Source organism: Bos javanicus, chromosome 2 (assembly GCF_032452875.1).
Source record: "Bos javanicus breed banteng chromosome 2, ARS-OSU_banteng_1.0, whole genome shotgun sequence".
Taxonomy (NCBI): domain Eukaryota; kingdom Metazoa; phylum Chordata; class Mammalia; order Artiodactyla; family Bovidae; genus Bos; species Bos javanicus.
Window position 1 is genome coordinate 13,826,662 of NC_083869.1, and position 144,179 is coordinate 13,970,840.

Sequence of the window (144,179 nt, forward strand, 5' to 3'; positions counted from 1 at the left end):
TGTGGAGGGAGGAGAATGGAGAATGCAGAGAGTGGGAGGAGGCAAATTTGGAGAAAGTAGCAGAGGCAAACCCTGGGGGGTTATGGGGGTCACAGGAGGGAGTCTGGTTTATGTCAAAGTGATATGGAAAACCACTGGAGTGTTCTGGGCAGGCAAATGACACAATCAGATTTATATTTGTAAAAGATTTCTCAGAATTGATATAAGGTTGGGAGCATGATTAAAGAAAGGAGACTGTGGCAATATTCCAGGTGAGACAGTGGTTTAGATTAGACTGGTGATTGTAGTGGTTATGGAGGGAAGTGGAAAGATTTAGGATACGTATCAGATTTTGAAATCATAGCTGATGGGTTGGATTGTAGGGAGCTGGGAAGATAAAAGAGAAGAGATGACCTAATAGATATTGGAGGTGGGGCAGAAATATTGCCAGAAGGTTGCAATAATCCCAAGTTGTGTTAGGAATATCTAGGAAGGCACTTATTAATATAATGGCTAGGGCTTTATATATGTGAATATGGCAATGCTGACATCTCTTTGAAGGTGATGTAAGAGCAGGATTACAGAGTTAGACATGATTCTGCGTTACTTAATCCCACTCGAGTGCCCAGGAATGAATTAGGTATGTGAAACATGTATACCATCTTCATAAATCAGACTTTAACTTTGTTATCAGAGTTCGTTTACATTTCTTAGTGGCCTGTGGGAAACAATTACATGACCGCTACTGAATCATTCCAATCAATGAACAGACCAGCCTTTGAGAGCTCACATGAAATGTGGCCAACATTGTGTTTGCCTGTGGCTTAAGACCTTGACTTTAGGAGGTTTCATTAGGAGATGTTTTCCTAGAGTTAGAAACACATTTTTGCAAAAAAAAAAAAAAAAGCAGTGAAGAGAAGTATTGGCTAATCTGGTTCTCTAATTTCTTCCAAGTATAACTGAAAATTCTAAGGTTAACTGTAATTAAACACAATCTGAGGGTTTAGGATCCTAAAAAATCCATATTTGTGTGTGGTATATACAGCATGAGAGACAATTCCAAAGAGCTGGGAAGAGAAAACACTGTAAGCAGAGAGTAGTTGCTGTGCTGGCCTTAAGAAAATTCTTAACCTTTCCTTAGGGAATATAAAGCAATAAACATAACTGGGTAGTTGCAAATGCAATGAAAGTCATATTATTCTTAAATAGTCATATAATTCTTAAATTATAATTATTCTCATATTCATTAATTAGGCTTTTAGAAAATAGAGGTATTGAAATAACCTTGGAATTCAGGAAGGAGATCATTAGGCTGCAAAATAAATTTCTAAAGGACTGACATCTCTAACTATGTAATGTGAAGAGTGGCAGTCAACGTAGCATTCAACTCTATATGAAATCTTCCAAGACGGATTCTGTATAAATGAGTTTCTATCTTATTTCAGAGCCCCTTTCTTTAGATTCTTCTCTGTTTTTTGATGAGAGTTGGTGATCTAGGAGTTTTTATATCTTGTCATTATGGGACTTCTGCCCTTCACTATCCTCACACACACAATTTCTGAAATACTTATATTGAAGCCTAGTGTCTAGGCTTCAGAGAAGCCTAATTTGACAAGAAGTCTAATCTGGGGGGAAAAAAGGAAGGCATGAGAAGGTAGCAGAAGACAAATGAGCCTGACAGGAAAGACAACGTAAGACCAGTAGGGGTGAAATGAATACTTTTGGGATTGCTTACATTGCAGTGTTAAACCCTGAAGAAGTGCAAAGTAGGTATGATAAAAACATTTCCGATAAAGGTAGGAAAAGAAGCAAAGCGATGCAAGAATTAGAATGGAATGATTCAGGAGACCTTGCTGATGGTGCTGGAAAGAAAAGTAATGTATTCTGAAATTCTGCCCATTGCAGAATTTTTGGTATGTAAACAGCAAGTAGAACAGCCTATGCTGTTTCCTTGTGAGGTCTCTGCCCCCAGCTCAGACTCTCTGTTAGCCATCAGCCAAGAGTTATGTCCAAAGTCAAACTAAGGCATCAGAATTAAGTGTTAGCAGGAATTCCCTGGCAGTCCTATGGGTAGGACTCCAAACTTCCATTGCAGGGGGCACAGGTTTAATCCCTGGTTGGGGAGTAAAGATACTACAAGCTGTGCACCACAGTCAAAAAATAAGATAACTGAAGTGTTAGCTTGAAAAACATGAGTGTTAGTATGTGGAAAGCCGATGCCACCATGTGTGAACTCTGAAAAGTAACCCTTTCCACCTTCTGGCTGTGACATGTCAAGGACCTGAGGGTCATTCCTGCTGCTGGAGCCAATCTCAGCACGACTCCTGGAGATGCAGCCGTCACCTCCGAGCCCTACCAGGCATCCCGGGGAACCAGTGTTACATGGCTTCTGGAGAGTGGCTGCACCAGTAGAACATGAAGCATCTGGAAACTGCCCCAGATGCACTCCCAGAGCCAGACTGCACCCAGGAGCATCTCCCACTCTGCCCCTGGAGCCCTCTCAGCTGACCTGCCTACATGTAGCTGTTGGCACTGTTTGGGTTGTTTCACCAGCTACACTGGACTACTACTACAAGCAAACAATTCAGCATGCTTCTGGCTACCCCTGGGTTGGCAAGATCTACTGGAGAAGGGATAGGCCACCAACTCCTGTATTCTTGGGCTTCCCTCGTGGCTCAGATGATAAAGAATCCACTTGCAATTCGGGAGACCTGGGTTCAGTCCCTGGTTTGGGAAGATCCCTTGGAGAAGGGGATGGCTACCCACTCCAATATTCTGGCCTGGAGAATTCCATGGACAGAGGAGTCTGGCAGGCTACAGTCCATGGGGTCGAAAAGAGTAGAACACAACTGAGCAACTTTCACTTTCAATGGATACCCCAAAATATCATTGCTGGATGTGTTGTTCATGAAATACCCTAGTTTTGTCGCTAAGTCATGTCCGACTCTTTTGCAACCCCAAGGCCTGTAGTCCCCCAGGCTCCTCTGTCCATAGGATTTTGCAGGGAAGAAAACTGGAGTGGGTTGCCATTTCCTTCTCCAGAAGATCTTCCTTACCCAGGAATTGAACCCATGTCTCCCACTTCTCCTGCATTGAAAGCAGATTCCTTACCACTGAGCCACCTGGGAAGCCCTTATATGATACTTACTCTGTTTGCCTTTGGTTAAAAAAAAAAAAAAAAAAAAATCACTTTTTATTAAAAGAAAACCCTGAGTGAATATGAGGTCTTTATCTCATTGTTGCCAAGTATGGTATGGTTTTTGTTAAAGCTTGAAGAGTAAGAAAATGGATGACTTTAATCAGCCACTAATGGGGAAAAATGAGCTTAAATATGTGACTTTCCATAGATTAAAATTTGGGAAAACTGGCTAGACTTGCCCCTGTCTGTTGTGTTCTTCAGTAAGTACATGACAAAAATACACGGCAGCCAGGTTTGCCCCTCTGTTTTGTGTATTAATAAAATGAGTCGTTGTGCAGTTCAGTTGACCCTGCCTTCTGCAGGCTGCAGCTGCTTTGGCATGCTAATTGAATTGTCAATAATAAACACAGGAAAAGAGGCACTTCAAGCTGCCATTTCAGGGCCACAAAACTTTCACTTAGAGGCTGCCTGCTGTTTCTCCCAACTGTGCATGAAAAGCAATTAAGAAAACTCTTGTGTAACTGTAGGCTGCTAAGTCAAGGATAAACTGTATGTTGGAACTAACAAAAGACGCACAAAACGCCTGCAAATCTTCTCAGAACCAAACTGTGTGCAATGGTGCTTGTAAGAATGTGTGGCCCAATTAATGGGAAAACACTGAACTAAAAGTTAAATTGTCCCGTTGCCTTTTGCCCCATAAACTGGTGTCTAGCCTCAAGCATGGGAACCCTCGCTGAATGCTTATTTTACAAGATGGAAACACAGTGAACCAGATATGAACCAGTCTAATAACTCTACCAGACCTGGGCCAACTATTAATGCTCAGAATTTATACTGAATGAATGCGTGCTTCTTTGTTATTTCTAATTGTGTTGGTGAAAAGGTTACTAAGTTCCCACACGTGATGATACAAAAGACACTTTATGAACACAACAGCTCCATTTGACACCAGTGGAAGCAGGGACTGCAGACTCCTAGGCTGAGATAAAAATAAAATAAAATAAACTTTACATTTGTTGGCAAGTAGATGTGCCATGGTTATGTAAATTTAAGTTGCTGCTGCTGCTGCTGCTAAGTCGCTTCAGTCGTGTCCGACTCTGTGCTACCCCAGAGACTGCAACCCAACGGGCTCCCCCATCCCTGGGATTCTCCAGGCAAGAACATTGGAGTGGGTTGCCATTTCCTTCTCCAAATTTAAGTTACTAGTTTCTAAAATCTTGTGAAGTCGTTCTCTTGTTACTCACCAGTTACAATTTTGACATGTGTGTTATCACTGAAAGTTATTTATAAACTGTTCTAAACTCCTAAGGCATCTTGGTTTGAGGTGTTATCGATATAATCCCTGGACTAGAACACCTATAAGACTTATATTTGACCTCTAAAGCTGTTTGCTGGGGGTAGAGTGTGTGTTACAGTGAGAGATAACCACTCAACCTTGTTCACCCAGGAGAGGCCGTGAAAACTGGCCCACAGGACCTGGAGAAATATTTAAAGATACCAGTCAACAATTTTCTTAAATGTAAGATTTTGAAAATACTGAAGTAAAAACTTGAAAGCTGCTAAAAGTAGACAAGCTGCAAAATTGTTACCCCATGAAAAAACATTTTAACCCTACATTTAAAATTAAAAGTAAAAAAAAAAAATTAAAAGTAAATATTTTACAATCATTGTTATGTTAATGTACACACAATGAAAATATATACAAGCTTTAAAATGCTGACTTATCAAAGTTTTAAAATTAACATACAAGGCTAGAGTCTGTGGGAGTGTAAATGTGTGTGTATAGCTATTTATTAGAAGTAAAAATAGTTTCATCGGCTTGTTCAAACTTATCCTTAATTATGTTTTAAAGATTCGAGGATGATATATTATAGTAATTTAATTTTTTAAGGGTTATTTTTGTTTCCTCAACTGTGCCTTTACTGTAGACACCAGCATTCTTTGTTCTGTGAAGTAAAAAACAGCTGTAATAAGATTGGGTTCTTTGCTTCTGCCTCTATTTTTAGTAAATCAAGGATATGTCCTGGAGAATGTTTCCTATGATCTGTTTTTTTCTTACAGTGTCCAGTCAATCTGTTGTAGCCACGCCTTCTGGGAAACAAACTCACTCTAAGGACAATGCAGAGAGTGGAGTGCAGTTTATTGCACCCTCGGGCCCAAGGCAGAGTCTCTTCTTAGCCAAGGACCCTGACCAGGTTTTCTGAAAACTTATATACCCTAAGTGTACGTGCCCAAACCCACCTCCCCAAATTCCCTGAAACTAGTCTGAACAAAGGAAAAGAAAGATACAATCAAAGTTAACCCGTGATTCATATGCTTTAAGCCTAGGTAGTTAACAGGGGACAATTATCAATAGGCCTGTGGTCATACCCCCAATAAGCATAATAGAATTTATGATTCTATTTGGTTACACAGATAATTAGAGTATTCTTTTAGGCAACAGAGAGTGTAGGTATGAGCCCTGGGGCTCTTCCACCCAGGGGGGGGCTGGTTTTCCAGTTGGTATGTCGTTTCCATAGATACTGGGCATCTAGCTCAAAGTCCACCTAAGTCCGGCCCAAGATGGAGTCCTGCTTTCAAGATGGAGCCTGTTCTGTCTGTTTCCTCCTTCAAATCAACTTTAGGAAAATTAAAGTCTAAATTATATAACATGTTGATCCAAATTCTGTGGATTATGTGGGCAGAATAAATTTGTTATTTCTTTCTGATAACAAAATGGCTGCAACTACATATTAATATTCTGATGAATGAATAAATATGATACTGATAATCTGCATCTCTCTCTCTCACCGTCTTACTCATAGAACCTTTCTTTGTTTAATGAATTGTTTCAGGTAAAACATGGTGCATATTAGGAAGAGTTTATAAACCTAAATGGTAGGAAAAGTTTTTATTTCATTCTTGCTTATAAAAATCCTGTGGCAAGAATTACTGGTATCCAGAATATATCCTCTGAAGTTACTATTCCTACTTACCGACATGAAGCAGCTGTAAAACCTGAGGGAATCCCATGAGTTTCCAAACACTGCTGTTTAGAAGTACCTATGACATATCTCGGAGAAGGCAATGGCACCCCACTCCAGTACTTTTGCCTAAAAAATCCCATGGACAGAGGAGCCTGGTGGGCTGCAGTCCATGGGGTCACTAGAGTTGGACACGACTGAGCGACTTCACTTTCACTTTTCACTTTCATGCATTGGAGAAGGAGATGGCAACCCACGCCAGTGTTCTTGCCTGGAGAATCCCAGGGACAGGGAAGCCTGGTGGGCTGCCGTCTATGGGGTCGCACAGAGTAGGACACGACTGAAGCGACTTAGCAGCAGCAGCAGCAGCAGCAGCAGCATGACATATCTTGGAGAAGGCAAAGGCACCCCACTCCAGTCCTCTTGCCTGGAAAATCCCATGGATGGAGGAGCCTGGTAGGCTGTAGTCCATGGGGTCGCTAAGAGTCGGACTCGACTGAGTGACTTCACTTTCACTTTTCACTTTCATGCATTGGAGAAGGAAATGGCAACCCACTCCAATGTTCTTGCCTGGAAAATCCCAGGGACAGCAGAGCCTGGTGGGCTGCCTTCTATGGGGTCTCACAGAGTCGGACACGACTGAAGCAACTTAGCAGCAGCAGCATGACATATCTGGCATGGTCAGAGGGCTGTTTTGCATTTTGGGGGTAAAGCTTGTTGGGCTCCTGGGTTTTCCTTAGGCCTCGGTGAAGGCTGTGTAACTCTAGTGTGTACTTTTGAAAATATTCAGAAACCAATGTAGAAGGTTAGCAAAGAAAAAAAATTCAGCCAACACAAGACACTGCCCCGAAATGTTTGCATCAATTAAAGCCCTGTTCAAGGCCAGGCTGGCATTCCTCCAGCTGCGGTGTTCCATGTAAAATAAAATGCTGCCAGCTGTGGTCAATTATTTGATTTCCCAGTGAAAGACGAGAAACGTGTAATCACTGTTAATATGGTAAAAATTGATCAAGTGTGACAGGCTATATAATTTACTGATTGCAATACCCTTTTAGGTACCAACTCTGAGACCAGTACCTGCTGATTAGTTTCTAGATGTCTAGAGCTAAGGTAAGAGTTATGGTAACTTTAATTTAGCTTTATGTCTGTCACATGACAGAGGATTGGTTAAAAGATTTACTTGCCTGAGAGAATACTACCAATTATTCAAACATTTTTGCAAGAGTGTTTAATAATGCAGTAAATTCTTATGATATAATTTAAATGAGTAAAGCAGGACTCAAAGTTACCATAGATGATTATAATTGCCTAAAAAAAAAAAAATCTGAGGTTAAAGAAATGCTAGAACATCAAAATATCTTTTTTCTGTTCCCATTTGTATTAAGCCAAATGTATTGATTGAAAACATGAGTTTGAGTAAACTCCAGGAGGTAGCGAAGGACAGGGAGGCCTGGCATGCTGCAGTCCCTGGGGTCTTTAAGAGTCTGATACGACTTAGCAACTGAATGACAACAACTGATTTAGAAAGTATAGTTGGCAGTCTGCATATGATTTGAGAAAGACGCAGAGGGAAAAAAAGATACATTTAAAGCATCAAAAATTGTAAAGTACCCAGAAAATAGTGAAAAAAAGGGGGATCTGAAAGCCCAACACCTTTCACCTTTCACTTTTACAACTTACGCCAAGAAATTCATTCTCGTACTACATGTGTTTTGGTGATAAACATCCTTGGGGATCTTAATACACTGGTTATCTTTGGAGGAGGTCGTAACGATAGGGCAGTATAATCTGTCTGGTCAGGAGGGTGAGCTCAGAGTTCAAGTTCTATCTCCCTACAGCGTTTCTTCCAACTTTTGTTTTCCCGGAGTTTTGCAAATGATTTCAAAGACAAGGTCCAAGACTTTATGGAATTCTCAGCAGGTAGTTTTTGCAGTGAGTATCCATTCCCAGCACTGTTTAGAATATTGTGAGCAAAAGAACAGATGTGCTTTTCCTCGGAGGATAACCACAGTGCTCCTCTTATGTGTTTCCTTTATGCTCATTGAGCCTCTACTGCACGCACAGAATAGATATTGTAAATGTTTTATTGTCATCGGGCACAGAGCGAGGCTGGCAGTCAAGTTCCCTGTAAATGACATGTGCTTTTAGTGATTCTCCCTGAACTGCAGCTCGATCATTTTTTGTGGGGTAACCAGATAACACACAGGATTTTGGGATGTGTTGTAATTGATATTCTAATCAAGATAATTCATGCAACCAAAATGAAAATACTAAAACTAAATATGTTGGTCAAGTTTTATGTTCCTTGCAACAAAAAGGTTATACTACTACTAACTACAATGCCAGGTGATTACTTCAATTGAAGTAAAAAGGACTCCATGTCAAATCAGTTGACAGCAATAGAGGCAGATGAAACCAGAAAAGGTAGGATTTGTGCAATTGTGTTATTTTATCGAAACATAAACTTCACTAGTCAACTCCCAAAGCAATGTCTCATTCCCATTTGGAAAATCGCAATTGGCATTTTTTTCCATTGTCTATTTTGGTCCTTATGAAAAGAAAGTGGAAAAATGGCCTGATGAGGTGGCATAATGCTTAAATCCACACCCAGTCTCTAACTTTTTCCCCCACGGGGTTCAGTCTACAAAGTCTCTAACACTTGCTGCTATTAATAAAAGCTGAATAAAATGATGCCTTTGTCTGAAGACATTAGCAGAATTGTAGTTGTGTTCCAAAGGATCAGGGGGCTGAGAAGAGGGAGGGAGAAGGCCAGCTGCCCAGGGCACCGACCTGAAGGGTTGCTAAATTTGTTAAGGGGGAGGGCACCCAGCCAGCCATCAAGGAACCGCAAGTGCTCTGTTGCCAGTGTAGGTGCCCATGATGCTCAGAATAGTTCTGCTTATTTAAAGCAGTTCTACCACATGGGCTCAGAAACTCTAACGATCGTTTATGTTTTTTTTATTGAAGTAAAATTTTAAAAATTGGACATGCAGTCTTGCTCCATACTCAGCAACTACTTTAGAGTTGAGGTTATAAAGACAGCTAAGTATTTTGAACGTAAACCAGGAAACCACCACCAACCCTTTTCTCCCCCACCCCAGAAACTCTCCAAAGTATTAAAAAAAAAATTGTTTCCCTAGTTGGTTCTTATTTGAGGATGCTGCAGTGTTACAGCATCCTGGCCAAACAGTAAAATGGCCTAGAAACTCTGAACCACATCGTAGTCCAATTGAAACTGGTCTCTGGGGGTTGGACTTGAACGCTCCCCTGGAGTTCTGATCTACACTCACTATGTTGAATGACAGCCACCTGACTATGGTTGCTATTAGACCCTGAACGCTTAGCTCACATTAGAAACACCTGGAGGGCTCGTGAAACTCACTCACTGGGCCTTAACCCCCAGAGTTTTTAAGTAGGTCTCGGTGGGATCTGAGCGTTTCTGGCTCCCTCAAGTTCCGGTGCTTGTTGATGCCGTCCCAAGGACAACACTTTGAGAACCACAGCCCTCAGGGAGATCCTGCGTATCCTAAGGTACTTTCACTCCTGGAAAGCTTTCGGCAGTGTTTCTGTTGTTGAGGGGGAAGATGTGGAGGAGGAGCGCAGAGTTGGTGCCAAAGGACAGGAAGTAGAGGGAAGGGACTTTAAGGTTAAGATGAGTGTTACCCAAACTGAAGATGGGAAGGTTTGAACTTTTAAAGTCTGGGCTAGGCAGAGAAGTTTTGCCCAAGAAGTTTGAGGAGAGCAGACTAGGGAAGCCTTAATGCATATAAGAAGATTGAAAGGAAATTTTAAAGAAGCGTTGTCAAAGTCTCTATTTTTCCCTCCATATGATGAGAAATGTAAGCGAAGGACGGTTTTTGGTTGTGTCAGATCTCGCCAGTGCCGCGTCTCTGTGATGAACCGTGTGTGTCAGGCTTTTATAAGCATGTGTGCGTGCATGTGTGCTAAGTCACTTCAGTTGTGTCCAGCTCGTTTCGACCCTGTGGACTGTAGCCCTCCAGGCTCCTTTGTCCATGAGATTCTGCAGGCAAGAACACTGGAGTGGGTTACCATGCCCTCCTTCAGGGGATCTTCTGAACCCAGCGATCAAGCCCACATTTCTTAGGTCTCCTCATTGGCAGGCGGGTTCTTTACCACTAGTGCCGCCTGGGAAGCCTGTAAGCATTACATCCCCTATTTTTTCCCCTTCATTCTCCTCTTTAGGAGAACCATAGCAACCTAACTTCAACTCTGTAAAGAAACAAGAATTAGAAGCAATTGGGACTTAAAGACCCAAAAAACTGTGTTTTGGGGGCTTAAGGAAAAAGGCATTTGCCTGAGTCCAGGAGAGACTATGTTCAGGGCTATAAAATGGGTGTGGAGCAGAAGGTGGAAAAGTGTATTCCATGGCTCCCACTGGGAAAGAGAGATTCTAGAGTGTAAAAGCCCCTGCACTTCAGCTGTGTGTGTTTCTGGGGGTGGGGCAGGAGTGGGATTGACAAGGTACCCAGGAGAGCCCCTATTGGCAGGGTGCTTTGGTGGAGGCAAGTGTCCAAAGCAGAGGCAGGCTGCCCCTGGGGAGCTGTGAGGGTGGACACAGCTCTGGGACAAGATGTATTAGGCCTGAGAAATCCTGAGGGTGGTGGAAGAGGTGTGTGCTCTGGGTGCTGGTGGAGTGGGTGACGATGCCCACACAGAACTCTTAATTGCTCATGTGACAGTAATCTACACACAAAACAAAAACCAGCCGCAAATACTAATACGCCATTTGTTTCTAAAAGTTTTCTTTTAGATTTACTAGCTCTGTAAATTTAGCAGACCAAGGCAGACTCCCCTTCATTCATAGAGTCCATGCTCACTGCAGGAGACATTAAGGAGCAATAAAAAGACCCTAAAGCAAAATGGGAGCGTGGGCTCTGGTTATCAACTAACAGGATGCCATCTTCTGGATTAGTGAAAGTAGCTAAGATTGAAATGAAGAAAAAGTGAAATTCAGAATTTATTTCAGAAGAATCAGCTGGGATACACTGTCCCTTGGAAACACAATGTTTTAGCCACCTATATTTACAAGTACTTTAAAAGGGCACCCACAAGCAGTGGGAAATAAAGTGTGCTTAGACTCAGAACACCTGAGATCTAGCTCTAACTTTGTTGATAACTAGTGGCAGGAGGTCAAGTCACTGACTTCGTGAGTCTCACTGTTTTCTTACAAATCGGAGATCTCTGAGGCCCTGAGAAAATACCCTATGAAAGAGATGAAGAATCCTATGTTAGGGCTTAGTTAGGCACCTAGTTCTTGAAGTGTAAAACAAATTTGTATTTTTTGCCAGTCCTTAACTAAGATTGAAATTAGGTAAAATTCAGATTTCTTTTCCTTGGGTTACGGGTGAGGCCAAAATAAGATTTTATAAAGCACAAAGAAATCAGTACAGCCTTGTCCTCTAGGTAGGAACATACAGGACAAATGTTAGGACAGTTCAGTTTCAGTAAACAAGAAATTTGGCTACATTAGCACAATGCTGGAGTAGAGTTTAGTAACTGTTAAGTTTCTTTTTTTTTTTTTTTCTGGAGGTGGGGAGAAGTTTACATTCCTCAGAGGACATGCACTAAAATAGAGGAAGACTTAGACTGGAATTTTTTTTTGTAACAAACAATGAACCTAATTTCCTAGTTTCTTCTGTTGCCCTCTGTTAGTTTTGAAACTGCACAGCAGAACAATTTCTTTTAAGAGGGTTTAAGATTCAGACATTTATTTTATGTGAAAATTAAGCATACTTCTTCTTTATTCCTGGTTTTATTCCTGTCTCACTTTCAAAGGTAATATATTTTATAGATAAAGTAGAAAGTTTTTCTAAAAATTAAAATTCTGATGGAATAAGAACAAGTGACAACTGAGTTGTTAAGAATTTCATCAGGAATTTAAAATCAGGTATATTGATAAATATTAGCTATTTCTCATAACTGTGTGATTAAATCAGTAAGAAACTAGTATTATAAAATAATTAAAAATCACCCTTTACAGATTATCTGTGGCTTATCAATGATATTCTGCCAGTCTTACAAACACTTAATTTTCATTGTATTATCAATATAAGATTCATCCTTTCTCTAGTTTCTGAGCCCTTCTACCCTCTCACCGTGGTTTCTCCTTCCAGTGTCCCAAAGCTCTCCCAATTGGGTTATTTTTGCCTCCACATATAAATGTGCTCAGTAAGTTCTAATCTTAAGCAATTAGATCCCATCTACCCACCATCTAGTCAAGGCTATGGTTTTTCCAGTAGTCATATATGGATATGAGAGTTGGACTGTAAAGAAAGTTGAGGGCTGAAGAATTAATGCTTTTGAACTGTGGTGTTGGAGAAGACTCTTGAGAGTCCCTTGGACTGCAAGGAGATCCAATCAGTCCATCCTAAAAGAAATCAGTCCTGAATATTCATTGGAAGGACTGATGCTGAAGTTGAGGCTCCAATACTTTGGCCACCTGATGCGAAGAGCTGACTCATTTGAGAAGACTGATGCTGGGAAGGATTGAAGACAGGAAGAGAAGGGGATGACAGAGGATGAGATGGTTGGATGGACATGAGTTTGAGTAAATTCTGGGAGTTGGTGATGGACAAGGAGGCCTGGCGTGCTGCAATTCATGTGGTCGCAAGGAGTTGGACACGACTGAGCAACTGAACTGAACCCACTGCTGCATCTTTCCTTGCTTGGCTTTCTCTTCTGTCCTTTCCTTTCTCTACTTTCTATTTTTCTCCTTATCTATCCATTTATCTCCTTTTTGAAGAAAGTGGGGAAAACCACTAGACCATTCAGGTATGACCTAAATCAAATCCCTTATGATTATACAGTGGAAGTGACAAATAGATTCAAGCAATTTGATCTGATAGAGTGCCCGAAGACCTACAGACAGAGGTTCATGGTATTACACAGGAGGCAGTGACCTAGAACATCTCCAAGAAAAAGAAATGCAAACAGGCAAATGGTTGTCTAAGGAGACCTTACAAGTAGCTGAGAAAAGAAAAGAAACTAAAGGCAAAGGAGAAAAGGAAAGATATACCCGCCTGAATGCAGAGTTCCACAGAATAGCAAGGAGAGAGAAAAAAGCCTTCTTCAGTGATCAATGCAAAGAAATAGAATGGAAAAGACTAGAGATCTCTTCAAGAAAATTAGAGATGTCAAGGGAGCCTTTCATGCAAAGATGGGCACAATAAAGGACAGAAATGGTATGGACCTAACAGAAGCAGAAGATATTAAGAAGAGGTGTCAAGAATACACAAAAGAGCTATTAAAAAAAAAAGTCTTCAAGACCCAGATAACCACAATGGTTTGATCACTCACCTAGAGCCATACATCCTGGAGTGTGAAGTCAAGTGGGCCTTAGGAAGCATCACTATGAACAAAGCTCGTGGAGGTGATGGCATTCCAGTTGAACTATTTCAAAGCCTAAAAGATGATGCTGTGAAAGTACTGCATTCAATATGCCAGCAAATCTGGAAAACACAGCAGTAGCCACAGGACTGGAATAAGTCAGTTTTCATTCCAATCCCAAAGAAGGGCAATGCCAAAGAATGTTCAAACTACTGCACAATTGCACTCATCTTACACGCTAGTAAAGTAATGCTCAAAATTCTCCAAGCCAGGCTTTAACAGTATGTGAACCGTGAACTTCCAGATGTTCAAGCTGGATTTAGAGAAGGCGGAGCAACCAGAGATCAAATTGCCAACATCCGTTGGATCATAGAAAAAGCAAGAGAATTCCAGAAAAACACCTACTTCTGCTTTATTGACTATGCCAAAGCCTTTGACTGTGTGGATCACAACAAACTGTGGAAAATTCTGAAAGAGATGGGAATACCAGACGACTTGACCTGCCTCCTGAGAAATCTGTATGCAGGTCAAGAAGCAACAGTTAGACCTGGACACAGAAAAATGGACTGGTTCCAAATAGGAAAAGGAGTACGTCAAGGCTGTATATTGTCACCTTGCTTATTTAACTTATATGAAGAGAACTGTGGTGTTGGAGAAGACTCTTGAGAGTCCCTTGGACTGCAAGGAGATCCAACCAGTCCATTCTAAAGGAGATCAGCCCTGGGTGTTCTTTGGAAGGAATGATGCTAAAGCTGAAACTCTAGTACTTTGGCCACCTCATGCGAAGAGTTGACTCATTGGAAAAGACCCTGATGCTGGGAGGGATTGGGGGCAGGAGGAGAAGAGGGCGACAGAGGATGAGATGGTTGAATGGCATCACCGCCTAAATGGACATGAGTTTGAACAAGCTCCAGGAGTTGGCGATGGACAGGAAAGCCTGACGAACTACAGTCTATGGGGTCACAAAAAGTCGGACGTGACTGAGTGACTGAACTGAACTGTCTTTCCCTGTCCTCCTTCCCCAGCCTCTCCCTTTCATTCACCCACTGGGGAAGTGCTTTTGAGGGTAGGGTTAGAGCTTTAAATCTGGTGAAGGAGACAGACATTTGGTAAAGCAGCAGGCGAGAATCATCACCTGTCCTCTTCGTCTCCAACTATTGCAATTCAGCTTGAAGCTCCAGCCCAGGCCTTCAATCACCAATCAGCTCCAGACAATAGACTCCTTTTCCTTTTATTTACACTTTCCATTTCTTATAGGCGTTTATCACTTAATTCTTCTGGAAACATCTTTCTCCTTTGCCTTCTAGTCTCCTTTTTCACTGGTTTTCTTGTTCCTTCTTATCCCCTAGGCCCTTTGGTACCCTTTCCTATAAATGGGTGTCATTTCATAATGTTCTCCAACCAGTCCCTTTATGACATTTCTAATTTCCTGAGACAAACCCTCCTACTCTCCTGCCTTCTGTTGCCCCCTATGCACTGATAACCACATGTTCAATCTTATCTCTTTCCTATCCAGTCGAATGTCAGGTGGCATCCCATCTCAAACTCAAAAGGTTCTGAATTGAACTTTTTTTTTTTTTTTTTTGCAAAACTGTATCCTCCTCGTGTGTTCCCTATTTTAGAGAATCGCCATACACACAATCACCTAAACAAGACTTACTCTTGTAAATAAGAGCAGCAAGATTTTCAAGACTGGCTTTTTTAGACAATATTCAAATTGAGATCTAAATGACTTTAGGGAGCCAATCACACAGATATCTGGAGGACAGAGTATTCTAGGCAGAGGAAACAGAACGTGCAAATGTGGAAAATGATTGAGGAGTTCATAGGACCGAACAAAGACTAGTGTGGCTGGAGGGTATGAGACAAGACGGGGGCGCAGTGCCAGACGAGCTTGAGAAATTAGCAGGAGTGTCATCACCAACACTGATGTAGATCATGGGAAAGGTTTCATTTTATTCTAAGTAAAATGGGGTGCCATTGAGGGATTCTGCAGCCAGAGATTGACTTTTAATTTATACTTTGTAAAGATCACTTCTGCTGCTAAGTCACTTCAGTCGTGTCCCACTCTGTGCGACCCCATAGACAGCAGCCCACCAGGCTCCCCCATCCCTGGGATTCTCCAGGTAAGAACACTGGAGTGGGTTCTACTACTCTATAAATAAATTTTGGAAGAGCAAGAATACAGACACAGCGTCCAGCTAGGAGGCTGTTAGGCTATCTAGGCAGGAAATGCTAAAACCTGGAAATAAAGCAGTTCCAGGGGAGGTAAAGGAGGAAAAGTCAGGATGTATTTTGGAAGTGGCATCAGTAGACTTCCTGATGAATTGGGTATAAAAGGGAAGGCAAACAAAGGCATTAAAGACTATTTCTAGATTTTTGGTATGAGCAACTGTGGAGCCATTTCACTGAGATGAAAAGACAGGGAAGGGACGGAAATTTGGGGGGAAGGTCAATAGAAAGCTTTGTTTTATTATGTAGTTTGAGATGCCTTTAAAATCTGAAAAGAAAATGTCAAGGTGGATAAAGGAAACTGGAGTCTAGAAGAGAAGTCAGAGCTGGTGACCTAAATGTGGGAGTCTTTGACAGATAGATGGTCTCTAATGCCATGGGAACACATAAGATTGTCCAACAAGTGAATGTGGGTGGAGGAAAGCAGAGGGCAGGGGGACTGAGGATGGAGTCCTGGGTTACACTAATACACTAGTGTTCAGAGGTCAAGCAGAAGAGAAATAAGCAGATTAGTTGAGCAGACGAGTGAGGAAGGGGACCAGGAGAATGTAGTGTCGTTGAAGCTAAGAGAGGAGTTTGCTTTACTGGACAGTGATCAGTGTCACTGAGAGATCAAGCAAATGGAGGGCAGAAAAGGATGTTAGGATGAAGTCTGACAATGACTCTGACGAGAGCAGTTTCACAATGCAGGGTGCCCTGCCTTTGAGAGTGACCACTTCACACTGACCTGATATACTTTATTTCTTGTATTATTTTTCATTAAGCTTCTGTATTTTTATTCTTCATTAAGTGGATGTATTAATATTTCTACAGTCCTTTATGACAGGCTTCCCTGGTGGCTCAGACAGTAAAGAATCTGCCTGCAATGCAGAAGATCCAGGTTTGATTCCTGGGTCAGGAAGATCCCCTGGAGAAGAGAATGGCAATCCACTCCACTATTCTTGCTGGAGAATTCCACAGACAAAAGAGCCTGGTAGGCTACAGTCCATGGTGTCACAAAGAGTTGGACACGACTGAGCAACTAGCATACTTATGTCATAATAGTCATTATTGGTGAGAGCTTATTAGAATAGTGTGTGCAAAGGCATAGACACGTAAAACATGATACACACTTTCAGGATGGGGCATTAGTTGCACATGGCCAGAATGTATAGTACGTGGGTGAGAATGAAGGTGGAAAGGATCAAACAGAGTGAAGGTAAAGTTGGACAGGTAGACAGGACACAAAAGAGGGGAATTTTACAGTTTGGTAGTTTTTCAGAGTTTTGCCATTTTCTTCTTAGAGATCTTGTATGTATTTTGTTAGATTTCTACCTAAGTATTTCATTTGGAGGGGTGCTAATATAAATGGTGTTGCATTTTCTAATTCAAATTCCACTTGTTCATTGCTGACATACATATCTCAGAGACACTGCAGGTTCAATTCCAAACCACTGCAATAAACTGAATATGCAATAGAGTTACGTAAGTTTTTGGTTTCCAAGTGCTTATAAAGGCTATGTGTATACTGTACTGTAGTCCATTAACTGTGTAACATAGCATTATATCTAAAAAATGTACATACCTTAGTTTAAAAATGCTGAGCTCTGTAGTGAGTTGTAAGCTTTTTGCTGATGGAAGGTCTTGGCTCCAAGTTGATGGATACTGACTGACTAGGGTCGTGATTCCTAAAGGCTGGAGTGGCTGTGAAAATTTCCTAAAAGAACAGGAAAGTCTGCTGTATCGATTGATGAAGCTTTTCTTTGCACAAATGGTTTCTCTGTAGCCTTTACTGCTTTTGATTATCTGTTTACCTACAAACAGCAGAACTTTTGAAATTGTAATCAGTCCTCTCAAACCCTGTTGCTGTTTTATCAACTAAGTTTATGTAATATTCTCCAGAAACTGACATTTCTTTAGCAATAGAGTATTTTTAAAAACCGCAAACTTTCAATTAAAACTGTGATTTCTGCAAAATGCAATAAAACGAGGTATAATCTGTATAGGAAAGTGATTGACTTTTGTATATTAACTTCGTATCCTGTAACTTTATGATAATTGCTTATAAGAGTTTCCTGACAAAGGTTTTCTGATGCTGTTGACTCTTTGGGATTATTCTGAAGAATGTTACCTACAAACAAAGTTTTATTTCTCCCTTCCCAATATCCTTTTCATATTCCATTAGCTAGGATTTCCACTGCAATGTTGAAAAGCAGTCTTGAGAGGGAGCATCCATGTCTTAGTCCTGATCTTAATAGGAAAGCATCAAGTTTCTCATCGTTACATGTAATGTTAGCCATAGGGCTTTTTGTGCAGGGGTGTGTGTGTATGTATACTCTCTGAGGAAGTTCACCATGATTCCTAGTTTACTGAGAATTTTCATTATTATGGGTGTTGGCTAAATTTTTGTTTCTGTTTCCATTGATATGATCATGTAATTTTTCTTAACAACAAATTGATGTGATGGATCGCATTTTTTACTTCTAACTTTTAACTTCTAGGTAGCTTTTTACTTTTAAGGAGCTTTCACTTTTTGCTTTCACTTTCTCACTCGTACTTTCTACTTTCCTTTTAAACAACCACTTTCACGTTTTACTTTCACTCCTGCTTTTCACTTTTATTTTTAACCTATCATGCTTAGTTTTCGTTTTCACCTTGCTTCTACTTCACTTTTTCTTTTTATTTCTACTTTTACTTTAAACTTTTACTTTTTATTCTCTTCACTTTCATCTTTTACTTTCACCTTTAGCGTCTACTTTGTACTTTCACTTTTTAGTTTTCCCTTTTACTCCTCACGCTTATACTCTTTAACTTTACTTATTTGATTCTGAATGTTAAATGAACCTACCTGGAATAAATCACACTTGGTTATGTAATTCTTTTTCTAAATTGTTGAATTTGATTTTCTAACATTTTATTGAGGATGTTTATATTTATGTTCATGAGAAATGTTGGTTTGTAGTTTTCATATCACATTTTTGTCTGGTTTTGGTATTATGGTAATGCTTCATAGAATGAGTTAGTATTTTCTCTGTTTCTGTCTTCTGAGAGAGACTGTAGAGAATTGGTATAATTTCTTCCTTAAATGTTTGATAGAATTCACCAGTGAACCTATCCAGACTTGGCACTTCCTACTTGATTGTGTCTTTCAAGGAATGGTTCCCCTCATATAGATTATCAAATTTGCGGGCATACGGTTGTTCACAGTACTCTTTTTTATCCTTTCAAGGTCTCTGTGCATGTGTCCTTAATCGCTCAGGAGTGTCCAACTCTTTGCGATCCCATGAACTGTAGCCCACCAGGCTCCTCTGTGCATGGAGTTTTCCCAGGCGAGAATACTGGAGTGATTTGCCATTTCCTCCTACAGGGGGTCTTCCTGACCTAGGGATTGAATTCATGTCTCCTACATTGGCAGGTGGATTCTTTACCACTGAATTCTTTACTACCTGGAAAGCACTCAATGTCTCCAGGACATTGTAATCGTTTCACTATATATATGTGTATGTGTATATACATATATGATATAACATGTATATGTATAATATTATATGTATATATATTTGTCTTCTGTTCTTTTTCTGCCTTTTGTGGCTGGAGTTGGCTGTTTCCCTTCCCCCAAGTCAGTTAGATTCTGACAAAATTTTAGCAGGTTAGGCTCTGTTTAAATTGTTTCTCCTGAGGGCGGGTCTTGTTAAGAACAGGATGTTCTACTGTATTTCAAAATGATTCCTTTTTCCTCCCCCTGCTGGAAGCATGAAGAGATTTTTCTCTGATACTCACTGTGAGAACTTAGTAGAGTTTCAGGAGATAAAACACAAAAGTGTGAGGCCCTTTAAAGATTGGATCCCCTTGGAGTGGAGATTTTCTCTTTGACTCTTGCCTGGAAAATCCCATGGACAGAGGAGCCTGGTAGGCTGCAGTCCATGGGGTCGCTAAGAGTCAGACACGACTGAGCGACTTCACTTTCACTTTTCACTTTCATGCATTGGAGGAGGAAATGGCAACCCACTCCTGTGTTCTTGCCTGGAGAATCCCAGGGACGGAGGGGCCTGGTGGGCTGCTGTCTATGGGGTCGCTAAGAGTCAGACACGACTGAAGCGACTTAGCAGCAGCAGCAGCAGCAGCAGCATCTAGAGTTCATCAGTTATAGTTCAGGTTCTGCTACTCCTGCATGGGTTCTCATGGGGGCTTTGTTCGTAGGTTTCTGGCCTGGTAAGTTGTTGATTCCCTGCACTCACTTGTTGGTCTCTTGAATTTGGGGGACAGTGATTGTCCCTGTGATCAACACTTCCTTATGGATCTAAGAAGAGTTGATTTTTTAAAGAGCAGTTTGAGGTTCATAGCAAAATTGAGAGGAGGTTATAGAGATTCCTGTATACTCTACCCATGCAGGTGCATAGACTCTCCCCATTGTCAACGATCCCCATCAAAGTGAAACATTTGTTATAAATGGTGACCTGCATTGACACATCATAACTCTCCAAAGGCCGTAATTTACATGAGGGTTTACTCTTGGTGTTGTATATTTATGACTTTGAACAAATATATAATGTCATGTATCTATTATTACAATATCATACTGAGTATTTTTGCTGCATAAAAATCCTCTGTGCTCCACCCAGATTTTTCAGGTTGCTCAGTTTTTTCTTTGTTGTTAGGGTAGTAACTTCTAAACTTTTTATATATCAGACTGGAAACTTCTTAACCTTATTTAATTTTTAAAAATAAAGGTTAAGAGCAAGAACTTTCTATTTAATAAGAACTTTGAGTCAATTTGGAGCTTAATCAAGGTTTTATTGTATCTTAAGCCAGTTGAAATGGTTCTTCTGAAATATGTATTGCAGCTAACAACACAAAGAAAAATCTGCTCATAGTGGAGAAATATTATTAAACTTCTGTTATCAACCTCATAACTATTGTTTTAGCTTAGAATTATTCACATCTGAACTTTAATTTCCTGGCTTGCTCAATTTTCAAATCTCTAGTTCTTTTGAATCTAGAACACGAAACCACTAACATGCCCCCAAATGGCAGTCCCATAGTGTAGTTTTCCTGTGACTAAATAGGAACAATAGGGTAAATGCGCTTACTTGAAATTATATAGTTTTCATCACAATAGTCATTGTTGTTTGAAATTGAGAGTTTAGATTGAGGACTGTAATTTTCACTGTTTAGAAAAGAATATCGTTTTTGTTTCCAATACTTGAAACATCAAAAAAGGGTGACTGTTTCATGACACTGAAGTGTTTCTGGCACTAGGCTTAAGGGAAATTTGACAATGGAAAAAAGAAACAGTCTTGGTGTATGTACCACTTACCATGTTTCCCACTGTCTTTGTACAGATCTAGCCACTCATACACTGATAACCTAAAAACTGGATCCAGGGTGCTTTATGAGGAGTGCCATAAAGATCAACAGAAAACTTTCTCTCCTCATATTTTATTTTTAATTTATTTTAAAACTGAAGCAACAGTGTTATGTTAATTTCTGCTGTACAGCAAGGTGACTCAGTTATACACATGTACACATTATTTTTTAGGTTCTTTTCCATTATGGTTTATCCCAGGATATTAAATATAGCTCCCTGTGCTATACAGTAGGATCTTATTTCTACCCTGTTTATATGTAATGATTTGCATCCGCTAACCTCAAATTCCCAGTCCATCCAGCCCCACCCCTGTTTTGTCATATTGAAGTGCTTTAACTGGCATATCTTAAGTAATTATCCTGGATAAATCATATTGCTGGAACTCTTGTATTTTGCCACCTTTGAAAACTATAATTGCTTTTGTAAGTCAGGATCTCAGTAAGAGCGGACATTTACTAATGAGACATTAAACAACTAAAACATCTCATTAGTGTAGTTTTTATATAGCAATACAAAAGACAGAAATATGCAAGTGAAAAGTATAGTGGCTGGTTTGCTAAGGATGTGAGGAATTAAAGTATGTTTCCCTAGTAATATTATATTATGATACTGGATGGAATCACATGATGACAGGAAATCTTGCCCTCAAAAACACATTAGAAAATTTAAAAAATGATATGAAATATTTGAAATTACTATCATATTTGAGATGGGACATTTTATAATTATTGCTCTAATTTTATCTTCATCTCATCCAATTATAAAACATGCAGTAGACAATAAATATTTGAATTAATGAGTGATATTATTTAATTGTCATGATTGAATGAGTGGCATTATTGAATGTCACTAATGAATGAGAAATATCATTTTAAAATACTTATTTTTATTGCTCATGTGAAGTAAAAAATGCTACTGTGGTTATGTTAATAAAAACAAATCTGTACCTTAGATACATGTCAAAATATAACTGATTCTCATTTTTTGTGGATACATGAAAATGTATTTGCAACCCCTAAGTCAGTAGTCACGATGCTTCTGCAGCCATTTGCAGACACATGTAGAGCAGCACGAAACTGGGGTTGCCCAACGCACACGTTGCAGATGAGGCTGAACAAAGTGGCCTTCAGCCTCCTGGTTTCAGTTCTCACACAGTTCTCACTTGTAAACAAGTGACCTCACCGTGTGCTTAGTGCCATGTTTTTCACATTTTTGTGCTTCCTGCTGGTTTTTTTGGCCTCTGAGTGCAGTGCTAAAGTGCTGTGCAACGTTTCTAGCTATCAATATAAGAAGACTGTGATGCAATGTTACAGAGAAGAAAAACTTGCATTAGGTAGACCACTTACAGTTATGAGTTATGATGTTGTTGACCTTGAGTTCGGTGTTAATAAATCAGCGTTATACTTCAAGTGTCTTTAAACTGACACCCATAAGAAAAGCTATGTATTGACTAGTTGCTCACAATGTGACCAGCGTCTCATAGGAAACTAACCCTTTTTCTCGCCCATGAGTAGTGGATTAGTATTTGGTAATTCAGTTTGTGATGAATTTATAGAAAATAACCAACCAGAAAAATGAGATTTGACGGAATTTACTAATGAAGTGAGGCAACAATCTGGGGTTTGCTTAAAAATAATTCACGGAGGCACAGGGAGTTGAGTTGGGGCCTAGATGGAACACAGTGATCGGCTAAAAATTGGTGAAGTTGCAATTAGCTACTCATTAGATGGCTTTCTCTATTTTCATACAGGCTTGGCTTTTCTGTAATAAAAACTTGTTTCTAAAGTCCCATTCTAAGTATTTAAAGACTTAAACTCCAAATATTTTTTATGGACGTTTGCTGTCCCCAATTTCAGTACTTGACTCAAAATTTTCCTAATTTCCCCCTTCCTCTATCATTCTGTTTCCTCTAGGTTTACCTCATTCTACTGTTTTGGGTAAGAGAAAATGGAAGAAAGTTAGAATGCAATCTGAGGGCTTCGAAAAGAGTTCAGTTGAACTTTACAGACCCAGAAAAAGTAAATTATGTCTTGCAGGGTTCTGTTCACTTCTCCAGAACAGTTGACACATTAAACAAGCAAGCTGCTGCTAGGGATTTTATTTGCACAGCTCTCTTCCTACCTCAAGGACTTGGGGGCATCCTTTGCTTTTTTGCTTTTCTCTATAAATAAATTCTTCAAGGGAGCTTTCCTGTAAGCATTAACCCCTATAACCATGTCTAGCAATGATTGGCTGAGAGAGTTTGTTTATCTTAAAGGGAAGAACAGGTTCTTTTCTGGTTTCTTGTTTACCTTGACTCTAGAGTATAGAGGATGATCTCAGGACTGCTCTTGAAAGATGAAGAATGTATGGTGTTCTATGGTGCTGGCTCACAGAGAGGGAGGAATAGGCCACCAGCCCTCTTTGTTTATTTAAAAACAACAACATCAAAAACCAGACAAAAAACCAATCAGAACTGAAAGAAATAGGAGAAAAATACAAGGAAAACAACATACCTTGTGTTTTCCTAATGTTTCTTGCCTGTAGGGCTCAAAATAGTCTCTAAATATTAACTCAAACACCAGTAGCTCCAAGGTACAGACAGGGCAAACATTATTACCCTCTTCTGAAAGATGAGATTAGGCAGGGCAGGGAGTCCACAGAGCCAAGATAAGGACTCAGAACCTGACTGCTGTTCAACAACCAGCAAAGTGACTCCAGGACTCCCTGTTCCTTTTTCTGAGAGGTTTTTCTTTCTCACCTGAGTTGTAATCCATCTGCTGACCATATGTTTCCCTGATGGCTCACATGGCAAAGAATCCACCTACAATGTGGAACACCTGGGTTCAATCCCTGGATTGGGAAGATCCCCTGGAGGAGGGCATGGCAACCCACTGCAGTATTCTTGCCTGGAGAATCCCCATGGACAGAGGAGCCTGGCAGGCACAATCCATGGGGCTGCAAAAAATCAGACACGACTGAGCGACTAAACAACACCCAAGCACACATCTGCTGACCACAGAACTTGTGTGTTCTCTCTTGTCTCATCAGTGAGGCCTTCCTGGACCACCCTGTCTGAGTAGTGTCGTTCCTCCCAACCCCCATCAAACAGTGTCCTTCTCTAGCAATATGGTTTCTTCTTGACCTTATTACCTGGCATATTGGTCATTCCTGGCCTCCCTTCATTACGATGTTCCATGAGGGAATACTGCAGAAGTGTGCCTCCCATGCCTGTTGAGCCCAAAGTGGGTGCTGAGTAAATATTTGTTGACTAAGTCCCTTCCTTTATTAAAACTTGCTTTTAGTTAAAAATTCAATAGTGTTATCTCAAGGTGGTCCAGACAGCTTAATATATCCCCTAGGGGTTACTTTCATTACAAAAGGAGAAACCTTACTGTGATTTAGCCAAAGGAACAAAGCTGTAAGTCATTGCAACTAAAAGTTTGAAGAAAGTATTTTTGCCCAGCAAGGGATCCTTTTTGATGATCCCTGACCTATGCCCAGGGCCAGTTTTCCCAACAACTGTCATCAGAGATGGAGAGTGAGAAAAGTGGATGAGAAACAGATTTTGTATAATGTACATCAGTTGTGCAATTTAAATTGTGGAGAAATAAAACAGCATTTTATTTTAACTGAAGTATATTCAGTGCAGAAGTAAAACCTTTCAGGGCTTTTAAACATCCTTTTCTGTCCCACATCTTTCTTTATGTCAGGTATCTTTTTTTTAATATAAATTTATTTTAATTGGAGGCTAATTGCTTTACAATACTGTATTGGTTTTGGCATACATTGACATGAATCCACCATGGGTGTACATGTGTTCCCCATCTATGTCAGGTATCTAACTTTCATTTTATCTGAATAAATGATCTCCACACACACATGGGAAAAGAGGCCTTGCCTTGTTAGCAGAGCATCGGAGAGATGCTTCTTTAGAGTCCCAAACCCTCATCAAATCAAGGATAAGGCAGAGAAACCCCTTTCCTGCAGGTTTGTCCATTGATTGAGTTCGTGTAGCTTCCCAATGACAAACTTTGAATGGTTATGTGGTATGAAAGGTGAGCCTTTTCTCATAGAAACCCATCATCAAGACAAACTGTAATTAGGAGCAAATCAGAGTGTAATCAGATTTCTGGTGGTTTCCAAAAGGTTTGAGGGCCAGGTTAAAGTCCATCTAGATGATAATCCATATTGTAGCTATTGTGTGAGTTTATTTTTATAAAAATCAATATTTTCAAATTGGTTATTTCTAATTTATTCTCAGTTGCTTTATGCATTTTTATTTTTATTTTTTTACACCCAGTCGTGGTCCAGGAAACATTTTAAGTGGTTTACATACACACACACACACACACACACACACACACACGCTGCTGCTGCTGCTAAGTCATTTTAGTCGTGTCTGACCCTGTGCGACCCCATAGACGGCAGCCCACCAGGCTCCCCCGCCCCTGGGATTCTCCAGGCAAGAACACTGGAGTTGGTTGTCATTTCCTTCTCCAATGCATGAAAGCGAAAAGTGAAAGTGAAGTCATTCTGTCGTGTCCGACTCTTCACGACCCCATGGACTGCAGCCTACCAGGCTCCTCTGTCCATGGGATTTTCCAGGCAAGAGTACTGGAGTGGGGTGCCATTGCCTTCTCTGACACACACACATACATACATCTACACTAAGAAAAAAAGATTACATTAAAAATTGGTGGGAGAGGAAATCAATACAATGGAAAAGTGAGAACAGGTCAGATGATATAAAAATAATGTCTAAACATGTAAAGAGTCAGACGTGACTGAGTGACTAACACACACACACACACACACACACACACACACACAAACGTATACCATTTTCTGGGGGGAAGGTAGGCACTGTTCTAAGCACTTTGCATATGTGGGCCCATTTCATCCTGACTACATCCTCACAAGATCAGTGCTGTTATTCTCAGTATTTTACCAATGAGGTAACTGAGGCATGGAGAAGTGATAGACACCATACAAATAGTAAGGGGTAGAACTCTGGGCCTTAAAGCTGGGTACTCTGGTTCCATCATGCCTTACTGATTCAACAATAAAGCTGGAAATAAGATTAATGCACAAAGTAGAAATTGTAAGGTCCCACCGTCCTGCTAGAGGCTGACCACAAATTTACCTCTAAGATTTTTGGCAGACAAAATCGAGAAGGAAAAACGATCAGTACATGATTCACAGTGTTTAGGAGATAAAAAACAAGCTAGTTACTCAAAGAGTAGCATAATTATTTCTGGTTGGGAGACCAGGAAGAAAATTCTCTTGTAAACGCTCACAGAGAAGTCACTATGTGATGAAGTGGACACTATTCTCCAGTTAGGCCGTCGGGTTTTCATAGGTCTGTTTTTTACAACATCCTTCACTATGTCATAATGTATAATCAACCCCAAAGCCAAGTTAAGTAAAAGGTAATTCTGCAAGGGTGGGGGATTTCTGAAGATGTGGCCAGGTTTGTGGATCTCTGCTGGTCTGGCTTAATTTAGGAAAATATTTTAGGCTATTTAGAGGGAAGAATGGACTGTAGATTCTGCAGACCACTGTCCATAATTATTATTCCTTTCAATTGAGCTTTTGTAAATCTTTGAGTGGTAGCAAGTTTGAGGTTCTTTCCTGACCGGTACCTGGAGTGCCGCCTTTCTGTGCTGTTGGTTAAGTACAGAGCTTTAACTTTAGTGGCCAACTGAGCTGGGCAAAGGATAGCTTTGCTTGTAAAAGCTGAGGGAATGCAAGGAGACTCTTTGAATAGAGGGCCACCCCGTCTGTATGTATAGCTTATCCCTGGTGGCTCAGATGGTAAAGCGTCTGCCCTCAATGCAGGAGACCCAGGTTCCAGCCCTGGGTTGGGAAGATCCCCTGGAGAAGGAAATGGCAACCCACTCCAGTACTCCTGCCTGGAAAATTCCATGGATGGAGGAGCCTGGTAGGCTACAGTCCATGGGATCACAGAAGAGTCAGAAATGACTGAGCGACTTCTCTTTTTTTTCTTTCAGTCTGTATAGTACCGTATTCAATGAGATAGAATCTGGGGCCTTGGTCACCCCCACAATACATGGAGCCAAGACGACTCTGTGGGGAACTTTTTGATCCCTACAGGGAATTTCAATATGGATTTCTTACAGCAGGTGTAACCAAATGCATACCTTAGTGATTAAAAAAAAAAAAAATCTCAGTAAAGGACTCCTAAAAAATTTAAACTTAAAACTGAAGAAATAAAAATGTAAATGTAATTTTAGAAATAAAATAGTATAAAGAAACTTAACCAGAAAACCAATCATCATTTATAGCAGCCCCCTCCTCTCCTGTTTCACTCACCAAAAGTTACCACTTAAATTTTCTGTTGTTTTTACCTTTTACTCAGACTTATAATTTAAAAAAATATTCTGCCACATTTGCTTTATCATCAGCTCACTTTATATACACAGATAGATATAGATATAGACATATGATTAACTTTTTTGACCATTTGAGAGTACTTTCAATACATCATGGCACTTTACCCTTAGAAACTTGTGTGTATTTCCTAAATACAAGCTGAATGTTCTTTTACAAAACCACAGTATAACTCTCAAATTCAGGAAACTTAACATCTGCTCAATATTTTATCTTATCTATAGTTCATATTACAACTTCATCAATTGTCCTGATAACGTTCCTTAGAGCAGCAGTTCCCAAACTTTTTGGCACCAGGAATGGGTTTTGTGGGAGACAAATTTTCCATGGACAGGGAGGGGGGCTGGTTTCAGGATGAGTCAAGGACATTACACTTACTGCACACTTTATATCTGTTATTATTACAGCAGCTCTACCGCAGAACATCGGGCATTAGATCCCAGAGGTTGGGGACCCCTGATTTAGAGCATTTGTTCTCTTTAAGTGCAAGATTCAGTTCAAGATCAAGTACTGACTCATTACTCCTCTTAATCTCCTCCATTCTGAAATGATTCCTCAGCCTTTCTTTTTTACAATGTAAACACATTTTTACATTAAAAAAAATTTTATTAGCGAGAAAATTGCCACTCAGTAAACTGTACATAAGTTGTACAATTTGATAGGTTTTGAAATACATATGAGTTTCCACACGTCCCGTTGGAATTTCTCTCTCCAGCCATCCATCTCCTCCATTCCCAACACAACCACTGATTTGCTTTCTACTCCGGGAGTTGGTGATGGACAGGAGGCCTGGAGTGCTGCGATTCATGGGGTCACAGACAGTCGGACATGACTGAGCGACTGAACTGAACTGAACCAGATTAGTTTATATTTTAGAGTCATGTAAGTGGAAGTAGATGGCACCCCACTCCAGTACTCTTGCCTGGAAAATCCCATGGACGTAGGAGCCTGGTAGGCTGCAGTCCATGGGGTCAAGAAGAGTCAGACACGACTGAGCGACTTCACTTTCACTTCTCACTTTCATGCATTGGAGAAGGAAATGGCAACCCACTCCAGTGTTCTTGCCTGGAGAATCCCAGGGATGGGGGAGCCTGGTGGGCTGCCGTCTATGGGGTCGCACAGAGTCGGACACAACTGAGCGACTGAACTGAACTGAACCAGATTAGTTTATATTTTGGAGTCATGTAAGTGGAAGTATAAAGTGTGTACTATTTCTTTCAGCATAACTTTGTGAGATTCATCCATGTTGGTGCGTACATCAATATTCCATTCTTTTTATTGTTGACGTGTTCCTTTGCCTGGATATGCTATAGATTGTTTATCCATTTACCTGTTGGTGGACATTTGGATTGTTTCCAGTTTTTGGAAATTACATATATGAAACTATGAACATTCATGTACAGGTCTTCTATGGACATATTTTTATGTCCATATGGACATAGGGACATAAAGATAAAGACCTATAAGGAAATAGGTGAATTATACAGTAGGTGCTTGTTTGATTTCTTAAGAAAGTGCTGAATTTTCCAGTGATTGTACCATTTCTCTTCCTACAGCAGTGGATCAGATCCTCCAGTTTCTAGTGAACACTTAGAATGGTCAGTCTTTTTAATTTTAGTGATTCTCATTAAGTGTGTAGAAGTATCTCATTGTTGTTTTAGGCGTTTCCCTAATGACTATGCTGAGCACGTTTGGTGCATTTGTTACATGTATATCTTCTTTGGCGAAGTGTGTTTTCAAAAATTTCCCTTGATACTGAGACTTAGAAATACTATTTAATTATTTACTTTGGACTGTGCTGGGTCTTCACTGCTGCACGCGGGTGTTCTCTAGCTGCAGCGGAGAGGGCTACTCTGTACTTGCTGTAAGTGGGCTTCTCACCGCGGTGCTTTCTCCTGTTCCGGAGCTCAGACTCGAGGGCTGGCAGGCTGCAGTAGTTGTGGTGTGTGGGCTTACTTGCCCTGCAGCATGTGGGACCCTCCCGAACTGGGACTCGAACACGTGTCCCCTGCATTGGTAGGTGGATTGTTAACCACTAGACCACCAGGTAAGTCTGATATTAAGACTTGTGAGTGTTTCTCAGTTTAGGTTTCCCTAATGTTTCCCCCATTACTCAGGCTGTGCATACCCAGCTGGAATAACATAAACATAATATTTCCTTCCTAGAGCATCTTACCTGCAGGCACTTTCTCTCTCCGCTCTGTGTTGTTAGCATAATCACCAGGTGAGTGTGTGGCCTGGTCTTCCTACCTCATACTTTCAACTAATAATTTGTGGAGAGAGACTTTGAGACCATGGAAATACTCCTGTTCCTCATGAAATTTCCCCCTGATTTTTAGTATCACTTGATGACTTCCTGAACCAATCTTAACTAGTATTGTTGCAAGGTGTTGATTTTTACGATTTAAGCACTCCTACATTTATCAGTTCAATGCTACTATGAGACAGCCCGTCTCTCTCTCCCTCATGGGAGCCTGGTGGGCTACAGTCCAAAGTGTTGCAGAGTCGGACATGACTGAGCACGAAGTATGAAAGGCCCTCTATGGTCTGGCTCCCCATTCTCAGTTCCTCCCCAAACCTAACTGCTCTCCAGTACCTCACTCCACTGCAGCCACAGTAGACTCCCTATTGTTGCTTGAACGTTTCCAGCATGTGTTAGAGCCTCTGCTTTAGCTCTTCTCACTTCTGATGTGCTCTACCCATAGATAACCTCCTTCAAAAGCATATACTTCAGATGATGCATTTAATTCTAATGAAAACTGAAAGATCACAGCACAGCATTTAAAGAACAATTGTTCATTGGTGGTTTATATATATTCGTGAGAATTGCTTAAAAGTGGACTTGTGTACCTATTTTTTCTTTCCTTCATTTATTCTCCAAAAATGTGTTGAACGCTGAATCCATGGGCTCAGAAGTAAATAAGGTACAGTCCTAGCTTCAGGGTTCATGCAGCCTAGGGTCAGGAAACAGACAAGCTATGAGACCTAAATTTCCACAGCGAGTGTTAGAGTCCAGTTTTCTGATTCTCCAGAATACTGTTTAGAGTTTAAGTATTGATGATGTGAATTTCAAATTAGTCAAATACAAAATACAATTTACAAAAACTTCAAGCATCCACTGTTGAAATATGAGAGGCACTTCTGACTGTTGAACATTTACTTTATACCCATGTTGCAATTAATTGAAACATGACTCTATGAACTCTAACTACAAGTCTTACTGCATCTTATAATGATTATATTCCTGTTTTTGAAGGGTCTTGTCCACATTATATTTGAGTGTCTCAAAACTCTGTGTATAATATGTATGCCTGGATGCTGGATTTATTAAGCAGAAAAGAAGAGAGAGGAGATTATAGTAGTCATAGATGGAGCCAGGTCCCACGCGTCAAGGAAAATCTCATGGAAGAGGCCAGTTTGAAGAGGATCTTCAGGATGAGACATGGAATTGGAGCAGTTTGGGCCAATATTCTGTTAACAGCTATATGATCATCATGCTCAAGTCTATTTCCCCCTGCATGATGTCACAATACACAATGACTTTTAGCCAGGCTGAACTTTTACAGTTGAAGAGTTTATGCGCTTTTAAAATTTCACTTGGAAGCAACTCACTTGATACTAATTTGGCCAAAATGGTTTTTAAAAATACTGTGTATACATGGCCACCTGAATACATTTCTCTCTCAAATTCTAACTCTTGAGACTTGGTGAGGAGTTCTTATGTTAAGGCTTATTCACACCAAGAAATGCCAACTTTTGTTGCCAACTAGTTATGATTCAGGAGGACTAAAAACTAGGCCCTAGAGTTTTTTTTTTTTTTTTAATTTAAATTGGAGAATTACTGCTTGGATTCAGTTTTTATGGCTTGATTCTGTAATGGATGCATTGGCCTACTTCTGAGGGAACACATTTCTTGTAGGGTATATCTGTGTGTGGTATTTATCCACTATATTTATACAGTGTACATTTTATCCCAAATGAAGAACAGTAAAAATACTTATTTGAAAATGAGTCATAAAAGTTAAATAGTGAACAAGGGACAAAGATTAAAGATAGACAGAAGGGGAGGAGGGATACAGTTACTTGGAAGAAGTAAGATAGAGAGTAAAGCAAAGACAATGTCAAAAAGCAAGTCAGCTTAGCTGGCAATGTAATTGAGATATTAAGCAACTAAAGTTATTTTGTAATTGATGTATTGAGCAAGTAAAGTTATTTGATTTTAGTGCTGGAAGGCATAATTGTTACTGTTGTAATTTAAGAAAAGAGAAAACATGCTTTATTAGATGATACTTTTATAATTGACACTTTATTTTTTTACTGATGTATAGTTGATATACAATGATGTGTTTCTGGTATACAGCAAAGTGGTTCAAATATATATGTGTATTTATTCTTTTTCATATTCTTTTCCATTATAGTTTATTACAGGATATTGAATATAGTTCCCTGTGTTATATATAATAGGACCTTGTTTATATATTCGATATTTTGCATAGCATATTTAAACACATCTAAGTATTGTTCAATTCTATAAGGCCAAAATATATACTGAACATTTTGCAAACTTCTCAAATTTCACATGTTGTTTTCACAACCATATGAATGTACTTAATACTGTTGAACTCTACACTTAAAATGATTGGTAAACTTTATGTTACGTGTATTTAACCATGATTAAAAAATTTAAAGGAATCAAGATTTGTAAGGATGACACAAAATGACCTTTAGTAATTTGAAACCTCTTTCTCTCCACAGATAAAACCTAGACATACTTGATATTCTTGCCATAGTTAGTAGATACTTCTTTAAATAAAAAATAGTTGACAGTACTTCTCATCTCTGTGTTCTAGTGAAAAATAGTCACTAAATGTAAGTGATCACAAAGTCTCAGAATGCAAGGGCATTTTAGAGGACTTCTAAATATTCCATTCTTGCATTTTCCCAAGAAGAAAGTTGTCTAGTTTTCTCCTAAGATAAATCGAAGTCCCTTGTGCTCAGGAACTATTAATGGCTTGCCCTCCTTCTCCTTGGAGCAGGAAACGGCACCCCACTCCAGTACTCTTGGCTGGAAAATCCCATGGACGGAGGAGCCTGGTAGGGAACAAAGAGTCGGACACGACTGAGCGACTTCACTTTCTTTCTTTCTTTTCCTTCTCCTTTAGGACTAAAGAACACAGGACTGACTCTACGCCTAACCATAACTTGCATGTGTGTGTGCTAAGTTTCTCAGTCGTGTCTGACTCTTCACGACCCTATGGACTATAGCCCGCCAGGTTCCTCTGTCCATGGGATTCTTCAGGCAAGAATACTGGAGTGGGTTGCCATGCCCTCTTTCAGGGGATCTTCCTCACCCAGGGATCTAATCCACATCTTTTACATCTCCTGCATTGGCAGGCAGGTTTCTTTACCACTAACATTGCCCGGGAAGCCCCAAACCATTACTTGCAGAAGGACTTATACTATCCATTGTTAACATTTTTCCTTCTGAGATAATATTTTAACTCTCCATCCTTCCTAGATATATTGCGACTTTAAACACTTCTTATTTATCTTTTCTTAATTTTATCTAGTTTTCTCTCATTTTCCCCAAATAATGGCCCTTGAAAATATTTAAAATACTTAGATCTGAGATTATAGTAAAAGATTGTGTCTTATTTTTCTATTAATCTAACTTCAACATAGAGGCATCTAACTCCTAGGCGCTCTTTGACTATTAAATCTTATATGACTACCATCATTCCTATACCCATTTGGACTACATTAGATCTCTTTGACTTTTTCAGTTGGCAAGACCAAGCATGTAAGCCTTCAGTAGTGGTCTTGCATGAAAATGAAAAGTGAAAGTGTTAGTCGCTCAGTCATGTGCGATTCTTTGCAGCCCCATGGACTATAGCCCACCAGGCTCCTCTGTCCATGGGATTTCCCAGGCAAGAATATTGGAGAGGGTTGCCATTTCCTTCTCCAGGGGATCCTCCCAACCCAGGGATTGAACCTGGGTCTTCCACATTGCAGGTAGATTCTCTACCCCTGAGCCACCAGGGAAAAGGCCTAAATCTAGAGTCTATTGCATTCACCGGGAAATTTTTGTTCTAACTCATGGACTGTTTGGTAGTACACCGTGGGTTTGTCTGAACTTCTTGAACAGCAGAACTCAAACTATTTGGAAATCAAAACACCCGGTCAAACAGTAGATACAGTAGATATTTCCTTCCCCAATTTCTAGAGCCTTAAGAACCAGAGCCCACCACCCCCACCCCAAACCAGTGGGTGATGTATCCCTTGCTGGAGCTGGACTGAATACAAAAGCGGTAACACTGTGACTGTGGATCATCCCCCATGGTGTTCATGTAGCTGTTGGGGGTGCGACAGATTTGGATATAGGACTGCAGTTGTAGGAAACACTTAAGACTATGCTTAAGGTGAATCTGCTCCTTAGTTTGTCCCGGCCAGTGTTTTTTTCAACGAATGAGTTTTTTGAGATAATTTTGTTTCAAATTGAACTTTATCATGTTCGTACCACCTACTAAGTACCACTCCAGTTTAATGTTTTTTGTATTGCAAGAGGAGATAGGTGATCATTATCCAATTACCGCTTGTATATTCCAGAAGAGAATCCATTTGAATTAACATTTCACATGTTAATTATACAGTAGTTTATTGCTTATTGCCTTTGATATACCATGTTCTTAGATGAATAATATTATTCAAAGGTATGAGAATCATTTGAGTAGATGCTGCACAATGCACAAAACTCTCTTACAAGGAAAAAGTCTAGTTTCTCATAAACACAAGTTTTTGCATAGAAGCAGTACTGAGAGAATAGCAGGGAACTGGTGGGCTGCAGAGAGAGAAAAAGATCAGTTGATCCAGGGCAGGAATGAGATTCAGTTCAGGAAAGATCACCCCCGAGAGGATGAGCCACTGATGGTTGGCAATTCAAAGCTGTGGTATCCATCAAGGGCAAAGGCTAGGTGCTGCCAGCCATGGAAATGACCCTTGGGAACAGCAGAGATGGCCTGTTTAGGGAAATGATGTACCCTGCCCCTTCAGGTCACCCTTGCAGAAGATGGTGCGACTTCTGTGTATCATTATTCTAGTTTGACTAGACAATCCCTAGTCAATTCTTTCTGTTTGAGAATTCAGTCTTATGACCTGGGCAAGGAAACAGCACCATAATTTTCAGGCACTCTGACAGCTTGGGCCCATGACATAGGCTCTAAATAGTGAAATGGCTCGTAGGTTCCAAGCTGGGAGGGAATAATGAAAGGAAAATGAAATGCACATATTCTCTTTCAAAATAGTCCTACTTGGTGCCAACCAACTCCATCTTTATCCTGTAGTAATTTTCCTGCTACTGCTGCTACTCCTAAGGCTTCAGTCGTGTCCGACTCTGTGTGACCCCATAGACGGCAGCCCACCAGGCTCCCTCGTCCCTGGGATTCTCCGGGCAAGAGTACTGGAGTGGGTTGCCATTTTCTTCTCCAGTGCATGAAAGTGAAAAGTGAAAGTGAAGTGGCTCAGTCGTGTCCGACTCTTAGTGACCCCATAGACGGCAGCCTACCAGGCTCCTCTGCTCATGGGATTTTCCAGGCAAGAGTACTGGAGTGGGTTGCCATTGCCTTCTCCGAGTAATTTTCCTACTTTCCCTAAGACAGCAAACTGATTTATATCTGACAAACAAATGATTATAAATTTGTCACTTGGGGTTCTGCATAAGATTTCAATAATATCGTAGTTATAAAGACAGTATTTTGCTCTTGCAAAATTAAACTTAGTTATTTAAAAACTTTATTATAGAACTTTTCAAATTTAATTTTTAATTAAATATTAATTCAATTTCTATTTATATATTATTCAGCTCCAATTCTTAATACTATATCCCAATCTTGTTTTATTTGAAAATCACTTTCAGCCTCTGGATTATTAATCCCCTTGCCTTTGGTTTTGTTTTGTTTTCCCCCACATCCTAGTCACTGAATTATTTTCAAGAAAATCCTGGACTTATCAGTTTGTAGATACCATTGTTGCTAAGTCGCTTCAGTCGTGTCCGACTCTGTGTGACCCCATAGACGGCAGCCCACCAGGCTCCCCCGTCCCTGGGATTCTCCAAGCAAGAACACTGGAGTGGGTTGCCATTTCCTTCTCCAATGCATGAAAGTGAGAAGTGAAAGTGAAGTCGCTCAGTCATGTTTGACTCTTAGAGACCCCATGGACTGCAGCCCACCAGGCTCATCCATCCATGGGATTTTCCAGGCAAGAGTACTGGAGTGGGGTGCCATTGCCTTCTCCATAATGACCCCATGGATTGCAGCCTAACAGGCTCCTCCGTCCATGGGATTTTCCAAGCAAGAGTAGATACCATTAGCATACCTGAGAACAATAATTCTCTCTCATGGAAGAATACTTAGTTAATATCAAATATCCCCTCAATGTTCTAGATAATCCCCCACTGTTTCATAAATTATTTTGCAGCCTCTTTTTTCAAATAAAAATCTAAATAAAGTCCACACATTGCCTTTGGCTAATGACTCGAAAGCCCCTCTCCAACACCTCTTTTAATCTATAGATTACTCTTCCTTCTGTATATTTCTTGCTATTCTTTTAAAAGAAACCATGTCATTTGTTCTACAAAATTTCTCACTTTCTTAATTTCTGTTGCCTGCATAGTTTTTTAAAAACCATGTTATCTCATTTTGTCTACACAACTACCTGATGTGGTAGATAGAAGAGAGAGTTTTACCATTTAGCAAAGGAGTTGATCAGGGTGCAGAGAGAGAAAGCAGTTTGTCCAAACTTGTAGTAAGTAGTTAAACCAAAAGTAGAATCCAGGAAACACATTTCTTAGACCAGAGAGCAGCTGTTTTTATCCAAACATTGAGCCTCTTATTTCATGAATTAAAGCAGTATTAAAACACCAAAAATCCTGAAGAGGCTTTGAATTAAAAAAAATTAAGGTATTGACCTCCCTGGTGGTCCAGTGGGTAAGACTCTGCATTTCCAAGACAAGGGGAGCAGGTTCGACCCTTGATTGGGGAACTGAGATCCTACATGCTGCAAGGTGTGGCCAGAAAACTAATTAATATTTTAAAAATTAAGGTATTAGTCTAATTTTAATGTTTTGTGATTTCTTGAAAGTAATCCATGTACACTGTTATTTAGGCACCATATTTCATGAATGAGAATCACTGAGCCTCAGTATATGTATATATGTTTACTTGTCTATAGTATATGTGCCTATATGACCATCTTAAAACTTATTCTTTCATATCATACACGTTTGAGTATTTCTATACTAGATTATAAACTTTTAGATGCAAAGTAGTGTAAGTTTCTTTGCAATTTCTCATAGTCAAACGTATGTGACTCATATTCAGGATTTTTGGTGTAAAACAAAGATAAAATAGACTGTGTGAATTCTCTTTCCATACTGGAGTAGAACAGAATTTTCTGAGTAATGAAATACTCAGAATGTCTCTGCTTATTTCTCACTGCCATCTACTGGTGCCTGATGTTATTTCTGATTAATTTCTTTCAGGGAAGTCTATCAGGGACTTAACGGAGAAAAAGAAGTTGTTGTTCGGTTGCTAAGTTGTGTCCGACTCTTTGCGACCCCGTGAACTGCAGCACTCCTGGCTTCCCTGTCCTTCACTATCTTCTGGAGTTTGCTCAAACTTACCTCCATTGAGTCAGTGACGCTATCCAACCATCTTATTCTCTGTCACCCCCTTCCCCTCTTGCTCTCAACCTTTCCCAGCATCATCAGGGTCTTTTCCAGTGAGTCAGTTCTTTGTGTCAGGTGGCCAAAGTATCAGAACTTCGGCTTCAGCACCAGTACTTCTGATGAATATTTAGGGTTGACTCCTTTAGGGTTGACTGGTTTGATCTCCCTGCTGTCCAAGGGACTCTCGAGTGTTTTCCAGTACCATAGTTTGAAAGCATCACTTTTTCAGCACTCAGCTTTCTTTATGGCCCAACTCTCACATCCATACATGACCACTGCAAAAACTATAGCTTTGACCAAATGGATCTTTGTTGGTAAAGTGATGTCTCTGCTTTTTAATACACTAAGTTTGTCATAGCTTCTCTTCTGAGGAGCAAGTGTCTTTTAATTTTGTGGCTGCAGTCACCGTCTACAGTGATTTTGCAGCCCCCCAAAATGAAATCTGACACTGTCTACTTTTTCCCCATCTATGTGCCATGAAATGATGGGATCTGATGCCATGCTCTTCATTTTTTGAATGCTGAGTTTTAAGCCAGCTTTTCACTCTCCTCTTTCACCTTCATTGAGAGGCTCTTTAGTTCCTCTTCACTTTCTGCCATTAAAGTGATGTCATCTGCATATCTGAGGTTGTTGATATTTCTCCCGGCAATCTAGACTCCAGCTTGTGAATCATCCAACCCAGCATTTCGTATGAGGTACTCCGTATATAAGTTAAATAAGCATAGTGACAATATACAGCTTTGATGTACTCCTTTCCCAGTTTTGCACCAATCCGTTGTCCCAAGTCCAGTTCTCTTGCTTCTTGTCCTGCACATAGGTTTCTCAGGAGGCAGGTAAGGTGGTCTGGTATTCCCATCTCTTTAAGAATTTCCCAGTTTGTTGTGATCCACACAAAGTCTTTAGCATAATCAATGAAGCAGAAGTAGATTTTTTTTTTTTTAATTCCCTTGCTTTTTATATGATCCAATGGATGTTGGCAATTTGATCTCTGATTCCTCTGCCCTTTCTAAATCCAGTTTGTATATCTGAAAGTTCTCGGCTCACGTACTGCTGAAGCCTAGCTTGAAGGATTTTGAGCATATTCTTTCTAGCAAGTGCTATGCTGTGCTTAGTCGCTCAGTCATGTCTGACTCTTTGTGACATCAGGGACTATAGCCCACCCGACTCCTCTGTCTATGGAGATTCTCCAGGCAAGAATACTGGAGTGGTTTGTGATGCCCTCCTCCAGGGGATCTTCCCAACCCAGGGATCAAACCCAGGTCTCCCCAGTTGCAGACGGAGTCTCTACTGACTGAACCACCAGGGAAGCCCAAGAATACTGGAGTGGGTAGCCTATCCCTTCTCCATGGGATCTTCCTGACCCAGGAATCAAACCTGGGTCTCCTGCACTGCAGGCAGATTCTTCACCAGCTGAGTTACCAGGGAAGCCCGCTAGCATGTAAAATGAGTACAGTTGTACGGTAATTTGAACATTCTTTGGCATTGCCTTTCTTTGGGATTGGAATGAAAACTGACCTTTTCCAGACCTGTGGCCACTGCTGAGTTTTCCAAATTTGCTGGCATATTGAGTGCAGCACTTTAACATCATCACCTTTTGGGATTTGAAATTGCTCAGGTAGAATTCCATCACCTCCACTAGCTTTGTTCATAGTGATGCTTCCTAAGGCCCACTTGACTTCATACTCCAGGATGTCAGGCTCTAGGTGAGTGATCACACCATCAATGGTTATCTGGGTCATTAAGAGCTTTTTTGTACAGTTCTGAGTATTCTTGCCACCTCTTCTTAATCTCTTCTGCTTCTGTGAGGTCCTTGTTGTTTTTGTCCTTTTTTTATTGTGCCCATCTTTGCATGAAATGTTTCCTTTATATCTCCAGTTTTCTGAAAGAGATCTCTAGTCTTTCCCATTCTATTGTTTCCCTCTATTCTTTGCATTGTTCACTTAAGAAGGCCTTCTTACCTCTCCTTGCTATTCTCTGGAACTCTTCATTCAGTTTGGTATATCTTTCCCTTTCTCCTCTGCCTTTCTCTTCTCTTCTTTTCTCAGCTATTTGTAAGGCCAGCTCAGACAACCACTTTGCCTTCTTGCATTTCTTCTTCTTGGGGATGGTTTTGGTCACTACTTCCAGTACAATGTTACGAACCTCTGTCCATAGTTCTTCAGGCACTCTGTCTACCAGATCTAGTCCCTTGAATCTATTTATCACCTCCACTATATAATCATAAGGAATTTGATTATGAAGTCATAAAAATTCTTTGAGAAGGCACCTTTCAAATGAAAAGGTGCTTTCTTGATAAGTAAAGCTATCTTACGTGTAAAATAAAAACGACTACCTTCTAAAAATTTCCATAATATCTATGACACCCTCTAAGCATTATAAAAGTTGCTAAATAAATTTATCATCTGCTAATACTTTTGAGGCATAAAATGAATACAACTTCTAGCCAACAATTCTTATCACAGTTGAATTACTGGCAAATGAACTTTAGCAAATTTAACAATATAGAATGATACTTCCATTTTATATCTAATATAAATAATGCATGCTGCAATGAATATGGGGGTGCAGATATCTTTTTGAGCTAAGTGTTTTTATTTCCTTCAGATAAACACACAGAGGTAGGATTCTGAATCATAGAGTAATTCTGTTTTTAATTTTTAGGAATCTCCATACCACTTTCCATAGTGCCTGTGCCAGTGTTCATTTCTACCATCAGTGGATGAGGCTTCCGTTTTTCCTACCCCCTCATCAGCATTGTATTTTTTGTCTTTGATATCATCTCACATCTATTAGAACGGCTATTATCTCACTGCCGTTTTGATTTGCATTTCCCTCATGTTAGTGATGCTGAGCACCTTTTTATGTACTTGTTAAGTCAGTCTTATATTTTCTTTGGAAATATGTCTATACAGATTCTTTGGTCATTTAAAAAAATCTTTTTTTTTTTTTTGGCTCTTGAATTATATGAGTTCTTGATATATTTTTAACATTAACCCCTTATCAGATAATATGATTTCTTGACATTTTATAGCATTCCATAGGCGCTGGAGCAGGGAGCAGCCAAGAGGAGCAACCCCATGTCCAAGGTCAGGAGTGGCAGCAGGGAGGAAATACCCCACGTCCAAGGTAAGGAGCAGCGGCTGCGCTTGCTGGAGCAGCCGTGAAGAGAGACCCCACGTCCAAGGTAAGAGAAACCCAAGTAAGACAGTAGGTGCTGAGAGAGGGCATCAGAGGGCAGAGAGACTGAAAACACAATCACAGAAAACTAACCTGATCACAATCTGATCACATGGACCACAGCCTTGTCTAACTCAGTGAAACTACGCCATGCCATGTAGGGCGCCAAGACGGACGGGTCATGGTGGAGAGTTCTGACAGAATGTGGTCCACTGGAGAAGGGAATGGCAAACCACTTCAGTATTCCTGCCTTGAGAACCCCATCAACAGTATGAAAAGGCAAAAAGATAGGACACTGAAAGATGAACTCCCCAGGTCGGTAGGTGCCCAATATACTACTGGAGATCAGTGGAGAAGTAACTCCATAATGAAGGGATGGAGCCAAAGCAAAACAACACCCAGTTGTGGATGTGACTGGTGATAGAAGCAAGGTCCGATGCTGTAAAGAGCAATATTGCTTAGGAACCTGGAATGTTAGGTCCATGAATCAAGGCAAATTGGAAGTGGTCAAACAGGAGATGGCAAGAGTGAACATCAACATTCTAGGAATCAATGAACTCAAACGGACTGGAATGGGTGAATTTAACTCAGATGACAATTATATCTACTACTGCAGGCAGGAATCCCTTAGAAGACATGGAGAAGCCGTCACAGTCAACAAGAGAGTCCAAAATGCAGTACTTGGATGCAATCTCAAAAATGACAGAATGATCTCTGTTCAATTCCAAGGTAAACCATTCAATATCACAGTAATCCAAGTCTGTGCCCCGACCAGTAACGCTGAAGAAGCTGAACGGTTCTATGAAGACCTACATGACCTTTTAGAACTAACACCTGAAAAAGATGTCCTTTTCATTATAGGGGACTGGAATGCAAAAGTAGGAAGTCAAGAAACAACTGGAGTAACAGGCAAATTTGGCCTTGGAGGACAGAATGAAGCAGGACAAAGGCTAATAGAATTTTGCCAAGAGAATGCACTGGTCATAGCAAACATCCTCTTCCAACAACACAAGAAGACTCTACACATGGACATCACCAGATGGTCAACACCGAAATCAAGACTGATTATATTCTTAGCAGCCAAAGATGGAGAAGGTCTATACAGTCAGCAAAAACAAGACCAGGAGCTGACTGTGGCTCAGATCATGAACTCCTTACTGCCAAATTCAGACTTAAATTGAAGAAAGTGGGGAAAACCACTAGACCATTCAGGTATGACCTAAATCAAATCCCTTATGATTATACAGTGGAAGTGAGAAATAGATTTAAGGACTAGATCTGATAGAGTGCCTGATGAACTGTGGATGGAGGTTCGTGACATTGTACAGGAGACAGGGATCAAGACCATCCCCAACAAAAAGAAATGCAAAAAAGCAAAATAGCTGTCTGAGGAGGCCTTACAAATAGCTCTGAAAAGAGAAGCAAAAAGCAAAGGTGAAAAGAAAAGATATACCCATTTGAATGCAGAGTTCCAAAGAATAGCATGGAGAGATAAGAAAGGCTTCCTCAGCGATCAATGCCAAGAAATAGAAGAAAACAATAGAATGGGAAAGACTAGAGATCTCTTCAAGAAAATTAGAGATACCAAAGGAACATTTCATATAAAGATGGGCTCAATAAAGGACAGAAATGGTATGGACCTAACAGAAGCAGAAGATATTAAGAGGTGGCATGAATACACAGAAGAACTATACAAAATAGATCTTCACAACCCAGATAATCACGATGGCATGGTCACTCACCTAGAGCCAGACACCCTGGAATGTGAAGTCAAGTGGGCCTTAGAAAGCATCACTATGAACAAAACTAGTGGATGTGATGGAATTCCAGTTGAGCTATTTCAAATCCTAAAAGATGATGCTCTGAAAGTGCTGCATTCAATATGCCAGCAAATTTGGAAAACTCAGCAGTGGCCACAGGACTGGAAAGGGTCAGTTTTCATTCCAATCCCAAAGAAAGGCAATGCCAAAGAATGCTCAAACTACTGCACAATTGCACTCATCTCACATACTAGTAAAGTAATGCTCAAAATCCTCCAAGCCAGGCTTCAGGAATAAGTGAACCGTGAACCTCCAGATGTTCAAGCTGGTTTTAGAAAAGGCAGAGGAACCAGAGATCAAATTGCCAACATCTGCTGGATCATCAAAAAAGCAAGAGTTCCAGACAAACATCTATTTCTGCTTTATTGAGTATGCCAAAGCCTTTGATTGTGTGGATCACAATAAACTCTGGACAATTCTCAAAGAGATGGGAATACCAGACCACCTGACCTACCTCTTGAGAAATCTGTATGCAGGTCAGGAAGCAACAGTTAGAACTGGACATGGAACAACAGACTGGTTCCAAATAGGAAAGGAGTATGTCAAGGCTGTATGTTGTCATCCTGGTTATTTGACTTATATGCAAAGTACATTGTGAGAAACACTGGGCTGATTGAAGCACAAGCTGGAATCAAGATTGCCGGGAGAAATATCAATAACCTCAGATATGCAGATGACACCACCCTTATGGCAGAAAGTGAACAGGAACTAAAAATCTCTTGATGAAGGTGAAAGAGGAGAGTGAAAAGGTTGGCTTAAAGCTCAACATTCAGAAAACTAAGATCATGGCATCTGGTCCCATCACTTCATGGCAACTAGATGGAGAAACAGTGGAAATAGTGGCTGACTTTATTTTTGGGGGCTCCAAAATCAGTGCAGATGGTGACTGAAGCCATGAAATTAAAAGACGCTTGCTCCTTGGAAGGAAAATTATGACCAACCTAGACAGCATATTAAAAAGCAGAGACATTATTTTGCCAACACAAGTCTGTCTAATCAAGGCTGTGGTTTTTCCAGTGGTCATGTATGAATGTGAGAGTTGGAAGGTAAAGAAAGCTGAGCACTGAAGAATTGATGCATTTGAACTCTTGAGAGTCCCTTGGACTGCAAGGAGATCCAACGAGTCCATCCTAAAGATCAGTCCTGGGTGTTCGTTGGAAGGACTGATGTTGAAGCTGAAACTCCAATACTTTGGCCTTCTGATGCAAAGAGCTGACTCATCTGAAAAGACCCTGATGCTGGGAAAGATTGAGGACAGGAGAAGGGGATGACAGAGGATGAGATGGTTGGATGGCATCACCAACTCAATCAACATGAGTTTGAGTAAACTCTGGGAGTTGGTGATGGACAGGGAGGCCTGGTGTGCTGCAGTCCATGGGGTCGCAAAGAGTCAGACACAACTGAGTGACTAAACTGAAGTGAACAAATTTTAAGACTGGTTGTATTGCTCTGGAAAATGTCATTGGAATTTTGATATTGCAGAGTCTACAGATTGCTCTGCATAGTATGGACATCTTAACAATATTCTTCCATCCATGAGCATGAAATGTCTTCCCATTTATCTGAGACTTTTCAATTTTTTTCAATATAGTTGTTAGTGTACAGGTCTTTCACCTTCTTGGTTAAATTTATTCCTAGATACCCTTTTTTGATGCAATTGTAAATGGGATTGTTTTCTTAACTTCTCTGACAGTTTATTACTGTGTAGAAATGGAACTGACTTTTGTGTATTCATTTTGTATCCTTCAATTTTACTAATTTATTAGTTCTAACAGGTTTTTTTTTTTGGTAGAGTGGTTTTCTATATATAACATTCTTGCCTAATGGCTTTGGCTAGAGCTTCCAGTGCTGTGCTAAATAAAAATGGCAAGGGTGAGCGTCTTTATCATGATCTTGATCTTAGAGTAAAAGCTTTAAACTTTTCACCATTGAGTATGCTGTTAGCTTGTCATACATAGCCTTTGTCATGCTGAGGTACTATTCCTTTGATACCTACTTTCTTAAAGAGTTTTTTAAATTAAGAATAGATGTTGAATTTGATCAAATGCCTTTTCTGCATCTATTCAGATGATCATTTTTATATTTCATGTTTTAAAATGTGATTTGTAGATGATTTGCAGATGTTGGGCCATCCTTGCATCTCTGGAATATATCCACTTGATCATGGTATTTGCTCATTTTACTGTATTTTTGAATTAGGCTTGATAATCTTTTGAGGATTTTTGCATTTCTCTTCATTAAGGATATTGGCCTGTAATTTTCTTTTCTTATATTGGCTTGTAACCTTCCTTTCCTTGACTGGTTTTTGTATCGGGGTAACACTAAACTCCTAAACTGAGTTTGGAAGTTTCCCTCTTCTATTTTTTGGAAGAGTTTGAGAAAGGTTGTCATCTGGTCTTGGACTTTTGTTTGCTGAAAAGTTTCAGATTACTGAGTCAACCTCCTTACGTGTAATGGGTCTGTTCAGATTTCCTGTATCTTACTAAATTGTATGTTCTAGGAATTATCCTTTTTTCTCACTTATTCAATTTAAAGTTTTATCAATTTTGTCTTTCCAACAAACCATCTCAGTTTCTGTTGTCCTTTTAGTCTCCATTTATTTCTGTTCTGATATTTATTATTTTCTTCCTACTACTCTTGGACTTTGTTCTTGTTTTTCTAGTTCCTTTAGATGTAAATTAGGGTGTTTGAGAATTTTGTTTCCTGTTTTCTTTTCCTGTAGGCTTTTTATCACTGTTTGCTTCTTAGAACTGCTTTTGCAGCATCCCATGACTTTTGGTATTTTGCAGTTCCATTTTCATTTGTCTCAAGTTTTGATTTTCCTTTTGATTTCTTCTTTGACCCATTTGCTGTTCAGGAAAATGTTGTTTAATCTCCACACATTTGAGAATTTTCCAGTCTTCCTTTTATACTTGGGCTCTAGTTTCCTACCATTTTGGTCAGAGAAAATGCTTGATATGATTTCAAACTTCTTAAATTTACAAAGCCTTGTTTTCATGGCCTAACATATGATCTACCCTGGATAATGTTCTATGTGCATTTGTAAAGAATGTATTTTTCTGCTTTTGGATGAAACGTTAACTCCATCTACCCTAACGTGTTGTTTAAAAGCCCAATGATCACATGAAATGTTTTCCTATCCCTTAGGTTTGTAAAGTAATGCTCAAAATCCTCCAAGCCAGGCTTCAGCAATACATGAACTGTGAACTTCCAGATGTTCAAGCTCGTTTTAGAAAAGGCAGAGGAAACAGAGATCAAATTGCCAACATCTGCTGGATCATCGAAAAAGCAAGAGAGTTCCAGAAAAACATCTATTTCTGCTTTATTGACTATGCCAAAGCCTTTGACTGTGTGGATCACAACAAACTCTGGAAAATTCTCAAAGAGATGGGAATCCCAGAACACCTGACCCGCCTCTTGAGGAACCTGTATGCAGGTCAGGAAGCAACAGTTAGAACTGAACATGGAACAACAGACTGGTTCCAAATAGGAAGAGTATGTCAAGGCTGTATATTGTCACCTTGCTTATTTAACTTCTATGCAGAGTACATCATGAGAAAAGCTGGGCTGGAAGAAGCACAAGCTGGAATCAAGATTGCTGGGAGAAATATCAATAACTTCAGATATGCAGATGATACCACTTTATGGCAGAAAATGAAGAAGAACTAAAAAGCCTCTTGATGAAAGTGAAAGAGGAGAGTGAAAAAGTTGGCTTAAAGCTCAACATTCAGAAAACTAAGATCATGGCATCTGGGCCCATGACTTCATGGGAAATAGATGGGGAAACAGCGTCAGACTTTTTTTATTTTTTTGGGCTCCAAAATCTCTGCAGATGGTGATTGCAGCCATGAAATTAAAAGACTCCTTGGAAGGAAAGTTATGACCAACCTAGACAACATATTAAAAAGCAGAGACATTACTTTGCTAACAAAGGTCCGTCTAGTCAAGGCTATGGTTTTTCCAGTGGTCATGCATGGATGTGCGAGTTGGACTGTGAAGAAAGGTGAGCGCCGAAGAATTGATGCTTTTGAACTATGGTGTTGGAAGACTCTCGAGACTCCCTTGGACTGCAAGGAGATCCAACCAGAACCAGACCATCCTAAAGGAGACCAGTCCTGGGTGTTCATTGGAAGGACTGATGCTGAGGCTGAAACTCCAATACTTTGGCCACCTCATGCAAAGAGTTGACTCATTGGAAAAGACCCTGATGCTGGGAGGGATTGGGGGCCGGAGGAGAAGGGGATGACAAAGGATGAGATGGCTGGATGACATCATTGACTTGATGCACATGAGTTTGGGTGAACCCCGGGAGTTGGTGATGGACAGGGAGGCCTGGCGTGCTGCGATTCATGGGGTCGCAAAGAGTCGGACACGACTGAGCGACTGAAGTTTGAGACTACCTGTGTCCTTAAGGCTGAAATGAGTCTCATCAGTAGCATATAGATGGGTCTTGTTACAAATTACATTTTTTAATCTTGTATATCCATTAGGAAATTATTCTAGTTCATTATGGTTACTTTTAACCTTTACAACTAGATTTGTAAATGATAAATTCACCAGTGTTAGAGTATTCCAAATTAACTATATATTTACCTTTACCAGTGAGATTTATATTTTCATGTTTTCCTCTTACTAATTAATGCCATTTTGTGCATGTTCAGTCATGTCTGACTCTTGTGACCCCATGGATTATAGCCCACCAGGTTCCTCTGTTCATAGGATTTTCCAGGTGAGAATACTATAGTGGGTTGCCATTTCCTTTTCCAGGGGATCTTCCTGACCCAGGTATCAATCTTGCGTCTCTTGCATCAGCAGGCAGATTCTTTCCACTGTGCCACCTAGGAAGCTCTACTGCCATTTTAGTTCGGCTTAAAGAATCTCCTTTAACATTTGTTATGAGGCATATCTAGTGGTGGTGATGTCCTTAGCTTTTGCTTTTCAAGAAAACTCTTCAATTCTGAAGGACAACTTTTGCCAGTTTTTTTTCCTTTCAGCATGTTGAACACACCATGTCACTCCCACATGGCCTGCAAAGTTTCTACTGAAAAATCCATTTATAGTTTTAGTGGGGTTCCTTTGTAGGGAACAATTTTTTTTTTTTTTCCCTCTTGCTGTTTTTAAGATTCTGTCTTTTGCAATTTAATGATAACTTTTCTTAGTATGGGTCTCTTAGATCGTATTTAGAACTTTGAGCTTCCTGGATCTGGGTGTCTTTCTTTTCCCAGGTTAGTAAAGCTTACAACCATTTCTTCAAAATTTTGTCCCCTTCTCCCTTTCCTTTCTGGGACCCCTGTAGTGCAACCTCTGGGTTGCTTGATGGTGTCCTATAAGCTATCTTCACTCTTAATTCTTTTACTTTTGCCACTCTGATTGAATTCCACCATCTGGTCTTTGACTTCACGTAACGATTTTTCTTAGTCTACTGTTGATCCCTCTGTTGAATTTTTCAGTTACTGTATTCCTCAATTGTGTAATTTTTATTTGCTACATTTTCTATTTCCATGCTGACACTCTCACTTTGTTCACGTGTCAGGGAGTACCTTTATTGTAATAGTTAGCATTTATTTCATTAAGATCTCTTTCTGAAGTTTTCTCGTGTCCTTTGTTTGGAACATAGTCCTTCTTTTCTTCATTTTCCTTGACTCTGTGTTGGTTTCTCTGCATTAGGTAAAACAACCTCTCCCAGTTTTAAAGGAGTACTTTTGTGTAGATAACGGTATCGTTAACCATGCCCTAGCCCTTGGCTCTAATACCTTTGTGATCATTGAAGCAGACTTTTTTTTCTCAGTGGCTCTCAGTAGTGGAGGTGTACCAAGACCTGTCAGTGTCCCAAAGGGGAGGGTCTTATTCAGCACTTGGATGCAGGCTGGTTGGAAACTGTATTCTCTGGCAGCGGACTGTAGAGTATACAAACAGACCACTTTTATGGGACGATTGGGAGGCGGTCTTTGCTCTCTTTGCACTGAGGCTTGAAGGGACAGTGCATTATGGACTGTTTGCTACAGTCCTACAGGATCCACAAGCACTGCTGCCCCCAGAGCCAGGTGATCAGTCCCATGGGTGGCAACCACAATAGCTGGGGCACCAGATGTTTGCACAAGCTCCTTCCCAGGAAGTTCTGGTGATCTGGTGTGAGGTAGAGGGACAGCACATGCCTGCACCGTCCACGGTCTCTGGAGAGTAACGAAGTGAGCCCTAAGAAGCCTGTTCTTCAGGCTAAAGCATTTAAGATAAGCAAATAGGCCTGTTTTACATTAAGACTGGGCAGCTTCAGGATATTTCCTTTGGGCTTCAGGATATTTCCTTGGGGGATTAGCCTCAGTGAGTCCATACAAGCCTGTGAGGAACTGCTTCTCAGATTGCACTAGCTCGCGGGTCTGACAGAAACCCTTGCTGGCTTTCAAAGCTACATTGTTTTAGGGGCCCATCTCTACAAGTCTTAAAAGCTGCAGCACCAGCTGTGGGGTCCAAACCTTTTGATCCTTAGGAGAAACTTGTAGTCCTGAGATCCCCCTGGTTGGGTCACTGTGTCAGGTGGGATTTATGGTGAGACCATGTCTTCAGCTTCTCCTACCCATTCCAATGTGGGCTTTTGCTCATCCACCTGATGTGTAAAAAGTTACTCAGCTAGACTCTGGATTTCTTTCAGAGAGAACTGTTCTGTATGTAACTGTTATTTAATTTGTCCATGGGAGGAGGTGAATTTGGGAGTCATCTTGTACTGGAACCTGCTGATTTAAAAAAAAAAAAAAATCCTTTACCTCCTCAAAATGTTTGGAATAGAAGTTATTTAATGAATTGTTCATCAGTAGTTAAATAACATATAATAATATTTTTGGTGAACATTAGCACAGACTCTTAACAGACTTGTTGGCCCAGAGGGTGGACTGATGAAGAGCATGTTTCTGGGTTTTCCTCTTTCCTACTGTGTCTGGTCATGATGACTAATCCTTGGGTGCTGTTAAATGTGCAGTTGTCTCAGGAGCCCTTGATGGAACAAGTTTCTCGACATACCAGGATCCTTCTGTTGGACTTATTTTTTCTACTGAGCTATTTTACTCATCCACTTTTGAATCTTAGGTAAATTAATTTAGAGCAGAACAGATTGTTTCAAATATGATTATGAATTTTCAGAGCAGGCTGCTAAATCATCCACTCGTGCCAAGATAATGCAACCAAATGATCAAGACACCACATTTTGGGATTTAGTATTGATATGGCCCTGTTTTGACATCAGCTTCCATCCATTATTCTGGTGAGTTACTGCTCACAAGATATACCCATCAAGGAGACTGGATGATAGTAGAGCTGTCCCTTGAATAATGTGGGGGTGAGGGGTGCCAAGCTCCAGCAGAGTCAAAAACCCATGTATAACTTCAGAGTTGGCACTATGTATCTGAAATTCTGCATTTGTGGATTTAGCCAACCATGGATTATGTACTGTAGAACCTATTTATTAAAAAAGATCTGCATGTGACTGAACCTGTGTTATTGAAAGGTCAATTGTTGTTGAGTCACCCAGTCGTATCTGACTCTTCGTGACCTAAATGCAAATCGTGTGTTAAACATATATATAAAAAAGGACTCAATATTTTTATATATGATCAATAATTTATACTTAAGTCACTTCAGTGGTGCCTGACTCTGTGTGACCCCACGGACTGTAGCCTGCCAGGTTCCTCTTCCATGGGATTCTCCAAGCAAGAATACTAGAGTGGGTTATCATTTTCTTCTCCAGGGGACCTTCCCAACCCAGGGATTGAACCTGTGTCTCTTACATCTCCTGCACTGGCAGGTGGGTTCTTTACCACTAGCGCCACCTGGGAAGCCCCAAAATATGGAACAATTCATGAATTTGAATGTCATCGTTGTGCACTTGCAATTAAAACCACTGTCTTTAAATACCGAATGATACTGATATGATTGCAGAAAATTCTGATGTATGTTACTTTTATGATACATATTACTTAATATGTCTCCCAGGTAGCCCTGGCTTTTCAGCTAATTAATTCCACAGGCACGCACTTAGGCCTAATTATGGGGTAGATAATATTTACTATTTCATTTACTGCCTAAAAGATGTTTCTCAACAAGTAAGTCTGGAATTCCTTATATAGATAATACTACAGGTACCTATAAGCTTGTTTATGGATTCTGTGTCAGAACTGTGAATGGACAGACACTAAGGAGACAGGGCTAAGTCTTGTGATTAGTTTACTTTTGCACACTCCTCAGTGTCCAGCATGGTACTTGTACAAGTTCAGTAAATATTAAAAAAACTTCTCTAGGTATTCCATTTTGGAATTCTTGTAGAAACAAGTCAATTGTTGAAAATCTTCTAGTGTTTGTAAATTTAATAAATGAAATACACTTGCCATTACTAATCATAAGTTAAAAAAAAAGCTGATGTAAGATTAAGGTTAGAAGTGACTGTCCTGTATGTGCTTACACATATAAAGTGGAATTCAAGAGAAGTTAAAAGATACATGAGAAATTATATGGGAGAGAATATGAAGAATAAGGTTAGACTTGATGAAAAAAAAAAAACCTGATCACTTTTTGGATAAGTTGCACTTGTAAATTAAACCTTTATGAGGACATTTTGGGGAATGGGGTAAAGTGATATTAAAAAAAAAAAACACCCAAAACTCCCAATATAATAAAGCATAATTCAAATAGGTTTTGGGGAAATTTTAAGTTTTTTAAATAATTTGTTGACCTCTTGATTAACTGGGATTTTTACCATTCCATATACTCTGCAATATAACTAAATAACTATATGTTACAATGTTTTGTTAACGTGTAAGGAAAAAGTAATCAGATTCTTTGACTCTGAACAACTAAGAAATGAAAAGATCCCATTCTTAGATTTTTATATTTGATTTTCTTACAGAAATAACTTCAGTTATTATGCCAATATTTACCTGAAAATGGCAGCCTCCAACAGTAAATAATTGAAATAACCACAGTATCATCATAAGGAGCTATAGTGAAACAAACAAAATTTTTCCTTCTTGACCAATAAAGTTTTGAAGAATGAAAAACCACAACTATGAAGGAAAAAAGGCAATTGTAAATGGAGGACACGCATCAAAGCCCAGGAGCTAAAAATGAATTATTAGAAAGATGCTTCAAAAAATCAATTACCATCACAGGGAAAAACTATTATGAAAGCAGCTCAAAAAATAAATGAACACTTATCTTTAAAACAGAAATACTTGAGATAGTTTACAATGCCCAGTTAATTACTATATATATTCTACCCCCTCAGATATTTATGAATACTGTATAAGTCAATAGGATTTGTTTACTTACTGTTAGAAAATTTTTTGTCATATGTGAAAAATTACAACCAATTCTTCAACCATTAGAAAGATGGTTTTCCCACATTTTGAATGTTTTTTTAAATGAAATAATACATGGTCAGAGCATCAATCTCAGAGATTTTTTAGAACAGGTGACTAAAAACCAAGTTCTCCTTACAGGCCAGCCCCAAAACATTACGTGATAAAATACACTTTTATCTCTTAGGCCAGCCAGCCTAAACACCTTTCTGGGAGTCAGCAATCTGTGGCCCACAGGCTGAATGTGGCTGGTGGCCTATTTGTACACAGCCCTGAGTCGAGAATGGTTTTTACATTTTTTAAGGGGTTGTAACCAAAACCAAACCAGAGAATATGTAACAAAAAACCATACATGGTCTACAGAGCCTAAAATATTTATGATCTGGCCATTTATAGAAAAGTCTGCAGACCTTTCATTTATATCAATGTTGTACAGATTCAGGCAGTGCAATATGAAGTCCAAGATAAGGTTCATTTATTCCCATCAGGAATATAAGTAACTTTCTGAAAAGGTATCTTCTGATGTCATCTGTTGATTTCTTTTCAATTTTTTCTTCATTTTCAACGTCATTAAAGTTCGTCCTACAATAATAATGTAAAAGTGATTGAATTCTTTTCTCTTAAACATCTAATGTTAAAAGGTAAAAATAATTAACTGACCTAAGTTTTACTTTTTCAAAAATAATTACTTAATATTCTTATTTTATAGATCACATGGAAGTATTCCTTGTCTAACAGTGGGAAAAGGATATCTCACAATTCTCACCTGCCCATGGCATGTAATACAATTATAACTTACCACTTTCAAAGTCATCCTTTGGCACGCTCTTTAACTTAATTTCAGTTATTCTACTTTTGACTAATAATGTTTGATTTCAAATGTCTAATGAGCTAAAAGTCAGAATTCTAAAGATAAAACATTGTGAGAAAACTAACATATCCAAAATGTCAGAAAAAATTGTTCACAAAAAATGAAAAAAAAAAACTTTCATTTCTATCTTTTAGATTTGGATAAAATAGAATTCTTGAAGTAGGCTGTAAAGCTTCGTATGTGAGGGTATCGTTCTAACATGGCTCTGTAAAGCCAGATTCTCTGGCCCTCTAGCAGCTGTGCTCTTCTTTTGTCCTTTCACCTTACAGGGGAAAGAATCCAAGAAACCTTATACATGAATGTATTAAATTCCATTCAGAAAGGATTCTACCATTTGTAAACTTGCTGGTCGGTTTCTAAGTGTCTTACAATGATACTGATTTTAAAAAAGGAAAACATGAATAGCCCTCTTTAGAAGAGCAAGAAAGAGGTTGTACCGCTTCTTGATAGATTAGTAATTCAAGGGGGTGGGGCAGGTCAAGATGAATACGGCTCCTAATATATCCTGACTATACCAAGAACAAAAGAAAACTTGCTCTCCAAGAGGTGTTTTAAGGCTCAAATCAATGCTTTTACATTTGACCAAAATTTATGACCATAGTTACTATTTTTCTGTTAAACAGCTTTACTTGTCCAAATTTCTAAGCATTTCAGAAGCTACATTCTGATTTTCATAGTTTCCAAAGAAAAAGTTTCTAACCACCTTACTGTTTTTTGAAGCTTCGCTTTACTGTTTGATACATATACTGTACAGTAAGAACACATTTAAATAATGTCTGTCAAAGTCAGTTCTAGATTTAGTCCTTACCTTATCTCTTTTCTCATGATTTTGGAGCTTTTCCAATTTTTCATATATTAAGGTAGCAATCTCTTTTGCATCTCTGGAGTCTATTTGCTCTCCCCAAGTATTTCTCTAAAATTGAAAATACTCTTCTTATAACCTTTTAAGTATCTAAACAAAACTGACATTTCCACCTAAGAAACTTGATTAAATGTTTAAAACTTAAAACTTCTTCAAGGAAATGCTGCTGGCAAAAGCAATCAACCAATAACTTACCAGAAATAAATACTAACAATACTGTTATGGAAACATGTAATTAATTGGTTAAAATGCATTGCTAACTCCAAATGTATCAAAACATCTAAACTGTATAAGAAAAGATGTCCCCAGAGGACTCAAAACATTCTAAAGTCACTGGTTGGCACAGACAAAACTTTGACCAATTACAACCATGCAAAGCCATGTATTTCCTGGTTCTCATCTGCCTATGGCAGGAAGGTGGCTGAAAAGCAGGGGGAAGGGTCAGGTCAATACATCCAGGTCTGTTTATTTTGGATCTGGAGCCACCAGTTTCCTTCTTCCTGGTGGAACTTCAAACTGTGTGCTAGGTCTAATGGGTTAAACTGTCTTTAAAAAGAAAGTTAAAAACCACAGTGTCAGTGGCCCAAAAAAAGAAATTATGAATGAATCACAAAACCCTAACTTTAACAGTCTAAACCATTAATGCATATTCCTCAAGATAAATTTTCAGGTACTAAGGCTATTTCAGTTATGACAGTATTCTCTTTTTTTCTTTTTCTTTCCTGGAAGAACTAATCATAAAGGTAATATATGTTAATTCTATAAAAATAGGAAACACAAAACTTCACAGAAAACAATTACCTTGAATTCTACCACCCACACAAAACCACTGTTAGTGTTTTGGTATGTGTATTTAGTAGTTCCCTATTCACGAGTTCAGAAATTTTAAGGCCCTGGAGACCATCATATCAACTGTGAGGCAGAACAAAATTTTAAAATCACTTCGTGTGTATGTGAAAAGCAGCCGTTTCAGTGGCATGCGACACAGTGAGAAACGACAAAAGGAAAGAAACTAGAAACGCTTTACCTGCTAAAGAAAAGGGACACAGAGGAAGGCATGTACATACCTTTGCCCTTTGATAAGGATAGAATCTCACAGTCGGATAGGCTCTGATACCAGCTTTCTGGCAAGTTTGAGCATAAGCCTGACAGTCTACTTTTCCAGCTTTTACTTTTCCTTTAAGTGTCTGAAAAAAGAATAATATGCTTTTGTTGTTATTCTCTTTGGTATCTACTACTCTGGCAACCACAGAGCAATATGATACTAAAAATTCTAAATATTTATAAATGCAAGGATTTGTTACTTAAAAAACCCCAAACCAAAACAACATAGTTTTAATCTTTTCCATTTAAGCAAGACTGCTTCCAAATTCTTACTAGCTCTGAACTCTTATTTACCTAGCACGGCCCCTCCAATAGCAAATAAACTCTCCTTTGCCTTATCAAGAAAACTGAGCAGCTTTACCCTGAAGGACCTCACCTTCTTCCTGTCACCCACAACGCATCTGTCACCCACAAACGTCTGAGATTCTGTCTTTCTGTTCCTCCTATCTCCAGTCTCATCTGCTGAGGTGAGCAACTTCCTCCCATGGAAGGCTGACTATCTCAACATTCTCTGGTCCCTCCCCATCAGAGCTCTTACTCACTCGTGAGCATATACTGTTGCTGTTTAGCATATATACATATGACCAAAAAAGAATCCCTTCCTTAATGGCACTGATTCCTCTAACCGCCACCCTGCTTCTTTTTCAAATTTATTCCTTGACCACTTCCCCATCATCTACTTACTATCAATACATTTTAGCTAGCTTCTGTTCTCATTGCTCCCTCTGCTGAAACTGCTGTAAGTTCACCAATGACTTCTACTTGACCAAACTCAATGAACACTTTTCAGTCTTCTTAGTGACTATCTGACATGACTGATCACTCCTTTCTCTCCTCTTTTCTTTTCTGGCACTTATCACTAGTCTCTTGGCTACCCGATTCCTCTGGTTACTGTTCTTCATTTCCAGCAAGGGGCACTCCTCCTACATCTGCCCCTCGAAATGTCCAACCAGAGTTCCGTATTTCATCAGCATTTTTTCCCACTGTGAACAATCTCCCAGGGAGATTTTATACATCTATATGCTGCTGAACCCCAACATTCCCTTGATTGCAGTCAACTATGTACTGGCCTGTCTCAGCTAAAGCACCTTAAAGATACCATTTCTAAAATGACTCCTTTCTCCCTTAACCTATCAGCCCTTCTGTCCTACTGTTCACTTAATTCAGGCCAGAAACTAGGGCCACGCTAGACTCCTTTTTCTCCTACACTTATCACAAATAAAAACTAAATCCTAGTCATTCTTATCTCTCATATGTTTCATTCTTTGTATGACCACTGCCATAATCCTGGTTCAGGTTATCACCTCTCACTTCAGGACAATTAAAATATCCCAGCTACCTGTAATTTTGCCCCCAAGGTTGGGGTACTAAAGGCAGACTAACTTGTGCTAGGGCACCAGCAAGGCTGCATGCAGAAGCACGCGTGTGCACACACACACACACACACACACACACACACACTCTCTCTCTCTCGCTCATAGTGAAGGTCAGAGAAATCTAGCTGGCTTGTACTCTCAGTTACAGAAGGACACTATACTGGTTTTGGTGCTCTGATCTTTCTCTCGTCTTGACGGCCAGGTTCAGTCTGTTCAGTGTGATCCTTTTACAATATAAAGTGGATCCTGACAAATCCAACAGCTCTCCTCCCATGCATCTATAGAATACATTCTGAGCAGTATGAGCAGCGAGGAAAAGTGTACAGTGTGAGTGCAGGCAAGCTGACCAAACCATCTTGTCCTTGCCTGGCCAAGAGCCTCAGTTTTGGCCACGCCCCTTTTATCTTTATCCTCTGGTGACACCGGACCAACAGAGGAAAGGCCTGGGCCTGCTCCGCTGTCTGTGTGCCCTGCGTCTCTGCAAATCCTGGCTTCTCTGTTTAGAGCACCCCTGAGTCAACCCTTCCAAGGGCCACCATCCTAGCCATACTGCAATTCTCATCTCAAACACGACCTTTTCCGGGGAGCCTTTTGTCTCCTGGTATGACTCTGACCTGCTCCCCATACTCCTGTTTTGCTCTAATTTCACTAAAGAGTCTACTGATTTATATATATTTGCATTTTACCTTCCCAATAGATTAAAATCTCATTTAAAAAACATGCAATATTCATCTTTCCATTTTTTCAGCCCTAATGTTTGGCATAGTGTTTTTTACTTGGTGCTCAGGATTTGCTGAATGACCTTTTAAATAATTTCTGCTATTTTCAAGATACAGCTGCATTACAAAATAGCTAAATTAAGTTTTTCAGTACTTAAGAGATAAGGGAATAAAACATTTTTGTTAGGATTACTGGAGAAAAAGAAGCATAAGAGGAAAAAAAGATATAATATGTAGAAAAAAAAAAAAAAGAATAACCTTTTATTTCAAAAACCAGTCAATAACTAAAACTATCTCTTATGGCTCCACAGGAGTTTGAAATCTCTCTGGATGCTCAGCTTCTGTTTCAGGCTGGTGGAACTAGTGCTGGCTTTCTCATTCTAATGAATGTTCTGTAGCCAAAGGCAAAATTCCTTGAGTACAGAGGTGAGGAAGCTAACAATTTAGGACTTATGACAGAAACACCAAAATAAACCACGTTTACTTTCATTTTGTAAGTGTTCATTGAGTTAAGACACCGGGGATATACAGATAGGTACATATACTGCTTTCAAGAAGCTCACAGTTTCTGGAGGAGACAGATATAGTTAACATACAATGTGTAAGCATCCTGAAGGGGTACTGGGAAGGGGAGAGAATACAGAAATCCCACTGGAGCTGGGTTTTGTAGATTAGGGACAAAAAAACAATCCAGATGGCCAAAGTAAGGAAAACGCATTTTAGAGAGGGAACAGCATGTACATAAAAGCACTTGTTCAGAGAACCTGGAGTACGTTGTCGTGCCTGCAGTATACTGTCAGGGAGAGGGAAAAAGCTAAAGAGGTCAGGAGGGTCAGATTAGACAGCTGTAATCAAGAACGCATGTCAAGAAATGTGGTTAACAGAAAGCTAGAGAAGGCAATATTTCAGAAAGATCATTACAGTGGAACTGAAGAGGGAAGACTGGCAGTATGAGACTAGTTAAGAGGCGCATATAACTAAGTCTAGATGATGAAGGCGTGACCAACAGGCTAGCAGAGGGATGACAGATTTCAAAGAAGTTTAGGAGACTGAACTGACAGGATCTAGTGACAGGACCTAGTGACTGCCTGGAGGGCAGCAGGAAGAAAATAAAGAACAAGGGAAGAAGTGAGGTTTCTGGCTTATTTTGGTTAAGTAGATGTTTTCAATCAAGATAGGTAGGTAGGTAGTTACAAGCTTTAGTGAAGAAGCAAGAACCTACTGCAAAGATCAAAATCACAGAAATGGAACAGAGTTTTTAAATTCAGAGGAAACTTTTAAGGAAAAAATTATTATTTACAAAATCTTATCTATTTATTAAAACATGAGTGTGACTACAACTTATTTCAGTAGATAGATAAGACTTACCCTAGCCAAGAGCTCAAACTCTGGAGCAAAGTTCTGGCAAGGTCCACACCAAGGAGCATAGAAATCAACCACCCAATGGTTTTTCCCTTGTAAAACCTTTTCATTGAAAGTCTGAGGTGTTAGATCTATAGATGCTTGAGGTAAAAATCTGTGACAAGGGATCAAAATTATTTATTATACAAGTCAAAGCAAACATCTAGAACAGACTATTGCAAATCTTTATAAGTTAAAAATAGACTTCAAAGAACGACAATATAATAAAGCACAACCTTATCTTGGTAAATTAGTCTTTCCTAAGTGCTAGAACTTTCCTAAGTAAGTGTTACTTAGGAGAAAAGTGCTAGAACCTTAACTGAGTAAATTTAGCCACAGACATAAGAGGAAGATAAAGAGCATTGAATATAATTTATACAATTATACATAATTTAATTACTCACCCTAGACCCCAGATTCTTAGAGAATAAGCATCTCTATTCCAACCATTGTAACTACTGAAAGAAGAAAAATATGTAAGTTGTAAACCATTATTTCTATTATTGGGTATGTTCAGAAATCTATTCCTTTGTAGCAATTTAAAAGTTCAGTTGACTGACTTTATCTGGCACCTCTTTTCTCAGATATACCTTAGCCACAAATACTAAGCTTACAAGGCTTACATTGCTTTCCAAACATATTTTTTCTAGTCTCGACGTTTTTGTGTGTGAGTGTGCTCAAAACAGACCTAAATGTTTAGATGTCTGCTGGACATCTCCCAAAGACCTACGGTAATGGCAAAACTCAAAATCTCCAAGGCTTTGGTTCTGAAACCTTTACCCTGGTTATTACGGTCCATCAAATTCCTATCCACTTTTTAAGACACATGTCAACAGGGACAGCATAAATGCAGCCTCATGATTTCCTCTCATGGTTGTGATCCTTTTCTCTGAAATCCATGGTTCATTTCTACTTTTTAATAATATTTATTATATTCTGTCTTGTATTTGAGTTTCCTACTTGAAATGCCATATGGTGTTGTCGAAACAGCATGGGTGACACCGATCTGAGCTCAAAGCCCAACCTCAAACCTTCGCAGATGTGTGACTTGGGAAAGTTATCCAAGGTCTGTGAAACAGTTTATTTATCTGTAATAGTAAGGAAGGGTAATAATTCTTACTTCTCAAGAGTATGTGTGAAGACAAGTGGAAATAATGTGAGCAAAAAGTCTCTAGTACAGTACCTGAAACCAAAGAGGGGCTTAATAAATGTTCCTCCTCTCATATCCTTCTATACCAGACTGTCAGCTTCACAATTGGTGTGCCCAGGCAGTCCACTTTTCGCTTTGTAAATTCCTCATTCCCACACTATTTTAAATAAGGTGTGGGTTCTCCCAAAATACTGAGTGGTTTAACTTTTATTTAGTTAGCCTAACTTTAAAATTTTAACTGTATAAAAATAAATGATTATATAAATGCCTTCAAATTTTAGAGAATACTTACTGATATTCATAAGCTTTATTTGATTTTTGGGGAAAAAATCTTATCTCAGGGTATCTCCGAACATTTTCTTGGGCACAAAAAGAATGATACTGTTGGCAGTCTATACTGCCCACATTGATCAGTCCAATTAATGTCTATAAAAGAAAAAAAAATGAATAGATCAAAGTAATTAGAATTAAATTACCTCCATAACAATTTTTTATGTTTACAATAGAGAAGTAGTTACCGTTAGATGGTTACTATATTATCTACCAGTGATTTTTGCCAAATACAAATGGTTAAGGGCTTAAAACATAATAGAACATTTACAGTAATGAATTGGAAATCTAATTTTGTAGTCAAAACCTTACTAAAATTATTGTAAACTAAATAACTGATTTCATTCATCTATTACATGGGGAAAATTACATATATCTAAAATTTGATGTGTCAGAAACCAAGAACTAATGAATTTCTTTGCAACAGTACTTTAAAATTACTTTTTAAAATGGAAATGTGGATTGCAGATAGCATACTGAGTCATGCCCGAATTTAAAAATTTTATTGAAAAGAGTGGAAAATTATATTATTATGAATTTAAATACTAGAAAGAATGTTAACTCTTAGGTTTATTCATTTTTTACCTTATAAATAAAATAGTAATTGCGTTTTCCATTCTGATATTTAAATAATTTGTTTCCAATCTTTCATGATTTATAATGCTCTGTAGAAAATTTAAAAATCTAACTATTTCATTGATCAAGGCCATTTTTTTCTTTATTATCTTATAATACTGTGAAGAAACTGTATTTCTAAGCTCTAACAATGAAGAGGTAGAAAAAATATTAATATGAAACAAAGAGGATCTTTGTGTTGATGTTGGCAGAAATTTGGTCAAACCAAGTGACACAGAAAAAAGGGTCATTATTGTATACTATTCAGCACCAGACAGAAGTAGAGTTGAAATCTAATCGTTATATAAAAAACGATGAAAACTCTTATTAAGTGACAATCTGGAGGTAGGTTCATTCATCTCAGTTTCAAAGTAATTGTTAAATAAACATTCTTAGTAAATGTTAAGACTTGGACAATAAATTCTTTTACTATACCCGGGCCATTCTTTTCCATTCTGGCATTAAGACTTGACATGGATGACACCATGGAGAATAGAAATCAACCATCCAGACTTCATCATGCTTTCTTTGTTTAACCAGTTCGTTGAAAGTGGTAGGTGTCAAAGAGATCACTGAAGGATTCATAAGATCCTAAAGAGAATATACCATTCATTGTAACGGATATAAAAAAGAGTAGTTCACATAGTCTTGGGCAAATTGTTGGTATATGTCACTTGGAAAAGTTTCTGCTTTTGAATGATCAAAGGATACATTAGGATATTTAAAGAGAATCTATAGTGGATTATTTTAAAAAAGGAAGAAATGATCCTTAATTTTTAAGTTTGGATTCTGCTCATCAGTCTTATTAAATCAAGGAATATTTTCTTATCTCTATGTATCACTAAAACCATCTTAGGCAGAGAAAAGTGGCAACTTTAAGGTTGTGGGTAGATGAGGCAAGAGATTCAAGAGCTGCCCAGATGTCTACATAGGCCACATAGTTCTTTTTGGAACCAATAACTGGTTTGGAAAGGACCCTTTAATTATTAATGGAAAGCCTACTATCCTGTTTTTCTGACATTCCCACTTGAGATACTGCACAACCTCAGATCACTTGTTTCAAATGCTGTTTTGTTAATAACAAGCTTCAGTCTATCATGACTGGGTAATACTAATCATGTTAGCTTCCCCTGGGGAGACAAACAACACAAAACAAAAAGCTATTATTTTTCAGGAGGAGGAAGAGAAGAGTAGGACAGAGGCTGGGAGGGCAACTGCATAGATAATAAGCTACGACTGTTCATTTTTTTAGGAGTCCCCTGTTAACTATTTTAGTCAATTAAGATTTGTAGTGATTAAAAAAAAAGGTGGGTAGATGCTCCAGTAGAGCACTTCTGGGCTAAGAACACAGCAGGCTTGGCATAAGCTGCTGAGGCGTGCAGAATCCTTCCATTGGTGGCTGAGGTAAGACTGTCCTTAGCCACATATTTCTTGGAACTATCCAAGAATGGGATTCACTGCTATCTAATCTATCTGGGACCAAAAAGAAATAATCTGTGGTAGATTAGAGAAAACTAGAGAAAACGGGGGCGGGGAGAGGGGTGACAAGGCTTTATGTAGAAGTTTTAATTTCACGTATTTAATTGTGTCCACCAAGTACAAGGCACCATACTAGGTAACAAACAAAACACACACTGGCTATGAACTCTGAGAATAAGTCTATTAATAAAAGAGTAGAAAAGTTAAAAATAATTTTGTCAGAAGATGTTTTTGGCATAAAAATAACAAATCCTATTATTAAACATTACTAAATACTCATATGAAGTATATACACACATGGAAGGATTTATAGCTATATAGGCTATAACTTAAAATACCTCTACGAACTCCAAGATCTGTTCAGCAGAGTGATGTCCTTCATATTCATGAATGTTGGACTGGTTGAATACCACTGTTGTTGGATAAGCCTGAATGTTATACTGTTAGGAATGAAAATACAAATTAAACATAAGATTCTACATATTTTACCTATTTGCTTCAAATTTATAACCAGCTTGCCTTAAGTAACAGCAACAAGATTTTAAAAGACTCAATGCCTAACTGATGACTGAAAAATTTTAGCCTAGCCAAATTTAACAAAGGAAATAGATTTACTGCTGTATCCTCAGCAGCTGATTCTTATGTATAGTTACTCCATTTGCCATAAAATCCATAGGCACCGAAACACTGAGAAGTGAGCACGGGCATTTATTTATTTATTTTTTTTGATAAAAACAGTCCCACAGCATTTATTGTCATCTGGTAATAACATAAGGGTGAGCAGAACAATATGAATACATGTTTTAGAACTACATCTCTAACAAAGGACACCTAAAAAAACCAACGGTATTGCCAAACAATTTCTCACTTCATCTGTCACTTCTAGCTGGAGACACTTTGGAGCAGAGTAATGTTATCTCCTTTTAGCATGATCCGACCCAGTTGTTTTCTTGACTTTGTTTTAGAATGAATCTCTTCCGCGTCATCTAATACGAGGTTCATATACTCATCAAAACCAATGATACAGCCCTCTATCTGCATATTCACTTGCTCATAAAGCCACACCTGAATCCGCGATCTATTTTGCAAGTATCTGAAGATGAGATTGATGGGCTGCACCATCACCTTCCGCACCTTCTGGCCCTGGCCCGAGCACGGGCATTTATGAGTGCAGTCCTCTCCTACTCACCTGAACCAGGATGGATGGGATAAGAGCAGATTGGGGTCTAGTTTGAGTGTTTTATTATTTTTTTTTTAAACCATAATAAACACTCCAATTTGTTCAGAAGTGGAAGAAAATCAAGGACATAAAAATAGCAAGAATAAGGAAATAAACTAATAATCCACGTGCACAAAGCCATTTTTAGATTAGAGAATTATGAATCATGTGCTAAAAATGAGGTCACTTTTTATTCTTTGCACAAAACAGCTTTTATGGCATGTGTGTGTGTATATATACACACATACATACATAAACCACTATAATTTCCTTCCTCAGAATTAACATGAGCACTAATTCAGGAAGCACTTCTCAAGCTTTTTATTTTTTAAAAGGTTATAAACAGATCCCTATCTCTAAATTTGCTGTAGCTGAACTATATGAATCCTCAATGCTGACAAGCACTCATTAGCAAACTGAACTTCAAAAATAATTTTAGAAAAAGCAATGGAAATATTTATCAAACTTTTGTAAATGAGCACAAATAACCCATTAGATGGAAAAAACATTTATCTAACATTTGACAGGTCCTTACTATGTGTTGAGCACCTTTTTAGCACTGAAATGCAGTTTCTCATCTCTTCCTCACAACAAGTCTATTTGGAAGCTAAAATTACTGAATCAACTTTATAGATGAGGAAACTGAGGTACTGAGAGGCTCAGGGACTTGGTGAAGGTTAACCAATTAGTGAGTAAGGAATCCTGGCCTCTATTCCAGGTGAATTTGATACCTTGATATTTCCAGGTTTAAATATCTACACTCTGCTTAATTATCTACAGAAAATTAAAAACTGAGATGAAAAGTAGAAAAACTATAGGAATTCAAATTACTGTTGAACACAATTCTTCATTTTTGCTTAGCAACTTTTTGAAGTCCCATACAAGACATTTAAAACCAAAGGCCCTACTTATTTCATTTTTTAAACTTATTTTAATGAAATTTCAAACATGATATAGAGAGAGACTCATCTAACAAATACATATCTCTACCGCTACATTTAAGGACAATTAACTTTTCTGCTGTTCTGGCAGATTTTAGGAGGTTCTCCTTTTTGATCCCATTTCCTTCCCTTCCTGATGTTAGGAGTAACCAATATCCTGAAATAAGCATGTATCCAATCCACTGATGTTTTACACTTTTGCTACATGCACGTGTATTCCTAAACAGTATACTGTAATGTCTGAGCACTTATGAACTTTCTATAATTTTATCACACTCTGTATACTATTCTACAATCTGCTTTTTTCATTATAGTCTTGAGATTTACCAAATATGCTGGTAAAGACAGATCTAGTTTTAAATCCTCTATGATTATTCTACTGTATGACTGGATAATTTATTTATTCATGTACTTGCTACTACACTGGTCAGCTAAATTTTTTTAATTTGACGGAGGGAGGGTATATGACCATCGTAATAATTTGTACTTTCTTGAGGACCAGTAAAGTTGAACGTTTTTCACATTTATCGAATTTCTGCCTTTATAAAATGTCTAAACCTCATTCTTTTGCTATTTTAAAAAACTGATCTGTAGTCTTTAAACATTCTGGACAGTAAGGCTTTGTCAGCTGTATGTGCTGCAAATACTTCCTCAGTCTGTTGTCTGTTTCGACTTTATAATGTCTCTTTGGCAATAGTTTAACATTCAGTGAAGCTAAAATCATTCATAACTTTTATCCTCAGTGGATGTGTGCACTGGCAGGCATGAGCATCTCTGTGGAATGAATTATTCCTCACATAGATGCATAAAGATTTCACCCTACATTTATTTCTATTATGGTTTTAAAACACATTACTTCCTAAAAAAATTGAAATATAGTTGATTTACAACATTGGGTAGGCTTCAGTTCTACAGCAAGATGATTTACTTATATATATATATATTTCAGATTATTTTCCACTATAGGTTATTACCACATACTGAATATAATTCCCTGTGCTGTACACTGTCTTTGTTGCTTATTTTATGTGTAGTAGTATGTATCTGTTAATCTCATACTTGTAACTCATCACCTCAGGCTTTGCTAACAATGTTTGTTTTGTTTGTGAGCATGTCTCTGTTTTGTATACAGGCTGATTTGTGTAATTTTTAAGATTCCACATATAAGTGATATCGTATAATACTTGGCTTTCTCTGTCTGACTTACTTCACTAAGTATAACATTCTTTGGCCAAGTAATATCCTTTGTGTACACACAACACCGCCCCCCCCACCCCGCCCCCAACACACACATCTTAAGCCAATTGTCTGCTGATAGCCACTTGGGTTGTTTCCATATCATGGCTATTGTAAATAGTGCTTCTATGAACTGTATCTCTTCAAATTAGAGTTTGTTTTTTTTGGATATATACCCAGGGTTAGGATCGCTGGATCATATGGTAGCTCTACTGTTAGTTTTTTAAGGATCCTTCATATTCTCCATAGTGGCTGTACCAATTTATATTCCCATCAACAGTGTAGGAGGGCTCATTTTTCTCTATATCGTCTTCAGGGTTTACTATTTGTAGATGTTTGGGTGACAGCCATTCTAAATAATGTGAGGTGATACTGTGGTGATTTATATTTCTCTAACAACCAGAGCTGAACAACTTTCCATAGACCTGGTGGCTATCTGTATACCTTCATCATGATAATTACTGAAAATCATCAGAAATTCAGTGCTCAAGTTTCTCCAATTATATTTTTTTGAGTTGGTTTGTTTGAATACAAGGCCTGAACACTGTATTTGAATGACAGTCTTATCAGTCATTTTAATATCTTTTTTCCTTCTTTCAATGTGTATGTCCAGTAAACTGCTATTTGTCCCAAAAAGTTCTCTACATGCTGGGATTTGAAGATTGTATGCATACCCGCATATCACTTACTATGTCCTGTAACTGGATTTCCTATACACTAATATCTGTAGGCTTGATCTGATTTAGGATTCCCCCCCCAAGAATATTTTATAATTTCTATTTCTTCCTAAACTGAAGAGTAAACATTTATTAACCTAAGAAAGTATGTTATGTAAATAAAGGTTTAAAAAAGCCTGCTTAATTTCTATAAACTACATTTAGAAGACAAAGAATAAAAACTATGGGTTGCCAAAAAGAAAGCATAGTGAAAGTGTTAGTTGCTCAGTCCTGTCCAACTCTTTGCAACCCCATTGACTGCAATCCGCCAGGCTCCTCTGTCCACAGACAAGAATACTGGAGTGGGTAGCCACACCCTTCTCTAGGGCATCTTCCTGACCCAAGGTTCAAACCCGGGTCTCCTGCATTGCAGGCAGATTACCATCTGAGTGACCAGACACGCCCATAGACTGAAAAAGGTAATATTTAATTAAAAAAAAACCTTAAATATTTATGTTTAATCCAATCATAATTTTATATCATTTTGATGAAATTATTTAAGTAATATATTACTACTCTAAATGTTAGATGTACTTTTGAAAGTTATTTTATTGCTTTAGTGTGAGGTTGCTGAAACATTTTACGAAAACATTAGAAGAAATATTTATACTTTGCCTTACCATGTTACAGAGTCCTTCATGAACTGTACAGTCTAATGTACCAAACTTAAGCTGACCATAAAGATGCTTTGATGCTTTTCGCAGCTCTGGCAATAAAGCTCGACATGGTGGACACCACTATTGAAGAAAAAATATTCATAAGCACCAAGCCAAATGAAACCAAAAAACCACATTTTTTTGCAACAAGCAATATGCTAAGATAAACAATATTTATTACTGTTACAAATCTTAAGCATTTATATACTCAGTCCTTGGAAGGGCAAGTATGTCAGCCTTTCTTAAAAACAGTATGTAACAGCAGCCAAATTGAGTAACATGATTCTAATATTCATTGTTCAAGGTTACCTAGAAAATGCTTTTTTTTTTTTTTTTGGTCATAACAAGACAAAACCTGAAAATGTTTAAATATGACAGGTAAATATAACTTACAGGGGCAAAAAAATCAACTAGCCATGGTTCTTTTTCATTGGCAGGAAAATTTTGAGGTCCAAGTGTGGTAACATGAGAATTGACACTTTCCTTGGCAAAGGCAAGTATGTCATATAGAATCTTCTTTCCTTTGAAACAGAGAAAAAAGAGAAAAATTAAAATCTACACTTTGTCTTTTTATCCATAGAAACATTTCAAAGCTTTTATACTTGAAATATTGAAGAGAAGATAAACTTATGAACAAATTGATTTGGTGGAGGTTTTAGTGTTCTGTATACTACGTTAAGTTTGCTCTGCCAGAGAAACCTTTGCTCTACACTCTGCTTCTTGCAGGATCAGATAAAACGTCAAGACTGTTTGAAAATTTCCTTCATCCTCAGTAGGAGAATTATTTCCTCCCAACGTTCTTGGAGTTCTTTTTGCTTACCTGAACTACTGTTATGGCCTAACTCTGAAGTCAGTTTCTTCAACCTAGACTTCTCTTATGAATTCAAGACCTGAGTTACCCAGTGGAAATATTTACCTGGATGTCATATGGACATTTCAAACAAAATATACACAAATCAAAGTTGAGTTCTTCTTCCCTAAACTTGCTCCTTTTCTCACCTTTCCTACCTTGACAATAGTGTAATCATCCACTAGGTGCTAAAAAGATTTCCTAGAGTGATTCTTGCTTTCTCTCTTTGCCTGTATCACAGCTCCAACCATTCTATCTCTTACCATCTCCAACCCCGATTTAGGCTACTGCCTAAATGTAGTCTAGCCTACTGAAATAACCAAGCTGGTCTTTCTATTCTGCCTTCCTTAACTAATTCATTTTCTACACTGCTACCAGAGGCAAGTTACAAAAACATTAATCTGATCATGTGGTCCCCTTGCTTAAAGGCCACTGCTTAAAGAATATACTCCTTGGCTTCGCAAATACTAGCTTTCTTAGGACCACAACATAATCCATTTTCCCATGTGCCCTCTGATTTATTCACTCAATAGTTAATATTAAGTAAAGCACCTATTATGTGTCAGGTCCTGTTTTAAATGCCATAGCACATGCAAAATAAGAGATACACACTTTCTCTTTAAGGAGTTCATAGGCCAATAGAAAAGAAACATTTCCTAAATATTTAAATGGTGATAAATGATACCACATTGTCCTGCTCTTTCCTCACTCTTTAGCTACTGCTGCTTAAATTGCTTCATAAATTCTTCTTTCTTTGACAGTCTTAAAAATGATTCACAGGACCCCAATCTTGTCTCTGTATTCACTTTTGGACAAGGTCATCCTCACCCAAGACTTCAATTACCAATGAAAGAGTTTTAGCCCAAACTCTTCTCCTGAGCCCAGGCCTATATTCAACTGTGAACCAGGGGTGTGTACTTCATGTCACCTTCTCCCCCAGTGCTCTCTTTCTTACAGAATGGTGCAGTCAGTCACTCAGTTGCCAAGTCAGAAACTTGAGTTTCCTTTTCTTATCTCCCTACATTTAAACACAATCATCAAGTTATACTGATTTTGCATTCATTTAAAAACTGTCTACTTCTCATCTACATTACCAATCTTGTCTTACATAAATGACTACATCAGACTTCTACTTGCTTTCCCTCCCTCCAATTCTAGGCATCCAGTTAACTTTCTAAAATGTAGAACTAGTTAAGTCACACCTCTGCTTAAACCCATGAAAGCCTTTGCTCTGTTGCCAGGATAGAGTCCAAACTACTTTATTACCTGACAGATGAAACACACTATTGGGACCCCAGTGCCATTTCCAGCCTTAAGTCTCATTCCTTTCCACACTCCACATTCCAATTATCCTAAAATTCTTGCCTTCTAAAAATGAATAAGGCTCTCTCTTATTTCAGAGTCCCAGAATACACTTAACGGTTCCTGTGCTTGGAACGTATTTAACACCTCTTTATTTGTATAACCATTATTTTTACTTAGATCTCAATGAAGAGACTGCTTTCTCTAACCTCAGAAAATTACTCCATCTATGTATTCTTCCTAAGTGTAACCCATACTCATATTAGGGTAGATATCTCCAAGATCGCCTTCAATGACCCATACAACTGTTCTACCAGGGCTGGTGTATATAATCAATAGAATATGCTGAGTGTGCTGGTTTATACTGTCTGAGATCAGATTATAAAAGATATCATTGCTTCTGTGTATGTGTGTCTCTCTGATCATTCATTCTGGGATAAGTAAGCAGCCCCACAGAAAGGTCACCTGGTGAGGAACCGAGGCCTCCTGGCTATGCCATGAGTCAGTCTGGAGCCAAATCTGCCAGCCACAGTCCAATCTTCAGATGACTATAGTCCTTACTCACTGGGATTGCAACCTCATGAAAAAACCCAAGCCAGAACCACTCAGCTAAGCTGTTTTCAGCTTCCTGAACACTAGAAACTGTGTTGAGTTAATAAGTGTTCATTGTTTTAAACTGCTTAGTTTATACAATGGAGAAAAGACAATCTCTTTAACAAGTTGTGTTGGGAAAACTTTTCACTTGTAAAAGAATGAAACTAGAACATTTTCTAACACCATAAAGAAAAATAAACTCAAAATGGATTAAAGATCTAGACCTAAGACTAGAAACTATAAAACTCCTAGAGGAAAACATAGGCAAAACACTTTCTGACATAAATCACAGCAGGATCCTCTATGGCCCACCTCCCACAGTAATGGAAATAAAAGCAAAAATAAATAAATGGGACCTAATTAAACTTAAAAGCTTTTGCACAACAAAGGAAATTATAAGCAAGGTGAAAAGACAGCCTTCAGAATGGGAGAAAATAATAGCAAACGAAGCAACTGACAAAGAATTCATCTCAAAAATATACAAGCAGCTCCTACAGCTCAATTCCAGAAAAATAAATGACCCAATCAAAAAATGGGCCAAAGAACTAAACAGACATTTCTCCAAAGAAGACATACAGATGGCTAACAAACACATGAAAAGATGCTCAACATCACTCATTATCAGAGAAATGCAAATCAAAACCACAATGAGGTACCATCTCACGCCAGTAAGAATGGCTGCGATCCAAAAGTCTATAAGCAATAAATGCTGGAGAGGGTGTGGAGAAAAGGGAACCCTCTTACACTGTTGGTGGGAATGCAAGCTAGTACAGCCACTATGGAGAACAGTGTGGAGATTCCTTAAAAAACTGGAAATAGAACTGCCATACGACCCAGCAATCCCACTGCTGGGCATACACACTGAGGAAACCAGAAGTGAAAGAAACACATGTACCCCAATGTTCATCGCAGCACTGTTTATAATAGCCAGGACATGGAAGCAACCTAGATGTCCATCAGCAGACGAATGGATAAGAAAGCTGTGGTACATATACACAATGGAGTATTACTCAGCCATTAAAAAGAATGCATTTGAATCAGTTCTCATGAGGTGGATGAAACTGGAGCCTATTATACAGAGTGAAGTAAGCCAGAAAGAAAAACATCAATACAGTATACTAACACATATATATGGAATTTAGAAAGATGGTTAACAATGACCCTATATGTGAGACAGAAAAAGAGACACAGATGTAAAGAACAGTCTTTTGGACTCTGTGGGAGAAGGCGAGGGTGGGATGATTTGAGAGGGTAGCGCTGAAATGTGTATATTATCATACATGAAGTGGATTGCTGGTCCAGGTTCGAGGCATGAGACAAGGTGCTCAGGGCTGGTGTACAGGGATGACCCTGGGGGATGGGATGGGGAAGGAGGTGGGAGGTGGGTTCTGGATGGGAACACATGTGAGCCTGTGGCTGATTCATGTTGATGTATGGCAAAACCACCACGATACTATAAAGTAATTTAGCCTCCAATTAAAATTAATAAATTAAAAAAAAAAAAAAACGTTTTGCATGTTCTAGTATGAACAAAAAAATAAATCAACTGCTAAGTTTTGGGGGTAATTTACTCCTCGAAAATAGATTAATACTCCTCACGTCAGACATTCAAAAAGTTGCCCATCTACTGTCTGTTTTCTCTACTTCATAATGTTCTTTAAGATACAGATAAGGATAGTACCTATTCTTTGCCTACTCTCTAATATTGCACCTGGCACATAAATAATCTATTTAAATCCAAAGAAATAATACAAGTTATGCTGTAAAGTTAGTGATAACACACAAAAGGAAGTACTTGGGTATTTATGGTATATTCCAAGGGAGCAAGGCAATGGCACCCCACTCCAGTACTCTTGCCCGGCAAATCCCATGGATGGCGGAGCCTGGTAGGCTGCAGTCCATGGGGTCACGAAGAGTCGGACACGACTGAGCGACTTCATTTTCACTTTTCACTTTCATGCATTGGAGAAGGAAATGGCAACCCACTCCAGTGTTCTTGCCTGGAGAATCCCAGGGATGGGGGAGCCTGGTGGGCTGCAGTCTATGGGGTTGCACAGAGTCTGACACGACTGAAGCGACTTAGCAGCAGCAGCAAGGGAGAAAATGCTTTAAGTAAAGTTTTGAAGGGTGACTTGGAGTTTGCTAAATATTTTGAGGGCCAAGAGGTAATGATTACATTGCAGGAGGAAGAAAAAATCTGTGTCAGGCACGGGAGTGAAAGAACATGGTATTTTCAATGATTCACAAGTAGCTGGAGCTAGAATTATTTGCAGCGGCAGAGGTGGGAGATGAGGTTGGAAAACCAGGCAGAGGCAGGTTAACTTTTAACAACTGTTTACTGAATTCCTGTTATGCACCGCCATTCTGGGTGCCGGAAACACAGTGGTGACTGAGACAAAATCATTGCTCCTATGCTAGGGAATCTGAAGTTTATTCCTAACGAGATCAGAAGACTCAAGGCAGAAAAGTAACATATGAAGGTATTCTATGGTAATTCCAGGTATTCTATGGTAATAAATCTGCCAAGAAAACAAACAATTGTAAACAAAAAATGCTATGAGGCAGATAATTATACTGGAGGATATTGGACAAGATGGAGATGATGGACCTGAAATAAGGCAGCAAGCATAGACTAGAGAAGGAATCTGAGAAATATTTCACAGGCGGAAAAGAACAGAACACTATGAAACCTTAGGTCATTGCCAGCACTTTTACGAGGATAAAAGTGCTGGAAAAACTGTATCATCTACTGCCTGGGGAAACTGAGTGTTCAAATGTCACCTTAATTCAAATATTACCTCCTGATGCAAAGTCTCTTTATTTGATCTCATAATTTATAATGACTATTACAATGTCCTTCATATTTTCCTAAAAATCTCCCTTTTCTCACCACCCCCCGCACTAGATGATATGGTTTGCATAGTTTAGTGCAGCTATACATCTAGGCTTCGGAGTCAGACATATTTGGACACAACATCTACCTGCACCAGTTATTTTATCTTTCTGAGCCTGTTTTCTGCCTTGCTGTGAAGATATAAATGGATATGCACAATATGCAAATACCTTTAGGAAAACATCTCATTTATAAAAAACACTGAATAAACAGTAGTTACTGTTAAATTTATCTTGTCGTCTTTGCTCACATAGTTCCTTCAGTCTAGGGGACTTCACTTGTTTTCTTGTATTTGCCTGGGGAAACTGAGTGGTTCAAATGTCACCTTAATTCAAATATCACCTCCTGATGCAAAGTCTCTTTATTTGATCTCATAATTTATAATGACTAGTACAATGTCCTTCATATTTTCCTAAAAATCTCCCTTTTCTCAGCAGCCCCCACACTAGATGATATTTTAAACTTCCTGAGAGCAGAGTTCATATCTTACAATTTTGCATTCCTAACACCTATAAGAATGCTTGTCACCCTACAGGCATAGTATCAATATCTGTTATTTACTAACTGTTAATGTTGGTAGTTTGTGTCTATCTTTTGCTACACTTGACCTTTTTCAGGACAGAGACAATGATGTATACCAAACTTCAGGAACTGGAACTGTACCTACATGATGCAGGGCTACCGTCCTGAACAAGCTGAAATGCAGAAATACAAATTCTAAATTCAAGAAAACTAACAAAGCAGTTAACGGAGATGTTTGGTTATCAAGTGTTGGAAAAACATCTAATAGACTATCTAGAAATTGCCCATAATGGTTGAGATGCTACATTAGGTACACTGAAATGGAAACAATAGGTGTTGCTTATTTTTGTCAACCAGCAAGACCCTTAAATTCTTTACTAGCCTGACAAGTCACTAGAGTTCGTACTGAAACACTGATCAAAATATTAGGTAGAAGAAAGGGATTTATTTTAAAAAGAATAAAGAAGATAAAATAACTATATATAATTCAAAATCTCTTTCCCTTTAAGAAACGTTTACTAATAAATGAAAGCAAAGTTATTTTATAATAATCATGTCCATATAAAACAAGGTAAAAAGTAAAATTAAAAAATGAAATTTTTTAAACCATTTTTTTCCCCCTCTTACCATGATGAATTTCAAATTCTTTGGTTCCCTGTCCTTTAAATACTGCTAGACATGGCTGAAAAACATAGAAGTTACTACAGACGTCTGGTGCAGAGGAACAGTCAAACTTGCCAATCTAAAGGAAAGAGAAGTTCAATATGTTGAAAATAGAATCTTATTCATTCAATTAAATATTCATAAGGATAATCCGAAAATGAAATTTCTATAAAAACAACACAGCTTCTAAACAAGTTAATGGACCACGAAAATAAGAAACAGGAATCATTAATTTATATTTAACACTGAAACTACATTTAGTATAAATAATGTCTCTTGGAGATCTCAAAAACCTGAGTGGAAATTACCAAGAAAATATTAAGTTGTTTATGAAGCCCAACCTTCTAAAAGCTTAGAGGGTATTTATATTATCTTGACAAGGGGGAGAGAAAGAACGTTTTAAGACCGCAGAAGCAGAGAGATTTCATACAGTGTGGGAACAAACCTAGCAGGCAGATGATAAACCAAGAAAAAATATTTGCAGCATTTAAGATAGAGGATTCCTATTAAGAAATAAAAGATAAACATCCCATCAGGAGAAAGAAAATGGGGCAGAGACATACATAGAAAATAAAGTAGAAAGCAAATAAATAAAAATTAGTAATATTAACATATCAATTTTGGCCTATCCAAACAGTGCTGATTATAAAGAATGGTAATACCAGAGCTGGCTCTGGTGTAGAGAGGAAATGACTCACTCCCAAGCTGTCAGTAAGAAGGAAGGCTCTGATAATGAGGATAAAAAACTTTTAAGAAAATATAACCTTGGTTCAAAAAATTCCTCATAGTGCATTTTTCCAGTGTATCTTTTTTGATATAAAAATGGAAACAACTTAAAGTTACCAGTAAGAGAGAATAGGTTAAACAACCATAGTGTAGCCATACAGGGAGAGGCTGCTTAGTCTTTGGATGCTGATACATATACATACACAAAAATATACGTATCAATATATACTACACTGGTATGCAGAGAAGTTTTAATCACTAAATGGAAAATTTTACAGAAGAGAATAAAAGCATACACATAAATTTACATGTGTACAATATGCACAGAGGTGCGCGTGTATACATATGTGCCAACACATACTCACGTTTAAAAAGCCTCAACAGTTTTTAACAGTAAATTCTTAACAATGGTGAAAATATATATAATTTTTAGAAATCTCTAACTCATTTTTGTACTTATTTATAATATCATAATTAAAATTAATGAACATGAATTACTAATATAAAGAAACAAGTACTTAAAACAAGCTATAGTTTTCTGCATTCCAGAAAAACTGTATCATATAGATTTATCACATACCAACTGCTCAAGAGTAATGAAGGTTTAACTTTTTCAGATATCATTTTAATTTTCAGTAGAAAAAAACAAAATAGAAGAACAAAAGCATTTAGGGGTTTCTAAATTTAGAATTCAACTAAACATCTTTAATGTTATTTAAAACATAACTTTATGTACTAAATTAAGACAGCACAAAAGCAGAAGGGTAGGCAGAATAAATTTTTCTTACTTGAATATGTTCATTTTTAAGTAGAGTTTTTAGTTTCTTCAACTCAGGATCATTTGAATTTTCATTTTGTCCAAATTGAAAAAATAAGAGCCACCGATGATGAGCTAAACGATCCTTAAAAGTGATTAAAAAAGAAAATGATAAAGGGAAAGAAGCATCAGAGATGCAAAATCCTAAGAGTGCCAGTCTTTCTTTCTTTGACTTAATTTTAACTATCCTACCCATTACTTCAAAATACTGTCTAAAATTCAGACCCAGTCATATTCTTATTTTGTAGTTTATTTGGAATAATGCTATATAAACCAATTATACAGTATTACAGAAAGAAAAGAGCCACTAAATCATAAAATCTTAAGGTAGATGACTGTGCTAAGAAAAACACTGTTTTAATGACACAGAGCTAAAAAGATGAAAGGTGGGGAAGCCAGATTGCTTTCAGATTTAACATAAAGTTTCAAAGGGATATAGACTTATAAAACTCTGGGATCAATAAGTAGAAGAAACTAATTGATTCTACTACAAACTGAATGCTTCTGAAGCTGCTCTGTAATTCTCAGTGAACAACACAAACTGTTCTGTAGGGAGGAACACAGAGCCCCCGCACAGATTCAAAGCTGCTTTGTGATCAGTATCTTGTCTTTTCTGGTGCTCCTCCTGAACTTGCCTTCAGGACTAGTTACACAAAGCTATCGATCCACTCTCAAGTTGCAATCCCAGCAAATCTGGCATTAGAGTTTAACCTGGAATCAACTGATAAAATTTATCAATATTTGTTACTATTTATTATTAAAAAAAAAATTACCTGTAGTGAATTTGCTGAAAGGAGTTCAAAATCTGGAAGATTATGCATTATTTCCAAATAAATTTCTTTAGCATCCAATGAACTAAGAAACTAAAATAAGAGAATCATATTGTTATTTTTTAAATCAACATTTGAGTATTTCAGTGTCTTAGTTTTTCAGTTTTCAGAGAAAGAACTTTTTAAGAAAAAAACCAAAGAAGTAATACAGTTTTCAAGCTATTTATTCTAAATGTTTTCCTTTTCAAAAAAAGACAGTGTATCATATTTTGGCAATTATTAAAAGTTATATAACTGGGTTGTTCTTTAAAAATAGTGATGCAAAATAAATTTCATTATTAGGTGTTTTCTTACCTGGAATTTTCTGTTAACTGTGCTGGGTATTCTATGATGGTCCTCAAAATAACCTTGAGTGACCTCTGGCTCACTGGCGGGAAAAGCTGTTATCATATTCAATCTAATTTTAATGCTAACCATGTTTTACAGAATGCCAGTGCTTTAGAATTTTCTAAACATTGTTAGAAATTTAACAATTTTCTAAAAATTGTTAAAACAATAGAATATTTGATGATCTAATAAGATGCTTTATGGGCTTCCCTGGTGGCTGAGTGTTAAAGAATCTGCCTGCAATGCAGAAGACCAGGGTTCGATCCCTGGGTTGGGAAGATCCCCTGGAGGAGGGCAAAGCAACCCACTCCAGTACTCTTGCCTGGAGAATTCCATGAACAGAGGAGCCTGGCAGGCTACAGTCTATAATGTTGCACAGAGTTGGACATGACTGAAGCAAGTAAGTAGCAGCAGTAGCAGCAAGATGCTTCAAATCCCAATTAATAATGGCAGAAAGTGCGGAAGAACTAAAAGTGAAAGAGGAGACTGAAAAAGTTGGCTTAAAGCTCAACATTCAGAAAACTACCATCATGGCATCCAGTCCCATCACTTCATGGCAAATAGATGGGGAAACAGTGGCTCACTTTTTTGGGGGGGCTCTGAAATCACTGCAGATGGTGACTGCAGCCATGAAATTAAAAGACACTTACTCCTTGGAAGAAAAGTTATGACCAACCTAGACAGCATATTAAAAAGCAGAGACATTACTTTGCCAACAAAGATCCGTCTAGTCAAAGCTATGGTTTTTCCAGTAGTCATGTATGGATGTGAGAGTTGGACTTTAAAGAAAGCTGAGCACAGAAGAATTGATGCTTTTGAACTGTGGTACTGGAGAAGACTAGAGAGTTCCTTGGACTGCAAGGAGATCCAACCAATCCATCCCAAAGGAGATCAGTCCTGGGTGTTTGGAAGGACTGATGTTGAAGCTCAAACTCTAATACTTGGCCACCTGATACGAAGAGCTGACTCATTAGAAAAGACCCTTATGTTGGAAAAGATTGAGGGCAGGAGGAGAAGGGGACAACAGATGACGAGATGGCTGGATGGCATCATCAGCTCAATGGACAGGAGTTTGGGTGGACTCCAGGAGCTGGTGATGGACAGGGAGGCCTGGTGTGCTGCGGTTCATGGGGTCGCAAAGATTCAGACATGACTGGCGACAACTGAACTGAACTGAATGGAAGGAATTAAGAAAAACTTACAGGAAAACTGGAATGGACCTTGTTTATTATAGAGGTTTTTAGAAATAAAGTCCCTGAACCAAACCACTGAGGAGTTTTACAGGGTAAAATGTATATATGTAAAATATGTATTTTAAAATTAAATACACTTTAGATCTAGGTCTCTTATTTAAAACACAAACAACTGAAATAGACACATCTCAATTCTAACAACTGTCTATTTCTGTCCATATTTTATCCTCAGCATATTTTTTTCATGGAACTCTCTTTGCCAGTCTAAGTCTCATGGAAGCAGCTGCTATTACCATAAGTGTAGCAACAGTTACACCAAGAAAATGTATACAGGGGTTGATCAGTTTACTGTCTATCTTTAAACTATTTTCTTGACAATTCAAATATTACCTCAAAGACAAAACTCTATTAAAAACCTGTAGAAACTATTACTGTATTCAGTTTAATTATGTTCAACATGAGAACACAATCAAATGGATAGAAACAGTGTCTGTAAGAATAGAAAACTCGGTTTTTCTGCTTAAAAAAAAAATCTGTAGCATACTCTCAAAAATATATGAAATAATTTGTTACCAAAGGGCTTAAAAGGTCAAAACAGAAAACTTTCATGTTTCAGTACTATAAGGCTCATTCACTTTACTCACATTCATCAAAAATTTTATGTAATTTATAAATTCACTAGAACTTCATTACAAACCTGTTTTAGAGTAAAATTTGGTAGTTTTATTTACAAGGGTATTGTGCAGCCTCTAAATTTCACCTGCCAAACGTATTTAGCTAGCATAGTGTTTTACATTTTTTAAAAACTTGAATGCTTTCAGGAGGGACAAGGACTTTAATTCATCACCCTGTGTTATCACACTTCTAATATCACTTACTTATGTTTCCTGACATCATTTCTGAGCTTGCTGTTTTAACCAAAAAGTCCCAAGATCTCACTGAAAAATGAGATTGTTGTACTGAAGGCAAGAGCCTATGTTTAGTGTTAACCAGAGTACAGGTAATCCTCATGAGCTAATGGCACAGTGTAAAATAAACCCAGGTTTTCTGGGAAATCTGGCAACACGAATTGACTTTGCAATTGCTACAGCCATCTCATTCTAAATAGATAATGGAAGAATTGCACAAAGGTGAGCAAGACAGTACATTATAACACTGCTTGTAATCATGAAAAAGTAGAAATTTCAGTATCTATCCAGAGAGGACTGGTTAAACTCATTGTTACATTTAGTCAATGAATTAGTTTCTAGGATTGTTGATGCACACATTCACAGGAATTATTGTATATACTACTATTCAGGGACACACACACATACACACATAGTATAAAGCACTTAAGCAGGCACTAAATGGGCTTCCCTTGTGGCTCAGCTGGTAAAGAATCCGCCTGCAATGTGGGAGACCTGGGTTCGATCCCTGGATTGGGAAGATCCCCAGGAGAATGGAAAGGCTACCTACTCCAGGATTCTGGCACTATATGTAGTACTTATGTGCCAGATACTCTTCTAGGCCCTTAGGATATGTCAGTGAAAAATTCAAACTTAAAATTTACTGCAAGAGAAAAATAAGGAAAGAATAAATATATAAGGTGATAAGTACAATGAGGTGGATTATGAAAGATTTTAAAGAGATCCAACTATTTTCCTGATGAATAGGGTATAGGTTATAAGGTATGAGAAAAAGAGGGATCAAGAATGACTCTAAGGTATTTGGCCTTAATCATAAAAGATGAAGCTTTCATTAACTGAGATGGGGAAAAAACTAGGGAGAACAGATGTATGGGGAAATATCAGGAATATAGTTACAGACATCTAAATTTGAAAAATTAATTAATATCCCAGGGGAGACACTGAACAGGCTGGAGAATAACCACGTCTATAGTGGAAGCCAGAGGCCTGGGCCAAAGGCAAAACTGGTGAGTTGCCTGCATGAAGTCGTAATTTCACACACATATAAGCAGAGAGCTGGAAGGGCATGTACCAAGACTTGATGGTGCTTGCCTATGGGTGATTTAGTTTTAAGGAATTTCAAATCTTTCTTTACACATTTATATATCAAATATGAATTTCTATAATGAATACATGTAATCTATGTCAATATCAAAAAAAGAAAAAGAAAAACAGAAAACTACAGGTAGTTTGTCTTATATTAGAATCTTTTTTTGTGGGTGGGTTCTCTAGAGACCTGTCTGACATCCCAGTATTTGTTTCAGCTCCTTGACAGCTACTTGAACCTCAGCTTCTTCATTTATAAAATTAGGAAGGTGAACCAGACTAGTAGATCATCAAACTAAGTTTATATCAGAGTCAAACAGGAGGCTTTAAAAAAACCAGATACCAGATTCCAGCTAAACCTACCAATAATCTATATTTTAACATTAGAAAATATAGAAATAAATGGAAACCAATAAATATTCATTTAACCCAAGAATGTATTCCTTACCTTTGGGATTGTTAAAAGTGCAGTTTAAAAATAATCCTTACAGTTTAACTTTTTAAACTGAAGTATTAAACAGAATCCCAAATATTAAGTATTTGTTCTAAATAAATTAAGTGTTCCATAATTGGATGATATAAACTGGTTCATTTTTTTTTTTTTTGCTCATTGTTTACAAAATGATATATTTGAATACATGTGTTATGTATTTATATGTAAAGAAATTAAAGGGATTCATACCAAAATACCGCTTTTCTCTTTGTTATTTAAAGTGGCTCCAGGAGGAAAATAGGCAGTGGTACTTGTTGTAATATCCAAACTTTTACAAAGGTTGTCCTGGGTGGCACAGTCCACCCATCCCACATTAACAAGACCATCCTAAAATGAAAAGAAAAAATAATATTGTAAGTTGAAAAAAAAAGTTAAAAAGGATTTATAGTTAGCAAAAATACAACTGCACTACCATAAAAATTAAACTTTTAAAAAGAACACAAAAAATGATGCAGATTTGAATAATATGATTAATAAATTTGATCAAATAGATATAAAAATTACACCTCACATAGGAAACATTTTAAAGCATACATAGAACACTAACAATCTTTGCAAAACAAACAAAATCTTGGCAAACTCCCAACACACAAGGACAGTTTTAATAGTGTTAAAGTATCAACACACAAGACTGTACTCCCTGACCATAATGATGAGAGCTAAGTAAGTAAAATAACAAAACAACAAAAAATTAAGGTTTGGAAATGACAAAAACACTAACTCTCTGGTTAAAGAGGAACTCATAATTATGGAATATTTAGGAGTGAATGAAAGCACTACATGTTAAAATATACTGAACACAGCCAATCAGAAAGACGCTTATAACTACTTATAACTATGAATATATTGATCAGAAAACAAGGAAGATTACAAACAAGGGAGTTAAATGTTCAAGAAACCAGCAAAGAAAATATCTGGAATCAGTTTTTAAACGTGTTTCTTAACATGGTGATACAGTTTTGCAAAATTAATTGATGCTTACCAACATACCACTTAACCTGAGACGTGTCTGTGAGGTCAAACAATCTGGGGAGGGAAAAGAAATTTATGAGGAAATTTCAGCTATTAAGTATTAAATCTATACTTTCATTTGCTGCAAACCATGATGTTGATTCTAAGGCAATTAACTGGGCTGTGCTGGTAAATACTGAGACTTGTATCACTAGGTAGACACAGAGGTCAATGTCTCATTCTTCTCCCTCCTCCTGACCTCTTCTCCCTCCCTTCCCTTCCCCTCCCTTTCCTCCCTCTACTCTTCTCTCCCCTTAGTGTCTCAGGATTTCTAGGCAAGGAAAAAAGAAGGCATTCCTTCTCAAGCACCTCTTTAAGATCTTATTCTAAAATAGCTCCTCCTATCAACAAACAGCCCCTTTGAACCAAGGAATCTCATAATTTGGGGTAATAAAATGTAATGGACCTATCTGATTAACACATATGGCAAATTCTTAAAATACAGTACAATCTTAAATAGCTTCTTCTCTCTCTCTTCACCCTTATGGCAGAAAGCAAAGAGGAACTGAAGAGCCTTCTTGATAAAAGCGAAAGAGGAGAGTGAAAAAGCTGGCTTAAAACTCAACATTGAGAAAACTAAGATCATGGCATCCAGCCCCATCACTTCATGGCAAACAGATGGGGAAACAACTGCAACAGTGCTCCAAAATCACTGCAGATGGTGACTGAAGCCACGAAAAAAGATGCTTGCTCCTTGGAAGAAAAGCTATGACCAACCTAGATAGTATATTAAAAACCAGAGACATTACTTTGCCAACAAAGGTCTGTCTAGTCAAAGCTGTGGTTTTTCCAGTAGTCATTAATGGATGTGAGAGTTGGGCTATAAAGAAAGCTGAGCGCCAAAGAATTGATGCTTCTGAACTGTGGTGTTGGAGAGTCCCTTGGACTGCAAGAAGATCCAATGAATCCATCCCAAAGGAGATCAGTCCTGGGTTTTCTTTGGAAGGACTGATGTTGAAGCTGAAACTCCAACACTTTGGCTACCTGATGCGAAGAGCTGATTCTTTTGAAAAGACCCTGATGCTGGGAAAGATTGAGGGCAGGAGGAGAAGGGGATGACAGAAGATGAGATGGTTGGATGGCATCACCGACTCAATGGACATGAGTCTGGGTAAACTCCGGGAACTGGTGATGGACAGGGAGGCCTGGCGTGCTGTGGTTCATGGGGTTGCAAAGAGTTGGACACGACTGAGTAACTGAACTAAACTGAACTAATTTTTGCTGAATATAGGCGCAAAAATCCTCAACAAAAGATTAGCAAACTGAATCCAACAACACTGAAAAAGCATCATATACCATGATCAAGTTGGATTCATTTCAGAGTCACAAGAATGTTTTCACATATGCAAAGCAATCAATGTGATATTAACAAAAAAGACAAAAACCATATGATCACATGATCATCTCAATAGATGCAGAAAAATCATTTCACAAAATTCAACAGCCATTCATGATAAAAACTTTCATAAAAGTGTATGTAAAGGGAACACATTACAACAAAATAAAGGTCATTTACAACAAAGCCACAGGCAAAAACATAATACTCAACAGTGAAAAACTGAAAGCCTTCCCTCTAAATTCGGGAACAAGATGAGCATGCGCACTCTCATCGCTTCTATTCAAGTATTGGAGGTCCTAGCCACAGCAATCAGACAAGGAATTGTTCAGACCAATCCTAAAGAAAAATAAAGCAGGAGGCATCATCCTACCAAACTTCAGACAATGCTACAAAGCTACAGTAATCAAGAGTTTGGTATTGGTACAAAAACAGATATATGGATCAATGGGACAGAATAGAGAGCCCAGAAAGAAACTCACACACATACGGTCAATTAACTTTCAACAAAGGAGGCAAGAATATACAATGGGGAAAAGATGATCTCTTCCTCAAGTGGTGTTGGAAATGCTGGAGAGCCATAGGTAAATCAATGAAGCTGGAACACACCCTGTCACCATATACGGAAATAAACAAAACAGCTTCAAGACTTAAATAGAAGATGTAACACCATAAAACTCCTAGAAGAAATCACAGGCAAAACATTCAATGACATAAATCATACCAATGTTTTCTTAGGTCAGTCTCCCGAGACAATAAGAAAAAAAACAAAAGCAAACAAATGGGACCTAATGAAACTTAAAAGCTTTTGCACAGCTAAAGAAACCACAAACAAAACAAAAAGACAACCTACAGAATGGGAGAAAATATCTGCAAACAGCGCAGCCAACCAGGGCTTAATTTCCAAAATGTACAAATAGTTCATAAAACCCAACAGCAAAAAGTCAACCCAATCAAGAAACGACCAGAAGACATAAAATACACATTTCTTCAAAGAAGAAATACCAATGGCCAATAGACACATGAAAAGATGCTCAATATTGTTAACTATTAGAGAAATGGAAATGATAACTGCAGTGAGGTACCACTTCCAGTCAGAATGACCATCATTAAAAAGTCTACAAATACCAAATGCTGGAAAGGGAGTGGATTAAAGGGGACCTCTGACATTACTGGTGGAATGTCAGTTGGCACTGCCATTATAGAGATCATTATGGAGCTTTCTCAAAAAACGAAAACTAGTATTACCATATGACCAGTAATACCATCCCTAGGCATATATCCAGACAAAACTCCAATCCCAAAAGATGCATGCAGCCCTGTGTTCAGAGCAGCACTATTCACAACTGCCAAGATATGGAATCAACCGAAACATCCATTAGCAGATGAACGGATAAAGATGTGGTATGTATACACGATGGAACACCATTCAGCCATAAAAAAGAACAACATAATGCCATGTGCAGTAACATGGATGCAAACAGAGATCATCATACCAAGTGAAGTCACTCAGAAGAAAGAGGAAGACAGCGTACGATATGGCTTTTATGTGAAATCTAAAATATGACACAAATCAATCTATCTATGCAATAGGGTCACGGATATAGAGAGCATACTGGTGGCTGCCAAGGAGGAGAGAGTTTGGGAAGAGGGACAGAGTAGGAGGTTGGGGTTACACAGAATGAATAAACAGCAAGGTGCTATTGTACAGCACAGAGCACTGTATTCAGTATCCTATGATAAACCATAATGGAAAGGAACAGAGAAAAAGGATGCATACACATGTATACTCAATCACTTAATTACGGCAGTAGTTAACACAACACTGTAAAACAACTATACTTCAATTAAAAAAAAAAAGCTTTAAAGACCTAAATATAAGACATGACATCATAAAACTCTTAGAAGAAAACACAGGCAAAACATCAGACATAAATTACAGCAGTATTTTCTTAGATCAGTCTCCCAGGGCAAACACAATAAACAAGCAGAAGTAAAGAACTGGGACCTAACCAAACCTACAAGCTTGGTTTTCTAAGTATGCACAGCAAAGAAGTCATCAGTAAAATGAAAAGACAACTTAAGAAACAGGAGAAAATATCTGCAAATGATGTGACCGAAAGGGGTTAATAACTAAAATACTAAATAGCTCACATGACAGAAATAACGAAAAAACAAACGACCCAGTCAAAGAATTGGCAGGGACTTCCTTGACTGTCTAGAGGTTAAGAATCCACACTTACAATGCAGGGGTCACGAGTTTGATCCCTGGCTGGGGAACTAAGATCCCACATGCTGTGTCGTGCAGCCAAAAAAAAGAAAAAAGGCATAAGACCTAAACAAACATTTCTCCAAAGAAGACATATACACAGATATCCAGCACATGAAAAGATGCTCAACATGGCTACTTATTACAGAAATGCAAATCAAAACCACAATGAGGTTCATCTGACACCAGTAAGTATGACTATTATCAAAAAGTTTACAAATAAATGCTGGAAAGTGTGGAGAAAAGGAACCCCACCAAATTGTTGGTGGGAATATAAACTGGTACTGCCACAATGGAAAATAGTATGGCAGTTCCTCAAAAAAACTAAAAATAGATCTACTGTATAATCCAGCAATTCCACTCTTGAGTATATCCAGAAATGACAAAAACTCTTAATTTGAAAAGATATATGCACCTGTGTGTTCAAGCAGAACTATTTACAATAGCCAAGATACAGAAATAAACCAAGAGTCCATTAACAGACAACTAGCTTAAGAAGATGTGGTATGGATACAAGGAGTAGTACTTGGCCATAAAAAGAATGAAATGGTGCCATCTGCAGAAACATGAATGGACCTAGAGAATATTATACTTTGTGAAGTCAGACAAATATATGATATTTATATGTGAAATCTAAAAAATAATACAAATCAATCTATATACAAAACAGAACCAAAATTGGACATAGAAAACAAACTAACGGTCACCAGAAGGGAGAGAGACGAGGGAAGGGACAAATTTGGGATGTGGGATGAACAGATACAAACTATTACACATAAAATTGATATGAAGGATTTACTGTATAACTACAGGGAATTTTACCCAATATCTTGTAATAACCTATAATGGAAGGTATCCCACAAAAAAGCAAACTGAATGCTGTACACCTGAAACCAACACAATATTGTAAATACATACTTCAACTTAAAAAAAGCAATTAATAATTATACAGCCATATGTGTAAAATAATAAAGATATTCATTAAATAAAAATTGTAACATTAAATTAAAAAGTATAAATTGTACTCTGAAAATAGACAATAATCAATTACAGTAGCATACTTAAGATTTTCACCTAGTCTAAGAGTACATACTTCCGATTATAAGACTAGTAGCTTCTGAGGACCTAATATACAGCATATAGTGATTATATCTAATAATACTGTATTAAATCCTTGAAACTTGTTCAAAGAGCAGATCCTAAATGTTCTCATGACAAGAAGGAAGTGGTAATTACGTGACAAGATAGAGGTGTTAGCTAGTATTATGGTGGTCATCATCTTCTAACATGTAAGTGTTTCAGATCAACAAATTGTACACCTTAAAGTTACACAATGTTCTATGTCAATTATATCTCAATAAAGCTATGGGAAAAAAAAGACTGTCACCTAAAAATCAAATGTCATGGTCTCTTCATCATAACAAAACAACAAATAATATTACCGCTTCCTTCGGAACAAAAAGTGATCAGCCAGCCAATACCAGCAGCAAATGCAGTTTGTATGGAGTTAACAAAATTTCCTTAAAAGAAAATAAAGAAAATTTCTGATCACTTACTACTCCACAATGGAAACCATTTTCTAAATGGGATTTCCCATCTAATCTCACCCATTTCCAATCTACTCGAGTAGTTTTCAGGATTCCTAAAAATCCTCTTGAGCATGTCAAATTCCTACCCTGACTTTTTTTTTTCCCAATCATATAAAATCTAAATTCATTATTAAGAAAGAAACTCAAATTGGCAAGTTAGGCCCCTTGTGATCTGAGCTTTGTCTACCCATTCAGTTGGTCATTCCTTCCCCAAACCACTCTACTCTTTACCCATCTTTTGTCAGATTCATGAAATATTGCCAGCTTCCAAATATGGTGACCTTTTAAGGATTCCTCTTCATTTTCAAGACAGATTGGATCTGATTTCATTCAGGAAGAATTTCCTAACCCTTCCTCCTTTCCCCACCTGAATTCCTTCATATCCTTCATGCTTCCCTAAGCTTACCTCTATCATAGTAGTCACTACTCTGTATTTTAATGGTTTAATAATGGGGTCCCAGAAGGCAAAGATTATACAGTTTATGGCTACAGCCCTAGTACTTAACAGCTTTGGAGACATAACTGGGTTCATTGAATGATATGAGCATCCCTTTAGGGCTTCCTTGGTGGCTCAGATGGTAAAGCGTCTGCCTACAATGTGGGAGACCTGGGTTCGATCCCTGGGTCGGGAAGATCCCTGGAGAGGAAATGGCAACCCACTCCAGTATTCTTGCCTGGAAAATCCCATGGACGGAGGAGCCTGGTAGGCTACAGTCCATGGGGTCGCAAAGAGTCGGACACAACTGAGCAACTTCACTTTCACTTTAGAAGTGAATACTATCATTTCATGGGTAGTACAGAGTAATTACCTAACTCCTCTAAAGCCACTTGATGAATTAAATGCCTGAGATTAGAAGAGTTCTTAAACTTCAAAATTAAATTGAATAGGCATAAATTTACACCTGATATAGTATACTTACAAAATCAATAAAACACTTGTTTTACTAAATATTCAGTTGCACTTTCAAAGTTGCCTTTTCACCTAGCCCCATCTCATATCCATATCCTACATCAAACTTGTTTTCATTTCTGTATAAGTTAAATTTATGAAAGGCCTATTATTTAGCAGAGTTCAGAACAAATGACATAATTCCTTTCTAAGAAGCATGGAAAAGATAATATGATCAGAACACTGATATTACTACTGAAAAATCTGAAATACCAATTCAAAGTATCCTTGAAAATTAAGCAAATTATGAAGACAAAATTACCTGTCCATAATTCTGTCACTGTGCTTCTAACATGCTGCATGGCGAAATTCATTAAACTTTCCTTTGATCTGTCACCATGGTATTTCACTGCAGCCTATATTTTCATTTATAAAAAGAGAAACATCTTTTACTTTTTAAGACTCAAACAAATACCTTGATTCTCCATTATTCTGAATAAGTAAGATATGTCTTTCAATGGTAAAGTGTTTTTCTAAATGACGTGCTAAGAATCTTGATTGCACAGATTCCCTATCAGATATGTGAATAATATTATTTATAATTGTTTTAGTTTCAAATTTATCACTTAACACTGGGGAAAGAAAGGGAAATTAGAACTTTATATTCAATGAGAGAAAACACCTGTAAAATACTTTGTAAATTATAAAGTACAACATGCATATTGGTTATCATTATATTCCTTAAGATGGAAACTGAAATAGGCAAACATTTCATTTTGTTAAAGTAATGGCATCTAAAAGTATTTACAGTCTAATCAAAAATGTTTATTATGACTAGAGCATAGTTAGCACCTAAAATAAGAAAAACCAAGAGTCTACAAATTCACATATTGTGTTTTCTCTAGTATTCCTCTTGTTATCATGTTCCATCAAATAAAAAAAAAAAAGCCAATTTTATATCTTACCATTCCAGACCTAAAAATGAAAAGGCTGGGATAACTGTTGACTCCTTTCATTCGGCAAAGCATTCTATCATCGCCACAGTTAACTGCTCCAATTCGAAGCAATCCATCTACTTCTTTTGCAAAGTCTCTCCACTATGAGGGAAAAAAAAGTAGTTCTCTGATAAAATAATTTACGTTTCCTTGAACATTCTTCAAACTATACTTCCTTAAAGGAGAATATATTCATGAAATAAAACCATAAACATGTGAAAAAATATGATAGCTATTTCTGATTGTTAAATCCTAACATATTTTTAAAAACACTCAAATAATAGATAGACTGTAAATAGTAAAATTTTAATAATCAGGATGTAAAAAATACTTACTGTGGGAGCTAAATCATGGCAGTGTGAACACCCTGGGGAGTAAAAGTTCACAAACCACAGTTCTCCAGAATTAACAGCAGCATCTAAAAATACATAAACCAAACAACTTATAATTATTTACTAAAGGTTTGTACATGTTTTAGTTCACAATTTTCCTTGAGATCAAAATGAAAAAAATGAGTCATATCTCTCAAATTGCCTTTATCTTTTTCTATACATTTTTAAAAGAAGAAAACATACTATTTCAACTGTCAAACACCACCTTTAAACAAAAAAACAACAAAAAACTTCTTCCAAGCTCTACTTCAATAAGATGTAGTCTTGAACTGCATGATCTATGTCACCAAGAAGCTGTAAAAATAAAGGAAGCAACCTAAGGAAGCAACAGTCAAACTGCACATGAGAGGTTGTGTGGATGACAGAAATGGAGAAAGGACCACAGAGACTGGGGTTTAAGGCTGTTCTATCTGCAGCACCGGTTAAGCATACAGTCAAATTCTGACAGCTACTCCAATTACAAAAGAATGTGGTAAGGGACTTACATGACAGTAAGGACTGTGGAGATTAAATCTAACCTTTGCTCTTAATAGGGGCTTCCCTTGTGACTCAGCTGATAAAGAATCAGCCTGCAATGCAGGAGAGCTGGGTTCAATCCCTGGGTTGGGAAGATGCCCTGGAGAAGTGAAAGGCTACCCACTCCAGTATTCTGGCCTGGAGAATTCCAGGGACTGTATAGTCCACGGGGTTGCAAAGAGTCAGACATGACTCAGCTACCTTCACTTTCACTTTTTGCTCTTAATAAGACATTTTCCTTGGAAAACTGCGTTATCTGAAGTATTAGATCAAGGCTTTTAACAATTCAAAACATGAATATATATTTGCTAAAATAATAGACCAAACACTACATAACATCTACTTCACAATTACATTACATGTTATAATCTAACCTATAAAGGACCTGATACAAACAAAATCCATTCATTTAAAAATTTTATGATTGTAAGGATGTGCTCTAACATTCAAGACAAAAAGTTTAAGACAATTTGCTTTTGGCTAAAGAGTTTCTATATAATTCCACACTAAAATCAGCAATTTTAAAAGAAAAAATCCAAAAGTCATAATAAATCATACTAAGACATCAAAACACGCACACTATTCGAAATACATATAACTGATTCAGTTTAATTAGTAGTGTGTGCAGTAATGTTCACCTACATTTCAATGCCAAGACACATGGATCTGTGGGAAAAATTATAGGCAAAGTGTGTACATTAGGATTTTATTGGCTGTTCTTTGGCAAAGTTTATAAAGTCTGATGAATAGACCACTCTATCTAGGTTGTCAAAATAACTGCCATGCTGCCTTGGACCACCAACTGGTAGGAACAGAGGTAAAATCGTACATGTTCTCGGCCCCATTCTTCTGGGATCTCTATAATGCAAGTGTCAGTATGGACGATGACATCCCAGGGGTTTCTTACACTGTCCTCATTTCTATTCTGTGTTCATTTTCCTGTTCAGTTTCAGTGGTTTCCACTGTCTTCCTCTGTATCATATAATCTACTTGTTGACCTCTTTCAGTGTATTTTTTACTTAAGTTATTGCATTCCTCACCTCTGCTTAGTTGCTCTTTATGTTTTCTAACTCTTTATTCAAAAACTTCTAACTTCTCACTCTGTTCATTCAATCTTCTCCTAAGTTCTTTGAACATCTTTAAAGTGATGAGAAGGAAAACCTACAGCTAAGAATACCCAGCAAGGCTGTCATTAAGATTTGAAGGACAGATTGAAAGTTTTACAGAGAAGCAAAAGCTAAGAGTTCATCACCATGAAACCATATTTCCAAGAAATATGGGACTTCTTTTTTTTAAATAGGGACTTCTTTTTTTTAAATTTTATTATTTTTTTTTAACTTTTCTTTTATTGGAGGATAATTGCTTTACAATATGGTGTTGGCCTCTGCGATATACTAACATGAGTCAGCCACAGGGGATTTATCTAAGTGAAAAAAGAAAAGGCTACAACTACAAACATGAAAATTACAGAAGGAAAGAATCTCACTGTTAAAGCCAAATATACAATAAAGGTAGTAAATCTGTCATGTATAAAGCTAGTAGGAAGGTTAAAAGACAAAATAGAAAAATCATCTATATCCACAATAAGTAATTAAGAAACATACAAAAATATGTAAAATATGATGTTAAAATCTGTGAATGTCGTGGTGGGAGGAGTAAAATGCAGGGTTGTTATAATGAGTTTGAACCTATGAGATCAGAAAATTAAAATAATCATACACACATATACAGACTGCTATGTAGTGTGAGGAGTATCCTCAGTAACTATACAGTTTCTGTGTATGGTGACATATTGTAATTAGACTTACCATAGCAATCATTTTGAAATGCATAGAAATGACAAATCTCTATGCTGTGTAACAAGAGCTAATATAGTGTTTAGGTCATTATACTTCAAAAACAACCTCACAGAAAAAGAGATCAGATTTGTGGTTAGCAGAGGCAGAGGTGGGGGAAAGGGGTAACTGGATGAAGGTGGTCCAAAGAAACAAACTTTGAGTTATAAGACAAATAACTACTAGGGATGTAATGTACAATATAATCAACAATGCTGTATATTACATATAAAAGTTGTTAAAAGAAATCCTGAGAGTTCTCATTACAAGAAATTTGTTTTCCACCTTGGTACTTTGTTTTCATAGAGTACTTCTAATTTGCCCAGTCCCCACTATTGTTGACAATATCTGTAAAATTCTATTATCAAAGCGCAATGAGATGTTTTTGTACAACTCAGTGACCCAGAAAAGAAGAAGTATATTTCAAAATGTGATTTTCAATTTCTAAACTATACAGCTAATGTTTAACATTTATACAATTATAGCTAACAGCTTCTGTTAGCCCCAGAAAAATGTTTAAAAAAAAAGCTGAAGTGCTTTGAGTTCCTCTTTCATTTCTTGAGTTTGTCTTCAAAAGAATGCATGTATTGTGTGGGTAACTACTCCAAATAACCGGTGTTAAGTGCAGGATATTCTCTGTTTTTGCAGATACTATCTAGAACTTGTTTTTAGTAACATTTCTGTGACTTATAAAAAGATAATACAAATCACGTTTAATGGGAAGGATAAGAACTTCAAAGTCAAGTGTATTAATCACATTTTCTTTTCTGTATTACAGTTGAATTCTACTCCTGATAAAAGTGAACTATGTAATTCGAAGAATTGATGCTTTTGAACTGTGGTCTTGGAGAAGACTCTTGCGAGTCCCTTGGACTGCAAGGAGATCAAACCAGTCCATCCTAAAGGAAATCAGTCCTGATATTCATTGAAAGGACTGAAGCTGAAACTCCAATACTTTGGCCACCTGATGTGAAGAACTGACTCTTTTGAAAAGACCCTGAGGCTGGGAAAGATAGAAGGTGGGAGAAGGGGACAACAGAGGATGAGATGGTTGGATGGCATTACCAACTCAATGGACATGAGTTTGAGTAAACCCCAGGAGTTGGTGGACAGGGAGGCCTGGTGTGCTGCAGTCCATGGGGTCGCAAAGAGTCAGACACGACTGAGCAACTGAACTGAACTGAGGTAATTTGGATTAACTCTCCCACCACAATTGCAGAATTGGACAAAATACAGAAGACTTCTGTTGAAAGCATCAGAGTTACCAATGCAGTTGAAGAATTACGGGACCCCTAGGAACAGGAGGAGGTAGAAATCAGGGGGTTAATGTTTGCCACCTCTTGACAGGCAAGAAACTATGCAGCTTTCAATAGATTCATGAGACAAGAGACAGAAGAATGAAGTTCAGGGCACACGTAGAGAGGGTTCTATATATAAAGGTGAACTGAAAAGAGACTAGTCTTGTATAAGTCCAAAGCTCAGCTTTCCAATCATTTCAATCCCTGGAAAAAACTGATCTAAGGTTGTTAGTGACTTTAGTCAAAAGAAAACAGAATTTCTCTCTGGAGCAAATGAACACAAAATACCTTAAAAATAACCTCATAATTATTAGTTACACAAAAGATAAATTAGGTAAACCAAACCAATAGAAACTACTGGTAATAGGAAGAGACCCACACCAAGTAGGCTAATGTGATATTTACATAAGCACAAACTGATAAGGACTATCCATCCTTTTCCTCCCTTGGCTTCTTCAACTGAAACTCTGGGATCACCCTGTCTTAGTCTAGTCACACACAGGGTAGTATTTGAGTTCAAATGGAATATTGGCCACTTTGCACTGAACCTGTCGAAGTCATTTAATTATTTCTGAATAACTGTCTCTAAGATTTTGTGACTGTAATCTATTTTTAACTACTATTTGGAGTTCTACATGAACTATTAGCAGTTCTTAACCTTTTCTCTGTAATGACTAATCTGAAAAAGTCTGAACCCATGTACGATACAGCCATCAGGAAAGTCTTTCATTCTGGGTAAATTCATGATTTAATCAGCTTGCAGGTTTTGTTCGGTTCCTCTATCTCTAATTCCAAATTTTCTGTCCCATAGGACAAAATACTTACTGATAGACTAGCAGATGAGACAATAACGACATAAAAAGCAATAGGTTCATACAACTACCTGCCAGTAAGTTATGATTCTGCCAGCATGTGATATGAGTATCAATTCTGTCTACCAATAATACAAATAAAATTTTCTTTCATTTTTTTTTATAGAGAAGATATTATTTAATGTTCCTTAGAACTTATTCAGGTATTCACTACAAGACTTTAAACAAAATAATGTACTGAATAGCTATCTCGTAGACCTGAACTCACTATGTTGTAGAAAATACGAATATGATGCAACCTTTGCTTAGAAGGAACTGTACAAAACCCACTGGTTTTAACACATTATTAAAATGAGAAATTACATATACATTTTGCACCTAGTAAGTCATTTTAGTTAATTAAATGAAACTGTAACAAAGCAAAATAAAATTGAAATATGATTTAAGGTAAAATATAGTTTTAAAGTAGAATATTTTACTAAAAGTGTACTAGTTTGAAAGTATTAAGAATACTGAACGTTTTCTAAAGTACACTGCAAAGTACAGAAGTATATTTTTATATCCATTTTCACACAAATCACAGATTAAAGTAAATCTACTTGCAAAAATGACCACATACTTATTTAAAACTCTGAAACACAAAACCAGAAGTATTTCTGCAAGTTTTTTTTAATGATGTGAAAAAATATAGAAAAATAGAATAGATACTGGTTCATTATCTCAAATATGCCAATTATACACAAACACAAGTATAGAATGTTGAGGATGTTGCTAGCACTTCTATGGTTTCAGCTGCCAAATAAGAGGAATAATAGTAGCTAATACACAGGAATGTTCGAAACATTCATTAACATAATAGAAGGAAAGTTGATGATATGCTAAAATCTACAATAAAAGAAACTATGTTAAAATCTCGATGATGATTATAAAACATTATTTAAAATACAATATATACCATTTTGGAGAAGGCAATGGCAACCCACTCCAGTACTCTTGCCTGGAAAATCCCATGGATGGAGGAGCCTGGTAGGCTACAGTCCATGGGGTCATGAAGAGTCGGACAGGACTGAGCGACTTCACTTTCACTTTTCACTTTCCTGCATTGGAGAAGGAAATGGCAACCCACTCCAGTGTTCTTGCCTGGAGAATCCCAGGGACGGGGGAGCCTGGTGGGCTGCCGTCTATGGGGTCGCACAGAGTCAGACACGACCGACGCGACTTAGCAGCAGCATATACCATTTACCTTGCTAAAATTAGAAAAACTTCTAAATTCTAAATACATTTGTCTTTGAGGGAATTTTAGTTAAAGAGACTGGTCTTAAACTAGTTTTGGAAAATCATAAATGCACAAACTTACCAAATTCTCTTCTATCCAATGTTATGATTTCAGGATCATCATCATAAATACCTAATTTTAGAAGTAAATAAAATTATAAAATTAAAACTTCATCATATAAATAAGCACATTAAAAATGTCATTTTCTTTCAATCATCAAAAATCAAGATTATTCTAAATCTCAAGTTGAAGAATATGCAACACTAAGAATCTATTCTACTTTTCTAGGAGTAAAGCAAAGAGTAAATAGTAACAGCGGTGATACATTTATTAAAGAGTAATCAAAAGACATTTCCTGATATGTCACAGGTGCCTGTGTTTCGGGTGTGGCTCCTAACAGTCACACAAGTTCATCTCCACAGAAAAGTTTTATTATGTTTTTTTGAAGAAGCTTTTATTTGAAAATAATTATAGACTTTTATTAAGTTGTAAAAATAGTTCGGACTCCCATTTACCCAGCTTCCCCTAATGGTGACATACCATGTAATTTTAGTACAATATCCAAACCAGGAAATTGGAATAGTATATTACTTTCAGATCTCATTCACCTTCAGACTGCATGTTTTTCTTTTTAATGTGCTATCATTTAAAAATGTTTTATATCACTAAATGTCTTATATAATTAGAGTATTTGCAGAGGTAGAAGCAAACTTAAATATAAAATTTATTTATTATAATAACACCAATGTAAGTTTCTCATTACTATGTAAGATATCAATGAATAAATATTAAGTGACAGATATATACAGAGGTTAGTATTTGATTTTCTGAGACATATGATTTGTCACAACTATGCAACTCTGCCCTGAAGTGTGAAAAATAATATGTACATAGATGAGCAAAACTGCATTCCAATAAAACTTCACAAAACCAGGTGGCAGGCCAGACTTAGCCTGTGAAATACTGACGTAGCCTATGAAATACTGACTTGTAACACTTGTTATAGACTATCAAACGATAGGGAATATACCTGAAAATATTATATTGAAAAGTCAGTTTCAAGAAATAAATACTGCAGATGTAAACTGAAAATATTTTATTGAGTCTAAGATAAAAGCATACTTGAGTTCTCAGCCTGCATTTGAGGCTAATAAATGACCATTGGGTATCAGAACGCTCCCTCTTCGCTTGACACCTGCGTTTACTTTCCCCGCCCTCCATCCCTTTTACTTGTTCACTCTCCCTGCTCTTGTCCTCTCATTCCTGTCACACCTCAAGCCATTATTCATCACCAAGAAGGATGGTATTTCTACTGACGCGACCACTATTAAAGGAAACTTCAATCTTTCCTGGAAAATATGCTGCTCTAAAAATACTAGAAGGCTTCAATAGTTAACTTCTAATACAAATATTTTTAAAAATTAAATGCAATCGTTTTAAGTATTTAACAAGATTATGACCAAAACACCTCCATATTTACTCAGGTATCTACATACTACTTGACTTTCCTCTTGAATTCCACTCCCATGTTGCATTAAAAAGAGGGTCTAGGGGATGCACATTAATTACATAAATAAGCTAACTGGTGAAACAAAATTAATTTCTAATTTACTTGAATAAAAAATAACTTCATAAGGAATATCTATCATCTTACCAAAATCATAACGGTAGTAATTCCAGCTTTCATACTGGCCTCCTTGATTATCTGCAAGTCCCTTTTCTCCATATTTGTCGTATTTTTTCCGCAGATCTTCATCTTTGAGTACTTCATATGCTCTATTTACTTTCAAAAAATCACTATGTGCATTTGGGTTATTCTATTAAAAACATTAGATATAATATTTGTTTCAGATACACAATCAACTGATTTAATTCTGAGAATTCTTTGAGAGTAGATACCAAGATGAGGAGTAGTTTAATATGAAATGGGCATCACACATTGAAATAAAAAAGTAAAAAAAGTATTTTTAAAAAACTACAAAAAATTAAGAAAAGTAACAGAGAAATGAGAATTAATGCCTCAAGAGGCTGACAGAGGTGGTCATAAAATTATGACCTCTAATAGATGCAACAGAAAAAACAGACTAATGAACCCTTGGAAACAATATTGTAAATATTATGTGTGACCTCTAAAATAATCACAAAGAAAATTTTAGGTTACCTATTTGAGGCAAAATCTAAAAAAAAGTATGTAACCCAATCTATCATATAATGACATAAGAACTAATACCAGAATAATAACTCAAAACTGGACTGATATGTTTCATTTGTCAGTGTTTCTCATAGAACTGCTTTTCGAAGAATGCTTTCATTTAAATCAGCAAGCCCCAACCATTCTGGCACCTGGGACCCTTCCCAAGGAAGATAATTTTTCAACGGATGGGGTGGGGCATGGGGTGTGGTTTCGCGATGACTTATGCACATGACATTTATTGTTTATTTATTTCTATTATTATTACACCAGCTCCACTTTATATTTTCAGGTAATGACATTTGAAAATTTAAAGAAAAATTTGAAAAAATGAAAATCCTATACACAACAGAATGTTGATCTCAGGAAAAGATTACCAATTAACAAGAGTTTTAGAGCAATACCAATTCTATTGCTTAGCTTTATGCGATGGAAATAAAATAATCCTACTTAAAATTCTATCTAGGGACTTCCCCGGTGGCCTAGCGGTTAGGATTCCTCTCATTGTGGTGGCCTGGGTTCAATCCCTGGTCAGGGAAGATCCTGCAAGCAGAGTGGTGTGGCCAAAAATAAAAATAAGTAAAAATAATTTTAAAAATAGTTACTGAAGTTAACAATAAAAACTTTATCTAGAAAATTATAATTAAATCTTTCTTCTTGATGATTATCAAATCTCATTAAGAAAAAAACAAAATGAGATAAATTATAAAAATATCTTAAGAATTAAAAGTTTTGAAAGATTACATTATGGAATACATAACCAAATATTTATGATTGGCATTAACTGGACTTGGCTGCCAAGTTTTACTTTGTAATACTTTCTGACTCTGGTTTTAGATTTGTACATAGGAGAAAAAAGTGGAAGCATGCTATTAATAGCTATTGCTGCTGTTTTTAGCAAGACATACCATCTATATGTTCTAAGCAAATACTTTTTCTTACTGTTCTAAAATACTTGATTTTAACCTGCTTTACAAAGAAAACTACTTCTGCTTTATGATTAACATCTGTAATAGAACTGCTGGAAATTAGTTTTCAAATCGAGAGAACTGCATTTTGATACTGACATTCCTTTAACTCCTCTAAATTTAGAATATTTAGCTTCCTCTGTTTTTAGTACAGATTTGAATTATGATTTTTGACTAGTAGTGATTGCTCTTAAGAATTCTGAGCACTAATTTAAAACACATTAATCAGATGGTTAAAAAGAAATTTTTACCTACCGGGTTTTTATCAGGATGTAGCTTCAATGCCAATTTCTTGAAAGCTTGTCTTATTTCTCTACTGCTTGCAGTTTTGGATACTCCAAGTAAACTGTAAAAATCCTGATCTGTACCCACTAAAATGGCCATATACATTACTAGAAAAAAGAGCATGACCCTTTTCAAGTCTCTGACATAGTCATCTTTATTTAACCAGACTCCCATTGTTTTTCTTGTACAAGTTCTGATTTAAATAAACATTAAGATAATGCCACTGGTTCCAGTTGATGTAATATGCAAATTTGAGAACTTCTGTCCACATTACTCCAAAAGTGAAACAGGCATCATAAATTGTCTCCCCAAATGTTAATCTAAAGAGAAAAAATCAGGTAAATTACATTAAAAACAAACAAAAAAAACCCCAACCCATCAACAGCACTATTTACTAAATAATATGACCAGTAATATAATCTCCAGTAAATGGCAAATCAGGGTGAGTGCCTCAGGCTCTGTTCTTTGGGGGCCCGCTTCCTTCCTTCCATTATCTAGGTAGCCAGATTCATGCGATCATTCGTGTCAAGACAGCACTAGATAAAGGTTAAAAAAAAGGGAGCTAGTGTGGCTGCAGCCGTCTAGAACGTTTTACAAACAAATGCAGCAATTCTAAGCATCACAACAGGGGAGGGGGGGGGAGCGGTGGTGGTGAACAGGAGGTGAGGAGCTACTTCCTTCCTTCTACCCAGTTTAAGACCGGCCCTTTTGATCTGCTTCCTTTTTGGTTATTTCTCCACCCATTTACGCCTATCCAGTTTTCATTTCCAAATATCACTTGTAGGAAATATTCTTTGGGGGTACAAGAAAGCAGCACCAGATCCTTCCAAAGAGTCCGTTATTTTTCACAAAACCGAAGCAAAAACGGCAGTGAATTTCTATCACTGTAACAGATAACGTACAAAGTCGCCCGTTTTTTCTTCTGAATTTTCTCAGAAGGTGCTTTTCTTCTATCTAAGCAGTTACTATTTTATATAACGAGCAGAATAATAACTGCAAGTTATGTGTAATTTCACTACAAAGTTTACATTTGGCATAAATAAAAATAGGAAAAAAAGAAGAGAAGCAATCAGTCATTCAGACACGCTAACCTGGGCAGGATAAAAATAAAATCAAATCACATGCAAATTTGTATATACTTTAGTTCCAAAGATCTCATAATGTTTCGAAAAACCTAACTTTTCTAAGCATTCTCAGTTCCTCCTTTCGTCATTTAATCCTAAATGCCTATTTTAACTTTTTTCTCACCTGTGAACGGTTTTCGATTCATTTCTAATCCTTCCTTCTCACGTCACCAAAAAAACCTTTGTAAAATAGAGCGATGTAGATTAATAAACATCCAGACTAGAAAACATTTAGAATAAAAGAGATCATATTAGCAAACACCACTTGATAAGCGCTATTTGTTCCCTGCCCAGCGCTGGTGCTCAAAGTAGGCGTGGGCGTGCCTGACTTGCTACGCGCCGAGGTGCGGAGACAGGTGGAAGCTGCAGGTAAATTCAACACGAACTCCTTGCTGCCCCCACTCCAGAATGGGTTGCGGCGAGTGGGAAAAGATGGGAGTCACTGGGAGTCAAGGGTTGCTGGTGTGTGAGACCTCAGACAGGGTTAGTGAGACAGAAACCTGGATAACTGAGGCTAAAGGGAGAAACTGGAGCAAAAAGCCGGCAACCGCTGAGCAGGAATCGCTGAAGAAAGGATGGTGTAGCTAGCAGGGGGAAAGACGACTGGGAGAGAGAACACAAAAATCCAGCCACAAGAGCGAAGAGCGGGGGGGAGAATTCCAGCGTACAGGCCATTTCGCCTGTCCCGGAGAGCCCAGGCCGCTACTAGCTCCAGTAAAGCCCCGGCCCCGGATCCAAGCCCACCTCGGTGTTGCGGGGTCGTCTCCTGCAGCTACTTCCCCATCCTCAATCCCCGGGGTTGGACCCCACACCGCCAAACACAACCTATGCGTTCCGGAGGGAAGCACGTACTCTCTGACCGCTGGGCCGCCGCGCCTGTGATGGGGTTGGACCAGCCACACCGGCAGCTACCAGCGCAGCCGGCTCGGGTCTGCTCCTCGCGCGGCGGTCTCCTAGGCGAGGCGGGGCGGGGCCTGGCGCGGTGCATTGTGGGAAAGGCGTGGAGGCCGCAGCTTGGGAGGATTCGCCTAAGGACCTGCGGGCCGAACAGGGTGGGGAGGGCGGTGTAGGTTTAGGTTGACGTGGCCCTCGGCGCGGAATCCGGCTCCGGGTCCGGCTCCGGCTTCAACCCGGAGCTGAAGAACACGCTGTAACCACGAAGCCCGCGCACCCGCACCATTGCGGCGGGTGCGCGCCGCGGACCGGACGCAGGACGACGTAGCCCGCCCCTTCCTGCTCCCGTTGCTGTGGTTACGGCAACTATTCGGAGGGCTGGTTTTGGCGTGCAGTTTCTCGCTGACCCTGTTCTTAAAGGGAAAGGCAGACCCATAACAGTACTTTTCTGTTTGGTGGGTGAGTGAGCCAGAAAGGGGAAATTTTGAAGGAAAAGGGAAACTAAACTGTAGTGACAATGATAGCAGTGTCAGTCTAGAGTGAAGAGGCAGTAGGCAATTTGGAAGCAATAAAAATAGTTATGAGTGTGTGTGTAGGCGACAAACGTGAGTGTTCTATTGTTTTGCCCGACTTCCTGGTCATTCAAGCTGGAAACTGGGGAGTTGTGCATACTCCTCTCTCCCACCATTTACATCTAAATGATATGGTGTATAAACTGCATTTTGATCTACAGCATTATAACTAGGCTTCCCGGAGTGGTAAATCAGCCTGCTAGTGCAGAAGAGGTAACAGACACACGTTCAATCCCTGGGTGGGGAAGATCCCATGGAGTAAAAATGGCGACCCACTCCAGTATTCTTGAGTGGTAAATCCCATGGACAGGGGAGCCTGGCGAGCTACAGTCCATGGGGTCACAAAGAATTGGACGTGACTGAGAACACTGAGCGCACACACAATATAACTAGAACAGTTGAAGTATGGCTGGATGGCATCACTGACTCGATGGACGTGAGTCTGGGTGAACTCCGGGAGTTGGTGATGGACAGGGAGGCCTGGCGTGCTGCGATTCATGGAGTCACAAAGAGTCGGACACGACTGAGCGACTGAACTGAACTGAGAACACTGAGCGCACACACAATATAACTAGAACAGTTGAAGTAGATGCATTTGCAGCCATCAAAAGAAAAAACATCCTAATGAAACGAATGCCTACTTACGACAGCAACCTTAATATGAGTGGTAATATTTTCATGTGTAGTAAATCAAATGTCAGCTTGTTAAAAAATGATGAGCATGTAGGATCCATAGCTAAACTAATACCTGACCAGAAAGAAGAGAAAGTAGCCAGAGCAAAGGCAGAAATATTAGAAGTAGCCTCATGTAATAGTAGCTAATGAGTGCCATGAACTGGTCTAAGAACACATGTAATTCAGTCCTCCAAGTTCTCTGATATGATAGGGACTATTATTATATCCAGTTCACAGTTGAGGAAAACAAGGTAAATATCTGACAGAGCTGGGGTTCATACCTGAGCAGCCTTGCTCCAGAGACTGTAATGTTAATCATTATGGCACACTGTGAGCCGCCAATATCTTTAGAGTAAATTGAAAAGCAAAAAGGAAAACTGGAGAATAAAGCAGGGACCACATTACAGTGGGTTTTATGCCATGATGAAGACATAGACTACCTTTCAGGTAATAAGAAAGCTACTAAAAGCTTTTAAGTAAGGGACTGAGATTGTATTTTAGATTATTCTGGTAGCTACTGGAGAAATGGAAAACAGAAAAGTAAATTTGCCAAGAATGCTAATAGTTGGATGTAGGAGATAAAGAAAAGCTCTAAGGTTAACTTCTGCTTTAGGTGGATGAGTACCACTCACTGAATGAAGATCTATTTAGGGAAAAGATAAAGGTTTCTGATTTGGATATATCTATTTCACATTTCCTATATCATGTCCAAATTAAGACACAGACAGTGGAAGTAAGAAACAGATTTAAGGGCCTAGATCTGATAGATAGAGTGCCTGATGAACTGTGGAATGAGGTTTGTGACATTGTACAGGAGACAGGGATCAAGACCATCCCCATGGAAAAGAAATGCAAAAAAGCAAAATGGCTGTCTGGGGAGGCCTTACAAATAGCTGTGAAAAGAAGAGAAGTGAAAAGCAAAGGACAAAAGGAAAGATATAAACATCTGAATGCAGAGTTCCAAAGAATAGCAAGAAGAGATAAGAAAGCCTTCTTCAGCGATCAATGCAAAGAAATAGAGGAAAACAACAGAATGGGAAAGACCAGGGATCTCTTCAAGAAAATCAGAGATACCAAAGGAACATTTCATGCAAAGATGAGCTCCATAAAGGACAGAAATGGTATGGATCTAACAGAAGCAGAAGATATTAAGAAGAGATGGCAAGGATACACAGAAGAGCTGTACAAAAAGATCTTCACGACCCAGATAATCACGATGGTGTGATCACTGACCTAGAGCCAGACATCCGGGAATGTGAAGTCAAGTGGGCCTTAGAAAGCATCACTACGAACAAAGCTAGTGGAGGTGATGGAATTCCAGTTGAGCTATTCCAAATCCTGAAAGATGATGCTGTGAAAGTGCTGCACTCAATATGCCAGCAAGTTTGGAAAACTCAGCAGTGGCCACAGGACTGGAAAAGGTCAGTTTTCAGTCCAATCCCAAAGAAAGGCAATGCCAAAGAATGCTCAAATTACCGAACAATTGCACTCATCTCACATGCTAGTAAAGTAATGCTTAAAATTCTCCAAGCCAGGCTTCAGCAATATGTGAACCATGAACTTCCTGATGTTCAAGCTGGTTTTAGAAAAGGCAGAGGAAACAGAGATCAAATTGCCAACATCTGCTGGATCATAGAAAAAGCAAGAGAGTTCCAGAAAAACATCTATTTCTGCTTTATTGACTATGCCAAAGCCTTTGATGTGTGGATCACAATAAACTGTGGAAAATTCTGAAAGAGATGGGCATACCAGACCACCTGACCTGCCTCTTGAGAAATCTGTATGCAGGTCAGGAAGCAACAGTTAGAACTGGACATGGAACAACAGACTGGTTGCAAATAGGAAAAGGAGTACGTCAAGGCTGTATATTGTCACCCTGTTTATTTAACTTATATGCAGAGTACATCATGAGAAACGCTGGGCTGGAAGAAGCACAAGCTGGAATCAAGATTGCCGGGAGAAATATCAATAACCTCAGATATGCAGATGACACCACCCTTATGGAAGAAAGTGAAGAGGAACTCAAAAGCCTCTTGATGAAAGTGAAAGTGGAGAGTGAAAAAGTTGGCTTAAAGCTCAACATTCAGAAAACGAAGATCATGGCATCTGGTCCCACCACTTCATGGGAAATAGATGGGGAAACAGTGGAAACAGTGTCAGACTTTATTTTTCTGGGCTCCAAAATCATTACAGATGGTGATTGCAGCCATAAAATTAAAAGACGCTTACTCCTTGGAAGGAAAGTTATGACCAACCTAGATAGCATATTCAAAAGCAGAGACATTACTTTGCCAACAAAGGTTCGTCTAGTCAAGGCTATGGTTTTTCCTGTGGTCATGTATGGATGTGAGAGTTGGATTGTGAAGAAGGCTGAGTGCCAAAGAATTGATGCTTTGAACTGTGGTGTTGGAGAAGACTCTTGAGAGTCCCTTGGACTGCAAGGAGATCCAATCAGTCCATTCTGAAGGAGATCAGCCCTGGGATTTCTTTGGAAGGAATGATGCTAAAGCTGAAACTCCAGTACTTTGGCCACCTCATGCGAAGAGTTGACTCATTGGAAAAGACTCTGATGCTGGGAGAGATTGGGGGCAGGAGGAGAAGGGGACGCCAGAGGATGAGATGGCTGGATGGCATCACTGACTCAATGGATGTAAGTCTGAGTGAACTCTGGGAGTTGGTGATGGACAGGGAGGCCTGGCGTCATGCGATTCATGGGGTCACAAAGAGTCGGACACAACTGAGCGACTGATCTGATCTTATCTGATCTGATATCATGTCCAAATAAAGACACAGAGTATAAAATTCATGTAAAGTGTCTAGACTAGAGAAGAAAACAGGAGATTATCAACTAATCTGTGGTAGTTGGACCTGTGAGCATGAATAAGATTACTCAGCAAAAGTATGCAGAATAAGCAAAGTTGTGGACCAAGGATAAAATCTTGGGAAACTCTAACATCAAGAATGTCTTACAGTCAATGAAATAACAAAATTATAAGGCAATCCATGGAATGAAAGAAAAATTTTGAAAATCATGTATTTGATAAAACATTTATATTCAAAAATATATGAAAAACTCATACAACTGAATAACAAAAAAAAACCTCACAAAACAAATTTTAAAAATATCCAATTAAAAGATGGGCAGAGGATCTGAATAGACATTTTTTCCTAAGTACAGATGTCCAATAGGTACATGAAAAGATGCTCAGCTCATTAATTGTTATTGAGTCCAGGGTCATACTTACTGCTTCCTGCACAGCATGCCAATAAATTTAGAGACCACCTTTTTAGCAACTTTATTCAGAAAACCATCAGACTGAGAAAATGACAGATTTGTGTCCTAAAAATCCATTTTACCTGAGTTAGAATTTAGGCTTCTTTTATACTAAAAGTGGAAGGAGTAAAGTCAAATGTTTCCTGGTTCAGGTCAACCTCCAGAGGGGTTGTGTTAATTTTGTCCTGCCTGTAGACATTCACAGGTGGGCCTGGTCAGGATGTTTGCTGTGAGCTATACAAAGGAATTGTAGCTTAATGCTCATTATTTGGGAGGCAGGGTTCCCATGTATACCTGTGGCAGATTCATTTTGATATATGGCAAAACCAATACAATATTGTAAAGTTAAATAAAATTAAAAAAAAAAAAGAATTGGGAAAAAAAAAAAAAAGACTGTATCCTAAACTTTTCACAGTGAAGGTTCTTTATAAGCAAAAAAAAAAAAAAAAGTTTTTAGGCACCATCCCTTTCGTGATTAACTTGTAATGGAATACACAGTTTCTTCCCTATTACATAATCATCAGGGAAATGCAAATCAAAACCACAATGAAATGCCACTTCACACCTGTTAGAATGGCTATTGTTATAGAGATAAATGCCGGAGTGGACATGGAGAAAAGGGAGCCCTTGTGCACTGTTGGTGAGAATCTACATTGGTGTAGCCACTGTGGAAATCAGTATGGAGGTGCCTCAAAAAGCTAAAAATAGAATTATCACAAATCTAGCAAGTCTACCTCTGGGTATTTATCAGAAGAAGATGAAAACACTAATTATAAATAAAATATGCATCAGTATGTTCACTGGAACATTATTCACCATAGCAAAGATGTGGAGACAGCCTAAATGTTCACTGGAGGGTGAATAGATAAGGAAAATATATATATATATATATATATATATATATATATATATATATATATGTAGTGGAATATTATTCAGCCATAAAAAGAATGAGATATTGCCACTTGAGACAAATGAATGATCTTTGAGGGTATTATGTTAAGAGTAATGAGCTTGCAGAGTGTGATTTCACTTATATGTGCATTCTAAAAAAACCCAAAACAAAAGACCAAGCTCATAGATATAGAGAATACATGTGTGGTTGGCTGAGGCTGAGGGGAGGAGGGTGAAATGGGGGAAAGGGGCAAAAGGTTACAAACCTCCAGTTATGAAATAAGTTCCAGGGATGTTAAGTACAGCAGGGTGACTATAGTGAGTAACACTGTTTTGCATATTTGAAAGTTGCTAAAGCTCTTATCACAAGGATCAAATTTTATGAAATTCTTATTATGGAGATAATTTCACAATATATACAAATGTCAAATGTTATGTTGCACAGGTGTGTGTGCTCAGCTGCGCCTGATGCTTTGCAACCCCATGGTCTATAGCCCGCCAGGCTCCTCTGTCCATGGGGTTTTTCTGGCAAGAATACTGGAGTGGGTTGCCATTTTCTCCTCTAGGGGATATCCTTGACCCAGGGAACGAACCCACATCTCCTGTGTCTTCTGCATGAGCAGGTGGTTTTTTTTACCACTGTGCCATCTGGGAAGTCCCTGTGTTGTACACCTGAAACTAATATAATACTGCAAGTGAATTTTACCTTAATTAAAAAAACAGAAGAATGTAGTTCCACAAAGAAAGGGATTTTTGTTTAATTACTATTGTATCCCCAGTTGTTCCTGGCCTATGGTAGGTACTAAATAAATATATTTTTGAATAAACAAATTAATTTGTGGAGTAATCTGAAAAAGAAGAGCTCATTAAAGAGTCAAAAATGAGATAGAGATATTCAAAATGAACTAAACATCAAGGAAGTTAGTGAGAAAAATTAAGGTAAGATAGTGACTAAAACTTGTTAATTGGGTCTAGTTGTTTGGAGGTTATAGCCACCACCACTGCTGCTGCTGCTGCTAAGTCACTTCAGTCGTGTCCGACTCTGTCCGACCCCATAGACGGCAGCCCACCAGGCTCCCCCATCCCTGGGATTCTCCAGGCAAGAACACTGGTGTGGGTTGCCATTTCCTTCTCCAATGCATGAAAGTGAAAAGTGAAAGTGAAGTCGCTCAGTTGTGTCCGACTCTTCGTGACCCCATGGACTGCAGCCAACCAAGCTCCTCCATCCATGGGATTTTCCAGGCAAGAGTACTGGAGTGGGGTGCCATCCCCTTCTCCGTATAGCCACCACAGAAAGTACAATTTTAGTGGGTGATAGGGTGGAATTCAGGTTGCAGTGGGCTGGAGATTGGATGGGAGCTGAAGAAATGGAAATTGTAAATCTACAGAAATCTACTGAAAGTTTGAGTGAAGAGAGAAACAGGTAGACTTACTGCAATTCAAGGAGGATGTGGATTCAAGAGAGGAAATGCTGTAGGTTTGAAAAGACTTCAACATGTTTAAATCTGGTTAGGAGCCAAAAAAGAGAGGAAGCCAAAAAAGAGAGAAAAGAGAAGGAGACATAGGAGAGATTCAAGGGCCCAAATGAATGGATTGATCTTAAACAGTTCATTTATTCACTAGTATTGTTTATTGTCCTTTGGGCTAGGTCCTTGGGATAACATGATGAGCAAAGGTATAACTCTACCCCAGAGAGGTAGGATAATGGAAGACACATTAATCTTTTATTCAAGGAAGTCTGTAATTATGAAGGGAAAATGCACAGCACTGTGAGAATAAATAATGGAAAACTGACCTTGGAAAGGCAAAAGTTTTGTAAGGGTATTACCAAAATAAAGACGATAAAAAAGAAATTTAATGTATATGGGCAATGAATTAGAGAATGTTTTAGGCAGAGGGAAGACAAGAGCATGAACTTGTACCTCAAAAGTCCATGGTTTGTTTGAGGAACAGGAAGAAGATAATGCAGTGAGCCTAAAGAAGAGTCAACAGGCGACAGGATGATCATGCAAAGTCTTATAGTTCACTTTAAGGATTCTTATCTTTTTTCCTAAAAGTCAGATAAGCAATAAAAAGTCAGATAAGTTTTAGACTGTAGAATACCATCATAATCATCATTGTTATTGTTTTATTTTTAAAAATTTGTGAACAAGCTCAAATTTCCAAAACAATTCAAAGTGAAAGTGAAGTCGCTCAGTTGTGTCCAACTCTTTGCGACCGCATGGACTGCAGCCTACCAGTCTCCTCCGTCTATGGGGTTTTCCAGGCAAGAATACTGGAGCGGGTTGCCATTTCCTTCTCCAGGAGATCTTCCCAACCCAGGGATTGAACCCCGGTCTCCTGCATTGTAAGCAGACGCTTTACGATCTGAGCCACCAGGGAAGTAAAAATATAAGGCAAATAGCTTTGTTTCCTTCAACCATTTGAGAGTAAGTTGCTGATGTTTTCCCGTTATTTCCCAAAACTGTGGTATGTGTTTTTTACATACAAGGGCAATGTCCTGTATACCCACAATACAGTCAACAAAGTCAAAGAACTAACATTGGCACTGGTTATCCCTATCTAATCTGCTGCCTAATCCTCATTTCCTTGTAGGCTTTGCCAGTTGTTCCAGTAGTGACTTTGCAGGATCCAGCACAGAACCGCTTGTTTAACTGAGTTGTCATAACTCCTTAGACTCCTTCAGTTGGGAATAGTTCTTCAGTTTTTTCCTTGACTTTCAATACTTTGATACATGTGAAGAATACAAGCCAGTTATTTTATAGATGTCTCCCTTTTTTGGCTTGTCTGATGTTTCCTCATGACTAGCTTTAGGTTATACATCTTTGTCAGGAATACGATAGAAGTAACATTATGGTGTTTTCATTGCATGCTATCATTTGGTCCCAAATCTTAATTTGTTCCATTGCTGGTAGGTTAAACTGGACCATTTGATAAAAGAGGTGTCTGTGAAGACTTTCCTTTCCACTGTAAAGTTACATTTTTCCTTTTTGTAATTAAGTTGTGCCACCCTCTAAATACCTTTTTTTTTTCAGTCACTAAGTCATGTCTGACTCTGTGACCCCCATGGACTGCAGCATACCAGGCTTCCCTGTCCTTCACTATCTCCCACAGTTTGCTCAAACTCATGTCCGTTGAGTTGGCCATGCCACCCACCATCTCATCCTTCTCCTCCTGCTCTCAATCTTTCCCAGCATCTGGGTCTTCTGCCATGAGTTGGCTCTTTGCATAGGTGGCCAAAGTACTGGAGCTTCAGCTTCAGCATCAGTCCTTCCAGTGAATATTCAGGGTTGATTTTCTTTAGGATTGACTGGTTTGATCTCCCTGCAGTCCAAGGGGCTCTCAAGAGTCTTCTCCAGCACCAAAATTTGAAAGCATCAATTCTTTGGCATTCAGCTTTCTTCATGGTTCAATGCCCCTATTCCTCATCAAACTTTCAGTTTATTCATTAATTTATGTTATGGATTCATATTTTGTTTAAAGTGTTAAAATATATTACCATGGATTTTAATGCCTGATAAATTATTTAGATGCCTAAGTTGTTCTGGATTTGACTATTTGGAATTCTTTCAAGCTGACTTTCATGTTTCTTTGTTAATCCCCATTATTTTTTGAGTTTGCTTATTTTAGTGCACAGTAAGACATTCTAGACTTATCCAGTACTTTTCCTGCCTCAGCCCTGGTACCAGCCATTTCTACAAAGTCCTGATTCTTAAGGAGAGTGGTAATCAGATAGCAAGATCTTAGTGCTGATCATGATACATGCTTCTGATGAATTGGTCATGCTGGGAAAGAAAAAGATATCTGAAGACAGATCTCTACTTCAGATAATTGATGCCCACTTGCTTCAAGGAAACCATAGCTTTGTCAGCTTCAGTATAATACTACATCAAAATTTGATACAATAGCTCTATCATATATGCATGAGATATATTATAATGAGGGGACTGTTTTATTTAATTTTAAGTTCCATCTAAGGAACTGCTATTCATCTTTTAAGATCCAGTTCGCGTGTCTTTTAGACATTAATTTTCTGTGAGCCATTCAAGCATATTTGATCACTCCATCCTTTATTCCATTTATCACACCATATTGTAATTACATTTCATTGGTTGGTCTACCATAATGAATTCTTTGAGATCAAGAATCAGATAATATTTACTTTTTTCCTCAATGTCTAGCTGAAACAGTTCTTGGCACTTACTCAATACATGCATTACGATGGAATGAAGAATCAACATTTATCATGTGCAAAGAGGAAAGAATGGCCCTTTGTCTCTAGTCATTATTGTCTGTCCTGGGAGGACAGTATGAAGAACACACACTCACTTGTAGAAATATAGTAAAGGTTGGACGGCAGATAGAAACAATGTATTCCATAGGAACTCAGGTTGGGGCTGAAGTGAACGGAGTAGAATAAGAGGACATTCCCAGGCTTCCCAGGTGGCGCTAGTGGTAAAGAACCTGCCTGCCAATGCAGGGGACATAAGAGACTCAAGTTCGATCCCTCAGTTGGAAAGATCCCTTGGAGGAGGACATGGCAACCCACTCCAGTATTCTTGCCTGGAGAACCCCATGGACAGAGGGATACAGTCCGCAGGGTCACAAAGAATCCAACATGACTGAAGTGACTTAGAACACACATACATGTACAGAGTAGAATGAGGGGACCGTATGGGTGTTTCCAAATTAAAAAGAAAAATTCTTTAATAAATTTGGAATTTTAGAACCAAGTAGAATCTTTGAAATTGTGAAGTTTATTCCTCAAATTCATGGGGGAGGAAACAGAGGCCCAGGAAGGTTGATGAGTGACTTGTATAAAGACTCAAATGAGTCAAAAGACCCTTTATTCAAGCATGAATGAATGAAATAGGACTATAATCTGTGTTTCCTGATTTCTTAGCCAGTATGAAATGATAATCATAATAACTGAAACTTAATATGCATCTTATGTCCCAGGCACTATATCAAGCACTTTACTTACAGTAACACATTTAATTGTCCTAATAACTCTCTGAGGTAAATGCAATCGTTATGTCAGTTTTATAGATAAGCACACTGAGGCTAAAAGAGGTTAAGCTGCTTGCCCAGTGTTGCACAGAGTGCTGCAACCCTGCCCAGTGTTGTCCAGTGAGTGATAGATGTTCGATTCCAACTTGGGCAGACTTGATTTGGAGTCCATAATCAGTTAATTAATTGAAATATTTTTGACAGCATTTATTTAATAAGGTGTTATTTTCTCTCATTTCTTTCCATAATAACCTATCATAAATGGTTGACTTTTGGGGTATTGTAATACTCTATTAGATCAGACTTAATTTGTAAAGACCAATTGGTTGACATCTTAAAATCACTTATAGAACCTACTGATAGAATTGACATTCATTCACTTCAGTTCAGTTCAGTCACTCAGTCGTGTCTGACTCTCTGCGACCCAATGGACCGCAGCACTCTAGGCCTCCCTGTCCATCACCAACTCCCAGAGTCCACCCAAACCCATGTCCATCGAGTTGGTGATGCCATCCAACAATTTCATCCTCTGTCATCCCCTTCACCTCCCACCCTCAATCTTTCCCAGCATCAGGGCTTTTTCAAATGAGTCAGCTCTTCGCATCAGGTGGCCAAAGTACTGGAGTTTCAGCTTCAACATCAGTCCTTCCAATGAACACCCAGGACTGATCTCCTTTAGGATGGACTCCTTGCAGTCCAAGGGACTCTCAAGAGTCTTCTCAAACACCACAGTTCAAAAGCATGAATTCTTCAGCACTCAGCTTTCTTCACAGTCCAACTCTCACATCCATACATGACCACTGGAAAAACCATAGCCTTGACTAGACAGACCTTTGTTGGCAAAGTAATGTCTCTGCTTTTGAATATGCTATCGAGGTTGATCATAGCTTTCCTTCCAAGGAGTAAGCGTCTTTTAGTTTCATTGCTGCAATCACCATCTGCAGTGATTTTGGAGACCAAAAAAATAAAGTCTGACACTGTTTCCACTATTTCCCCATCTATTTCCCATGAAGTGATGGGACCAGATGCCATGATTTTAGTTTTCTGAATGTTGAGCTTTAAGCCAACTTTTTCACTCTCCTCTTTCACTTTCATCAAGAGACTCTTTAGTTATTCTTCACTTTCTGCCATAAGGGTGGTGTCATCTGCATATTTGAGGTTATTGATATTTCTTCTGGCAATCTTGATTCCAGCTTGTGCTTCCTCCAGCCCAGTGTTTCTCATGATGTACTCTGCATATAAGTTAAATAAGCAGGGTGACAATATACAGCCTTGACGTACTCCTTTTCCTATTTGGAACCAGTCTGTTGTTCCATGTCCAGTTCTAACTGTTGCTTCCTGACCTGCATACAAGTTTCTCAAGAGGCAATTCATTATATGTGTTGAATTCAGTTGAATTTGCAGCTGTTTATATTTCTATGGTAATTACAATTTAACATTTTAGTCTCCAATAAACAGGTGTACTCTTAGCTATAACTGATCTTTCTGTTATACTTACTTTCCTATATCCCATTTTTTTTTTTTTGCAGTTTTTAGTGGTAAAGATTCTACCTGTAATGTAGGAGATGCAGATTTGATCCCTGGTTTGGGAAGATCCCCTGGAGAAAAGAGTAGTTACTCACTCCAGTATTCTCTTCTGGAGAACTCTATTGACAGCGAAGCCTGGTGGGTTACCATCCATGGGCCATGGGTCAGAAAGAGTCAAACATGACTGAGTGACTAACAATAGTGTTTAAAAAGTTATGTGGTAATGAAATAAAAAAGTCACAATAAAACACACATAAAATGTATAATACGTAAATATACCTGTGTGTATATACAATTACTGTATATATATTTTTTGTATTAATATTTCTTGGCACTAATTCCTATATACATAATGGCTAAGATGAATTGAAGCACATCCCAAATATTTAGAAATGATAGAGAAGTTTTTTTTTTTTTTTAATCCAAATCATTGTTGCAAAACAACAAGTGCTCTCTTTGGACCAGAAGGTTTTTCCTTTTTTTTTTTTTTTGTTTTACACTTAGAAATTTTTTATTTTTCTTAACTTTTTTTTTGATAATTGATTTTTTTCTGTCTTTTTTTTTTTTATTCATGGATTTTATTCTTCACTTTATCAAAAGCTTAATAACTTCTAATTAGAGAGATAATTCATGACCATTAAATAAAACTTAGAAACTACAGCAAAGTACAATAAATTAAATGACCTTTCTATTCCACAATCCAGAAATCATTAGCACTTACAGTTCTGTATACTTCCCTTGATTACAGTTACTATTTATTAAATCTATTATTAATAATTGATGTAGCTCTATATAACTGGCATCTTATATAATTTTCTACCCCAAAGGTTAAATATTTTCCAATATATTTAAACAACTAAAAAACACAATTTAATGGCTTTGTAAATCTATCACATGAGTAAAGTAAAACTTTTCTTATTTCTTTTATTTGTACCTAAAACTTATAGATGTACATTCACTTGCCAAATATTTGGTTATGGTATTCAAAGCTTTTCACTGAATAAATTTTCACTGTCTTTATTTTAAATTTTATTTATTTTTTAATTGAAGGATACTTGCTTTAGAGAATTTTGTTGTTTTCTGTCAAATCTCAGCATGAATCAGCCATAGGTATACATATATCCCCCCCTTTTGAAACTCCCTCCCATGTCCTGCCCCATCCCACCCTCTAGATTAATATGGAGCCCGTGTTTGAGTTTCCTGAGCCATGCAGCAAATTCCAGTTGGCTATCAATTTTACATATGGCAATGTAAGTTTCTGTTACTCTCTCCATACATCTCACCCTCTCCTCCCCTCTCCCCATGTCCATAAGTCTGTTCTCTATGTCTGTTTCTCCACTGATACCCTGTAAATAAATTCTTCTGTACCATTTTTCTAGATTCTGTATATATGCATTAGAATTCGATACTTATCTTTCTCTTTTTGACTTACTTCACTCTTTATAATAGGCTCTAGGTTCATCCACCTCATCAGAACTAACTTGAATGCATTCCTTTTTATGGCTGAGTAATATTCCACGGTGTATATATACCACAACTTCTTTATCCATTCATCTGTTGATGGACATCTAGGTTGCTTCCATGTTCTAGTTGTTGTAAATAGTGCTGTTTTGAACAATGGGATACATGTGTCTTTTTCAATTTTGGTTTCCTTGGGGTACACGACTAGGAGTGGGATTGCTGGGTCATATGGTGATTATATTCCTAGATTTTTAAGGAATCTCCATACCATCTTCCATAGTGGCTGTATCAATGTACATTCCCACCAACAGTGCAAGAGCGTTCCCTTTTCTCCACATCCTCTCCAGCATTTTGTTGTTTGTAGACTTTTTGATGATGGCCATTCTGACCAGCGTGAGGTGATATTGTAGTTTTGATTTGCATTTCTCTGATAATGAGTGATGTTGAGCATCTTTTCATGTGTTTGTTAGCCATCTGTATGTCTTCTTTGGAGAAATGTCTGTTTAGGTCTTTCCCCCACTTTTTGATTGGGTTGTTTGTTTTTCTGGTATTGAGCTGTATGAGCTGCTTGTATATTTTGGAATTAATCCTTTGTCAGTTGTTTCATTTGCTATTATTTTCTCCCATTCTGAGGGTTGTCTTTTCACCTTGCTTATAGTTTCCTTTGCTGTGCAAAAGCTTTTAAGTTTAATCAGGTCTCACTTGTTTACTTTTGTTTTTATTTCCGTTACTCTAGGAGATGGGTCATAGAGGATCTTGCTTTGATTTGTGTCATTGAGTGTTCTGCCTATGTTTTCCTCTAAGAGTTTTATAGTTTCTGGTCTTATATTTAGATCTTTAATCCATTTTGAGTTTATCTTTGTGTATGGTGTTAGAAAGGGTTCTAATTTCATTCTTTTACACATAGCTGTCAGTTTTCCCAGCACCATTTACTGAAGAGGCTGTCTTTGCCCCATTGTATATTCTTGCCTCCTTTGTCAAAAATAAGGTACCCATAAGTACATGGGTTTATTTCTGGGTTTTCTGTCTTGTTCCTTTGGTCTATATTTCTGTTTTTGTGCCTGTACCATACTGTCTTGATGAATGTAACTTTGTAGTATAATCTGAGGTCAGGAGCTTGATTCCTCAAGCTCCATCTTCTTTCTCAAGACTGTTTTGGCTATTTGAGGTCTTTTGTGTTTCCATATGAATTGTGAAATTTTTTGTTCTAGCTCTGTGAAAAATGCCATTGGTAATTTGATAGGGATCTCATTGAATCTGTAGATTGCATTTGGTAGTATAGTCATTTTCACAATATTGACTCTTCCTACCCAGGAACATGGAATATCTCTCCATCTGTTTATGTCATCTTTGATTTCTTTCATCAGTGTATTATAATTTTTTCTGTGCAGTTATTTTTTCTCCTTTAGAAAGTTTATTCATAGATATTTTATTTTTGTTGCAATGTTGAAAGCGATTACTTCTTTAATTTCTCTTTCTGATTTTTCATTGTTATAGAAATGCATTCATTGTATATAGAAATGCAAATGATTTCTGTTTATTGATTTTGGATCCTGCAACTTTGCTAAATTCATGGATTAGCTCTAGTAATTTTCTGATAATATCTTTAGGGATTTCTATGTACAGGATCATGTCATCTGCAAACAGTGAGAGCTTTACTTCTTTTCCAATCTGGATTCCTTTTATTTCTTTTCCTACTGTGACTGCTGTAGCTAGGACTTCCAGAACTATGTTGAATAATAGTGGTGAAAGTGGGCACCCTTGTCTTGTTCCTGATCTTAGAGGGAAAGCTTTCAGTTTTTCACCATCAAGAATAATGTTTGCTGTAGGCTTATCATATATGGCCTTTACTATGTTGAGATAGGTTCCTTCTATGCCCATTTTTTGAAGAGTTTTAATCATAAATGGCTGCTGAATTTTGTCACAGACTTTTTCTGCATTTATTGAGATTGTCACATGGTTTTTGTCTTTCAATTTGTTAATATGTTGTATCACATTGATTTATTTGCATATATTAAAGAATCCTTGTATCCCTGGAATAAACCCAACTTGATGATGGTGTATGAGCTTTTTAATGTGTTGTTCAATTTTGTTTGCTAAAATTTTGTTGAAGATTTTTGCACTTATGTTCATCAGTGATATTGGCCTGTAGTTTTCTTTTTTTGTGTGTTGTCTTTGTCCATTTTTGGTGTCAGGGTGATGGTGGCCTCATAGAATGAGTTTTGAAGTGTCCCTTCCTCTGCAATTTTTTGAAGGCGTTTTAGAAGATAAGCATTAGCTCTTCTCTAAATGTTTGATAGGATTTGTCTGTGAAGCATCTGGTCCTGGGCTTTTTATTTTTTGGCGATTTTTGATCACAGCTTCAATTTCAATAATTGTGTTGTTCATAATTTCTAATTCTTCCTGGTTCAGTCTTGGAAGATTGAACTTTTCTAAGAATCTGTCCATTTCTTCCAGGCCATCCATTTTATTGCCATGTAGTTGTTCATAATAGTCTCTCATAATCCTTTGTATTTCTGCATTGTCTGTTGTAACCTCTCCTTTTTCATTTCTAATTTTTTTGATTTGATTCTTTTCTCTTTTTTTTCTTGATGAGTCTGGCTAAAGGCTTGTCAATTTTGTTTATCTTCTCAAAGAACCAGATTTTAGTTTTACTAATCTTCACTATTGTTTCTTTCATTTCTTTTTCATTTATTTCTGCTCAGATCTTTATGATTTATTTTATTCTGCTATTTTTTTGTTCTTTTTTTTCCAGTTGTTTTAGGTGTAAAGTTAGGTTGTCCATTCAATATTTTTCTTATTTCTAGAGGTAGGATTGTATTGCTATAAACTTCCTTCTTAGAACTGCTTTTGCTTTATCCCATAGGTTTTGAGTTGTTATTTTTTTCATTATCATTTGTTTCTAGAAATTTTTTTATTTCCCTTTTGATTTCTTCAGTAACCTGTTGGTTATTTAGAAATGTACTGTTTAATCTCCATGTGTTTGTGTTTTTTACAGGTTTTTTTCTTGTAATTGATATCTAGTCTCATAGCATTATGGTCAGGAAAGATACTTGATATTATTTAAATTTTCTTAACTTTACTGTGGTTTGATTTGTGATCCAAGATGGGGTCTATCCTGGAGAATGTTCCATGTGCACTTGACAAGGTGTATTCTTCTGCATTTGGATGGAATGTCCTGAAGATATCAATGAGATCCATTTCATCTAATGTATCATTTAACACTTGTGTTTCCTTATTAATTTTCTGTTGTGATGACCTGTCCATTGGTGTGAGTGAGGTGTTAAAGTCTCCTACTATTATTGTGTTACTGTCAACTTCTCCTTTTATGTTTGTTAGTGTTTGTCTTATGTATTGAGGTGCTCCTATGTTGGATGCAAAGATTGTTATTGTTATGTCTTCGTCTTGGACTGATCCCTTGATCACTATGTAGTGTCCTTCCTTATCTCTTGTAACATTCTTTAAGGTCTACTTTGTCTGATATGAGGATTGCTACTCCAGCTTCCTTTTGCTTTCCATTTGCATGGAATATATTTTTCCATTTTCTTGCTTTCAGTCTATATGTGTCTTTAGGTCTGAAGTGGGTTTCTTGTAGACAGCTTATATATGGGTCTTGTTTTTTGTATCCATTAAGCCAATCTGTGTCTTTTGGTTGGAGCATTTAATGCACTTACATTTAGAGTAATTATTGATATTTATGCTTCTATTGACATTTTCTTAATTGTTTGGAGTTGACTTTGTAGATCTTTTTCTTCTCTTGTATTTCTTGCCTATGTAATTCCCTTTAACTTTTGTGTAAAGCTGGTTTGGTGGTACTGAATTCTCTTAACTTTTGCTTGTCTTGAAAAGCTTTTGATTTCTCCATCAATTCTGAATGAAACCCTTGCTGGGTAGAGCGATATTGGTTGTAGATTTTTCCCTTTCAGGTCTTTATATCCTGCTACTCCCTTCTGGCCTGCAGAGTTTCTGCTGAAAGATTAGTTGTTAAACATATGGGGTTTCCCTGGTATGTCACTTATTGCTTTTCCCTTGCTGTTTTGAATATTCTTTCTTTGTATTTAATCTTTGTTAGTTTGATTAGTATGTGTCTTGGTGTGTTTCTCCTTGGGTTTATCTGGTGTGGGATTCTTTCTGCCTCTTGGACTTGATTGACTATTTCCTTTTCCATGTTGGGAAAATTTTCAACTATAATCTATTCAAAAATTTTCTCATACCCTTTCTTTTTCTCTTCTTCTTTGAATTATAGGGACTCCTATAATTCAAATGTTGGTGCATTTGATATTTTCCCAGAGGTCTCTGAGACTATCCTCAGTTATTTTCTTTCTTTTTACCTTATTCTGCTCTTCCGAATTTATTTCCACCATTTTATCTTCCAGCTCACCGATTCATTCTTCTTCTTCAGAGATTCTACTATTGAGTCCTTCTCGAGTATTTTTAATTTCAGTAATTGTGTTGTTTGTCTCTGTATGTTATTCTTTAATTCGTCTCGGTCTTTGTTAATTGAATCTTGCATTTTCTCCATTTTTTTTCAAGATTTTTGATCATCTTTACTATCATTATTCTGAATTCTTTTACAGGTAGTTTACTTATTTCCTCTTCATTTATTTGGACTTCCGTGTTTCTAGTTTGTTTCTTCCTTTGTGCAGTGTTTCTCTGCCTTTTCATTATTTGTTTTTAAACTTATTGTGTTTGAGGTCTCCTTTTCCAAGGCTCCAAGGCTGAATTCTTTCTTTCTTTTCATTTCTGTCCCCCAAGGCTGGTGCAGCGGTTTGTGAGATTTATGCTGAGTTTTTTTGTTTGTTTTTCCTCTGACGGGCAAGGCTGAGTGAGGTGGTAGTCCTGTCTGTTGATGATTGGGTTTGTATTTTTGTTGTTTGTTGTTTGGATGAGGTGTCCTGCAAAGGGTGCTACTGGTGGTTGGGTGATGCCTGGTCTTGTATTCAAGTGATTTCCTTCGTGGGAGTTCTCACTGTTTGATACTCCTTAGGGTTAACTCTCTGGTAGTCTAGGGTCTTGGAGTCAGTGCTCCCACTCCAAAGGCTCAGGGCTTGATCTCTTGTCAGGAACAAAGACTCCACAGGTGGTTTGTTCTGGTGTTAAGTGAGATTAAAACACATATCCAAAATCGAGAAACCAAAGGTGAACCCCAGACAAATGGCGGTCAAAAAATCAGGCAAATAATAATTAAAATAATGGCATATATACATATACATCCATAATCAAAATCAAAACAGTCCAACAAAAATAATATACAGTATATTGACCTGGTGAACAAAGGAAACCAAAAATTATATCTACCAGTTAAGAACAAAACTAACTAAAGCACAAACTGGAAAACAAAACTCCAGCAAGCTGCCAAGTGGGGAGTAAAGCAATGAAAACCAAACTAACACATATGTTGAGAGGGAAAAAAAGAGTGAAAAGAAAGAAAGAATAGATATGCAAAGTCAAATAGGGGTAGATAAAGAAGTTTTATATACATTAAAGATTAACTGCAAGGGGAAAAGAACAGCAAGGAAAGCAAACAAAGGAATAAATGTAGAAAAAATAATAATAGGTTTTAAAAAATTAAAAAGAAGAGAAAAAAGAAAAAATAAAAGGAAGAGGATAGAGAAAAAGAAAGAAAAAAAGGAGAACTCTACAGAAGCAGAGGTTTATAACAACAATAAAAAGTGTGATTAAAAAAAACTCCAAAGCTTAATTAGATTTCATAGTGCCAATAAAATCAACAACTACAACAGAGGGGGAACAATGAAAAAAAGAAGAAAAGAAAGAAAAAAATCCAAAAGAAACTACAAACCAAGTCAAAACATAAGAATAATAAATATTTTTCTTGAGTCACTGTGGTCTGGGTCCTTTCCCTCGCTGGGAGTCACAGTCCACCTCACCTCCCTAGGATACCCCCTAACACCATGCTGATCTCCAAACTTGCTGTGGGGGCAGCTCAGATTCTAATCTGCTCCTACTCCTGTTCTTGCCTCCCATGACCACAACTATCAGAACTAGTGCGTTTTCATTTGTGGGAGCTCTCAATGTTTTTTATATATTTTGTAGACACAGAGTCTGCTTAGTTGATCGTGTGGATTTAATCTGCAGCTTGTACAGCTGGTGGGAAGGTTTTGGGTCTTCTTCCTTGGCAACACTGCCCCTGGGTTTCAATTGTGGTTTTATTTCCACCTCTGCATGTGGGTTATCCTCTGGGGTTTGCTCCTGGGGCTGCCCTGGAGGACTTGGGTCTGCCCCAGTGAGGGCCAGGTGTGGAGGTGGTGCAGCTGCTTGGGTTGAAGGCATTTTTGCAGCACCAGGTACTCAGGAGAGTTGGTGGCCAGGGCAGCAGGAAATATTGTGCTCCAGAAGGGTATGACAACCAGTATTGGCCAATACACTCCAGTATTCTTGCATGGAGAACCCCTCTGACAGAGAAGCCTGGCAGGCCACAGTCCACAGGGTTGCAAAGAGTTGGACACAACTGAGGCTACTCCATGTGCATAGACACAAGACTTTTTTTTTTTGCCTGTGGCAGCTCTGCCCCAGTGAGGGTTGAGCTTGAAGGTGGCACAATTGTTTGGGTTGAGGGGACCCTGGCAGTACCAAGTGTACAGGGACACGGAGTGCCTCAGCCACAGGAGTTACGGCCCTATCAGAGCCTTTTTTCAAGCCTCTGGTAGCTGGCAATTGGAAGTCTCTTTGGCTGGCCTTTCTCCATAGCTCTGCCATTCGGGCACTTAGACTGCTCTCTTGCCTGGGGTCCTCTGTTGTTCGGTGTGTCAGGCACCTAGAGGGGCCCTCCTGCCTGGGGTCCTACTCTGTAGATTAGTGCAGCAGTCACTTAAAGGAGCACCCTGGGGTCCTGCTCTGTAGTTCGGTGAGTCAGTCACTTGATGGACCAGCCTCTGTATTGTTCAGCTGCTGATGCTGTTGTGTGGGGAGAGAGAGGTATGGTGATGGCTCCACCCACCACGTGTGACTCAGCAGTATCACCTTGCTTCTGTACCTGCCTGGTTTTCCTCCACAGGAATATCCCACCACAATCTCCTCCCTCATATCCCCTTGGTCCGTCTCTTCACAGTCAATAGAAGCCCTTACCCTGGGATTGCTCCATGATTCCTAAGCTCCGGTTCCCACCCACTGCACCTTCTAGGAGACCTGCTCCCTGTCTGGGGTATGTATGGCTGCAGCAAGGACCATCTGATGCTCATTCCATTTAGGCTGCCATAAATCAGCTGTTTCACTCTCAGCCTTAAATGTTTCTCCTCTGACTCAGACAGTTGCCCAGACGTAGGGATTGGACCCCTGCTTCCCCCACCTGCCAAGGGCATGTTCAGTCCTGGTAACACTCCTGTTTTCCCCTAGTTCCTTCATCCTACTGAGTTTTGAGTGGTTCTATGTGTTCTTTTTTTGCTGGTCAGGTACTCCTGTCTGCTCTCACCTGGTGCTCTGCCTGCACCCCTGTGTCTGAAGGTGTATTCCTGATGTATCCATGGACAGAGATGCACTCCACACCCACCTACTCCTCTGCCATCTTGTTCTCTGGACCAGAAATTTTGAGGTGCTGAATTGACAGAAGAAATCACTGAGCAAAGCACAAAGGAGAAGAATGTTACAAAATCTGAGAATGGCTCTGGATGTTATTAAGAAGAGAACCATGTTAGAATGAAGGAATTTGGAGATATTAGTTGGTTGAGGCACTGAATTTAGGGTGGCTGTGTAGGCGGGCCCCTGTATTGGGCATCTTCAAGACAATCCCCAAGTTTGATGATTCATTAGAATGACCCATCTGACTAAGAATATAATTGCACTCACGGCCAAGATTTACTACAGGGAAAAATTACAAAGCAGAAATAGTGAAGGGGAAAAATGCATGAGTAGAGTTTGGAGGAAACCAGTGGAAGCTTCCAAGAATTCTCTCCCAGTAGTCACACAGTCTGCATGGCTTCAGCAATGAGTTGTGATAACATGTGCAAAGGGCTGTGTGCATGCAGTTCAATCGCTCAGTCGTGTCTGACACTTTGCCACCCCATGAATCACAGCACGCCAGGCCTCCCTGTCCATGACCAACTCACGGAGTTCACTAAGACTCACGTCCATTGAGTCGATGATGCCATCCAGCCATCTCATCCTCTGTAATCCCCTTCTCCTCCTGCCCCCAATCCCTCCCAGCATCAGAGTCTTTTCCAATGAGTCAACTCTTCGCAAGAGGTGGCCAGAGTATTGGAGTTTCAGCTTTAGCATCAGTCCTTCCAATGAACACCCAGGACTGATCTCCTTTAGAATGGACTGGCTGGATCTCCTTGCAGTCCAAACTCTCAAGAGTCTTCTCCAAAACCACAGTTCAAAAGCATCAATTCTTCTGCACTCAGCTTTCTACACAATCCAACTCTCACATCCATACATGACCACTGGAAAAATCATAGCCTTGACTAGATGGACCTTTGCTGGCAAAGTAATGTCTCTGCTTTTCAATATGCTATCTAGGTTGGTCATAACTTTTTTCCAAGGAGTAAGCGTCTTTTAATTTCATGGCTGCAGTCACCATCTGCAGTGATTTTGGAGCCCAGAAAAATAAAGTCTGACACTGTTTCCACTGTTTCCCCATCTATTTCCCATGAAGAGATGGGGCTGGATGCCATGATCTGTGTTTTCTGAATGTTGAGCTTGAAGCCAACTTTTTCACTCTCCTCTTTCACTTTCATCAAGAGGATTTTGAGTTCCTCTTCACTTTCTGCCATAAGGGTGGTGTCATCTGCATATCTGAGGTTGTTGATATTTCTCCTGGCAATCTTGATTCCAGCTTGTGCTTCTTCCAGCCCAGCGTTTCTCATGATGTACTCTGCATATAAGTTAAATAAACAGGGTGACAATATACAGCCTTGACGTACTCCTTTTCCTATTTGCAACCAGTCTGTTGTTCCATGTCCAGTTCTAACTGTTGCTTCCTGACCTGCATATAGGTTTCTCAAGAGGCAGGTCAGGTGGTCTGGTATTCCCATCTCTTTCAGAATTTTCCACAGTTTATTGTGATCCACACAGTCAAAGGCTTTGACATAGTCAATAAAGAAGAAATAATGTTTTTCTGGAGCTCTCTTGCTTTTTCCATGATCCAGCAGATGTTGGCAATTTGATATCTGGTTCCTCTGCCTTTTCTAAAACCAGCTTGAACATCAGGAAGTTCACAGTTCACATATTGCTGAGGCCTGGCTTGAAGAATTTTGAGCATTACTTTACTAGCGTGTGAGATGAGTGCAATTGTGCGGTAGTTTGAGCATTTTTGTCATCACCTTTCTTTGGGATTGGAATGAAAACTGACCTTTTCCAGGAAGTTCATTAGAGACTGGCTAAGGTTTTTATTGGCAACCAGGCATGTAGCCATCCTCTGCTTAGTGGTGCCACAATTGTACACCCCTAGAAGGAAAATGCGGAGAAGGCAATGGCACCTCACTCCAGTACTCTTGCCTGGAAAATCCCGTGGCTGGAGGAGCCTGGTAGGCTGCAGTCCGTGGGGCCGCTAAGAGTCGGACTCAACTGAGCGACTTCACTTTCACTTTTCACTTTCATGCACTGGAGAAGGAAATGGCAACCCACTCCAGTGTTCTTGCCTGGAGAATCCCAGGGACAGGGGGAGCCTGGTGGGCTGCTGTCTATGGGGTCGTTCAGAGTCAGACACGACTGAAGTGACTTAGCAGCAGCAGCAATAGCAGCAGCAGCAGAAGGAAAATGGGGCTTCCCTGGTGGCTCAGGTGGTAACAAATCTGCCTAGAATACAGGAGACCTGGGTTCAGTCCCTGGGTTGGAAGATCCCCTGCAGAAGGGAATGGCAGTGGGCTGGTGCACATCCAGGGGGCACTGGGCTTCCCAGCTGGTGCTAGTGGTAAAGAACTTGCCTGCCAATGCAGGAGACATAAGAGACGTGGGTTTGATTCCTGGCTTGGGAAGATCCTTTGGAGAAAGGCATGGCAACCCACTCCAATATTCTTGCCTAGAGAATCACGTGGACAGAGGAGCCTGCAGACTGCAGTCCATAGGGTCACAAACAGTCAGACACGACTGAAGCAAATTAGCACTCAGAAGAAAAATAAATGTTCAGCACAACCCACTTTGTTTTAGAGTTTAGGTACAGTGAGTAATTTTGTCATTTAAGGAAAGTTTTGTATCAGGAAATTGCTTACCTGCCAAGTTTCCGGACCTCAGACAAAGACCAGCTTCCCAGCAAGAATTTCCAAGGATAGCAGTTTCAGGTTTGCTATGTTAACTATTTTTTGCACAGTGTCCTCTAATTATTCTCCTCCAACTAGTCCCGCAGCACACTGTAGAGGCATCTGCTGCCAGACAGGTACACCGAAGATGTGATATTTTTCAAGGTGTCAAGGAAAGGTCCTGGCTTTGCTAGGAGGGGGAAAAGATGACCTACTCGGAAAATGAATGAACGGCACGTTCATCTTAGCACATTTTCTCTTTCTTTATGAACACAGAAAAGATCCTATTGTACAGAAGAACAGCATATATCCAGGCTCCTCCATCCATGGGATTTTCCAGGCAAGAGTACTGGAGTGGGGTGCCATCGCCTTCTCCATATATATATATATACATATATAGGCTATCCAAAAGAGTTGCAAAAACAAAGATAGCATACCTAGGAATCACCAAAATTTGAGGATCAACTCAACAAAAAAGGGCACAAAACTAAGAAACAAAAAACAAAACAAATAAAAATAGAACTAACAAGAGTTAATAGTGCATAGAGAGGGCTACATGTACCCCAGGAGACACATAGGTAATCTTTTAGGGGTAGGGAGGAAACTTTTTAACTCTTTATTTTTTTAAACATAATTACAAAAATTTCAATTTTACTTATATTACTAAAATGTCAGCTAAGCAGAGTCAAGGAATATTGTCTGCATTCCCTATATATTTAAGGGGTGTCTGTTTAAAAGTAGATTTTAGTATTTGTTGAAGGGATAGATGGATAAATTTAATATGTGAACTAAGAGCAGCAATGTTATAGCATTTATAAAGAAATATACTGATAAAAGTATAAGCCTCATCCTTGTCTGCCCTGCAGACAAAAAAAAAACAAAACTGGAAACCAGGACAGGTTGTTATAAAAAAGAAGTGAATTCATTGCAAATACAAATGAAAAGTATAATTATTAAAATAAAAATCTCAAAGATGGACTGAGTAGAGCGATGGTCACACAAAACCAGCATGCTAGAAGATCAAATGGGGAATTCTGGGAACTTAATAGAGATTCTAAGAAGGGCTTCCCTGATAGGTCAGTTGGTAAAGAATCCGCCTGCAATACAGGAGACTCCAGTTCGATTCCTGGGTAGGGAAGATCCACTGGAGAGGGGATAGGCTACCCACTCCAGTATTCTTGGGCTTCCCTTGTGGCTCAGCTGGTAAAGAATCCACCTGCAATGTGGGAGACCTGGGTTTAATCCCTGGGTTGGGAAGATCCCCTGGAGAAGGGAAAGGGTACCCATTCCAGTATTCTGGCCTGGAGAATTCAGAGTCAGACATGATTGAGCAAGTTTCACTTTCAAGAAGAGGTGAGAGCACAAATGCAGTCTAAGAAGTTTCAAAGACATGTTTTCTACAGTGGGAGTCTCAACTTTTCACATTAATAGAACACACTGTACTGAACAGGATGAATGAAAAACATATTTTGTGATAAAACCAGAGTCTCAATGGAAGGAATAAAGTGTTAAATGCTTCCAAAGAAGAAAAGCACACATGATTTTCAGATTAAAGGCAAACTAAAGGCAAGAAGACATTTTCTCAAAATTCTAAGGGAAAATGATGCTGAGCTTTATTTTTTGATGCTATTATAAATTTTATAATTTTCATTTTCAGTATATTTTGTTCATTGTGAGTATACAGTAACACAATTATTTTTACTTGAATTCTACACCATCACCAAATTAATGAAATTTGGTAGCTTTTTTTGTAGGTTATTGAATTTTCTTTAAAAAATACGTTGCTTATGCATTAAGACAATTTTATTTATTCTTCCCAACAAATGCTTCTTATGCCTTTTTCTTGCTTTATTGTACTGACTAGAACTTCAGTACAAGCTGAGTAGAAATGTTGAACAGATTTTTTTAACCTTAGGGGAAAAGCATTCAGTGTTTCACAGTTAGGCATGATGTTAACTGTAGTTTTTTTGGTAGATGACTTTTACCAAGTTGAGAAAATTCCTTTCTCTTCCTAATTTGATGAGAGGCTTTATTAGAAATGGGCTTCTCTGGTGGTTCAGCTGGTAGAGAATCCGCCTGAGATGTGGGAGACCTGGGTTTGAATCCTGGGTTAGGAAGAGCCCCTGGAGAAGGGAAAGGCTACCCACTCCAGTATTCTGGCCTGGAGAATTCCATGGACTCTATAGTCCACCAGGTCTCAAAGAGTTGGACACGATTGAACGACTTTCACTTACCCTTTATTAGAAAGGAAGTTGTATTTTCTCAAATGAATTGTTTATATTTATTAAGAGGATCACTTTTTCTTTCTCTCCAGTTGGTTAACATAGTGAATTAAGCTGACTGATTTTTGAATGCTAAACTGTCCTGGCATTCCTTGGATAAATACACTTGGTCATAATACAGTTCCTCTTAATATAATATTGGGCTTGATTTTCTGAAATTTGTTTAGGATTTTTGCTTCTCTTTCTATGAGAAATATTAGTTTGCAGTTTTCTGTTCTTGTAACGTCTTAGTTTGGTTTTGGCATCAGTATAATGCTGGGCTGATAGAATGCACTAGGACATATGTAATCACTCCTTTTCAATTTTCTGGAAGAGTTTGTGTACAATTGGTATTTCTTCCTTAAATATTTGGTATAATTTACCAAAGAAGCCATCTGAGTCTAGGACTTTATTTGAGTGAGTGAACATAGCTCAGTTGTGACCAACTCTTTGTGATCCCATGAACTATGCCAGCCTCCTCTGTCCATGGAATTCTCCAGGCAAGAATACTGGAGTAGATTGCCATTCCCTTCTCCAGGGGATCTTCCCAACCCAGGGATTGAACCTGGGTCTCCCACATTACAGGCAGATTCTCTATTATCTGAACCACTGGGGAAGTCGATTTTATCTGTGAAAAGGTATTTAACTTTTAACTCAATTAAAAAAATAGATACAGAGCTCTTAAGTTTATTTATTTATTTTTTAACTTTTTATTTTAAACTCATGATAGATTAATAAGAAATTAAAAAAGAAAATACAGAAATGTCCTCTGAAGCCTTCTTCCAATTTTCTTCAATGGTTATATTTTATGTAATTTTAGTACGATATCAAAACAAGTAAGTTGACATTGGTATAACATTTGCATAATTCTGTACCATTGTTGGCACTCAAGACATAGAACTATTCCATCTCACAGAGGTCTCCTTTCTGCTACCCATTTAGCCACAAGATTACCAGCACTGCACCCCCCCCCAACATCCTATCACCTCTAACCCCTAACAACATATTTCCATCTTTATGGTTTTGCCATTTTGAGAGTGCGACAGAAACCAGCGCATGACATTTTGAGATTTGATTTACTCTTAGCCTTAAACCCTTGACATTTATTCAAGTTGTTGTGTTAACAGTTTGTTCCACTGATTTTATTTCTGAATGGTATTCTATGATATGCTTAATCATCCATCTATTGTAGAACATTTTGATTGTTTCTAGCTGCCATGAATATTTGTGTGTAGTTTTTGTGTGTATGCATGAATATAAAATTTAATTTCTCTAGAATAAATTCCCAGGAATATGATTGCTGGGTTGTATGGTAAATGTGTGTTTATTTTTTAAAGAAACTAGCAAACAGTTTTTCAAAGTGGCTGTACCAATATGCATTTTCACCAGCAATTACTGAGATTTTCTGTTGCTGAAACTCTCATCACAAAACCAAGAGATGGGACTGCATTCCCTGCTCAGGAACAAATGGATTTGCATTCCTTCCTCGGTTGTACAGTGATTAATAAGCTTCCTAATTTCTGGTGGCAATGTCAGCAGAGCTAAGTGTATAAGACCGGGAAGAGAAAGATGCCACATTTCTGGAGTTAGACTCAGAATTGTACCACCCGTATAGGACAGGAGCCCTGGGAGACACTGATCTACCAATGGAGAGCAGGTTCTGGGGCACATACAGATTTGAAATAGTACTAGAAGGAAGGGCAAACGAGGGAGAAAACTTCCAAGAAAGATGAGCTCTGATCAAAAATTGTAAACCTGGTGCTTGTATAGTAAAGACATCAGCCATAAGAGACACATGAGAAGCGGGTTTGTTTCTTCTTCTAAAAAACCTAATTTAAAATAAAAGGTGGAGATATGGTAAATGAAAGGAACCAACACTGTTCTACATCATAATATGATATACTTACTCTGTTGTGACAGAAATAACCTTATACATTTTGTTGCAGTCAGGTACTTTTTTCTATGAAAGAGCCAGTTAGATTAAAAAAAGGTGGAAGATCTTACACAAGAGGAAATGGGAAATCTAAGTATTACAAAAAGACTTTAAATATGTAGGTTGAAAATACACAAAAGAATAAAGCAGGGTGAAAGGTTGGAATAAATTTGTTTGAGACTTATTTTTCGCAGATTCTCTTCTCAGAAAAAATTTAATCTTTTGCTTTTCCATGATTTCCACAGGAATAAGTCATAGCTGAGTGTTTAAGGATCTCAGTGCTGGTAGAATTCTCTGGTGATAGATGAAGCAACTGGTCCAACATCTGTAACTACAAGGTTTAAATCCAGAACCCTGATTGTGACAGAGAGGGGCTAGTGTTTTCCCAGTCAAATCCCCACAGCACCCAGGCCGGGGTGCTCTTTCTGAGTCTAGAGTCTGCCCTTCCAGATGCCTGGGGTCCCAGCCCAGGATGAGCTAGGCAGTGGAGGAGCTGCCCACCTACTGCTTCTTTTGTAGGAATTTTATACAGGCCTGGAGTATTTGATGTTGTTTGGTAACTAACAATTGGCCCCAAAAGTAGGGCATCTGCCCAACATACTGAGGCACCACAGATTAAAGACCTTACTCCGGAAGTGGGAAAAGCCCAAACAGGGCAGCATGACTTGCTTCAAGGACTGTGATGGATAATTACCAACTCATTGCAGGAAATAGTCCTTTGAAGTCCTAAGTTTCTTAAACAATTAAATTTGCTAAGAATGTCAAGACCTGGGGAGATACAGAAACAGATATTTTCACATTCCATGGCTGTTATTAAGGCCTGAGCAGGAGTTATACAGGAGGTGACACGGAAGAGGAAGGGTGGACTGGGACTGGAGGTGAAACTACCAGCTGAATATTCTGATGGGTGGAACGGGCAAAGAATTTCAGATAATGTAAGAAGAAATAAATGAATTATTTCCCTAATCCACTTCCTGTAATTAAAGCAATGTAGGTTGTCATGAAACCATGTCAAGATTAGGGGCCATGTGTTCTGTTAAGATTAGGTCGTATGAGACAGAGAATATTGTTAGGGCAGTATGTGGAGCTAGAAAAGGGGGGCGGTGTATAAAGTGTGTGACCCTTATGGTCATCCACACCGCCTGCTTCCATGGAAGAGATAACTTGAAACCTGACCACATGAACTGGCAGAACTGCTGGGTGGACCTCCACTCTGAGGGTGCCTCTTGGAGGGCTAGGTAGTTATGGCATCTAAATAAAGGGCCCAAATAGAATAACACAGAAAGTGTCCCCAACTATTTCTATGAGAGAAATTAGGGTTTAGGGACCCCTTCTTGTTAAAACCAGACTGAGTGCTCAGTATGTGAGACAAGGAATATCAGGGGAGGGTCCATACCATCCAGAAGATGAGAACAAGGAGGAACCAAAAATTATATCCCATCATATGACATTTGGGCTTCTCTCGTGGCTCAGCTGGTAAAGAATCTGCATGCAATGCTGGAGACCTGGGTTGGGAAGATCCTCTGGAGAAGGGAACGGCTACCCACTCCGGTATTCTGGCCTGGAGAATTCCATGGACTGTATATTCCATGGGGTTGCAAAGAGTCAGACGTGACTAAGCAACTTTCACTTCACATGACATTTAAATAATAAAATAGTTTTTCTGATAAGGTATGTGTCCTCTAGGTAGTTGCTAACCCATCATGACTCCAGAGTAAAGCAGAGGCACTGGCTGTCCAGTTGCAGATGCTCATACACATGGTTGGAACATTGATGCTGTCGACTCTTAAGCTGTCCAGAGACCCTCCAATCAGATGCTAGATTATACTTCATGGCCCAGGAAATATTAAGCTGGGCATCCGAGCATAGGCTATTCCATGCATATATCACCTGCAGACTGTGTGGAAGTAAAATGCTGGAACAGGTCTCTGAAAAGGACAAATTTCATCAGTCTGCTATTCATAATCCCACTGATAGACTGGATGGGTCACATGCCTAATGCTGTATCTCCTTTAGGTTCATCTCTCCAAGAGTTTATCTGTTTTTAGCTATCTTCTGGGCTTCCCTGGTGGTTCAGATGGTAAAGAATCTGCCTGCAATGCAGGAGACCCAGGTTCAATCCCTGGGTTGGGAAGATCCTCTGGAGAAGGGAATGGCTACCCACTCCAGTATTCCTGCCTGGAGAATTCCATAGACAGAGGAGCCTGGAGGGTGTTGTAGTCCATGGGGTTGTAAAGTGTCGGACGTGACTGAGTGACCAACACTTGCACTTTTCAGTTATCGTCTAGTGATCCAGAAGTGGGCATGGAAGCCTCTGGAGTAGAACAAATACAAGGCAAGACCCAAGCTTGGATATGACTTCCCGCAATCTCTCCTCTCCCTCCTCCCTGACTTGATCAATCAGTTAGGAATCGTAGACTGCATCCTGTGCCAGTGGGTGGAGGAACACCAACCTAGAGGCACTGCCTTCTCCCGGCCCACTGCTGTAGCCACTCACCCAGTGCCATGATCATACTTTACATTGACCCTTATAATACTGCACTTCTGGGCACAGACACTGCTGTGAGGATGCTACACTTATCGTTCTTGTTACACATGCATTCATTCTTAGCTGTATAAAAGGTGGGAGAGTGTGGTGGCAACAGGGGAAGTTCTAGATCTTGGAGAAATTGATTTATGGTTTGACAGATCAGATAACACTCAGTTTATGATTCAGTTTACTTGATAGGCTAGGGTCAGGCATTTGGTACTAGGGTCTAGGAGAAAACTGAGAGCTAACTTCACATTGATAGTATTTATTACAAGAGGATATCATTGCCGTATAACAAAACTCTAAAGGCCTAGGCTGTGAGTCTTCTATTGGGACATATCAAAAGCACTTTATAGTATCTCTGTCTGCCAAAGGTACTTTCAATTTTGTTAGTCTGCTGGTCATAAGTTCCAAGTGACAGGACCATTTGCATCACAGTTTAGATCTGTTGGGTTGGCCAAAATATTCATTACATCCTATAGAAAAACCTGAACAAAGCTTTTGGCCAACCCAATATTTGAGATACTTTCTTAGTCCAGGTCCGTCTGAAATTGTCCAGTCTCATAAATGAGTTGGTAAATGAGTTGGAGTAACACATCCAAATGTTATTAACATTTCCTTCAAAATTCAAGAAGCCACCAAACATTTAACTTCTTCTTTCACAATAGGTGCAGCAACTCACATCATTATACCCCTTACGCCATTGTAATTTATATCCATTCATACTGTTATACTACTTTAAAAGAAATGTTTCACCATGTCCTAGACCACTGGACCTCTAGAAATTTTACAAGTGTAGCAGAGCCTGAAATCTATCTCCTATTCTCTGGCATACTTATGACTTGGTAAGGATTGGTACATTCTACTTATCTGTTCCACATTAATAAAGTGGGTCAGTATGATAGACATTAGGATATCAGGATGATTAAGGACCCTCCAAACCACAATATGACAATAAGAGGTTTGCCATAGTTCTGAAATAAGGTAAAACGATATTGTTGCTGAAACTGAAACTATACTGATGCTGAAGCTGGAACTCCAATACTTTGGCCACCTGATGCGAAGAACTGACTCATTGGAAAAGATCTTGATGCTGGGAAAGATTGAAGGCAGGAGGAGAAGGGGGATGACAGAGGATGAGATGGTTGGATGGCATCACTGACTTGATGGACATGAGTTTGAGCAAGCTCCAGGAGCTGGTGATGGACAGAGAGGCCTGGGGTGCTGCAGTCCATGGGGTCGGAAAGAGTTGGACACGACTGAGAGACTGAACTGAACTGAACTGAACTGATATTGTTGCTGGTGCCAGGTACATGCAAATTGCTTCAGCTTTCTCTTATCCAAGTGAAAAAAAAAAAGCATTTAAACAGCTACACACCATGTGCCAAAGACTGCTAGGTTTTTCAGCTAAGAAAACATATTTGCAAATGTAACTTCCTTTGGCATCACCATTTTATTCTCCGAGAGTCAATGACTTTTGACCCAGTTAAAAAGGCAAGTTAAACGAAGATATATTAGGAACTACTAACCCAGCCTGTCTCAGGCCTTTAATGGTGATGTTAATGTTTGAAATTCACCCAGAGATGTGACCCTGCTTTTGGCTTGCTTACTGTGTGACTGTGCGCAACAGCTCAGATGCTTCCATTTGGCCCTTTCTATCGTAGAATCCCCACCTCCCCTCAAGGAACCGGTTCTTGGGATTGTGCCAGGTACTGAGCATATCAGTTTATACTATGCGTTTGGGGACTGGGAAAATAACCACGGAATGGGTTCACATTCTCTTGGGCTTACTCTTAGACTCAGCTCAAAACTCCATGCGTCGTACTTGCTCAGTAGATCATGGTGATATGTTGAGTTTCCAGGAATCAGCAAAAACTCAGAACTAGTATCTGAAAACTCTCAGAATATATGGCTACTTCCCTTTCACAAGGGCAGTGTCAGTCTGGGAAAAGGGCTCTGGATCCCCTGGGGAAGGCCCAAGGGGAAAAATCACAGTGTATTTCTGTTGTCCTGTTGCAGGCATCTATCTCAGTTGAAGGACTCTGTATTTGGGGGCTGATTCATTCTGGGAGTGAGGAAAGAGTCTGTGAATTCCAGCTATCATTCAGTGCATCTGTGGAAGGAGGGACGTTCAGGAGACTCCTGTGTCCCCATTGTGGTCCCTCCTCTGCTATCAAATTCTAAGTACCAATTTAGTGGCATGTGTGTTTTATTCTTCAGTTAAAAATATTTTTAATTTCCCTTATAATTCTTATTTGGCCCTTGGATTATTTATGTTAGGTAGGAAGTCAGGGATGAGCAATGAGGGGTGGCCTAGCTGAAAAGGATGCAAGCTGATCTCTAAACCGTATCCCAGACATATGGAGGAGAACCCACAGATACGCTACAAAAATAACCACAGGGACTTTTCTAAGGTTGCACATGTTGGATACAGACTAACCACAGGGGCTTCTCCAAGTAATTTTAGGCAGCCAGAAGCCCATTAAGGGTTCATAAATATTGTATACACATATATATCTGATAATAACAGATTGAATTATGGGAAGACATACACAACAGAGCCTGCTGTTACATAACTTGCAATTGCAATTGGCTTTGAGAACATGTGCATTCCTTTTCATTGATTGGTGGTGGGTACAAGCCCTATTTTGCATAGGGGACAAGCAAAAGGAGGAGACAGGAAGTTTAAAAAGGGGAGAGCCAAGAGGGATGAGGAGGACAACCCCTTTAGGCTCAGCCTGCTTCCATGTCTTGAAAGTGTCTGCTGTAGAAGATCTACCTGCTTGAGCTGAACTGAGCTGTAACTTGTCTGTTGTCCACTGTTCCAAACTTTTGTTGCAGAGACAACAAGTGAGGAAGAGAATTAAACCAACCTGACCTTTAGATACTCATTTGTTGCTACCAGTGTAAAATCAAAATGCTTTGAGGGCCCAGTCTTTCTTACATTGCTAACATATAGTTGATCTCTAATTAACCAGATGTTTTGCGGGTAAGAGAAAACCATTATTTGTTTTGTGCAACTTCTGCTTGCTTTAGCAGCCATGTGCCCTTTAAAATTTTGTGGTCAGAACAAGAAAACAAACAAAAGAATATGGGTGTGGTGTTTTAAAAAGAAATCTTGTTACTTTGATAGCCCTTTTCAATCAGAAAAGTATACTTTGGCAGTGTTGGAATGTATTACTCATTGTAACCAGCTTCAAGTTATATGACTCTTTGCTTCTTGGTAAATTCATTTTATTTCTAAAGGAATTTCTTTACTGAATGTTGTTTCCAGGGGTTATTCATGTTTCCCTCCTTAACATTTTAAAACATCAAATAAAACTGAGTGAGCCTTTTCCCCAAATTAATATACTCAAAACTGAGATTAAATAAAACTGTTAACATTTCAGTTGCATACTAATACAGAGAGACTCCTCCTTGCTGTTGAATGGAGTTGCTAAATAAAAAGGACAAGCATAAAATAAAATGAGGGAATAGGATTTCAGGGAAGGGAGTAGACAATGAAAGGCTCTGAGATTTTTAAACATTGAACCACTGTTCCTATCTGTCTAGATACAAGTGCCTGACCTGGTTGATGACACCTTTTGGGCTCTATCTCTCACATGGTGCATAACAGCAATATCACATAACAGCAGCCTCTCACATATTGAAACAGGTTTCTATCCTGTTCCCCACTGAAAGGTTTTAGGTTCTACAATAGTCAAACTTTTCAACAGAAGTTTAGTGTTAGAACAACAATTTGTTTAGCAAAGCTGACCATGAAAATCCGTTAAGTTTCCTCTCAATAGCAGTGGATACTTTAATGTAGTTATTCCATTTATAAGAAAATCTTAGAGCATTATAGTGAAACGAGCAATATTCTGCAGTTAAATAGTATTGTTTAATTCTGTTGTCATAAATTTTTCATTTGAAGAGTTAGTCTTTATCAAGGTCAATTTATATCCCAAAGATCTAATCTACTTCTTGTAAAAATGTGCTCTTCAGTGGCTTTTCCTTTATTTATTAGCAATGTTAATTAGCTGAATAATTTTTTACTTTACAAAACTAAGGGGCAGATGGTCACCAAGTTGATGGCAGCAAACATATTGTCACTATGCTATCTCCTCCTATCTCCCTTACTATTGTTTTTGTTCAATTCATAAAAACACCACCGAGGCAGCCAAGTGTCACTCACTATTAATTAGGTAAGATGAACTGCCAAAGTATACTGGGGAAGAAAGTGTCTTTCTATTCAGCAAAACTTCCCTTTATATAGAATTTTTGCTAGAGAAATTACTGTACATGATATCTGGTCCTTCAGGATACCTGGAGGTTTTCTATATTCTTAAAGGTAAACACTAAAAGTTTTATTTGATTTTGTTTCTACTTGATCAATTTGTCAGTTGCCAAAAAAAAGAAAAAAAAGAAAGCCACAGGCTATGGTTTGCCACATTCTCCTGGACATATCTGGGGGAAAAAAAAGTCTTTGAATGCTTCAGTCAATCATTAGGACAGGAAGTATGATCTAGGGACTCTTGCCGATTCCAGACTCCAGCATCTTTCCAGCTATTCATGAGGTCAAAGTCATTTTCATAATAATGAGATATTAACTGTGTTTTGCTCATTCTCATTCTGTCACAAGTGTACAGTGAAATTTTCTAGAGTCTGTATGCTATGTCGTATTGCAGTAGATTGAATACCGAGACATATATGAAAATCTAGTCCTCTTTTGTAAAGCTAGACATTAAAGAGATTTATAGAAACTTAAAATACTGTCATCATCATTAATTTTGGGGGGGATTTTTCATAAACATGTATTTTAATATGTAAAGATTTGTTATTTTTAAACTGAATTAACAAAAGATTTTGAATTCCTCAGTTTAACTTCTAATATGGTAAATATCAATACACATAACAGACAAACAAAAGCTCTTTGAAGTTCTCAATTCTTAACGTGGGAAAAGATCCGGAGGCAAGAGTTTGCAAATCACTGATAACCTGAGTGCCAAGAAGACTTCCTAATTTTCCCACTTTATCTCGAGAATTGTGTACTTGAATATTTACCTAATAACCTTACTCATTTGAATGACCTCAACTCCGTTTTTAGTTCATGTATCTTATGTTCTCCCATCTCTTGCTCCAGCTCTAGATTTACTGCCAGATCAATTACCTTGTGATCTTTCAGACAGGTAAATCACACAAAGTACTTTCTAAAAGTAGCCATTACTTTGTAAGATTTCAAGTCATAACAACAGTGATGAAAGTTTGAAAGTGTATTTTCAGTTGATTGTTAAAGTGGCACAGAACCAACCAAATTGTTCAAAAGACTAATAAAAGGAAGATAACATTTCTTTTCAGGAGGGAGTATGGGAAAGCATTTCAATATATATATATATATTTCATGTTATATAAAAAATCCTACCTGGGATTTGATTTTACTTCTAATAACTCTTCAGTCCCCAGTATAAAATTCTTAAATTTTACAGAAGTCTGAATACCTGAAGCAACTTGATGACTGAAAGGCAAAATTGATTGGAGAGGTATGAAGATGTAAGAGTAGGAATGGTGAGCATCAAAGAACTGAAGTTTTATGAGTGGTGGTATTAATATTTCTCCTATAATCCCTACATTCATGTAACCAACGTAATGAAACTTGACCAGAGCTGCTGCTGCTAAGTCACTTCAGTCGTGTCCGACTCTGTGCGACCCCATAGACAGCAGCCCCCCAGGCTCCCCCTTCCCTGGGATTCTCCAGGCAAGAACACTGGAGTGGCTTGCCATTACCTTCTCCAATGCATGGAAGTGAAAAGTGAAAATGAAGTTGCTCAGTCGTGTCTGACCCTCAGCGACCCCATGGACTGCAACCTTCCAGGCTCCTCTGTCCATGGGATTTTCCAGGCAAGAGTACTGGACCAGAGCTAGATACTTATAAATGGTTTGTACTATGGCATTCTACTAGCTACTTAATGTCTTTCATTATTTTTTGGTCCTCAGGTTTCTTTAGAGGTATTCATAATTGACTCATTTCGTGGATGAGGAGACCTAATTCAGGAAAGTGAAATGATTTGTTCAAGACAACACAGTTAATTGGTAGAGTTGGAATTCCCAGCCTGGCCTGGTTAGCCTCCCAGGCCACGTGTGCAAGAGGGCCTTTCAATTTATTGTATAGTCTTTCTTCTTCTTTAGGTATTATATTGTGGGAGGTCTGGACCATATAGATATTTAATAAAACAATTTTTGCAGAATGGAGGCATACATTTGACCCAACTGAAGAGGTGAGTCCTGCTTAACCTTGTTAAAATTCTTTCTGTTTTCTTTCAGATCATTCCAGCCCCCTGATCAGAATCAGAATTTCCAACTGTTTCCTCTGCTCAGAAAAGCATTTTAACCAGAGACCTTTTAGCAGGGGAAGTCACTAACTTTTCAAGGGCTGTGAAAATTAATGAGTGGAAGATAGGCCTGTTTTGTCCAGAATATAACTTAGTCTAAGAGAAAATGAAAAATAAATTGCCACTGGGCACTGAAGGCTTATTAGAAGTAAAATCAAATCCCAGGTAGGATTTTTTATATAACATGAAATATATATATATTGAAATGCTTTGCCTACTGAAAAGAAATGTTATCTTGCTTTTATTAGTCTTTTGAACAATTTGGTTGGTTCTGTGCCACTTTAACAATCAACTGGAGAAGGCACTGGCAACCCACTCCTGTACTCTTGCCTGGAAAATCCCATGGACGGAGGAGCCTGGAAGGCGGCAGTCCATGGGGTTGCGAAGAGTTGGACACGACTGAGCGACTTCACTTTTACTTTTCACTTTCATGCATTGGAGAAGGAAATGGCAAGCCACTCCAGTGTTCTTGCCTGGAGAATCCCAGGGATGGGGGAACCTGGTGGGCTGCCGTCTATGGGGTCGCACAGAGTCGGACACGACTGACGTGACACAATCAACTGAAAATACACGTTCATATCATTAACTTTCATCACTGTTGTTATGTCTTGAAATCTTAAAACGTAATGGCTACTTTTAGAAAGTACTTTGTGTGATTTACCTGTCTGAAAGATCACAAGGAAGTGAATGAAAAGTTCACAAAAATCCAAACTGACATATTTTGATTGCCACCTATTTACTCATTTTGTTTCTAACAGGAAAAGACTTGAATTTACACTAGTCACATCCATAGTGTGGTGAGGGTGCACCACCAGTTACTTTGCTAGTATTTTTAGATTAACTGAAAGCAAAAATTTTTAATGTGGCCTCTGATAAATAGAGTAACCTAAATAATTAAGAAAATAGTTTTAAAAGCATTGCTCTCATTTAATATTAATGACATACATTTCCTTATTCAGAAATGATTTTTATAGCTTTTATAATTACAAAAAATCAGACGAGTCTCTATTTTCTCTGACTCCTTCTGAAAATTCAGTGCAAATACTTTATGATGAGCATCCCATACAACCTAGTGTACCTTTCACTGGAGAATAAGGTCTTGGTCAGTTTTCTTTGGGAGAGAAACAGGGCTTGATGACTAGTAGCACTGACAGCAGTCTCAGGACTATGATCAAGAGCAAAGATCACAGGATGATGAGAAAGACCTGGGTTTGAATCACAGCTATGCTGTTTAGGCCTTGGACAAATCAGTTAACCTTTTTTGTCCTTTTCTGTAAAGTAGTCATAATGATGATCTCACAAGATTGTTTTGAGAATTATAATAGATCATGTCTTTAAAAAGCCTGGTATGTGAAAAAAAAAAAAAAAAAAAAAGCCTGGTATGTGATAAGCATTCACAAATGGTAATGCACAAGGAAAAAGCAAACAAACTTGTTCTTTCTACAGGAATAGCCTTACAGCAGAAAATAGTATTTCATCAGGCTGTTTAAGTTTACTGGAAATGTTTCTTAAAAGTTTGTTAACTATCATCTGAAATTCCACATACTCTAAGTAACCTTCTATATTCCATTATTTTTGAAAATGAATTAAGTGAGATAATTATCTTACAGTGTAAAATCATATATCTGCATTCTTGACTTTAAATGTTTCTTGTAAAATATATTATGTATATCAAAATTATGGTGCTTTATTAGCTCCTCAGTGAAGTGATAATATCAGTTTTAAGGAACTGAAAATTAAGAAAAATTTGATCCTGAAATTTGGTATATTAACCCAAATGCAACACCTGTGAACCTGAAATAATCAGCAGGTCATGCTCATTTCTTTACTGGGAATAAATTAAGTAAATTGCCTCCTGAGAGTGCATAGTCAGCTATTTCATACAGAGCTTTGTCTAGAAGCATGAGTTATGTTGATGAGTGTAATTTCTAGCCTGACTTCCTTTGTGAAGATTCGGGGTGTGGGCTGAGGCCTTAGTATTACCACTTCTCCCTTCTCCTTGAGTTACGATCAAAAGAGAATAATCACCGAGATTTGAGTCAAATCAAATTGAGTCAAATCAAAACATCAACATTATTACTGACAAGGGCTATGTTAGGGGAAGTCATGCAGTCTTTAAAACTCAAGAATAACTGAAATACATTATTGCCTGATCCACCTGTTATTTGACAAGTGCTGCTAACTGTCTGTAGACATTTATTGGGAACCAGATGTCTCGGGGCCAAATACACTGTGTTCTCAGGTTCTCCCACGTGAGTATATTTAGAGATGAAATCAGCTTGAAATGAACATTAAGAACAGCCTTAAAGAGGAAATGAATTCATAGCCATGTTGTTTTATCCCCTTGCCTTGATGATAGGGTATGTTAGGTACTCACTGTATCTAATGTCTCTGGGCTTTAAAAAGAAATATATATATATATGTATATTTATTTATAATAAGAATAGGCATGAAAAGAAGTAGAAAAAGAAGATGATGCTCATCTTCCACCACTCAAATAAAAGTACTATTGTACTATTAGCACTTTTTATGTCTCGTTCTGTTTTTACAGATCTGTAAAAGTATTTATTCTGTTCTTTCTATTCAAATTCATAACAAATTTTTCAATATTACAACATGATCTTTATAAATATATTTAATGATACTGTAGTTTATAATATTTCACTGAATGGATTTAGCATAATTTATTTAAACAGTCACCCCATGGTTATTTCCAGTTTTTAAAGCTGCTTCCAAATTTCCCTTTGCTAATATAAACAATGCTGATATAAGTATCATTCTGGATGAAACCTTTGCCATTTTCTATTTTGTACCCTTAGAATCTCAGGAGTTGAATTTTAGAATTCAAAAGTATATTTAGGGTCTAAGGTGAGTAGAGGGCAAGGACCCACTTTTTCCTAGTAAGAACCTAATCAGCTTTCTAAAATGCAGTGCTTGAAAGTCGTCCTGAGGAGCTAGCTGTACTTTGGGAATAGTAACAGAGTGTATGAGACTTTATATGGGCATTGCATTCTGTCACTGATAATAACCATTTAGCAGCACTGTTACCAGAGGAAGATGCTGACTGTCTTTGCTGCTCTTCTGATGCATGTTGTTCAGTCACTCAGTTGTGTTTGACTCTGCGTGACCCCATGGACTGCAGCTTGACAGGCTTCCCTGTCCCTCAATATCTCCCAGAGTTTGCTCAAACTCATGTCCATTGAGTCAGTGATGCCATCTAATTGTCTCATCCTTTGTTACCCACTTCTCCTCCTGCCTTCAATCTTTCCCAGAATCAGGGTCTTTTCAAATGAGTCGGGTCTTTGCATCAGGTGGCCAGAGTATCGGAATTTCAGCTTCAGCATCAGTCCTTCCAATGAATATTCAGGACTGATTTCCGTTAGGATTCACTGGTTTGATCTCCTTGCAGTCCAAGGAACTCTCAGGAGTCTTTGCTAATGTCACAGTTCAAAAGCATCAATTCTTCAGCACTCAGCCTTCTTTATGGTCCAATTCTCACATCCATATATGACTACTGGAAAAATCATAGCTTTGACTATACAGACCTTTGTTTGCAAAGTGATGTCTCTGCTTTTTGATACACTGTCTAGGTTTGTCATAGCTTTTCTTCCAAGAAGCAAATGTATTTTATTTTTTATTTATTTATTTATTTATTTTTTGAGTTTTATTTTATTTTATTTTTTTTTCTCCAATTTTATTTTATTTTTAAACTTTACATAATTGTATTAGTTTTGCCAAATATCAAAATGAATCCGCCACAGGTATACATGTGTTCCCCATCCCGAACCCTCCTCCCTCCTCCCTCCCCATACCATCCCTCTGGGCCGTCCCAGTGCACCAGCCCCAAGCATCCAGCATCATGCATCGAACCTGGACTGGCAACTCGTTTCCCACATGATACTTTACATGTTTCATTGCCATTCTCCCAAATCTTCCCACCCTCTCCCTCTCCCACAGAGTCCATAAGACTGTTCTATACATCAGTGTCTCTTTTGCTGTCTCGTACACCGGGTTGTTGTTACCATCTTTCTAAATTCCATATATATGTGTTAGTATACTGTATTTATGTTTTTCCTTCTGGCTTACTTCACTCTGTATAATAGGCTCCAGTTTCATCCACCTCATTAGAACTGATTCAAATGTATTCTTTTTAATGGCTGAGTAATACTCCATTGTGTATATGTACCACTGCTTTCTTATCCATTCATCTGCTGATGGACATCTAGGTTGCTTCCATGTCCTGGCTATTATAAACAGTGCTGCGATGAACATTGGGGTACACGTGTCTCTTTCCCTTCTGGTTTTCTCAGTGTGTATGCCCAGCAGTGGGGTTGCTGGATCATAAGGCAGTTCTATTTCCAGTTTTTTAAGGAATCTCCACACTGTTCTCCATAGTGGCTGTACTAGTTTGCATTCCCACCAACAGTGTAAGAGGGTTCCCTTTTCTCCACACCCTCTCCAGCATTTATTATTTGTAGACTTTTGGATCGCAGCCATTCTGACTGGTGTGAAATGGTACCTCATAGTGGTTTTGATTTGCATTTCTCTGATAATGAGTGATGTTGAGCATCTTTTCATGTGTTTGTTAGCCCTCTGTATGTCTTTTTTGGAGAAATGTCTATTTAGTTCTTTGGCCCATTTTAAGATCGCTTTGGCTATTCGAGGTTTTTTGTATTTCCATACAAATTGTGAAATTATTTGTTCTAGCTCTGTGAAGAATACTGTTGGTAGCTTGATAGGGATTGCGTTGAATCTATAAATTGCTTTGGGTAGTATACTCATTTTCACTATATTGATTCTTCCAATCCATGAACATGGTATATTTCTCCATCTATTAGTGTCCTCTTTGATTTCTTTCACCAGTGTTTTATAGTTTTCTATATATAGGTCTTTAGTTTCTTTAGGTAGATATATTCCTAAGTATTTTATTCTTTCCGTTGCAATGGTGAATGGAATTGTTTCCTTAATTTCTCTTTCTGTTTTCTCATTATTAGTGTATAGGAATGCAAGGGACTTCTGTGTGTTGATTTTATATCCTGCAACTTTACTGTAGTCATTGATTATTTCTAGTAATTTTCTGGTGGACTCTTTAGGGTTTTCTATGTAGAGGATCATGTCATCTGCAAATAGTGAGAGTTTTACTTCTTCTTTTCCAATTTGGATTCCTTTTATTTCTTTTTCTGCTCTGATTGCTGTGGCCAAAACTTCCAAAACTATGTTGAATAGTAATGGTGAAAGTGGGCACCCTTGTCTTGTTCCTGACTTTAGAGGAAATGCTTTCAATTTTTCACCATTGAGGATAATGTTTGCTGTGGGTTTGTCATATATAGCTTTTATTATGTTGAGGTATGTTCCTTCTATTGCTGCTTTCTGGAGAGTTTTTATCATAAATGGATGTTGAATTTTGTCAAAGGCTTTCTCTGCATCTATTGAGATAATCATATGGTTTTTGTTTTTCAATTTGTTAATGTGGTGTATTACATTGATTGATTTGCGGATATTGAAGAATCCTTGCATCCCTGGGATAAAGCCCACTTGATCATGGTGTATGATCTTTTTAATGTGTTGTTGGATTCTGATTGCTAGAATTTTGTTAAGGATTTTTGCATCTATGTTCATCAGTGATATTGGCCTGTAGTTTTCTTTTTTTGTGGGATCTTTGTCAGGTTTTGGTATTAGGGTGATGGTGGCCTCATAGAATGAGTTTGGAAGCTTACCTTCCTCTGCAATTTTCTGGAAGAGTTTGAGCAGGATAGGTGTTAGCTCTTCTCTAAATTTTTGGTAGAATTCAGCTGTGAAGCCGTCTGGACCAGGGCTTTTGTTTGCTGGAAGATTTTTGATTACAGTTTCAATTTCCATGCTTGTGATGGGTCTGTTAAGATTTTCTATTTCTTCCTGGTCCAGTTTTGGAAAGTTGTACTTTTCTAAGAATTTGTCCATTTCTTCCACGTTGTCCATTTTATTGGCATATAATTGTTGATAGTAGTCTCTTATGATCCTTTGTATTTCTGTGTTGTCTGTTGTGATCTCTCCATTTTCGTTTCTAATTTTGTTGATTTGATTTTTCTCCCTTTGTTTCTTGATGAGTCTGGCTAATGGTTTGTCAATTTTATTTATCCTTTCAAAGAACCAGCTTTTGGTTTTGTTGATTTTTGCTATGGTCTCTTTTGTTTCTTTTGCATTTATTTCTGCTCTAATTTTTAAGATTTCTTTCCTTCTACTAACCCTGGGGTTCTTCATTTCTTCCTTTTCTAGTTGCTTTAGGTGTAGAGTTAGGTTATTTATTTGACTTTTTTCTTGTTTCTTGAGGTGTGCCTGTATTGCTATGAACTTTCCCCTTAGGACTGCTTTTACCGTGTCCCACAGGTTTTGGGTTGTTGTGTTTTCATTTTCATTCGTTTCTATGCAAATTTTGATTTCTTTTTTGATTTCTTCTGTGATTTGTTGGTTATTCAGCATTGTGTTGTTCAGCCTCCATATGTTGGAATTTTTAATAGTTTTTCTCCTGTAATTGAGATCTAATCTTACTGCATTGTGGTCAGAAAAAATCCTTGGGATGATTTCTATTTTTTTGAATTTACCAAGGCTAGCTTTATGGCCCAGGATGTGATCTATCCTGGAGAAGGTTCCATGTGCGCTTGAGAAAAAGGTGAAATCCATTGTTTTGGGATGAAATGACCTATAGATATCAATTAGGTCTAACTGGTCTATTGTATCGTTTAAAGTTTGTGTTTCCTTGTTAATTTTCTGTTTAGTTGATCTATCCATAGGTGTAAGTGGGGTATTAAAGTCTCCCACTATTATTGTGTTATTGTTAATTTCTCCTTTCATACTTGTTAGCATTTGTCTTACATACTGTGGTGCTCCCGTGTTGGGTGCATATATATTTATAATTGTTATATCTTCTTCTTGGATTGATCCTTTGATCATTATGTAGTGACCTTCTTTGTCTCTTTTCACAGCCTTTGTTTTAAAGTCTATTTTATCTGATATGAGTATTGCTACTCCTGCTTTCTTTTGGTCCCTATTTGCATGGAAAATCTTTTTCCAGCCCTTCACTTTCAGTCTGTATGTGTCCCCTGTTTTGAGGTGGGTCTCCTGTAGACAACATATGTAGGGGTCTTGTTTTTGTATCCATTCAGCCAGTCTTTGTCTTTTGGTTGGGGCATTCAACCCATTTACATTTAAGGTAATTACTGATAAGTATGTTCCCGTTGCCATTTACTTTATTGTTTTGGGTTCGAGTTTATACACCGTTTTTGTGTTTCCTGTCTAGAGAATATCCTTTAGTATTTGTTGGAGAGCTGGTTTGGTGGTGCAGAATTCTGTCAGCTTTTGCTTGTCTGAAAAGCTTTTGATTTCTCCTTCATACTTGAATGAGATCCTTGCTGGGTACAATAATCTGGGCTGTAGGTTATTTTCTTTCATCATTTTAAGTATGTCTTGCCATTCCCTCCTGGCTTGAAGAGTTTCTATTGAAAGATCAGCTGTTATCCTTATGGGAATTCCCTTGTGTGTTATTTGTTGTTTTTCCCTTGCTGCTTTTAATATTTGTTCTTTGTGTTTGATCTTTGTTAATTTGATTAATATGTGTCTTGGGGTGTTTCTCCTTGGGTTTATCCTGTTTGGTACTCTCTGGGTTTCTTGGACTTGGGTGATTATTTCCTTCCCCATTTTAGGGAAGTTTTCCACTATTATCTCCTCAAGTATTTTCTCATGGTCTTTCTTTTTGTCTTCTTCTTCTGGAACCCCTATGATTCGAATGTTGTAGCGTTTAATATTGTCCTGGAGGTCTCTGAGATTGTCCTCATTTCTTTTAATTTGTTTTTCTTTTATCCTCTCTGATTCATTTATTTCTACCATTCTATCTTCTAATTCACTAATCCTGTCTTCTGCCTCTGTTATTCTACTATTTGTTGCCTCCAGAGTGTTTTTAATTTCACTTATTGCATTATTCATTATATATTGACTCTTTTTTATTTCTTCTAGGTCCTTGTTAAACCTTTCTTGCATCTTCTCAATCCTTGTCTCCAGGCTATTTATCTGTGATTCCATTTTAGTTTCAAGATTTTGGATCAATTTCACTATCATTATTCGGAATTCTTTATCAGGTAGATTCCCTATCTCTTCCTCTTTTGTTTGGTTTGGTGGGCATTTATCCTGTTCCTTTATCTGCTGAGTATTCCTCTGTCTCTTCATCTTGTTTAAATTGCTGAGTTTGGGGTGTCCTTTCTGTATTCTGGCAGTTTGTGGAGTTCTCTTTATTGTGGCGTTTCCTCACTGTGTGTGGGTTTGTACAGGTGGCTTGTCAAGGTTTCCTGGTTAGGGAAGCTTGTGTCGGTGTTCTGGTGGGTGGAGCTGTATTTCTTCTCTCTCCTTTCGAAGAGTTGGGTTGCTTTTCTGGGTGCCTGATGTCCTCTGCCGGCATTCAGAAGTTGTTTTGTGGAATTTACTCGACGT

The 144,179-nt window shown here is 38.3% G+C and overlaps 2 protein-coding genes across 4 annotated transcripts; both read right to left on the reverse strand.

Annotated features, from left to right (window-relative positions):
* Positions 1 to 49,298: 49,298 nt before the first annotated feature.
* On the reverse strand, positions 49,299 to 99,357 carry DNAJC10 (DnaJ heat shock protein family (Hsp40) member C10). 3 transcript variants are annotated; one of them, XM_061433556.1, is made up of 24 exons: positions 98,872 to 99,357; positions 98,252 to 98,307; positions 96,974 to 97,323; positions 95,214 to 95,376; positions 93,641 to 93,691; positions 87,766 to 87,848; positions 87,401 to 87,532; positions 86,758 to 86,851; positions 85,400 to 85,477; positions 80,324 to 80,367; positions 79,531 to 79,668; positions 75,278 to 75,367; positions 74,476 to 74,589; positions 72,926 to 73,040; positions 66,531 to 66,658; positions 66,102 to 66,218; positions 61,708 to 61,809; positions 60,326 to 60,481; positions 59,238 to 59,371; positions 58,200 to 58,253; positions 57,763 to 57,910; positions 54,263 to 54,382; positions 53,142 to 53,246; positions 49,299 to 52,044 (listed from the first exon to the last, which is right to left on the reverse strand). In XM_061433556.1, exons 3-24 carry the CDS (start codon positions 97,175 to 97,177, stop codon positions 52,033 to 52,035), a joined length of 2,382 nt encoding a protein of 793 aa, XP_061289540.1. In that variant the 5' UTR covers positions 97,178 to 97,323; positions 98,252 to 98,307; positions 98,872 to 99,357; the 3' UTR covers positions 49,299 to 52,032. The 3 variants fall into 3 exon arrangements, 1 of the variants encoding a protein (XP_061289540.1); XR_009739597.1 differs by having other exon boundaries at positions 53,142 to 54,382; XR_009739598.1 differs by having other exon boundaries at positions 53,142 to 54,382; positions 98,980 to 99,353.
* Positions 62,103 to 63,699, reverse strand: LOC133235241 (small nuclear ribonucleoprotein E-like). The gene is made up of 2 exons (XM_061396449.1): positions 63,579 to 63,699; positions 62,103 to 62,550 (listed from the first exon to the last, which is right to left on the reverse strand). The coding sequence occupies exons 1-2, from the start codon at positions 63,697 to 63,699 to the stop codon at positions 62,252 to 62,254; spliced, it is 420 nt and encodes a 139-aa protein (XP_061252433.1). The 3' UTR covers positions 62,103 to 62,251.
* Positions 99,358 to 144,179: the final 44,822 nt, after the last annotated feature.

Bases quoted from the DNA above. Each gene is read 5' to 3' on its own strand.
- LOC133235241 (XM_061396449.1), bottom strand. From the start codon at position 63,699: ATGCTTATTTCAGGATATTGGTTACTCCTAACATCAGGAAGGGAAGGA. The intron at 62,551-63,578 runs GTAGAGATATGT...TCAGGTGAGTAG, and splicing joins AATTGTCCTTAAATGTAGCG to GAGAGGACTGCACTCATAAA.
- DNAJC10 (XM_061433556.1), bottom strand. From the start codon at position 97,177: ATGGGAGTCTGGTTAAATAAAGATGACTATGTCAGAGACTTGAAAAGG. The intron at 74,590-75,277 runs GTAATTTTTTTT...ATCACTTTTAAG, and splicing joins TTTCAGCAAATTCACTACAG to GATCGTTTAGCTCATCATCG. The intron at 61,810-66,101 runs GTAAGGCAAAGT...CATTCCTAACAG, and splicing joins ATGAAGGACTCTGTAACATG to TATAACATTCAGGCTTATCC.